At 34.8% G+C, this 144,179-nt stretch overlaps 1 protein-coding gene across 1 annotated transcript; it reads left to right on the top strand.

Moving 5' to 3' along the window:
* Positions 1–47,969: 47,969 nt before the first annotated feature.
* Positions 47,970–114,082, top strand: SP1173 (major facilitator superfamily domain-containing protein SP1173). Its single transcript, XM_081752052.1, has 7 exons — positions 47,970–48,167; positions 59,920–60,263; positions 66,474–67,396; positions 72,871–73,037; positions 79,239–79,406; positions 90,550–90,729; positions 112,034–114,082. The coding sequence occupies exons 1-7, from the start codon at positions 48,023–48,025 to the stop codon at positions 112,108–112,110; spliced, it is 2,004 nt and encodes a 667-aa protein (XP_081608178.1). The 5' UTR covers positions 47,970–48,022; the 3' UTR covers positions 112,111–114,082.
* The last annotated feature ends 30,097 nt before the right edge of the window (positions 114,083–144,179 follow it).

Genomic DNA, 144,179 nt, shown 5'->3' with positions numbered 1-144,179 from the left:
CTGTGCAAAGGTTATGCTGTGCATATGGTGGGATATGAAAGGTGTGGTGTACTATGAGCTGCTGCAACCGGGTGAAACTATGAATGGAGAACGTTATCGACGACAATTAATGCGTTTGAAGCAAGCTCTGGCCAGAACACGACCAGAATGGGAGAACAGACATGATAAACTTATTGTTCAACATGATAACGCTCGCCCACATGTAGCAAAACCGGTCAAAACCTATTTAGAAAATGTCGGATGGGAAGTTTTACCCCACCCGCCGTATTCACCAGACGTTGCTCCTTCGGACTACTACTTGTTAGATTGCATGAACAACGATTTGATTGGACAGCGGTTTACTTCTTCAGAAGATATCGAAACATGGGTCTCTGACTGGATCGCTTCCAAGGATGAGGACTTCTTTCGCCACGGAATCCGTACATTGCCTGACAGATGGGCGAAAGTGGTGGCTAGCGATTGACAATATTTTTCTTAAGGTATTTATGTATTTTGTGTTTGTACTACAGCTTCAATGTGTGCGTACCAACCGCACGAATTAATTCCTAGACCAAATAATTTAGCGCCTTTTCCGGTAAATTTTAGTTATAGTTCTTTCTTATGAATTTTAATTATTGTGCCTAGCGAACAATAGTAGATTTGGTCCATTTGTTTTCTTCTCATTGGATCAACTTCGGTTAGAAACAAAAGAAAGGTAAAACCAATTACATAACTTGTTTGTATTTATCGAGATTTGAAGTTTTCAGTTTCATATTTTGTTTTATTTAAAGGTCCTATACTTCTATTTCCTGAAACATTATTCTCGGCTTTCAATATTCAGAGGATGGGCTTATAACAGCTTCATTTGCGACTACCAGGGCTTATTTTTTTGAAGAGGATAAAAAGAGTTGTATTTTCCCTTCCTGCAAATGATAATAATAATAAATGTAGGAATTAAATTGATTATTTATTTAGCTCCCAAAAAAAGGTATTGTCAGAGTGCTGATCTTTAGTTAGTAATTGGTATGCACTAGTGCTCCCTTACTTATTTAGTTTCAAAGTACTGACGACGTTTACCATATTGACTAGAAATGTACGAGGAGCTGCTGAAAAATTCGTAGCCCAACCCTGAAGGAGTGCACGTGGTCTTCTACACTTCCCCCGAGAGTCAATATACTGCCTTATACAGTGTTCCAGTTTTTTGCAGAAAAGTTTTTAAAAAAACCTGGAGACTTCCTCGCACTACTGTTCGTAGCACTACCCTTATCAGATCTAAAATGGCGTCCGTTAAAGTGTTATTTAAGTTGGGAAATAAGTACAGGCAATATTTAGACGGAGCTAAATCTGGGGAATAAGGATGATGATCTAGACATTCAAATCCTACATTATGCAATGCCAATTGTGTTCGCAGGGACGTGACGGACAGGTGTATTCTCCTGAAGGAACATAATTTCTTTCTTTTCATTTTCCGCTACGTCTGTGTCTTAAACTTCGTGGGGCGAGGGAGAAATGAGTGCTACTACTCCATTGACTGTTGTTTTTCATTTCAGGATCATAGTGGTACAACCATATTTCGTCCATGGTTACTATTCGTGAGCGAAATGATCAGCATTACAGTCAAATTGGAAGAGTACTTCTCTTAATGCCGTCACTCTTTTATTCTCCTGACAGATTTCTTGGGAACCCATTATGTCGAGAACTTGCACATACCCAAGCCATTCTGAACTATGATACCGACGCGTTCCAAAGAAATGACAACAATCTCTGACAGAAGTTTTGCTGAGACGGTAAAAACTAAGGAAGGGGGTTGCAGCCAGACCTCAGACTATAATAAGTATATCGTGAGTTTACTATACACTTTAAAAAGTATATAAACAATAGTTTAAATTATTTTTGTTTAATTTAATCTCTCGCGGTAATCGATAGAAACTGCTTAGTCGGTTCTGCCGCACCCTATATATATACGTAGCATATAGTACTAGACGAATGTGTTACTTGTAGCATACGCGAAAGTAATTCAATTTGTTTAGGCTTCAAAAGTTGCACTAGTTGTGCAGACGTTACTTATTTGTTAGTTACAAATTTTACTTGAAATCATATAGGTCTAATATAAAAACAACAACGAAATACACAATGTAATGTAAAGTACGTGAAACATAATAAATGTCATTTTTGGTGTGGAAAAAAGCCGCCCCCCCGAAAATGTATCTGCCCCTCCTTTGCCCCCCTAAGAATTTAAAGCTGGCGTCGTCACTGACCCACGGCAGCAGAAAGTTCAACGCTGTGTATTTGAAAAATAATAATATGCATAGAATATTCGTGTAAGAGGAACTGGAGATGTGTTTTGCTGAAACAACTGTCTATAAACAATCTTTATATATATATATATATATATATATATATATATATATATATATATGTGTGTGTGTGTGTGTGTGTGTGTGTGTGTGTGTGTGTACTTGAACATATGATATATATATTGTCGAAGCATCGAAGCATAAATAATTAACTTCAATAATAATACAATGATAAATGTTGGAATTTAAAAATAAGTGAATAAAAATATATATAATAATGTTGCATATTAGGTATATATATATATATATATATATATATATATATATATAGCCTAATATTTACCTGATTTGAGATTAATTTATCCCTTACAATTGTACTTTTTAAAAATATAATAAAATATTAAGTTGAAACATATTTCTTAATTTTTTAACCTTTATATTCGTATATTATGAAATGAGTTCATATATTTGTTCAAATTTATCTCCGAAACTTCTGGACAATTTCTTTCACTATTGGAAATTGCACTTCTTCCAGGTAGTTGTAGACCACCTATAACCGTGTTTTGACTCTATAGAACCGACAAATAGCGTAAAAGAGAACACAAAATGTCTGAGAAATAGTTATTCTCGATAAATTTGGTATATATATATATATATATATATATATATATATATATATATATATATATATATATATATATATATATATATATATGTGTGTGTGTGTGTGTGTGTGTGTGTGTGTGTGTGTGTAGTGTTATATAGTATATTTTGACTCAGTTTCCTGATCAACGTTACGCTATATCTTAGGAATCTACAATTACATCACTTTTGAACAAAGAGATTATCCTTATTTCCCTTTTGTAGTTCATAACACTTCATAAGTTTAGGGGAAAATATATGGCAACATGTATCACTTCTACTCTCCTGATTCATTTAAAGAACCAATTATCGGTTGGTCCCAAACTGGAATTATTATTGTAGGCTGAGGAATATTATCAAATTTGGCCGATACATGAATCTTGTCGCAAATTGGAATGATCACAAATCGCACTGAATCAATAAAGTATATCCACAAAAACCTATATTAGTCCATATATCCACATTCGTGCATAGGCCTACTTCTATTTTGTAGTTGACCATCTGTCACAACAGAGTTAATATTTGATCTGTTGATGATTTGCGGGTGAAACATCTCAATCAAAATCTCGTGGCCTACAATCTCGCCTGGCAAAAACCTGGATAACGTGTAACTTATGTAACTGAGATACAGCACTGAAAAGTTTGCTCCATCACTATGTGAACAATGCAATGAACATAAGTATTTAGTAATATTATGAAGGGTAATTTGCATTTATGCATTAATAATTATAACAAATATGTTTTGGTTAGTAGCGCATTTAGGAAGCTATCGGGCTCAAGCCCTCCCCAAAACAATTTCATTATTATTTTTTTCACATTATACGTACAACACAAATGCAAGCCTCCCTCTCCGAAACAAGATCCTAAATACGCCACTGGTTATGATAACTTTCCAATCGATATTACAAGTACATCTCTACAAGCGCTTTGGCAGTTTATACTGGAAAATATTTCACTATGGCGTAAGAAAAACAAAAACTGGGTATTGGTCGATATTCGTGATGTATTTAAATTTTAGCAATTCGAAACGTATGTATTTTATATATATATATATATATATATATATATATATATATATATATATATATATATATATATATATATATATAAAATATATATTTCTATACACATAATGATTGGATAAACTTCTAGTTTACGCGCATATCCACCGTTGCTAACGCACCTGCTCCCTACAGACGCACCTCCGCGCAAGTCCACCAGTTCATCCTATTCTGAACGTAGTGTTGTCCTCAAGACCAGAAATTTCTCGTCTTGATTATGATCTCGAAAATCACACGACAAGTACCTTTTCAAATTCGATACGAGGTAAGAAATACAATTATCGTCTCGTTTTCGAGACGAGAAATTTCTCGAGTCCCGTGGGCAGCACTAATTCATCCAAGTCTTCGTCTCAAACACTGTTTTAGTATTATGTGATTCATATGTTCAAAAAAAAAAAAAACCTACAAATTGATAAAATGATGGTACGAAAGCCATGCAGAGTATTGAGAGTATTCAACTACATTTAAAATATGCAAGTCGTTACACAATTTAGTCCAACAATAAGTATGGTTTAAATGTTTTTATATCACACTATATTCGTGGATCAATCATGACGCCGAACGGTTGTGATAACTTCCAGATGAAATTAAGGAAGAAATTAGGGCATATTTTTTTTAAAACGTAAATTACTAAAACGGAACAATTAAAAATTTCGAGACAAGAGCGGAAGAAGTCTTCGAGGATTGGAACGATACAAGACTATTAAATTTGGAAGACAAGGCTAGAAAACCTTACTTCTCGTCTCGTCTCATGGGAAACACTATTTGAAAAAATAGAAAGTATTCTTGCTTGTAGTGACTACCTGGCAGATATTGGTGCATTTTTTAGCATGAATAATTGATTTTATGGCATATCAATCTGCAAGCGTGTCATCAATCTATACGCTATTATTGGGGCATTAGCCAAGAATAGAACACCGTAGAAAGCATTACGTTTTTAATTAGAAATGAAATGAAATCTTTGTTTTGTACGTCCGACGGTTATGGCGGCTAGGCTAAAAAAGACGGTGATGATGAGAATGAATGAAATGGTGGGATGAAGAAAGTGGGAGAAAATGACAGTACCCCGAGAAAACCCACGAACATGATCTTAGGGCATGAACTTATGTAAAAGAATCCTTGAAATCCCCATATTCTTAATCTGCACGAAAATAGATTTGATGAATACTATTTCTTCTACTTGGGTTTATTAAACTTCCAAACTATTCTATGCATAAGTATCGGAAGTCTAATAGAGCGTCTATGTCCATCTGTCTATTAACAGGTATCACACCAAAAGCGGCAAGAAATATGAAGAAGGGTTTCTGGAATCGATTTAGCGTCCTAAGAATAGGTTATATCGCCTCCCTCAATCTTCTATATAAATAGGAAGTGATAGAGATGGACCACTTACGGGCCATAAATGAAAAACTATATTTGCTAGCGACAAGCGGTTTTAGGGAATTGATTCAACGTCTCTAAAAAATATACCATCTCCATTCCTATCTCTCTATTGAAAACTGGAACTGGTAGAAATTTACTACTATTTCCGGTTCCAATATTGATTTTCATAGAGTATAAACAACACGATATATCGAAAGCAGTTCTTGGTCGTTTTCTTCTAACACATATATTAACTATTTTGCAGTTCACTATACATCACAACAGGGTAAATCCTCTTTGATCTCTATGTAAACGTTTGTCAGTTGATGCAACAAATAAGCTAGTTTACTCTGCACTATACAGTTCGAAACTACTTTTATAAGATGAACACTTTCCTCACTTGAAAACAACGTAGACAGATTTTGTAAAACGTTCATACGTCGTTAGCTCCAATATGTCTCTACAGGTAGCTATTCGCGGAGATGTTTACATAGAATCAATGAAATCTTTAAGATCTATAAAAAGAGAGAAAACAAACTTTGCTCTGATCTGCTGTCAATCTGCATTCCATCGGTTTCTTTATCTCCGGGGACAACCCAAAGTGACTTAGCGGGGGTTAGAGAATGAAAGAAACCTACCTGGGTAGCCTCCTATCTGCTGTTCTGCGTTGTTGCAAAATGTAGGGCCATATATTAAACAGCTTTTAAATGGAAGAAAATTAATTTTTAATTAGCGCCCTCTGTAATATTACCCTAGCAAGAAAAAGTAAAAGTGAACATGCAGTATTCATACTAACAGACATTTGGACGAATTTTGAAATGTATAAAATAAATAGTTTTCATAATATTTTGGAAAGAAATGTGCCACGTTATTATATAGGGAAATCCCAACGCATTCCGAGTGTTGGACACAGCCTTAAGATGAAGAGCTAAGGGCACAAGAGATTTTATTGAATTATTATTGAGTGTAATCAGTGAATGATTTATAAATAAAACGTATAGGTGACCACACTAAATTTTCTCGCTTTAATTTCTTAAACTAAATCATTTTGTGCTGCAGTTATTAATGAAACATTTTCTTGTAAAATTAAACAAAATTGTAAAGAGTTTTTAGAAAACTTCGTCCAAAATAAAACTCACCCACAGAAGTAAAATACCTCTTGTAGATTGCCAGGACACACAGCAGAGAAAAAACGGTTTTGGCTAAGTTTGATCACAAAAATACCAGAGAGAATCTGAGAATTATTATTACTATTTCTAGGGAGACAGGAAATAATAATTTAGTATGTTAGAGATACGCAAATTAAACATGTTACAATATTGATTCTCGACAAATCATTTTTTTCAAGTTTCTCTTCTTATTTCTTTTCACTGTACTTCTGCTTTAACATTTAAAACTTCTATGTGCATGTGAGAAGTGTTAGAAGAGATGCACTTTCATAGCAGTAAATGGATAAGGAATTACTTAAGTACAAAACCTATATATATGTTATAGTTGTATTCTGAACATACACACACATACACATGTACACATACAGAATTAATAATATCTGGTCCCAACCTTTTAAACTGGTGATGTCATCATGTTAGAAAATTAGAAAGTGCATTATTAAAAGAGCGGCTTTTTCGAGATGACATGCAAGGTCTTGGTGATATTTCTTACTCCTTCATAGGAAGCATATTTTGTTACGTACGTCATTGGATACAAGTGCTTTGCCTTGCCTACTTCTTCTGATCTCTTCTGCTGGCTTCGTTCTTCCAGTTCTACTCTACTGTTACTTTCTCTTCAAAGCAACCTATCATTTCCTTTTATTCTTGTTAACGCTGTTCTTATTCATATTTCAAATTGTAAATGGAAATGGAAAATATAATTAGTTAAATTTATATTTACTTAATAGTTCTTCTTTCGTTTTCTTTTACTAAAAATACTGCATTTATTTTTGTATAAAATACACAGCTGGACGTTAAAAATGCAACATCGTACATTAAAAATTGGATTGGCCTCATCTCACAGAATATGTAGAGGATGGAAGAACAATAAAATGATAAACAGTGCAGCTCCGCCTCGCATCACGTGCGCCACCACGCTCCCTAGAAACAGCAATTGGAGGTAGGCTAGAGAATTACAATTTAGTGAATGTGAATCGAGTGCATCAAGTGTGGATGTGGCGTATGTTTAGATATTTAACCAGCTATTTAAAAATATTAAAAATGCATAAATGTCCGGAATTACGCGAATTCTGTAGATCGCATCTTCTGTGGGTAGCTCGTATTATACACAACATTGGATTATCAAAACTCAAATTATTGGTCTCTGCTGTACTGGCCATAGGAAAGGCATCACTTTCTACAACTTGCTCATTTTTGTGAGAACGAGAATCTTTTTAAAATATCCAATACTAACTTGTGACCTTACATGAAGTTAATTGTTCATACTAATTGTTATTTTTCATATCTGCTCTTTTGAATTTAAAAGTATAATCATAGACATCTGTAAGGGGGACAAGTAAGGCCTATCTGAAGTTCAAGTCAGACAATAAATTCAGTTTACTTTCCGGGCACAATGTAGGCCTATATTTCTAAATATACTGTAATTCTCCAATATTTTCTTTATTTCTTTACGTTTCCAACATCTGTTATAAAACATACAGGTATCTGCTATATGATATTATGTGGGCATCGAAATTTAAAATCATTTGTGTTTAAGCTGAAAATTATGCCATGAATACAGGGATAATATCATACAATACAAATCAATCCCTAGGTGACTCTTTCCTACATCCTCCCCTTCTATATCTCCTTATATGCCAAAAAGTCATTAAAATAAAAGGTACGGACCACCGCACTAAGTCATTTCCTTTCAATTCCTTAAACTGAATCATGTTGTTCTGTAGTTATTTAATAAGATGTTTTGTGAAACACGACCAAAATTATAAGTTTTCGGAAAATTTTGAATAAATAAAACTTATCTTCAAAAGTAAACTGCCCCTTGTAGAATTTTGCATAAGAAATTATTTATACTATATGTTAGGGTTATTAATAAAATATTTGTTTATAAAATATCAACAAAATCGCATACATCTTATTTCACGAAACTGTCAAAAAAAAAAAAAAAAAAAAAAAGAGTCACCGTAAGAGTAAACTATCCCGTGCGGATATTCTCACGGAAGTGATTTATGCAACATTATGGGAATATTAATGACATATTTATTTATGAAAAAATTGCGTGAGTCATTTTCGAGAAAATTGCCGACAAAAACACCTCCAAGAATAAGCTACCCTTCGTAGATTTTTTCATGATAAATGAGTTATGAAGTATTGTTAGGACATTAATGAAATATTTATTTAGCCCAATGAAATATGAATAAAATTGCCTGAGTGGTCTTCGAGAAACTCGTCCAAAAAAATCTCATTCCCCAACATGAATCTCACAGATTTTTCAGGACAAATGCGTTATGTCATAATATTAGTCTATTAGCGAAATGTTTATTTATGAAATATGAAGAAAATTGTTTGAATCGTTTCCAGAAAATCGCACGAAAAACTCATCACCAAGAATAGAGTGCCCTTCGTAGATTTTTCAGGACAAATAAGTTGACTTATTATCAGGTTATTTATGAAATATGAACCAAATTGCATGAGTCATGTTTTTTTTTATTTAAAAAAAATCGTCCAAAAAGACCCCATGAAAATTTATCTCTGAAACTTCTGGACAATTCCTTTCACCATTGAAAAGTACTCATCTTCCAGATAGTTGTCGACCACCTATTACAATATTTTGGCTTCATGGAACTGACAAATAGCATAAGAGAGGACACAAGATGCCTGAGAAATGATCATTCTAGAGTAAATTTTATTTTTGCTGTGTGTTGCTTTGTGACCGTTGGGCATAAAGACACAAAATTTGTAAGCATATTCTCTATCCAATTGAACTACGTTTTTCAGTTTCCCAGAGAAATTATTTATAGTACAGTATGGGGTTTGCTATTTAAAAAATGTATATTGAAATATAAACAAAATCGGTAGAGCCGTTTTTGAAAAACATGGCAATTTTTAATTTTCACCCTTCAGTAAACTACCCTTATTTTCAGGGCCAGGAAGAAAATATAAATCCCTACCCCCGTGGAGAATCACGTAAGTTTAAAAGTTGGTTTACATACGTTGAACGGTATGGCCTCTGAGTGTACATCAGGAAGAACAGACTTAACAAACAAACAGACGAACAGATATCGAAAAATCACTTTTTCAGTATCTATGGGCCATGAAATGTGTAGATCCGTTAAAATCTCGAATTCGACTTTTTTTCACGATCACTGTACTTTCTTCTCTCCTTTCGTCGCTCAAAAGTAAAAAGGACTCCAAACTTGCCCCTCCTGCAAAACTCCCGTGGACAGTAATAAGTATAATTGAATTATTAACGAAATGAACAATATTTGTGAATATGAAATGCATACGTAAACACGAAATGTAATCTTTAGTTTTACGTCCCACAGATATGCCCTGTGGACCAAAGGGAGCATACGATTAATGAAAGTGAAAGGTCAGTGAAAACTTGCTGGAATGAGAATGTAGGCGGAAACAGGAGAACCCACAGAAAATTCATGGACAGAATGTTGTTCATCACAAACACATAGGGTGGGTTTAAACCAGGAACTTCTCGCACATGAGATGAACGCTTCAGTGCCGAGCCACCGTTCCCTGTATCATGTGAATTCTTGAATCTACATTCTACAGTGATTAATTAAAATATCGTAAATATGAATGTTGTTAGTGAAAATCGTTCAGATGACTGGTATTAATAGTTTAACATTCGTTTTTTAAAAAATAATAATAGCGATCGCTTTAATAACTGAATATTTTACGAAAATATACTGAAAACCCTGAATTCAATACTTCTGAAATATTTCTGGAAATGAAATCCAAATGGACTATTTCAGTTTTATGTCCGACAGTTACGTGCTGTAGACTAAAGGAGATGTTTGTAATGAGAATGAAGAAAGTAGGAGAAAACGAGAGAGCCCCGAGAAAACCCTCGTATAGGGTGTTTGTCAATTACAAAGCTCACCTAGTTCGATCTTGGATCGAACCAGGGAACCCAAGCATCAGAGGTGAGCTCTCTACCACTTAGTCACCACGGCTCCTTGAAATATTTCTTGTTGCAAAATAGACTTGCATCTAAATACCTAGTTTTAGTGGAAGCTCATGTTATTTGGATCCGACATGAAATTGTAAGCCCACGTCTGATATGTTGATACTAAAAGTGTGTTCAATTCAAAATAAACAATCAATATGGGAACTTGTTGCTAAGAAATTTATTTGAATTTTTATGAGTTCATTATTGGAAAAATCAATAGGGATATATCGAACTTTTTTTTAATAGCCCTATAATGATTCTATGGGAGTTGTTAAAATGTTGCTTTCAGTTGTAGGAGTTACACATTGACTTCAATATGCATAGTTTTTTTCCCCCTTTATAATGCAAGAATAACTGTCTCATAACACTAATAGGACTATTGAAATTAGTTCTGATGTTATTTTCAGCTAACAGTTTGTATCTAATTCCCTAAATACTACATATGACGAACTCTATTTCATTGTAGTAGGAGACTCTTTTCAGCGTTTTGAGAGATCCATACAGGGGTGAAATACTAAGCTAAATAAACAGCTATAGAAACGACGACGCAAAGCACAGTTTGTCTGTTGTGTGGTGATTTTAATCATCAGTGACGTAATAGAACTGGACGTCCTTCGAATTGCATTCATGTGTTAGTGAAAAGGGCAAACAGGAATCCAAGGTGTATATGAAATTCTCGGAAATGACAGAGCGCTGCTCAACAATCTAATGCATTTACTTCAATAGATTTTTTTTTAACATTTGTTTTTCTTAGTTCACCGATCCATGGTACCCTGCTGCTACTTAATTGAGGTATTATGTACATTGGAGAATGTCTGAAATGAGAGTCAGACTTGCATTGGTCAAGGTTATATCGTGGGAGGGGGCCTCACACATAATTCAATGAATTTGCACTCCATGACGACTTCAGCAATGTAACTGTTGCACATCAATATAGCGATGATGTAACGTTAGTTGTTCTTTCATTCGTTTTGCTCTGTCGTGTTTTCTTGCATGAAATCTTTATCCTTGCAATGCAGTCACCGTTATAATCTCTTTAAGCATTAAGTCACGAAATTTCATAAACCTGCCGGGTGATTATAGAAGACTTACCAGGGTCCTGAGAATTCATATGATTTATCATTTTAGGTATGCTATTGTTTGTTTTTCTACAAATACCGATAGATCACTGTGTATGTGTGTGTGAGAGAGAGAGAGAGAGAGAGAGAGAGAGCGTAATTATCATTTCTAAAGGGAAAAACTGTAATCGAATGAGAGACAATGTACACATAACTTGGTATGTTTTGTGTTCGATTTAACTTAGGTTCAATATTTTTTTCACTTAAAAAAATACTATCCTTCTTAAAATATTTGTCATTTGAGTATTTGATCACTCTGTTGATAAAATTCATAATACGGTTTATCTCAAAGACTTGCTTATACATAATTCGAAAATAATCAAACTTCCGGAAATTCGTTTTTAATTTTGACGAGGGTTGCCAACTACTTTTCTTTCTTTCTTTCTTTTCTTTTCTTTTCTTTCTTTCTTTTTTTTTTTTTTTGACTGCAAGGCAGACTGTTTCGACCTTACAGCTACTATGTATAAATACATAAAAAATATATAAACATATTTTATTACACAGAACAGTTATAGAGAGTCTAAAGAGAACAGAGGTTATTGAAAGCTGCATTTAAGAGCGTTCTGTATAAGCATTAGATACCATACAGAATACTCAGAACAAAACCAAGAATTACGTTTTCTCTTGGACATTCCTTTTTTTCCCTCTGTCATTACATATACCCATTTTTAACTAGAAGTAGCCAAAAATACGGAGAGCAAAACTGAAAGCAGAAGTTATAACGGTATTGATCTGTTTTTCTCTTTAGACTAATATGGGAGATATGAGTTGCTCGATTAGATAAAATGGGAAAGGGAAGGAACTTTAAAAGTTAATCTAAATACACGGGCTCCCGTATAATACGGGAAATTCGCAACCCTACTTTTGCTTTCATTCACTCCCAAGAAAAACAAAGATGTTCTTTTATTGAGCTTCTACCATTCGGCTCGAGCAGTATTCTGTGCCAGTCCAACTCCCGTCTGTTCCACGTTAACTCTCGTAATACTTTTCGTATATTCTAGTATCTAGCCCTTTAAACATATTTTCAAGTTGAACATATTTGTAGTATAAACTACGTAAAAAATATTTGATTTTGACAGAAGTGAATCAAGTTGCCCAAAAAGTATTGAGCCTTTGAAGGTAAAATTGAGAATTAATTTATTCTGATTTAAAAATAAGGTTATGAAACCACATATGATCCATTTTGTTCGATCGATGACCTGTTATTTTTTCCGGCACCACCGTAATCCCGTCGCTATAGAACTTCTGGGTTTTCTGGTGAAAAAAAAAAAATGTGAAACGTATACTGAGAAAAATCCGTTATCCGGACAGCAGTGTATTTTGTATCTTTATGTTTAGTACAGAAATCAGTACGGAGGATACGTTATCCATATTCTACATATGTACTGCCTTTAGATGTTATATTATGCCGTTGCAGGATGTCTAACATCTGACGGTCTGCCGGATATTACATACGTCAGCTATATGTTACATACGTCCATCTGTATGTGATATCCTGGGGGCTTACATACAGTTTTTACGTTCGTACGGAAAGTACGCATATTCGAAACACTTATACAGAAAATACGTATAAAATATACTTTTTCAGTTATATGCTTGTTCCAAAAATGTACGTTGTCCAAAAATTACAGGGTTTACACATATAACCTACTTTTTTTTCTCAGTGTAATTTTCACAGGCCTCTTTTGAAACTAACTCAGCAGTATTCAGGGAGTTCTGCTGAGACTAAAACAAATGATAGTCTGATGGTTCCAGGTCTGGGCTATCGGTAGATGCATTAAAACTTCCCACGCAAATTCTCCAATTTCTGATCAGCCGTTAAAGATGTTTGCAGTTTGGCGTTGTCAGCCTAGTATATGACACCGTTTTTGTTGATCAGTTCCAACCGTTTCTTTTGAATTGCTAGGTGCACTCGTGCTAATTATCTACAGTAGAGGTTCAAGTCTCGGCTGCAGCAGCGTGTAAGCCACAATTCTCTTCCAATCCTATCCAACGCACAGTATAACCTTCCCGGGCGTCAGTGTGAGTTTTGCCACAAAATGTGGAGCTTCTTTTCGCTTCGACTACGATATCTCTCGCACATTCTTGTATGTTATCCACTCCTCACCACTTGTAATCAACCGCTTCAGATATGGCTCGAGCTCGTTACATTTCAGTATTGATTCGTAAATGGAAATTCGATCTATAAACCCCCTAAATGTTTCTGATTAAATGATGTGACACCTAAACGTCGAGATGCTTTCTGTCGCAAGCCTTTTATGAATGCAAATAGTTTAACCCTTAACTACTATCGTGGGATCAAATTTGATCCTAGCAAACACATTTCTAGTTGTAGACAAAATGTATTTTGCTTCACCGAGGCATGCAGTCGTCTATTCTCATTTGACCTGGGATCTCGTAGCGAGCGGGTGTTCGTGTTCGTGCGCTTTGTTGTTTCGATGGTAGCAGACCTTTGGGGTCGAAATCGACCCCAGGATAGTATTTGCGCTGTACTTTTTTCTTCATGAGAAATTTTCTGCTGTTTCCTTAGACAGTATTACAGAGATGTGTGCAACATTCCGAACTCGCATATGATGCAGAAGGTGGTCTCTTGCAATTTTCTACAGAATATTGGACCATGCATGCGTAAATAGCCATGTTCTTTACCATCTTTCGAAAGAACCAAGAAGGTTTCAGAGACTAGAATTCATGAAGAGCATTGGGATCAGTGGCGGACATAGCGTTGGGCTGGGGGTCCTAGCCCTCCAGTTTTTTGAGTAACTAATGTAATTTAAGGTATTAAGGTTTAGAAACATAGCGTAAGCCACTATGTTTAATTTTTCCCATTGTTCATATGTTCTGGTTTGTAGCTCTTTCCCACGTTAGCCTACCTCACAGAACACCATTTAAATGCCTACCGTTACGTACAGTGTAATCACACTTTTAACGTGACAGAAGGAGCGTGTTTTCCACCTGAATTCTTGCAGTCAATCAGAAGTTAGTGATTGAAGCTGGCCAAGCCTGTGCTGATTTTGCGCGCTCTGGACGGTGAAGGTGCAAGAAAAGACGTGCATGTCGCAGGAAAACACTGACGCATATTGTTTCAAGAGCATGGGCGTCAATTAGGGGGACAGTTGCCCCCCCACATTTTTGAAATGACCCATTGCTGTATATAGTTTCATTTGGAAATGTAAAGTTATTGTATATATTATTATTATTATTATTTATTTATTATTTAAAATGCCGGAGTTAAGGCATAACCTTTTCTTCCACTCAACCATTTACATTTTTCTTTTACAGTCGGATCTCAAAATATAGTTTTTTTCCTTTTTATACAACGAGAATAAAAATATTACTGGTTCATAGAAAAGAATGATGCCATATATTTGCCGTTACGTGAGTACGTATTGGTTATTTCTCTTCCCGTGGTGTTAAGAAAGCTACAAGAATTGCGTTTTAATTGCCACGGAAAGTGGTCCAAAATTTAACGTATTGGAGCGCAATAATTCCAGCGTACTTTCATTTCTTCTTACAATGTTAGTCAGCCGCTTTGAAACTAATTGAGATAACACTTAAAAAAAAAAAAAAAAAACTTTCACAAGTTATTCTTTAATTGCATAAAAATTGACTAAAATATATTTTCTTTTTTCTAATAGCAAGGAATATTGATTAAAAAACAGAGTAATAAGAAAGAATGTCTACCTTTTTCATTGTTTTACAGTGTAATATATGAGTGAAGTGGTGTATTTAGGGGTGTACGAATGTATATGCAATTAAATTTACTGAATTCAACATAATTCTAAGTTTCAGAATTATTTTGTATAACTGGAGTGTGGATTGATTCTATGTGTTGTTGAGTTTAGATGTATTCCAAGGAAGTGAAAACTACACCTAATAGCAACGAACATGTTTCGGGAAGCTTACTGTCTTTCTAGAATAATAACATACATTTAATACCTTGTGTGGAATTAAAAATATGTTGTTCATTAATCCCTAATTCATTAAAGTTTCTATGTTACTTTTGCAAAACAAGCCTCATTATTCATTAGAATACTATAATTAATACAGGGTTAGCCTAAAAGAAATATACAACTTTAGTGGTCCTCCAAATGAAGAGTTTTAATGACATGGTAACATAACTTAAATGAGTTGTAGGGTACATCTGGAAGTGTTTGTGGTACAACTACAGATGTTCTATGTGTGATCCTTTGACCTGGAAACATCTAGTCTGTAGTCCAATTTTTCCCAAACAGATATCAAAGTCTGTCCACCAATGCAACATCATCTCTGATTCGTTCTTTCAGTTGCGCCAGACTGAGGGGGGGGGGAACATACACTTTATTTTTTCTGAAACCCTACAGAAAGTAATCATACGGTGTGAGGTCTGGACTTCCTGGTGGCCATTGAGTCATAGTCATGTTCTCTTCAGTTGAACGGCCAATCCACCGCCTAAGAAGAACTTCGTCAAGGTAACCCCTTACATCGGATGCACAAATATGAAATTGTCATTATCTTCTTCAAGTTGTGGCATCAACCAAAGTATGTGTAAGTACGTTCTTCCAGTAACAATCTCTTCTTGAAAAATAACGGTCCATACACCTTTTTGGGCGATACAACACAAAACACGTTAACATTTGGGGAGTCCCTAATCTGCTCTGTTTACGACATCACTAATGTGAAAGGTTGATTCGTCGCCAAATGTAAGGAGTTGAGTGAGGTCATATTTTTCTTCACAAAGATTTTGCATGAACACGCAAAACTCTAAAAGTTGCTGTTTGTCACTTTCACTGAAGCTTTGTAGTAAATGCAGTCGATATGCATAGAACTTGAGAAGTCTTCCCATGGATTTCTTCTTACACAGACAACCTATTTCTTTAAATTTATGCGCCCAGTCATAAATGGACTGTCGTGTGGTGGTTCTTTCCCATACTTTGTCCTAAAATGACGTTGCATTACAGTAACTAAATTTGTCTTGGCATATTCCAGAACACAGCCTTCTCAACTTGACTCACCATATTCCTCCAAGCCACGTCAATATCAAGTTCGAGGGCAAAGCCGCTTACGTCACACACCCGTCATTGAAACAAAAGAAAAACTGTCAGCCGCAAAACTTGAAGTACGAATGCATGTACGACAGGTAAAGTCTTTTTGCTCAAAAAACATTTTATACATAATACAACTTGTCTATATCTTTTAGGTTAACCCTATATTATCCTTTCTATTTACTTCTTTTGCAAATTTGTTATTAAATAATCTCATCACACAATTTTCCAAACAGCATTTTAAGATGTTCATGAGCAAGAAATGAAATCTCTTCTTACACTTTCATTGTTTAAAAATACAAAGAGCTAGTACCTACTTCCGTTGCTCTTGTCAATTTGCTTAATAAAATATGAAATAGAATATACAGTATTTTAACTGAAAAGGATAGTATCCTATTAGTTATACAACCTTTCGTCAAACAAAGTGTTAGCATCAACCAGGTAAACTAACATTAATATACAAATATTCAAATCATGACTTGCTCCCACTTTTATCGTAAAATCGCCGCTACTGATCAAGGGTGTGGATCTGATGAAGCCAAGAGCTATAGTTAGTTGGCGAAACTGTTACACAATTATTATTTTAAATTAAAACTTGGTTTGTACAGAGATTTTTGAAGTTGTCAAAGCAACTAGTCATCTTATCCTTGCTTTATTGGCTTAATGACCTCTATAAGTAGATGGGTAGAACCTGCATTCGAGCAGAACATCCAGACAAGAAAGTGTGCATTCCAAAGCCAAGTCTGCATAAATAGAAATATTTTATATAGAAATTAATTTTATAAGAAATTAATGTACAGGGTGAACATAAAGTCTTGCCCTGATTACAAAAATTTATTACAGAAGAACCGTTTGACATAATAATGTAAATACTGGTCAGTTATATAGGTTAGTATTACAAGTTTTTTTTTTTTAAGACCACTTACGTTACTTATGTTACTGATGGGTGATTTGCTTTCGTGATATCACAGCACGCATTGTGCTTTCTCCTGCTTCGATGCCATTTCGCCAACTAACCCGGGCGCGCCAAGTAACGTACTGCGTCACTCGTGGATAGCACTAATGCCATCTATTGGTCTTTAAAAAAACTTGTAATACTAACCTATGTAATGAACCAGAAATTACATTATTCTGTCCAACGGTTATTCCGTAATAAATTTTTATAATCAGGGCAGGACTTTATGCTCACGGTGTATATTAGCTTATGTATAAATTAAAATACAACGAAATCTAAACATCACAATAGAATTATTTTGGTAAGGATAAACGCTGTGAACTAAACGTGTGATTACACTCGATTTTGTAATAAGATTTTTTTTCTTGTATATTCTGTAATACCTCGAGTCAAAATTGATCATATAAAATTCTTGTAACGAGAACTATATTTATAAAACGAAGATGATAACAAGTAATTTTGTAGATGAGAGCTAAGGGTTTTCTGTTTATTGTCCTTTTAATCGAATCATCTCCTGTTTTTACTTGTGGTTAAAAGTTAAAATGAAGACAGAAAAAATATTACGTTTGGAAATAAAATAAAATAAATATAATGATATGATATTAACTAAAACCTGTTTTAGACGACATGAAGAAACAAAAGAACTTGACCCATGAATTAAATAAATGATTCAATTAAATATGTTTCTTTTAAAGTAATATTAAAAACTTGGTTTTCTGTAATGTAGCCTCTCAGTGTAAACTGATTACCAGTTATACGTAGCCTGAGAAGATTGAAGAATTTTACAATCCTAATCTACACTCACTGTACCGCGAAAACTGTCTCATTATGGCAGGTGGGGAAATTTTAATGTATGTTATAATTTTTATATCCGTTCCACGTGAAGGAATACGCTGAAGGTCGCAAGGTGCAGTGCCTGAGTATGTAACTTTGTGAACGTGTATCTAGATTATTCCATACAGGTACGCTTTCTTCTATTTAATGCCCTGGAGCTTTGAAAACTCGAAAAGCTTATTGTTCTACGTAAATCGTAGTCTAGAGTGTTAATAATCAGTGTTGCTACGTATATGATAATATCATGTTTTTCAGTAGGTACAAATTTAGTCTTGAAAGAAACGTGAGATTTTTTTAATCCTCTGCATTCGTCTTTCTGATTGTTCGTTTTTCATATAACTCAGATAACTTATACCTATTAAAATTGGTAAAAATCGTGTTCCAGAAATCACTGGCTTTATTTACGTGTTATAGAGCGAATTTCAGGCGCTTCTTACAGTTTTCAATCATTCACTCTTTTCTTACCATGAGAGTCTCTATAACAGCAGTTCTAAGTAATCAGTACTATGTTTGCTTTCCAACAGTTTTTAGCGCAGAATTTATTAGTATTCAATAGCATAAAGTCGTTCTATGATTTAAGTAATTTAGTCCATGATTCTGTTTGATTGTGAAGCTTTACATTTTTCTTGCCTTCTTTGTATCTTTACTCCCTCTGCACCTCATCTTTGTCTGTGATGCATAAAGAAAAGCGAAAACTAAGTTGTTTATTATGTTGACACATACAACACATACAACATGCAAGAATAAGTAAACTTAACTTCGACGGGAGTAGACGTGATTCAAACCAGTAACACGAAGACGCAAATTGTAAAATTACTGTAAATCCTTTTAAAACATTGGTTTTATAAAATGCACTTAAAAAGGAGAATAGAAAAGTAGTCTAATAAAAGCACTGTAGCAAAAGTAAAGCAAAAAAATGTAGATGTGATTCCTAGTATTTTTGGGTGCTGTACAGGATGCTTGGGTGAGTTCGTGCAAAACTAAAAGGATAGATTATGTTAAATGGAAGTATTTTTGCTTATAAATCTGTACGCGATAACGCCTCAGTACTGTGCTGTAGGCCTATGAAGTTGCCAATAGACAATTCCGATTCATGTAAAGCCCCTGCAATATACAGCAACCCGCTGTACGCAGAACGTCTGCTGGTTGTCTATATCTCAGAGCAATCGACGAAACCTCAGAATCGACAAGGTTCCACATCGTTCCCTCTCCTCTCAGTCAGCATATTGTCCCTTGAACGGTGTTATCAGACCTCGCATCCACTCATGCAAACGAACACGACACATCCCTCATGAACAGTTAGATTGACACTAGAGCGCATACACGTGATAATTAGTGGAAGTGGAGCCGGTATAGACCCAACCATGGCATATCATTTTTGTGAGGTGCTGCAGCATAGGGATCAGCTGTAGTTGACGACATGAACTTCGCAGATGTGTTTCCGACTTTTTAATTAAAAGGATATTAAATTTCAGTAGTAAGTTACAGAAATTTTCTGGTTTTACTTTGAGCAGACCAAAGATCATGTCTTTACATTTCAATATGATAACATTTCCGGACTGGTTTACTAAGAAATATTTGATTTTAGATCTAATGTAGAAACAGACTTTAAAGAGCTCACTCGTGAATATATGGTTAGCACTACTCGCCTTTGCCGCGTGATATACAGATACGATTCACATGATTCTGAATCCGACGTTAAGTTGCAGATCCACGTCTCATATAGCCTCGGTTCTGATAAGAGACAATAAACTGATAGCAAATCAAAGTAAAGCGCGATTATCGATATCAATAAAAACATTATTAATACAGAACATAATTTCACTATTTTCTAGAATGTTAATAATAATAATAATAATAATAATAATAATAATAATAATAATAATAATAATAATAATAATAATAATAATAATAATAATAATAATAATATGAAATTAAGTGAATTTTCTAGTTTTCGATTTTGCTCTTTACGCTAAAAGAGAAGAATGATTAATAAAAGTGGAAGGTACGGTGGCTCAGCTGTAAAGAGCTTCCTTCTGGTACAGGGATCCCTGGTTCGATCCCCGGCCAAGGAAGTTTGTTGTGGACAACGTCATGTCCATGGGTTTTCTCGGAGCACTCCTGTTTCCTCCCACATTTTATTCTACCAATTCCTCCATCATCATTCACTTGCTTTAATCATCATCTCCCTTAGCCTAACGGGCATAGTCCTGGGACGTTAAACTGAAATATTTGAGTTCATTTCATTTCATTAATGAAAGTGAATTATTATGAAATAATTTATGATACCTATGAGAATGTGGGAGGAAACGGGAGAATCTCGTGAAAATCCATAGAGACGATATTATCCAGTACAAATTTGTATGGACGGGAATTGAACCAGGGACTCCCACACCAAAGATGAGCGCTCTACTACTTAATAAAATAATAATAATAATGTTACTTTTTTATTCCAACTTATATTGGAGTAGAGTTTCTGTGTCATTTCGGAGCCATTCTTTCCAACAAAGAAAAGAATGTGTTAAAGCACGCCTCAGTAATATTTTGAAAGTACAAGCAGGACAAAGTTAATCAAATCCAAACAACTTCACTGACTCTTTTTCTTCAAAATCGTATATACTTTACAAAACTCATTGTGAGTACTTAAGAATTTGGGGGCCGCTTGTCAATTACTTTCTAGATATAAAATAAATTATTCTTTCGTGCGAATTGTTTGGTTCATCTAGAAATGATCAATAAGAATAATTTAGAAATTGATCACTGATTGTTTTGAACTCTGCTTTCATATCATATCCCTAAGTAGTGCCACAAACTTTGTTTAAACATTCTTGGGCCTATGCAGAGTCGTTTTGACGTATGATTAGCGTCATACTAAAGGCTTGACTATTGCAGGAAACAAATGTTAGTAGACCTCTTTAGTATGGCACTAATCACACGTCAGAACGACTTTGCATAAGGCCTTCTATATTTTATTTTCTACTAGTTTTATAAAAGCTTCATTTCTTAAAATTCGTTTGTCGTTAGAAAACTACTTTACACTAACATAAGAAAAACTGGTCAGAAAAGTTATTGATGGAAACATTGCCTCTAACAACCACGTAAGTTTACATTTGCTGGTGAAGAGCGGCCCGAGCGTCTTGGTTTACACCTTACAAATGAGAATTACACCAGAACAGCACCGTACTAGTTTCGAACGAGCATTCGTTGGGTCCGTAACAGTAACGTACGCCGTTAGATGCACATATAATTCCCCACCACACTATCTTTACTACAAGGAAGCTGGATTACAGGACCACGCCACCAGTCTCCGGAGGAAATCTATATAGCCTATGTGTACTGATAATTTTACAACATATAACTGTAGAGTGGCTACTAGCTGCCACGGGGAAGGAATAGATGAAAAATAGGTAAACAGATTCACCTCTTAGGATACGAATTTCAGTGAAAATGTGTTCACGCCTTTGTTGAAAGTAAAGGAATAAGTGAAAGCAATAACGAAGAGTAGCGCCTTTGGCGTTTCCACCCATGTCATTCCCAGGCCAATTGACATGAACGGGAAGAAAAAGGCTTATACAAGTTACGACCGAAATAAATAAGGCGATGCTGTCTCTACGTCTTCGTTAAAAGTAAGTAATGTATTAAATAATAAGAAGTAGCATCGCCTTTGCCTCTGGTGGGAAAACTCTTTGGCATTGCCGCCCCTATCAAAATAAATAAGTCGGCGTTGCCCTTATCAATTTTCGAGCAATGCCTTCCGCGTTGTCGCGTCTTGTTGAATCCCAAGGCAGCTTATATGCCCGTTCTTGCCTAAACGTGGACTTAAATGTCATTGCGAATGTAATCCATCATCTCTGTGACCCCAAAAAGCTATGAATTCGACATTAATCGATCGTTTCCGATTATTACACGTGCCCCTTCACACGGCCTTACCGGTGCTAGGGGTGTGTGGGGAGCCCATAGTTTTTTAGGATCGCTGAGAAGATTGATGATATTCGCATTGACATTTAAGTACAATGATTGTCTTGCCTAAACTTGTGCTTAAATGTCATCTGAAGTATCATAAATTATTTCAGCGATCCTGAAAACTATGGATTCGACACTAATATCTGTCGTTTTCGATTATTTTACACGTACCCCCTTTCCATCCTCTGGGGGCGCTAGGGGTGCTGTAGACTACCATAATAAAATTTGTCGCTTTAATTTCTTAAATTACATCATGTCATGTTTGTTACTACTGAAGTATTTATTTATGAAACTTGAAATAATAATAATATGAACAGTATGATATCATTTGATTCTTTTATATTTAAAATCCTGAATTTCATTGGCACTTTAGAATGAAATGGAATAAATGTAGTGTTAACGGAAAAGTGAAGAGTGCAGCATTTCACACAGTACTTAAATTCCTACATATTTAGCAGCTGACTTGTAGATTTGATCACATGAATAGTGAAATCTCTGCCTTATTTACAGATTCTTGTAAAAGTTTTGCGAATTAGAAATTACAATAACTGTGAAATTTACAATCTTAGTTTGTAAGTTTGAGCTAGTAGAGTAGTAGTTTCGGGAAGCAGACCCCAAGCCACACCATCACAGCGAGACTGTAGTCACAACAGTTGTAATGTGTGTAAAATATATTGTAGCAGAGGGAGTCAACGTTGGTTAATAGCGAAGGTGTGCGACAGTGCAGGACCACACGTGGAAGGACGACCAGCAACTTGGCTAGGAGACACTGTATCATCTACCATAGTCGTCGGACTTAGCACCATCGGATTACCACCTGTTCCATTCCCTGGACAATCACTTTCGACAATGAGGAAGACCTGGTGCACGCACTCACGAACTTGTTTGCGTCTAAAACCACCGAGTTTTATCACTAGGGCATTGTGCACCTGCAGAAACGTTGACAAAGGATGCTGATGCTTGGGGAGTACTACGAGACCTAACGATGAGATCCGTACGCTGTAAGGTGACTGTTTCTGACTATCACGAACAATAACTTTTATTTGTTACCTTACTCCAGGAACACTATCGGGAATCGAACTCGAAGTCAACCCACAAAATATTTTTAAAAAATGAGTTAATCCTGCTGGAGGGTTCGAACACATGTAAGGAACATACTAAAAAATCCTCGGTTTGCCATCTATGAAGAGAAAAGTCAACCCACATACGGTAATATCTTATAGGGTCGAGAAACCTATAACTGCGATATATCCAAAACTGACTCGTTGTGGGTTGAATGGTTGTTGCATAACACCGCCCAATTGACATTTATTTTAAAGTTACAGAGAGTTTAAAGCGTGTAAGTATACGTGAAATGCAAATGAAATTCTGGGTTTATTCTAGTCTGTGTAATACGTTAAGCAGTCTCATATTTCTGTTGCACACAATTTAATACAGCGTGTAGGTTTTATATAAATTAATAAGAGCTTAGAGCAGCGTTTCCCAACCGGTGTGCCGTGGATGGGCCGCTGGTGTGCCGCAAGGAGTCGAAACAAAATTATTAACTTTATAGCAATCAAATTGCAAAACATAGGGGAAAATGTATATTTGTATTTCATATTACTATGAACCTCTACTATGAATTACAATTTTAAGTTTCATCCGGGTTACTGTTCTGTACATTTCTAATGTTGAAAAAAGTAATTGTAATCATTGTTATGACCATTATTACTTCTTTATTGTTGAAGACCAGGGACGTAGCTAGGGAGGGGCACGGGGGGGCACCGGCCCCCCAAATCTTGGTTTGGCCCTCTCAAATATTTATTTAAAATTATGTTACAAATTGTTATTATCCGACAATAAATGAAAAAATTATCCATAGTAAACTGAAATTATTCGTACTTCTAAGAAAAGGTTATTTTTAAAACCCATTTATAGACTATTTCTTAAACATTAAGTGAACGGTAATGTGAGTTTAAGATCAGTAACTTTGGGGCTGGGAGTCGTCATTTTTAACATTGCTAGGTTCTTCCAGCCCATAGTGATTCCAGCCTTATAGTCGCCTTGAGGTACCAAGGGCTAAAAATCTATACGAATGCACTTTTTATAACCGACTAACAAGTAAAGGGTCCAAATGGATGAGTTGAGTTGCAGGATGAGACTTAGTGCACCTGATAGAGTATGTGAAAATATTTTTATGTGCAAAATTATAGTGGCTGAGCGCCATAAGGAACGGAGGGGGAGGGGGTCAAATTTGGTGGGAGAAGGGTATGTTATGTTATAGAAATATGTCAAATAAACTGTTGAATTGTAAAAATAGTGAAAGGTAGACAATTCAAACAGTGGTACTTTCACATATTGAAAAGAGAAAAATGGGCAAAGTAGATCAGAAACCTCCGCCGCTACTTTGCTATCTGTCATTTTGAAATATGTGATATTTTTTGAAATGGAAAGGTACTCACGTGATATATCAATTAGGGCCAACATGTTTTTAAACAGTCAATTATGAACTTTAGTGATCGTTATCTGTACTTATTTGGAAAATTTAGGACCATCTTTATAGTTATTTACGAAAATTTAGGAGAATGATGACAACATTGTGAACGCGTTCGTCAGAAAATTCTGCAAGGAAAATATATCTGTAATTGTTGGTATTCAAGCATGTCATCTTAAAACAAAACTGTTCTTGATGAAGGAGGCAATGGAAGTGTGTGCTACGCAATTCGAAATAGATTTTCCTGAATATGAATTCGTTATTGTAAAAATTACGTAGTATCTCTTATGGAGAAAGAAATTACAAATATCTCGGACTTGCGAGCTGTTCTGCCCAAGGCAATTTTCCCCCAAATTACGAATTTGCTGGAAATAGCCTTGACGCTACCTGTGTTATCAGCTTCTTGTGAGTGTTCTTTCAGTGTGCATAAAACTCTCAAATCCAGTGGCGTATTTACGATTTTGTTTCGGAGACTTTGCTAACTTTAGTCCTGGAAATATTAAAATTCTGCAAGATATGTCATTTACTTTAATATAGTAAATAAAATTTCGTGGGGAAGGCTTAAGCCCAGAGCCCCTAAGTACGCCACTGATCAAATAATATCTTCGTTATAAGTGTGGTCAGGACAGAACATCAGCATTAGCCGCACTTGAAATAGAACAAGAGATAGCCTCTAAGCTTGAAGAAGATAAAATAATTGACATAGGCCTATTCAGAAAGTCGCAGATGCGCTACAGTTTGTGTCCAGCAGGTAATTTGTAAATGCAGTGCGGCACAACATTGTCAGGTGGATGCAAGAACAGCATAAAAAGTGGTGGTGTAACATTAGACCATTATTTTACCAATTACTGTTGTATATGTACTTCGTTGATTAGATTTTTTATGCTTACGGACGTTCAAGTATTGTAGGCCTCTTTAATATTCATATGTTTGAGACGCACGGAAGACGTTAACGATTTTGTGAACAATAAAAATGTACTAATATATAAAGGAAGTTAAGAGCTTTAATAAATGCTAAAGTTTGTTAATGGTTATTAAATTTACATAATAGTCAGTTGAAATATTGAAGTTTATTAGTCTAGTATAGGCTATAGTGTTTCTTTAACTATGTAGAATATTACATTTTAACGCAAAAATATGTCTTGAGAGCCTGTGTGTTCAGTTTAGGGAACCTCATGAAAATCATGTCACTTTTTTAGGGTAGTTACTGTATTACCTGTTACCTATTACTTGTTACTATATCATTTGTAACTATTTTTATCAAGCTACAAAGTATATAAAGCTACAAGGCAAAAATGTACAGTATATATAAATGTATCAAAAAGTAATTATATGAAGTATTGCGTTTTTTAATGTTCTAGTTGGATGTCCTTGCATAAGTAAATAACACTACTAATACATAGTTTTTAAATTATTGTTTCATTATCGCATTTCGTAGGAGAGGTTCACTTTTCTTTTCTAACCCCCTAAAGAGTAGTTAAAGTTTAACTTCAAACAATTTACTGGTGAGTTCTCCATACGATGTTTTCGTGTTGATTATCCGCGGTTGCCGCGCCACCCGATTCAGCGAATTATCGTGAGTACACAATATAATACACACACACACACACACACACATATATATATATATATATATATATATATATATATATATATATATATATATATATATATATATATATATATATATATATATATATATATATGGTTTATTTCATTTGCAAATGTGGCCCCCCCAAACTCAGAACTCTGGCTACGTCCCTGTTGAAGACTACTTGGTAACTTGAAAATTTAAAATATCACTCAACCCTTTCGAGAAATTACCTACATTTGTGTTTTAAAAGTAAAAGAGATTTGTTTCTTCGTTCGTTATTTAGTGATCTTCCTACTTAGTAAAAGGTTGGATACAGCTTTTAAAAAGAAAGCGTATTTTTAAACACCTGAGTCCAATATTTCATTGCAATTGTTTTCTACTTTTAAATTAGAATGAAAAATAAGCATAATGATTTATCACGGAGAAAAACTAGTGATAGAGCTTTCTTCTCTGTGAGGAGATCAATAATCACAGAAAAAATACCACTGTGTTTCATATTTACAAATAATAATATCTATAAGTGTGCCACGAGAATCCAAGTAACACCCGTAGTGTGCCGCAAGTTGAAAAAGGTTGGGAAACTTAGAGCTTAAATTAATGTATTTCTTTAAACAGTTTATTTTCTATTTGCTTCCTGTATTCACGCAATGCGTATTTATAGCATAGTGTAATGTATGCATATTCAATTTAGGTATGGCGAAGTGTACTAGTGCTAAAGGTAGGAATGACTGCAACCAACGAGACAGACAGACAGCCTTGTCGTGGCTTAGTTGGTGTTGCAGGAACTGCGCTTTGTGGTCACGACCAATCTCTCTCTCTCTCTTTCTCTTTTTCCTTTGTTACTATGTAACTATTTATGTCTATTTTTTTTGTTTTCGTTTATTTTTCTACAAATGCTGTATTTCCATTTAACATCAATTTTCCCGCTTATAAGTAAATTTCTGCAGATATGATTTTAATTAAATGTTACCTCGATTTAAACTTTATCTTGGATTGCGACTTGAAGATCAGCTTTTTCCATCTTATGGTGACATTAGACGTTCTTGAGTGCAGTTTCGGTCATCATAAACGAACTAGATTTGTTTGTTTTCTGATAGTTACCATCCCTGAATTCTCCTGATGAAACTAAGGAAAACAAAAAACTCTGATACTAGAATTGCATCTGTGGTAATCAAACTTGAAACTGTAATAAAACTATAAGGGTGTGATATCGATGCTTTCGCTCATGATCGAATAATCAACACAAAGCTAAAGACATTAGCCCTTCTAGTATCTTTGTATGGTATTGGATTGGAAACACTGTTGTGTATTCATTGTTAAGCATGAGAGGAAAGTAAAAGTGGAAAAAGAAATGGACATAACGAAGCGACACACGCGACTTGGCTTTTTGGTTGAAAAAGAAAAACAAATTTACGGTTTTTTTGTGTGTGTGTATGTGTGGACTTGTTTAAAACTCAATGGCCACACTGACTGGTGTAAAGGGAAATAAATGTGAGTTAGGTTTTGTTGCTTAAATTAAAGAAAAGTGTTGATGCACCATTTGCCTACATCAGTCAACTAAATAAAGAATGTTGATGTCCATTGATTGAAAGCTTCCTGGAGTGAACACACATGGTATTCTATTTCTCACTAGTGTGTAATAATCACTTTCTAGCCAACTGTTCAAATTCAATTAGCTATGACTTACTGAAACGAAAGGTTTATCCAGATGTTTGCTTGTGGTAGTTCAAAAGGAAGAGTTTGTGTCAATGACTTCCTCTACACTTCTCTTCTGAAAAACCTAAGCCTACCTTGTCGTATTTTGGGATTCAAAACCAACATGATGTATTCCAACATTCCTTATACTAAGCGAGTTGAGTTAATAATGATTATAAAATAAGTTTACAATCCATCGATTAGATAAGTATTCATTGTGTAGGAAGTATAGTAAAACTTATTTGATTTGATTTGATTTTAACGTCCCTTTCAGCAGTGAGGCTATATGAAGCGGTATCTACTGATTAACGTGGAATCTGAACCACATGAGCTTCAGCCAGGAATCGAACCCGGGTCAACCACGCCAAAGTCGCGTACGCTAACTGCTTAGCCACGAAGGAACTCTATAGTAAAACTGAGTAGAACCAATTTGTAAGTAAAATTTCTCTCAGGAGAAATTCTATATCACGTAAGTGTAAACACTTTATGTTCGAACTTATTTTGAAATAGCACGTGCAACTAGAAATACAAGAAGGCAGTGACCATAGACCTACCCCTAACATACTTTCCATACTTTCAGATTTTCAATAAAATGCAATGTTTGTATACAGTGAGAGGAGATTTGCCAATAGATAATGTAAATTTGTTTTATCAAATACAAATAAAAAACACCTGAGGGCAGTAGTAGGAACTTACATGTGATGAGAAAGTGTTTAAATACAGTCCCAGAAAATATGCGTTTATTGTGATCGGGATTCTCCCGTCAGTCACTGGAAACTACAAAAGCACATAGTGTGCTTTAAACCCTTATCAGCATAATTCAGGGGGCATTATAATCTAGTGTGAGTGCAGGCTTATTTCTGAGTTCATTCAACAAATTCATACATAATTCAGTTGCATAATCCGTCTTCTTTAGAGCATATCCGCGAAATGGGAAATGTTTAATTTCATAGCACCTAAGCATCGTTGCTTTCGTTTTATAAATCTATGAATCTCTGAGTGAAAGAAAGATGATATAGTCATGCCCAGAATGACTAATTTTGATTTATCTCTAACTTTCGCTGATTTTTGACATAGACTTAAATCTTAAAAGTTAAACAAACGTCTAGACTCTGAAAAACAGGCAGAACTACCTGCTCTTGAAACATACACGATTTAGTTTGATAGTTATTTTAAGGAAAGAACTAAACAATATACTTATTTCCTTACCTCACAGCTGAATTACAATAACAGAAAATTATTTACTACTGGTAAAAACAAAAATGTGTTTGTGAATCTGTCTGTCTGTCATCAGCTTTCCGCATTGAAAGGAGTGACCTAAGCCAACAAATTTAGTACGGTATAGATCTTCACCAGATATAACTCTGTTCGAAGCCTCTCTCTCTCTCTCTCTCTCTTCGAATTTCGGCACGGAGAGGAAAATCATAGCATAAAGAAAGATTATAAATACCTGGAACGCCGGATATTAGTAATTCGTAGTTTTCGGGCTTGAAAAGATGAATAATCATATTTCCAACGCTGTTCGAATCCAGCTTTATATCTTCTTAGGGGTGGGGAATAATTTCCAAACTGACCTAAATTAGGGTCAAATTCATATTTTTGCGGTTACTGAGATAAATAATAACACTCCCGACACCATTAAAATATAGCTGTAGCGTCAAAGGGGGGGAGGGGTTAGAGAACGTGAAAAATAGCATGTCCAAAATGACCGCTATTAGAGTTAAAGCCATAATTTTTAGATCGCTAAGCTGATTGATGGCAGTCCTGATGACATTTATGCCCAACTTTAGGCAAGAAGGGACATGGCAGCTGATTCGGAAACTAGTAAGGGCATGCCGGTGTTGCTCATCGTTTCTTATTTGTTTCTTTATTACACTTATATTGGCAGGGGCAACGTCCAAGGTGCTACTCTTCATTATTTATTTATTTCACTGGTATCGACAAGGGCAACGCCAAAGACGTCTTATTTATTGATTTCACTGTTCTCTACCTTCAGATATGATATATTTCCTAAACCTTATCCTCTCCGTGTGAAGAACAGGTATTTCATCTAGTAAATAATAAAACTTCTAATGAACACAAAATAACAGAAATATTTTCGCTATTTGTTCAGGCAGAAATTTCAAGCATTACTGGTTTTTTTTTTTTTTTTTTTTTTTTTTTTTTTTTTTTTTTTACTGTTAGCTAGTCTCGAGTTTAACGTCCCTTTTCAGCAACAAGGCTATATGAGACGTAGAGCTACAGATTAAGGTGGAATCGAAACCACCGTAATGCGGTGAAATTTTTAACGCCCTCCGAATCGGAATCAAAGCCGGAGCCAGGTACATTAAAGGCGCACGCGCTAACTACTACACTAGCAGGAAGAGCTATTTTGGAAATTTCTTTAGCAGCTCACTTAAAGAAACTATTCTTACTATTATTGCCAATCACTGAATGGATTTTAATAGCTTATGATAAAATAATTTTAAGCGAAGTTTGATGCTTGCTTACGAGAACCCTACGCCCTTCTTAGTTGCTTCTACACCTAAGAAATCTGAACTAGTATTGGAAAATAAAGTTGTTTTTGTTCTACATCGCTATGCCGTTGCATTAAGGTGTCGCTTTCGCAAGCCTGATCAGAAAATATGATTTGAATTTTACAACCCTATCAATCTACCTACGGGATAAATTGAAGACCAATAATACATACGTAGATGGAGGTAGTGACGGGAATACTTTTATTCATGGCGTATGTTGTGGTGTTCTGCAAGAATTGTAATCCGGTTGATTAGGGTATTGTAAACTTCGTAATTTTATTGGATGACGCATTTGACCATATATGTTTCTAAACATCAAGAGCAGTACTCTGAAGTGCAGGGCCCCAAGTGGTTGTCGAGTTAATCTTATATAAAGGGCGCCGCTGATGATCCCTGATAATTCATACATATTTTATGTTTTGAGTTTTTAATATTGTTTGTTGTATATATATTTACTCTTTTTGGGTATAAAGTATAAAATTCCGTAATTAATCGACTTTAGGAGGGATCGTAGAGGATAGATACAACACATACAGATACACATAGGCTTATATGAATTGGGATACGGACAAAATCTCGCGGCCGAAACATCGCCGCCCAAAATCTCGTCGGCCAAAACATCGCGGGACAAAATCTCGCCGGGCTAAAACCTCGCGTGGCCAAAACCTCGCCGCCCAAAACCTCGCGGGACAAAATCTCGCCGGGCCAAAACCTCGCGTGGCCAAAACCTCGCCGCCCAAAACCTCGCGGGACAAAATCTCGCCGGGCCAAAACCTCGCGTTGCCAAAACCTCGCCGCCCAAAATCTCGCCGGGCCAAAACCTCGCCACCCAAAACATCGCGCGGCCAAAACCTCGCCGCGAATGAAACTTTTCTTTAAAATTTACCAAATGAGTTTCTTAATATGCAATTCCACATTACAAATAATAATAATAATAATAATAATAATAATAATAATAATAATAATAATAATAATAATAATAATAATAATAATAAGAAGAAGAAGAAGAAGAAGAAGAAGAATAAGAATAATAATAAGAAGAAGAAGATACAAAACATCGTGCGCGTGGGCTTTCTCGGGTTATTCCCGTTTCCTCCCACTTTCTTTATTCGATCATTTCCTTCATCCTGGTCATCTACGACTCCTTTAACCTACAGGACATAATCAAGGGACGTCGTAAAAACTCATATATTATTTCATACTTTCACAAATATTATTAGATTTTTGTTAAAATTTTAAGATTTGGATGTTCCAAAGTTCACGAAACTAACCCCGTTAGTTGCCATTACTTTCCTTATGCAGACTTTCTTTCCCTATAACCAGTTTAAAAACATCCTGTCGCCCTACCTTCACATTGAAATCCTCTAATACAGAAATATAATTTTCATATGGTATCGCGGGACTTGGTCAAATACCCGTGATACTTTTTCTGAAACAGTGTCTTTTATACCGTCATCCTTATCATCTGTTGGAACATTTACATTTTGGTCAGGCGAGATTTTGGGTATGGCGATATTTTGGGACGCGAGGTTTTGGCCAGGCGAGGTTTTGGCCCGGCGAGATTTTGGCCCGCGAGGTTTTGGCCCCGCGAGATTTTGGCCCGCGACGTTTTGGGCGGCGAGGTTTTGGCCAGGCGGGGTTTTGGCCCGGCGAGATTTTGTCCCGCGAGGTTTTGGGTGGCGAGGTTTTGGCCAGGCGAGGTTTCGGCTCGGCGAGATTTTGGGCCGCGAGGTTTTGGGAGGCGAGGTTTTGGCCAGGCGAGGTTTTGGTCCGCGGGGTTGTGGCCGCGAGGTTCTGGCCGCGAGGTTTTGTACCCAAACCATATGAATTATGTGTAGTGTTGTGTCTACTCAATTTTTCACGGCACTCTGCCACTGCATGATATATCTGTTTGTTGGACTTGGACCCCATCACTTTATAATGTATACGAACATGAATAAAATCGAAACGTTTTAAATGAACTAGAATTAAAATGTAAAATTTTTCGTAATGCTATGTATTTTGTAAATTTCGTTTATAGATTCCTTAAAATTACTTAAATTCAAGAAAAATCTGCTATTCAGATAGTCAATAGACTATAATATTGTGTTCTGTTTGCACTATATTAGATGTATGTCTGCAAAATAGAAGAGATTCAGACGTTAGATAGATTGTTAGTTAAAAACCTCGAAAGACAGAAAGACTTCCAGAAATTCGATTGTAAATTGCAGACGAATTGTGTCGTATAGCCACGCAAAGGCCTATACAGTAAGAACGTTGCAAATATTGTGTTTACGACTTAAGAGTGTACTCCAAACATTGGCCTTGCTTTGAAAGCAGAACTAAAAAGTCACGTACATTGGACGTATGCACACCTGCAACTCGTTGCACATTATGCCGAGTACGTACTTCGCTTTTTCTTTTACGGCAGCATGACAGATCGTAGACCAAACCTAAAAGTATTTTGACCTTATTTATAATCACGGATAGAGACAAGGATTGTATCCAGAACGTGCGTGGACCTCGACGTTTCTTGATACAACTCCATAGTTTTTTTTTTTTTTTATTGACTTTTTCCTTGCGGATGTTGCAAACCAATGTTGCTAGTAAGCTCTTGAGAACACATAGAACTGAAAGAGTGTATTAAAAATACGAGGGTAAGTCAATAAGTATCTGCAATCATTTTATTATTACCACAAGAGTATAATGGTTTTATTCATATCATTTTTCTGTATTGGTATACAGGCTTTTCTCTCATATCTATACCGTCTATCAATACAAAACTTGGTACACACATTTCTTATCCCCTATAGTATTTTCTCTAGATACATTTATATTGTGTACTTTTACCAGGAGCCACTCCAGAGGAATCCAAAGTTGATGGGAGGGATTTCTCGAGAGAATTTTCCCGACGTTCTTCCAATTTTCCATGTTCAAGTACGTTATGGGCTCCAATACATAACACCTCTGGAAAGCTTGTTTCATGCTGAAGAGAATGACTATAAACCATGACTTTCCAATGAATAGTGTGGATGCAATAGCTATTTCACTGCGAGTCTATGATTTTCTTTATCCTAACAGAGTTAATGGGCCCCAGGGACTTACTCCGTTGTCCATGGCACCTAATTTTTTGTGCATGAACATATCTTTGTAATGTTTACCGAATGGACTAAGATTGATTCGGATGTTCGGATGACAGGTTCATGTCCTTTCCTTTGAGTTTTATACAAATTATCATGAAAATAATACCACGACTTTTTTCTTTACTGATTTCAACTCCATGCAGATTCAATTATTGTGAAGTCTTAAAGAAAATGTAAGTCATATTACACTAAAATGAAACAGTTGTTTGAAAATTATCGTGAAACATTTTCTAAAGTGGAGGAGGGGGATAATCCATACCATGAGGAAGCAGGACTCACCGCTCTGGTTTTAATCCCAAGCATCGGGGATTATGGCAGTACATTATACATATTATATCAAAACAGAATGAATTTTAGAAAATTTATCATGGAGCTCTAAAGGAAACGGAAGGACTTTACTAATTTTAACTTTCTGCAGAGGGGATGATCTGGAAGTAAATGTGCGATATATTACCCCAAAATCTAACACTTTTTAACGAAAAATTATTGTGAAACATTTTTGAAATTGAGGAAGGGGCGAATTCATACTTATATCCTTGGCTGATTATAATCCTAAGTTAGGGGATATTCGCAATATCATAAAGAAACTATACACTAAGTATTGTCTTAATCAAAAAGTTCTCACGTTAATTATGTTGGAAAATTGTCCATGTGTTAATTTGCAACATGGGAAGATTTTACCGCCTTTTACCTTCCTTATAATTGATGGATTGCAATCCCAAACAATGGAGTTATTTCTCCAAGTAAAAGGAAGGCACACACCAAATTTCATTAAAATCGGATACATTTTAGAAGAGTTATCGTTAGTGTTGCCCACGAGATGAGCCGGAACAGAATTTTCGTGACGAGATACGAGACGAGACAGAGCTCTTACAATATAAACATACATTTCGAAGCGGGAAAGCACTTTCACTTCGTCTTTTCGAGACGAGACTTTCCTAAATCTAGTCTCGCGAGCAACACTAATTATCGTTGAATCAACGGACAGAGAGACTGGGGCTCGAGTCGAATGGTAGAAGCTTTCGCTATTATTATTAGTAGTAGTAGACTTAAAATTATGTAACCTGGAACTCAATCATTTCATATAAATGAAAAATAATGGGCCCTATTAGCAAACAATATTCAAAATTTATCAGATGATTTTCCTCTTTAAGAAGTCTGCATAAATGGTCGTCTTTAGAATATTACTGTCAAACGTACTTCAACATTCCATAATTATATAGAATATAGCATAAAATTATGAAACTTTAAGTAAATTTTCAATGTAACATTATAAATGACATGTTTAATAGTATCTTTGTAACGTCTGCTAAATCGAAACAATTCTGCTTAACGTGGTTGTTGATGCTGTTTCTGGTTTGAATATTTTCAACTTGAATCTTTTGTGACTAAACTACACTACTTAGGATTCTCGCTTTTGGTTTGGGAGACAAGGGTTTGATTTCCGGTAGAACTATGTGTTGGTTTGATCTCGATTAAACTCTATAGACCGAGATACCCTACGCACTTTCATCTTGTCTCAGGCGTTTTGCTTGAACAAACCAGGTAATCCCTTTTAGTTTGTTATTTATTATTTTGTTATTACCTTCTGTATAAATTCAATGTAAATGATTTTCACGCTTTATCTAGATTGTTGCCAATAAATAAATAAATTAATTAATTAATAATGAATCAAAATACGCTGTGGAAATATTGCTCATCGCCAAGGTAATATAAGTGACAAATAAAAACTATTCTTCGACTAGTACCCAAACCATACAAATAAATAATAGTATATCTAAGGATAGGCAACGTAGTTCCAAATGCCAAGTATTAGGCCGCCGTGCTCTCGAAGGTTTGAGTTGTATTGTTATTTTGAAAATTTTAAAGGAACCGAAGATTCTACTGTGATCTTTTCTTTATGTTCATATTCCTTAGTTTTTGAAACCCATATAAAATGAGATAGAAAGGAAAACTAGAGGAAACAGCACAATTGTCAAAAATTATCGATATTGATAGCCATACATGTTAATAGATAATGTACTATATAATACTAAAAAAACATATTAGTGCAAATAAAATGACGATCATTCTATTATATAATCTCAACTATTCTAGATAGATATTCTGAAAATACAAAATTGAAATGGGTTTAATTAAATAGTTGCAATGTGAAGAAAGAAGGTATTCCAGTCATTTTAGCAAAATTTTGAAAAAGAATGCTACTTCAAATATGTACTTTTTTCTTTTTAATTCTTCGTAAAATAAACATAAAAGTGTCCTTCAGTACCTCTGTAAAAATAGATTCATCTGTTGCAACTTGGATCTGGTTAGAGACATTTACCGACACTTCCGTATAGTAACACTATCGTATTTGAAGTATGACACGAAAATAAAATGTCTGACGACAAAAGATACGAGAATAGATTTTTAAAGTTTTTTTTTAATGTACGCATATGAGTGGGTGAGTGAGTATGCTATACTTGTTTTGTACCGGATGCTACAAACAATGTCAATAATGCTATCACTCTCCTAGTATGATATGGCTGATGATGTCATAGCCACGAGAAATATATGTAAAACCAGTTCTATCCATATGTGATTAATCTTCTTTACATTACTTAATATAAATAATGAAGTGACTGACAGGTGGTGACCTTATTATGTAATATTAAAGAAACTAAAGCGATAAAAATAGTTACGTACGATATATTATGTATTGAATGGATGCGGAATAAATATAATTATTTTAAAATGTTAACACTCGTGATAATTCTATTAGGCCTATGACTTTTTCAACGAAGCGATTCTACGCAAAATCTTGTAAGATTTGCATTTCTCATTTTCTGAAACACTACGGTATTATCAAGGTAATATCAAATAGTATCAAATTTGCGCACGAGATGGCATTCGTGTTCGAACGCAGGGTTTATAAGTCTCAGCGCATCAGCCCTAACTTCATTTGACAGCTGACAGTTGAAGTTAGTAGATGTGGAAAAAGTGTTGGAATCGTTATTGTCAGACACAAGATAAGTGAAGATGAGAGAACTTTCTGCAGAACTCGCCACATTATACAATTTTGTTTAAATAAAATCGCAAATGTGGCGCAGGACTGTGAAGAAATTGGTGCTGTTTAAGGGCAAGACGTTATCAAAAGCAACAGCCAAAATATGGTTCACTCGCTTTCGCTTGGAAATTTTGATGTCCAAGATGCTCCTCACAATGGGCGACCAATCACACCAAAAGTTGATGATATTCTGGTAAAAGCCGAGCACCAGCGTAATAAGCTCACATTTCAAGGCTCTCCTATAAGGATTTGAATCTGAAATCTAATGCACCAAAGTACATGTGCTAGCCACTAGATCAACGAGAAGAATAAACTCAGTATTAATTATTAAATTTGTTTTTGAAACCGAAAAAGTAAATTTTATTATTTTATCATATGTGTTTATTCTTCTAAATTTAGTTATGTAGCTACAATGCCTCACATGCCTGCCTTTCCTAGAGATAAGAAAAGAGATTAAAAAAACAGAATAATTATAACGGAATGGGAAAGATGAGAAACGTAAGCCTGGTGTGATTTCAATAAGCTTCACGAACGGTAAGCAGCAACAAACAGAAAGCTTATTACTAAGGCCCGGATTTTTATGTTTTCACATATTTTTTCCTTTGTGTGTACGCTGATGAAAATATGAAATGTTCGCAAATTATGAAGTAAGGAGCCATATAAACCAAAATCACGTTACATATATATATATATATTTTTTTTTTTACATATTTTGAAGTGTTTCATATTTTCCGTCTACTGTACATATTTTTACATAAATTCAGTTTCCTTGCTCCTTTCCGCTAATTTCTTTAAATAATACGCAAATAAAAATAGGCCTATATATAAAAAAATAACTCAAAAAGTACTTTATTTAATTATCTGTATTTTTCTCTCACTTTGTTCAACCGATTTGCATTGCGGGAAAGCTGGGTTAAAACAAATCGTGCACTCTACAATATGCGATGAAACGTCGCCAGTTATCGCTTCCAATCCTGGAAAAAAAAAGAAAAGAAAAAGATGTTTTTTATATATAAAGAAAGAAAACAATATAAGGATTTTTGTGCTTATCGCCTTTGCAAGCAGACGTCACTCGGATGTGTGCCGACAAAACAAACTAAAACACACACAGTTAGCTGGCTTTCTCACCTTTTTTTATATGTGCAACCCCTACGGGTGGGGGTGGGGTGGCGGCGAGAGGGAGGTGATTGGAGCGGCTAGGCTTTATCACTTGTTTCTTAAATCGAATAAAAAATCGCTTTTGTATGACTCGATGGCTACTCCGCCACTTCTTCCTTCAAACAAAGGGGAAAGGGATTCAGTTTCGCGACCGGTTTGTTAGTGTGCACGCTTGTGACCGACTCAGTTTCTTGTTTTCAATGACGGCTTGCTCTTTAGCGTCAAAATTGAAATCGTGGATAGCTATGGATGACGCTTATACCACAGACGGTAAAATTGTTTTTTTGTCAAGTATGCGATAAGAAAGTGGGCTGTTCAATGAAGTCGCAACTGGATCAGCACATAAAAACAGCTATTCACATAAAAACAAGGTGTTACAGCGTGCCGCAAAGCAAAAACTTTTAACCCAAACAAAACCAGCATCTGAAAACAGCAGTGAATTTTACAAAGACCTTGCCAATGCGTTCATAGCAGCAGACATACCGTGGTACAAATTGCAAGTCCCACAGTTCGCGTCCTTTTGGGGAAAATATTGCAAGAAACACATTCCTGACGAATCTACTATCCGCAAGAATTATTTGGATGTGTGCTATGAAGATACTATCAAATACATTCTGAAACTGGTGATTCGCATAGTTTGCGATGGATGAAACTACAGACGTATTAGGACGTTTCATTGCCAATCTGGTGGTAGGAAAGCTTGACCATGATTCTCCATCACGACCATTTCTGATCTGTTCAAAAGTTTTGACAAAACAAACCATTCCACAGTTGCACGTTTCGTAAATGATAGACTGGGAGTGTTGTGACCAGAAAGTGTTCCTGCAGAAAAAGTGCTTCTGATGTGTTCTGATTCTGCGGCGTACATGTTAAGAGCTGCCGATGCGCTTAAAGTATTCTACCCAAACCTCATTCATATGTGCTGTTTGGTCCATGGATTACATCGTGTAGCAGAGGAAGTGCGGATCAACTTCCCTGAAGTCAATGAGCTTGTGTCTTCTACTAAGAAAGTTTTTGTGAAAGCCCCTGGTCGTGTGCAGTGCTACAACAAAGCTACCAAATGTGTCGCTACCGCCACAGCCTGTACTGACACGGTGGTGCACCTGGATACAGGTTGTTAACTTGTACAATGAAAATTTTGATGCTGTAAAGTCAGTTGTCACCACATTTCCTGCAGAGTCCAGTGCAGCAGTGCGTGATTCTCAAAGTGCGTTCAAAAATCCTGTTGTTCAATGTTCACTAGCGTACATTGCAAATAATTTCGGGTGGATTGCAAACGTTATCGAGAAACTTGAAACTTCAGGACTTCCTTTGAAAGAAGCAATGACAGCAATGGATGATGTGGAGAAGAAACTCAACATTGTGCAGGGAGAAACAGGTGCGAAAATTGCCCGGAAGTTCCAGTCAGTTTTGAAGAGGAATCCAGGATACCTAACATAGACGACTGCATGAAGAAGAAACGAAGGCTCCTGAGGAAATCAGCCCTGGAAAATGTTATTTGTTGAAGTTCGCGCCTGTCACTTCCTGCGACGTGGAGAGGTCTTTCTCAGCCTATAAAAGGATCCTGACTGATCAATGACTCTCTTTAACTCCTGAATACCTGGAAAAGTATGTAGTGGTTCATTGCGCATCAGCAAAGTAAGCGCTTTTTTTCTAAGATTTTTTTTTCATCATAAAGAATAATATGGTTTTCATTTTTCTGTGAGACATTTTCTTTTGTTACTAGTGAAAGCTTGAAGAATCTGTGGCAAGTTAGTGAATTTTTCGAATACCATCATATAAAATACTTAGTGCTCCGAAAGTAAGCGTTCGTTATTTTAAATAATATTTTTTTTTCTATTTCGATATTCAATACAGTGACTTTCATTTCCCTACTAGACAATTTCATTTTTTTTTTTTTAATTTGGACGTATTTGTGTCAAGTTAGTGACACGAAGTGTTTGAATACGCGGTTCATTATATAAAATATTTAGAGGTTTATTTTCCGTCTGGAAAGTAAGCGCTTTTTGTTTTGAAGATTTGTTTTCTATTTCGATATACAATAATGTGTTTACAAAGTCTATTTGTTCCTTGTTAAAACTTGAACATACCTATCGAAAGTTAGTGAAGTTTTCAAACGCGCAGTTATAAATTTGAAAGTACCAAAGGTAAGCGTTCTTTCTCTTAAATATTTTTTTTCTCTTTTGATATTCAATAATGTGATTTTCATTTCTCCATGAGACAATTTTATTTGTTCTTAGTGAAAATTTGAACGCATCAGTGACAAGTTAGTGGCAAAGTTTTTCCATTGCGTAAAATTATTTAGTGGTTCATTGTTCGTCCCAAAAGTAAATGCCTTTTGTTTAAATAAATATTTTGTTATGTTTACGTGTTCAATAATGTGGTTTTTTACTTTCTTGATACATATTTTCATTTGTCTCTCCTGAAAATTTGTACGTATCTGTAAGAAGTTATTTACACTTGTTAAGCTTTTATTACATAAATATGTTACAGTATATTTATTAGCTAAGAAAATAGCACAGACACAAAATAAACACGAAAAATATTTTTACATATTTTCATATTTTTAACATATTTCTTACATATTTCATTGATTTTTGTTACATATTTATGTGCATATTTCGGTACTTTGTACTACATAAAAATCCGGGCCTTACTTATTACAAGTCGAAACTTATTTATGAAGGCCGCTGGCAAAGAATTTAATAAAAGGGGAGGGATGGTGATATGGAGTTAAGAAAGGCTGTTCTAGATAATTCACAAAGAACACAGTAAACTTTATGTGTATGGAAACTTTTTTGATTTGTAATATGGCCAGTATTTCCTGTGTATTTGGTCTTCTTCTGAATTATATATTCCAAATGTTTTACTTTCTTATGTATATGCTTATTGTGGAGTTCTTTATAGCAAACTCATAGAAATTGTCATTTCTTTTCTGTATTTTGTAAGATATATTACAATACATAACTGGAAAATAACTGTACGGAAACTTTTTTGACCCACTGTATTTGAATTTGCTTGCATTTGATAGAAGTACTTCTTCCGGAAGCATCTCGTTCCCCCGTCAAGACTCCTGTCGTGCGATCCAACACATCCAATCCTCGGTTTTTGTCAATTATAATTTCCCATTTACATTTCACTTTTTTCCGCAGATTTTCCCGCACCACTTCGAAGTTTTCTTTCTGCTTTCTTTACCATTGTCACCTGCTCAACAAGTGCTCTTTCCTTACCTTCCAATTTGGCAATTGTTACAGACAAAAATGAAAAAAAAAATCCTTTATGTGCACAAGATCCCTCTATGCTATTTTCTTGTTTTAGGTTATTTTAGGCTTTTAAAGGACAAAAAAAGGCAAAAGTAGGCACTAACACCTCCTTTAGGACACTAAAACATTGTTTCAATAGGCCTAAATTTTCATAATTAGTAAAGATCCAAAGTTTTATTGCCGTACTGTGAAAGGAAAAATATAACCATTTGCCCTAAAATCCGAACTCATCATCAATCGAGTCAGAAACACTACCCTGAAAGAAATACAAATTTAGCATTTAGCAAGAAAATACTATATTAATGTAACACTTATACATACTTCATGGTTATTTCTTCCTCGTTTTATAAATGAATATTCCACTGAATATTTCTCCTGAAAAGAACACTTGTGCTTGGGCATACACCAGACACCAGCAATATGAAACAAGAACGTTGATTTCACTCTACGTCAACAAAGAAATTAAATTCACTTCACTTCACTTGGAAAGATATGTATAGTATATCCAGTGTCGGATTAAACTTCGTCGGCGCCCTAGACACAAACTTAATGTGCACCCTTCTCAAAAGGAAAATAGTATTTGCAGTATTTTAAGGCTAATATAACATTAGTGAACATACTGAAATAAAAAAACGAAGGATAAAAATCAATAATAAAAGTAATAGGCCTAGTACAAACAATTTATTTTATGTATGTGCTATACCTAAAATATGTAATGCATTGAGAAATTAAATTCACCACTCACCAGTCATAAATGAAGCTAAACTCGTGTTTAAGTTCTTCAAAGTTGATGTGTCCATCAGTCAAGATGTCTGCTTCGATATGGAGAATAGATAACTCGTTCAGTCTTTTATTGCACATCGTTGAACGGAGATAAGTCTTCAGTCTTTTTAGAGCCGAAAACGAACGTTCAGGTGAACAATTTATTACAGCAGTACACAAAAATATTCTTAATGCAATCTCCACATTTGGAAACATAGACTGCAACTTTTTTCTTTCCGTATATACGCTAATATTTTTACTGGTGAGTCACAGATTCCTCTGGTTTTCAGAAGTTCCGCAAAATGCATACAAACATTTGGAAATGATTCTAGATCAGTTTCACATGCAGCCTGAAGGTTGGCTGCGCGTTCAGAAATGACACAAGAAGAACTTTGCAGAAACTTACTAAAAACCATGAAGTCAGACATTATGTTATAGCTTTCCTTTCTTCTAATTAATTCAACGTGCAATTTATCAAGAATAGAAAGAAACACCTCAACTTTAAAATTTTCTCTTCCTGTTAGAACAACCTCATTGTCTCTTACTTCATCGGCTTGAATATTACGTGTTTTAAACCTTTTATAACTACACTCGTAATCCATATCAGTTTTCTCCATGGATTTTTGCTCATAAGAGTCGAAAATGTCACGAAGAGAAGTTATAAAGTTCACAAGTGATTCAAATAAAGCATGTGCATGTACTATTGCTAAATCTATGTTGACACTTTGTAATTTCACGTTGACATTCTGGAATCTCTGCAGTATGTCATTCCAAAAAGTGATCATGAAAGCTGCTTCCAGCCTATTTAATTGATTTAAGAGGGATAAGGCCTCATTTCGAACTAGAGGTTTCTCAAAAGAATCATCGCTTAGAGGTTCTGAATTACACTATCCCAGTTTTCATATATACATGTACAAGTCTTCTCTTGTGCCGACCAACGTGTCTGTGATAAAGATTTTAGTGTTTTCGTTCCTGGATACATGAAAGAAGGAAGTAAGTTCCAGCGTTTTGTTGAACTGAAAAAAAAAATTGTAAATATTTTGAAGCATAGTGAAAAAAGAACATGCTTCCCTACAACTGCTTGCTGGGCTCAGTGGTAGAGCGTTCACCTCTGGTGCTTGGGGTCTCGGGTTCAAACCCTGCTCCCGCCAAGTGAACTTTGTGGTGGACAAACACCGTGTGCGTGGGTTTTCTCGGGGTTCTCCCGTTTCCTCCCATCTTCTTCATTCCACCATTTGATTCATCTCTCATCATCACCGTCTCCTTTAGCCTAACCGGCATAATCGTGGGACGTAAAACTCAAAGATTTCATTTCATTTCAACTGCTTGCTGCACTACTCCCGACCAAATTCAAAGCAGTTCGGAGAATCCGTCCGCTTGAAGCAACAAACGAAGTAGAAAAGCAATCGGAAACATATGTCTGATACTGAGGTTTCAAAGATCATTATCTTCTTTTTATAGTTGCCGTCGTAAAGTTGTAGTAACTCAGTAGGAAAGTGGGGGTAGGGGTGGGAAGGAAGGCTGCTCAAGGCGTAAATGATTATAAAAATGGAGGTGGTAGACACTAGTTTCGCTTCTCAAATTGGCACAATGCATTCCCAAGCATGTGTTCTTCAAAGAATGTCATCCGTAGTAATTTGTGAAGTATGAAAATGGTCTTTTGATCTTTTACCTGAAGTAGTGATTCCGTTATTACGGAAGTAATTATTACAATTAATCTAAGTCATTAAGTTTAAAATTGAGATAACCACCTCCTTTGTATTGCTCTTTGGCATTCGTATAGAAAATTGCAAGTTTCTACGTGCAGTATTTTGTAAGATATTTATGAATTAAATTTTACATGTTACCTAATGGAGATTCTAAAGCCTGTGATGATGAGTAAACATCCCCTTAAGCATCCCAAGAATATATTGTATCTCCACTCTAATATCTCTACTAACACCAGAAGTGGTAGGGGAAGGCGTTGTACCTGTGAACACTAGAGTCTTTGAAATTTTGGTGCTAATATTCAACACTTTTTCCCCAATTTTTGTCGTACATTTGAAGAGTCATTTCTTTGCTATCAGCTGGGTTGATTTTTAAACGTGTTACATAATTACAATAGCTTTTATAAGATAAATTAAGAACAAATCCGTTTTGTTCACAGGTACATTATGATCGTGTACCTTTGAACAGTGATAATTACAATGTTTCTGCGGCAATAATATAAAAAGAAACCACAAATATTAACAGTTATAAATTGCAATAAAAGGTTTAGCTATAAAAAGCTCCCCAGAATTAAAATTGTATGAATTAAATTAAAAATTGAAGAGAAGCTCTAACAAAAACTTGTGAACAATAAAGTTGAGCATATACAATTCTTAACATTATGTTATATAATAAGCGAATATATAGAAACTACTTAAAATTATAATTAATAACTTTATATCCTAACCTAACCTATATAAAATATATCAATTGCTTTAACTATTTACATTGTGTAGCTTTAAACAGTATTATTTATCGTTCAAAGGTACACGTTGCATTAATGCTCATAGGCACAAGAGGGTCACCATTACGAAAAAAAAAAAGTTTTCCACTAGCTTAAATATTGAACAGAAGTTAAAACTAAAAATATTACTGTATTCACCAATGATTCTACCCCAAGTTTGGACAAATAAATATCACAAGTTGCGAAAAACGAAGAGCACAAAACTCAAAAGGTAACTACAAAAAAATCTTCGTTTTGGGGGTGAAAAATTAAAACGAACATTACTCGACACAACACTCAGTAAACAACAGCCAAACGCGTTTATAGTGCTTTTTTCGTGTAATCTTTCAAATGAATTTTAATCACTGCACCTAGATAGCTCTGAATTCGAGAAAAGCACAGGTGTTCAAAGGTACATTGTTTCAAAGCTACAACCGCCTTCCCCTATATATCTCTACTAATCCTTCCACTTTCAATAATAATTGAGAAAATATTGCACCATAAAGAACAAACTCCACGTGGTGTGCACTGACACTGCTACTTGTTAAATATGCACGCACACACACACACACAATTTCTGACACCTATTATGACCAGTAGCGTTATTTCAGATTTTACTAGAGATGAGGTCAAGATACTCCAGCAGACAAGAATTCATCATTTTGCCCCTACCTTCCCCAAATGACCCCCCTGATTATGATAATTGCTTTAAGCCGGATGATAAATGCCATTTTGCATTAAGTTTGTGAAATACAACAGAGTTAATTATAAAATTTATTCTGAAGAATGTATATGCAATTCAAATAATGCATTTTGAGTACTTTCCCCTCAACTTCACCTGTGAGTTCATAGTGTAGTAAAATCTTTCCTCGTTAAAAGGCACCTGCAGACAGGTAGACTATAATGTCTGAAGGTCATAGCTCCTGGGAAGCGTGTTTCACTGCAATGGCTTCAAAAGCCACACGAACTACAGAGGGATTCCAAACAATGTAACCAACTGCACATTTATAGGAACTCTAACTGAAACAATGAGATTTCGTTAGAAATATAGTTGTTGGGAAGGTATATTGAATCATATCACATAGTCGCGAAAATATATATATTTACGTTTCATATATATATAATGTGTGTGTGTGAAACGTAATTTATGTCTTGAAAAGAGTGTTATAAGAAGTTTTTTTTAAAAAAATAATAAATTAGTTTGAACATAGCTGTATGTTTGAACACCATTTAGATTTCAATTGCTCAACAATAATATCAGTTATTTCGATGGGAAAAAACGGGTCGGGATTGGCGATTATGGAAATCGTGAGCAATCTAGTTAGGAAAATGATTCGTGCATCAAATCAGAGTATGAAGTCGACATTAACTAGTAGGGTGAGTCGAATTTGCACTTTAAAGAAAACGGCTTGCCGTACAATAATTTTAAAAATCTGTTTTAAAAAAATACACTTTTGTAAAAACTCCCGCCGCTTCATTCAATGCCCCCTGACAGTTGCCTTTCTCACTTTTTGTTTCATCTTCTTATCTTCTGCCGTTTTTGTCTTATAAGCACTGGACATTTTATCTGAGTACAAGAACTGGCGTTTGAATGGTGTCCATTTTATTAAAAAATGCCCCATACGAATTTTTCTCTATAAAAGTTTTGTTTTTCGTGATCTTTTCATGATCAAATCACATACCTTCCCATTCAAAACTTTTTTGAGTGGCTCTGCCCCCCCCCCACCCGCCAGTGCTCCATAAGACTTTGTAGGGAAAACAGTACTCTCCATTCAATGCATACTATGATATTTCTGCGGTCCCGGATTCGATTCCCGGTGGGGGCACTCGGTCGAAAAAGTGTAAAGAGCTTTTTCATGCCAGTCATCCTGAATGAGGTTTTCCTGGGTTTTCCTCATCCACACCAGGCAAATGCCAGGGTGGTACCTAACTTATAGGTTCCATGCCGCTTCCTTCCTTCCCTTTGCCTTATAGTGTGCTCGCTGAGGAACGTCATCCGTCATACGTGACGAGCTAAATGGCCATAGAAAGCCCAGAAATCTAAATCCTATATTTCCCTCTCTCACTTTTTTTGTTTCATCTTTTTATCTTCAGCTGTTGTATGGATTATAAGCACTGGACATTTTATGTGACTGCAAGGACTTCTACTTAAAAGTGGGTATTTTTTAAACGGTACCCCACACGCAAATTTTCTTCCTACAAAAGTTGTTTCTTTTTCATGATCTTTTCAATGATATATGAAATGACATACTTTCCCATATAAAATTTTCGAGTGACTCCCGAGGGCCCTGTGGGGATAACAATACTCTCCACTCAATACGCTCTATGAAATTTTCCCATCTCTGCTTTTGTTTATTTTATTTTTTTTATCTCCAGGTGTTTCTGTTTTATAGACACTGGACGAAGTTAAAGACTCACCCTTATATATACTGTCGCACACGGAAGTTCGGACACTGAAACAAATATTTAGAAAAGAGATATAACGTGAGTACTGGAAGAGGACATACGATTTGTAGCTATTCATGTACTGTATTGATTGTCACAAAAGTAAAAAGTAAATAACAGGAAAATGATATCGTTTTACAAAACTACTGACAATTTTCTTTTCGTCGAAGAAATAGCCTTTTGCAGATATAACTGTTTTTAGTAACGTGAACATTCACTCAGCACAGGCATTTAGTTATGGAATCGTATAGAACACAGTGTTTGTATCTCTTCAACAACAGAATTGATTTTTTTATTGCTACGAGTAGGTTGGAGAATATCTTTTGTGTGCTGAATACGAGCATGGTTTTAGTCATCAGACAAAGAATTTATTTTTTACAAAGAATATATTTTTTCTTTCTTTCTTTTCTGTATCCATATTTGTAAATATTATGTATCCAATTTTTTCCTTTTGTAAATATTGTATATGCATTTTAATCTGTAACTTTAAGATCTGACGATTGTAATGCTTTAGATGTCCTCTGAAGTTTCTGCAATAAAGACGATATGAATATGAATATGAATATGAATGTCACAAATTGGCAAGTGGTTTATTCTTGCCAAAATCTTTGTTAAAATTTGACAAATTTCCTCTAATTACAGCTAGTTTATCTGACATTAGCCGCACAGTCAAGTGATCTTGTATCCAATCATTTCCATATTACTTTGAATCATATATTCCACCTGAATATCTGTGCACGAAATATACTATTGTCCTATTGTTTCATAAACTCTTTATCGTAGAAGAACATTTATCAAGTTACGAAAATTTAAGTTTCTTCTGTGCTCCATGCTTCTTTTGTAACAGTGGTCTCACAAATTAAACAAAATAACGGTTTATATTAGTCTCGATACTGACTTCAGTGTCATTTAAGAACACCACTGCAATGAAAATTTCTAATTATTTTACCATAGAATATCTCATAATTAAGAGACTGTAGTATTTTAAAATTCTGTGAAGTATGATTTTACTACTTGTTACACACAGACGTACTTGATTTACATTACCCTTATTTTTCAGGATGTGATGAAAGCAAGGTTACTCTTCGTGTACAGCTTAAGTATTGAGCCAGCATGATGGCGGGGAGAAGGAGGAAGAAAGAGAACAAAGCTGAAACCCCTGAAAAGAGCTTAGTGGAAGGAGATGGTGTTAAAAGAGTGGGATGCATCAGCGTCAATCTTCTGCCGCTCAAAATATTTCTTTTCTGTGTCTTCGGAGGTAAGATTTTCAGTTCATTATTCTAAATCTTGCTATTCTCAATATTACCATATCTAAATATCATAACGGCTTAAATTAACAAAACATTGGTTACTTACCAGGGTTGATATGTTTAAAACAAACTGTTTAAAACAAGTGTTTAAAACATGTTTTAAACGAGGGCTGTTGTTTTATTCAGTTTGTTTTAAACGTTTTAAACAAAAAAAACATCGTGTTTTTTTTCGATGGTGGTTGGACATGTTTAAAACAACTAAAATATCAGATTGAAGAAGCTAATTTAATTTTTTAAGAAACAATCCATCCTCCGCAGGATTTGTGCATAAAGTAAATAACAATCAGTGTTATATTCTTATTATAACAAAAATTACTGGACGAAATTCTGTACATCAATGTGCGTAGAACTAAACCAACAGAAATTCAAGTGAAGTATTTGAACATTTCTTGATTTCCAAGAATACCTGAGGTTAAACACACTATGCACTATTCTAAGATTCAAATTCACAAATTCAAAACTTGAATATTTTTTGGTCACTATCACTTCCATAATAATGAACAGTTCTCACATCATAAGCTAGAAGAAATGCTCTGACAAATACAATACAACTCATAGAAAAGAGCAGTGACTAGCCTACAAGGAGCAAATGACATTTTTTTAACTAAACAGTTTTCAAGATACATCTCTATCTGCAACATGGATAGTTAACAATGATTAGTGCCTACGGCATAACAACACAATTAACCTTTAGACGCCCGCCAGGGATTTTAACAAAATGGTAGACTCTCACGTTCGGATCCCTCCTAATTATCACAGAGTCATGATTTATACAGAGTTGGAAAACTTAAAGACCACAGATTCCAACGAGGTAACATTCGTGAAATTCCCGCCGTATTTGTAGAAACGAACAGACATAAAAATCATTAAAAAATATGAAAATATTGACTTTGTGGAGCCCTGGCAACTCTTGCAGTCGCCTGCGCTGACAAAATGATGCTAATGTGTAGGCCACATACTTGTGACAATAATATAAGAAATGGTAGCCATTACTGCCATTGCGTAATGAATCCGTTTTATGTAGGAAGTATTAAAAAAATGCGCAGAAAAACATTCATTGAATTAGACATTCTCTCCCCTCCCCCATGACAGTACCACGTCCATATGGAAATCATTTTTGCTGCACACCTCATGTATACGAACAAGAATTATGCTTCTAGACCGCTTCAGTAAAATATATCTTGCCTTATATGGAACCATTTGAAACTAAATGTAAATTAGCCAAATTTAACCCCCTCTTCTCTCCCTAAAGTATATATACAGGTTACTATCATGTATTGGACTACTTCATTGTTTCACATACTAATTTTTGTGGATGTACCACAAAGGGAGAGAAATGGCCTCCAAAATCTGATGAAAAATTTAAAAAACGAACTTCATTCTCCCTCTCTCGGCCGTACATAAATACCCTCTACATACATAAAATGTAGGGATGGGCACGAGCGAGTTTTCATTGAAACTCGACTCGACTCGAAACCGACATCATTGAGCTCGACTCGAGAACTCGGCTCGAAAAATTTCCTCCAACTCGACTCGAGTTTCGAATCGAGTCGAGCCAAATGCTGTGTGTAGTTTCAAGTACTTTCTTCAAGTATCCTACATAGACAATACTATCAATGATACTTACTATTACTACAACTTATTATTATTATTATTATTATTATTATTATTATTATTATTATTATTATTATTATTATTATTATTATTATTATTATTATTATTATTATTATTATTATAACAACACCAGCGTATATAAACATGAATGATAGGCGGTTTGTATCTGAATACTAAAAACTAGTTGACTGCTGACTTCGGAAAAGGTAAAGTCAAGGAGGCAAGGACATCGTTCACGAGGTTCTGCGTTTCAGTTCCGGAGAAGCAAGTATCCCGGCTCGAACTAAAAATCGTTAAAAGTTAAACTGCGTCTGCCAAACATGTTCAAACCTGCTCGGCTCGGGTTCCCAACGGCTCCAGCGACTCGGTTCACAGCTCATTCACTATCGAACCGATCCAACAGCCCACCCAACCGAGCCAGCTCAAACCGATGGTTCACCTGAGCCGAGTCGGTGCCTCATCTCAACGGAGCCGGTTCGAGCTGCTCCTCAGTTGAACCGAACTGAGCCAGTTACCATCACTACCTGGGTTGGGCTTCTCCTTCGGCTCAAAATTTAGATCGTGCAGGTCTCAGCCTTGGTGGTAAGGACTACAGTATATATCGGTGTTTGCATTGGTGCTCATATTTGAGACTGTCTTGTTATAAAAATCCATAGTCGTCTTGTTAATCGAGACGAGACGAGATGTGAGCAGTGTCCCATCTTCTGAGCAACATTAAAAATGTTCCATATTACTGCTTACATTTCTTATGACTTTCGCTTTCCAGCCTAATCAGGCCATGATTTCAAAACGAGTTAAAACGAGCTAAACGAGCGAGCCGTTTATCAAACTCGACTCGACTCGAAACACGACCTTAAAACAGTAACTTGGCTCGAAACTCGACTCGAGAAAATTACCTTTGACTCGACTCGAATTTGCTTCGAGTTTCGAGTCGAGTCGAGTCGAGTTTTAGCTCGACTCGTGCCCATTCCTAGTAAAATGCATACTAGCGGAAGGCTTCATTCCTCAGGAATACTTTGGTACTAAATCATCTTTCTAGCTTAATTAGGGGCTGAGCTATTGATGTTTGTTGTAAAAATAATGTAATTTACGTCAAAAAACTGAAACTAAAAAAATTGGCTAACTTTGCCCCCTCCCTGCTCCCCCATATAAGCAAGAAATACAAATACACGATATTACCATGTAGTGGTCTACTTTATTGCTTCACGTACCAATTTTTATGAATCTATCCCCCAAGAGGGGGAATGGCTCCCAAAAAACCGTTTAAAAAGAAACAAAAGAACACGATATTTACCCTCCTCCCACCGCCACGTGGTACCTCCACATAGATAAAATGTACACCAGCGGAAAGCTGCATCCTTCAGGAATAAATTGGTTCCAAAACCATCTTCCAGCCTTAATTAGGGACTGAGCCATTGAGGTTTAAAGCCCTGATACAGCAGTTGCGTCAATGGGTGTTTAAAGATTAAGAATGCAGGCGACCAGTAGAACGTAACACAAAGAAACTACATATTCAGTGAACAGAAATCGGAAAAATCCCGATTTCTTTCTCCGGAATTGAACATTTGGACGGATCTAGATTAGGGAAGTTCCCGAAATTTGGTCTAACGGTTGAATATAGATGGCAAGCAATACCTGTGAGCGTGTAAAAATGAAATATATATATGCCTATTTAGATTATTGTTTTAAACAAAATAAACATTTTAAACGTTTTTTTTTTGGGTTTAAAACAAAGTACTTTGTTTTAAACGTTAAAAACGTTTTAAACAAAAAAAACATGCTTTAAACATAAAAAACGTTCTTTTTAAAAATAAAAAAAACGTGTTTTTTCAACCCTGTTACTTACCAGTATATTCTCCCATGGTGAAACTAAATATTCTCTAAACGTAACGGAACAACAAGCTAGTTCCGTCATCAGTGGTAACGTAACAAAGATAAAAATGGATGAGAAAATTATGGTATGGAAAATGGAGTATATACCACTAAATAAATGTAAATGCTAATGTCATTTTGCTTGCATCCACAGACATTGTTGATATGTACCCATCCATACCGTTGAAACTTACTATCAATAGTACACGATCTTGATTGTTACAAAATTGTGCATTTGCCCATAAAACTCATTTTCTATTACAACAGATTTAGGTCTGTTTAGCAACCAGTGTATTTCAATTTGAAAAAAACATTATATTTCCCAGTATGATGGTCTAGCCATGGGGAAATACACTATCTCTCTTACTGTCTAATATTGTTTTAAATCAGATAAAAACGTCTTTTAACATTAAAACAGAATACATATATAAGTATATTAGATACGATCGTTATGCTGATGATCTTATTACTTGCACGTGATGAAATGATTTTTTTTACAAATATTTGAACAGTTTACTAATCAACATCCGAGGCTGAAGTTCTCTCTCGAGCGTCAATCTGATAATTGTCTTCCTTTTTTAGATGTACTGATTACCCGATCACATAATAAGTTTATAACAAATATACCGAAAACCCACAAGGCCTTACTTACATACATTAACAGTCAGTCCATCCACCGCTGTATAAAGTATTCTACACTGTACGTACCTGTATTTAGAAGAATTTCTTTCATAGGGTATTACTAATTTGTGATCGTCCAAGTGATCTAAATGATGAAATACAGTTTTTGTATTAAATAGGACAAAGGAACAGTTATAAGTTGCGTACCTTACAAAAATAGTTTAATCAAATATATAGATTGATACACGTCCCTAAAATAGTTATTCCCAAAGAAGCAAAAACTTGGATAGGAATTCCTTACTTTCCACAATTCTAGACTGCGCGGGAGAAACAGCATAAGTCAAAAAATACAGGTTTTCAGGAGACGATTTTTTATTTTACAAAGCATAAGTACGTATGAATCGCTTATACTAACAGTACCAAAACGCGATTATTCAACTCACGTTTAGAATTGACTTGTACCAACTTAACCGGAGGTGGAGCATGACACAGAGATTTCCAATTTTGACATATCTCATATTGGCCACTTTCTGACTTAATATTGTTTCTCCCACGCAGTCTAGAATTATCGATAAAAATTCAAAGTATTCTTGCAAAGCATAACATACCTGCTTCCAGTATCCTCCAAAAAGTTTAGAAAAGCATTTCATCGGCTTTAAAAATTATTTTGTAGATCCACTAAATAGGTTCGGTATTCACTGGGCTCAGTGTGAATGTGACGCTTCATATATAGAACAAACCAAAAGTAATATTAACACTTGAATTAAAGAACACACTAGACAATCAAAAAAGTCAAAAGAAGAAGGTATGTCGGGATTGTCACTTCCATCTAAAACAATATACACACAATATAAAACAGGTTAATGTAATAGATTTAGGAAAAAAATGGAAATAAATATAAACATAAACCGACTTCAAATCTGGATTCTGGCAGTATTGATAAAATTTGGCTACCTACCGTTGATGTATATTTTGGATCTGGCAATAGTGACGTAGCATAGACACCGCACTTCTTTCAACTCAGCTCGTTCTTTCTTTCGTTTACTCAGCTCTACTCGTTGTTATTCGTGATCATTTCTCACGTTATATTTATTTGGTGGTATGTATTCCTTTCTCCTTTCATCCATTTTTATCCTTGTGACCTTACTACTGAAGATGGAACTAATTTGTCGTTCCGATACGTTTGGAGAATATTTAGCTTTCCCACAGATGGATATATTGGTAAGTAACCAATTTTTGGTTAATTTCAATCGTTCTCTCGTGCGCCTACATAATTTTAATCATAACGGCTTGTTTATAATTTATGTTTATTGCTTTCATTTCTTTGTGATGAGCTCAACTTGTTAAAAACATTATTATACGTATTGTAAAGAAGAAAATTAAGGATGACCCGACATAAAACTTTCACAACGAATACAAATTTATATATATATATATATATATAATATGCCATGCATACAAAATCCAAAAGTGCACATTTCATCAATTTTCAATAGGTGTACAGGATATTCTCTACAGGGTATAATTCTCAGATATGCTCTCAATAGAGTTTTCAGTTATAGCGTGTTTTCAAGGAGAGTCCAAAGTAAGCAGGAGGTAAGCCTTAACAATAATGTATATCCAGTGCTTCGGAGGGAAGTCGGAAATGTTAGAAATCGGCAGTTCCATGTTTTCTTGTGTTCAGAATAACGTGTGATGACATGTATTTCGTCACAGTATTTCACATTTTCTTCACTTATAAGCGTGAAAGAAAACATCGCACCATGCGTTTTCCCGAGTACGAAAGACCGTGCTGCTGACGATCCTTAACCCATTATCAGCCATTGTCCCTTTTTTGGGACGGTTTTTTTTTTTTTTTTTTTTTTTTTTTTTTTTTTTTTTTTTTACTATTTTTTGAAAGTGTTTGGAAAGATATTCTTCAAATATTTCATTTCCTTTCATTTGTTTACAGTCTCTTCTGCATGATACAGAAGTTACTTGCAAACTTTTAATAATTCGATGGCCAAGATATGGCGCCACGTTATGTCGAATTTGCATTTTTCAGCTGTGCAAACTTTTTTCCGTTTTAGCGTAATATTTGTACAGCATATTCAATAAAATAACGTTTGTTTTATGACAACATGCATCTCAAAGTAATATGATCGTCTGCTATGCAACATAAGTGCATTTAGTTAAATTTCTCATATATTTATTTCAGGCGTCCCAAAATTGGGACATTGGCTGGTTACGTTAGTTTTATTTTCTATGTGAGTTATAGTCCACTCTTATCCAATATTGGTAATTCTAAAGATATAATTAGATACTGGTGGTAAGTAACGAAGGTTGCATTTCGTAGAACACTATGACATTGTATAAGCCTGCCCTCACAGTGGGTGAAATTGTGAATTTATTAGAAAAGTAAGATAGAGATGAGATCGACCCCTGCCTTTTGACGAACAGCAATCAGATGGAGAAAGAAACAAAACGTAGTTTCATGGACCATAGATTTGATTTGATAAAGAAAATGAAATTCTCATTGTGAAACGGAATCATAACGGAGATGAACTAACAAATGCATAAAGATAAGTGCAATATAAGTGTACAAACTCCTTTAGGATAACAATAGTAATTTAGAATTACGTGTATGTAAAACAAATAAGTATGCAAATGTGTATTCATTTGGAACAATTTCATAAATTTTCCAATTTTAAGGACGTTTGTGAAATGCAAATATAAAATGCTTACGTATTCTGCCATTGTCCCAAAAATGGGACGGGTTGTATTTCCTGAACTATATCGGATATTTCTATTTTAACACTAATTTTGCGTCTTTATATCTCAAACAGTTATGAATAAACACATTTTATGACATTAACAACGATACAAGAGTTTTGGCGGGTAATGGGTTAACACTTCCGACATCGCCCCAAAGGATTCCGTGTTCATTGCTATCAAGACTTATCATTTGCCTACTTTGGACCAATCATAAAGTCAGAGCATATCTCAAAATTCGATTGATAGCATGTCTGGGAAGTTCACCCTGCAGGGAATACTCTGTACACCCTTGAACATTAATGAAATGTGCATTTTTGGACTGCGTATGCATGACTTCCTTTAAGCTCATAAGGACCACCATCCACAGTTTCCCGAATTCGAAATAGGGCCTCTTGAAATTTGGCTTTTTCGTGATTTTGGACAACCCTAGCTCTGAAACTATGCACTTGTGTCCATAGTCCCATATGATTTTTTCCTTATTTGGATGTGAGGAATCACCTCTTAGAGTTTGTTATTATAGTTCATTAACACCCGATATATATATATTGTATTGTATTGTATTGTATTTATTTTCATCCTTTTTCATACAAATTGTTCACAACGTGAAGGTATGAGTTGGATATATATATATATATATATAGATAGATAGATAGATAGATAGATAGATAGATAGATAGATAGATAGATAGATAGATAGATTGATTGATTGATTGTAAGGATCCCCACCTTCAGCGCAAGCACACATTCCCACAACACGTGCTACTATTTACAAACAATGCAAGCAGACAAGAACAGCAAATATAGCAAATGCAGCAAATGTATACAAGGAAGACACGAAACCAAGACGGCGGAACCCGAGGAGGAACGAGCCATCTGGAGACCATCTATAAAAGCGCAGCCTGAGAAGGAACCAGCTATCAGTTTGACTGCTGATCAAATGACCAAAACTCGCTCCTAAGGTCGCCTTGGACTAGGGAGTTTACTTTACCTAAACCCAAGGTCGCTATGGACTAGGGAATCCTAACTACAACCAAACCTCGCGAAGCTGCTTTGGGCTGAAGAGGTTTCAAGCAAGACTCATCTAAAACCCTGCAGATGTTCTGTAGGCTGTTTTGAGTAAAAGGCGCACCGTGCAAAACACCTTTCTCTTTTATCTTGGTCGCTTAGAAGGACAGACTTAATTAGATTGTTCTTTGTAAATTCAAAGATATTTGAATTCAAATTTTGTAATAAAATTGAAGGGGAAACACCCGAACCCTTATTGACTCTACCTTTAAAGACATTACAATATATATACACAGGGTGTTTGAAAACAGTACCGACAACGATTGGGAGGTGATTCCGTTCCAGAGATATTTTCAATGTAATTGATATCAGATAGATATCTGGCAGACATCACATAACATGCACGGTTTCAATTTCGCTAACAGATGTTTCCTATGTGTTACAACTATACTAATAAATTCGATCGATTACTAATACAAATTCATGACGTTGTTATTCTTCGTGAATAAACGATGGTAAAATTGTAAGTTCAACATTATTATAAGTATTATTATTATTATTATTATTTAGCAAATAACAATATAATCAAAAGATTAGAAGTTAATGCGATAATTTTGTGACAAACGTGCAAATGTACGTACCTTACTTGCTCCAAGCCTTTTGACTTCTTTCCTCTTCTTTTCTTCCCTCTTGCGCAAAATCACAATATCAAGTAATGACGAGAAAGCAGCAAAAAATCTTTTCCCACTTCGGCTCACAGTTGACAGATGGAGGAAAATTTATCTCGGCGTAGGGAAAAAGTGCTCAAAATTTGCAGAGGGGAAAGAAGCTGTATTTTCTTTAAAATATATTAAAGTGTATGGAAATTCTTGTTGAGTGTACTTTTACAATTGACAGAATAAAAAAAAAAAAAGTTGCAATTTCTCACAAAGAGGCACTGCTACCGTTATTGGGAAGTATAAAAAATACAGCATAAAACATGATTGGTGTTCCTTCACGTATAAACTATTGCCGGTGTCTGGGACTTACGATAAGAAACAAGTCAACACATGCAAAACCACAACATTCATTTATCTGAGTGGCAACGAATCAATAATAAAATTGTGTATTGCGATCTAAATTTTCTTTCTTTCTTTCTTTCTTTTTAAAGAAAGGGAGGTGGTGCTTTTTTGTTAACAAAAGAAAGAATTTCAGTACTATTTTTTTAAAACAAGGGGAAAGAGTATTATTATTATTGTTTAAAAAGAAACCTATTGATTACAAACTTCAAAGACTCGACTGCGTTAGTGTGAAGACTGCTTAATACCTGTTGGTTCTACTGTAGAAGTGTAGTGCTTTTTTTTTTTTTTTTTTTTTTGAGAGAGAGAGAGAGAGAGAGATCATATTTTTAAGAACAACGTTATTGAAACTTTACATACAATTGTAGAAGTAGTTATTGAAATAATAATAATAATAATAATAATAATAATAATAATAATAATAATAATAATAATAATAATAATAATAATAATAATAATAATAAATTTAGGCGTAGGGAATTCTGTAAAAAAGGTAATTTCTGATGCTAGAATAGGGAAATTTAGTGCGGATCATCTAGCAACACTGTCTTTGTTACTGTTCAAAACGTAACACTCAATCATTAACACAGACTTACCCTCACACCCTAGTAACAGGATATTGTTCTTTGTGAGTGAAAAACTTGTATCAGATTTTATCAGCACAAAGTTGTGCAGTGCAATAGACCGTCTGCTGCTTCTGTACATATATATTTTATTTCTGCTGAGCAAATGTAGAGTTAACTTTACATTGAGAAAAAAGTAGAACATAGAACAAGGACGAAGTCTACGTACGGTGTATTTTCTTGAATTAAACAGTAACAATTAAGTTTCATTTTAGCACAAATGTTTCACAAAGGCTAATGAACCAAACTATAAATTTATAAACAAGGCTAGAAAGCCAGGCACGCAATGGAACGTGTATTGTATATTAACAGATTTGTCGAATTTGCAGACTAGAGTCCACTGGCACTGCTACCATCGTAAACTAGATTTATCACAGGAGCCTCATTCTGTTCAGTGCTTCACATGGACATCTGGTACTGGTATTACCGTCAATTTAGGAATTTGGTATCATTTCTTCGTTCAGATGCCAACAACAAGTTTATAAGACACTGGTTCATACAGGTAGCGACACAAATATAAAAGATCTCAGTCTAAGTGGATGTGATTTCAAATTGAATTTCATGAGTTGCATGTGCAGTGATCTTAAATAGGGATATACCTTATTTTATATTTAGCTGTGACTTGTACAACCAACGAACTATCCCTTTCGCACACTGCTGCACATATTACCATAATAGTCTTCGAGCAAATAAAAAATGTTAAAACACACATATAAATCAATACAATTGTCTCGATTGATAGATGCTTTCACAATTGTTAAAAGGTGTAATTAAAAACAGCAAACATTGTTTCTGCTTTGAAAAGGACAAACATGGTTTCGCTTATAAATGCGCAAACACGGTTTCGGGTGGATTTCGCTTTCGAAAAGAGCTTTTGCGGTTTCGGTTTCGAAAAAAACTTTTGCGGTTTCGGTTTTGAAAACCGATTTTCTCAAAAATCGAAAACTGGAAATGTCATAGAGATTCGACAGCACTATTCCTGAAACCAAAATAATACAAAAAGTATAGACCAACCTAGTTACACAAATGCAAAAATGCTTCCTTTCGTAGTTATAGGCTTTCGAAAACATAAAATAATGAACTTTAAAGGTCCATAGCTCCAAAACTATGAGACCTACCGTAGTTGGGTCAAGACTTTACTTAGGAACTAGTATGTGCCCTATCTAAATATCCAAATTTCAAAATCGTACGGTACTTCCGCAACAACTTTTATAGAGGGAGTTTGGGTACGGGCATATAATTTGAAGTACTCACTAACTACCTCTGTAAAAATTGTTGCGGAAGTACCGCAGGATTCCGAAACTTGGATATTTAAATACGGCACATACTAGTTCCGAAGTGAAGTGACCCGACTACGGTAGTTCCCATAGTATTGGAGCTATGGACCTTTAAAGTTCCTTTTTTCATGTTTTCGGCAGTCTATAACTCTGAATGGAAGCATTTGTGCACCCAGGTTGGCGTAACTTTTTGTCTTATCTTGGTGTCAAGAATCACCTCCCAAACGTTGTGGGGTGTTTTAAAACACCCTGTATATATATATATGAAGGGTCTACAATTTATATATGATATAAAGGAATCACTGAAGAAATATGTTTTACAAAACTAAAATGATAGGCTGAAATATTGAAATGTACTATTAATCATTAGACAAACTTTACTTGTATATTTTCTATATTTGTATTGTCTGGGTGTTATCATTCAACTTTATGTATAATATTTGAATTTTTCGCTCAAAAACTTAAACGAAACATATTACGCAGTTTGATAGGTGTATCTTCTTGCTTGTGCCTGACATTTATGTACGTCTTATTTTATGAGTGAAGCAATGCATAGTAGGTAGATATCTTAAAAAAAGAAATCGAATCTTTCTGTCTTCATGAAAATAGAGTATATCTAGTTACTGGCCTGAAATATTGAGCAGAGAAAAAGCATTATTACATGTTGCGTATGTATAACATGGTAAAATATGAGTAATTATTATTAATCATAATTAACTTAATTAACTGAGATATACCTTGGTAATTCCGACGATAACGCTTTCCTTGTACTCGCGTTTTAACTACATGAACAGGATAAGCCCTAACGTGTGATGTTTATGTCATGAAATAATATGAAAAAATTAATTGTTACTTTGCATATATTATTATTTTCAGGTATAGGAAGCCTTTTCCCTTTTTTACCTATCCATATGAAGATTGCTGGTTTATCGGATACACAATACAGAATTGTTTCAATGGCAGCTCCTGCTGTCTCTCTTCTTGGACCTCTTGTAGCGGGACCTGCGGTTGATAGACTGGGTAAACATAAGGTATTTTTAGCTGGAAGCCTCATATTTGGAGCGATTTTCTACTCTCTTCTTCTCAACGTGCCTATAGTCAGTAGTATACCTAGCGAAGGATCAAAGGAACCTCTGGTACGTTTCAAATGTGACTCTGAAGGCGCTTTACTCATTCAACAAAAATGTATAAAGGATTGCTACACATGGTCGGAATCAGATGTAAGTATATTGCTATATAGGAACGTGAAATCTACTTAGTGCATAAGATTACGCTGGAATTATTGCCTATTCCTGTCATTTCTAAATATGAATAGCATTCAAAATAAACGTATATGTATTTTGCATGATTAACTAGGTTCAAACGTGCATTTATTAATATCATTGCACATTTGAGTTTATTTTGCACACAAAAATAATAAATAAATGAAAACATATTAGTAGTTTTAAATATACTGTAAGTTTCCTAAAGTGGAAATCGAGAAGAATGTATTTTAATCACTAATAATTCAATAAGTTCACAATTTGGAATTATTTTACACTGCCTAGAGAAGTATTTGTTTAAAATTTGAATTCTACGTGGCTCTAGTATCCTCCCTGTAAATGTAGAGTGAAATTTGCCGTTTTTCCTAAATCTACAAGAAACCAAGAAAATTAAAGCTATTGTTATTTTCCACTTCCTGTATGATAGTAATGTTCAGAGTAATAAATAAGATTCTTGAAACAGATAATCTAATGGAAAATCATCTTCAGTTGAAAAGACTATCATCGACGTTATGACAAAATACAAAAAACTCAAGCCTATAACCGTAGTCAAGGATATTTGGCTTCAGTGTTTTCCTTTCGAATTAATTTATTATAAATTATTCAGAAAGGTGAAAAAGGGCTCCAATGGCAAGAATATATCTGTTGCTGCTCAAATTTATCATAAAATGAAACGAATTATTATTTAATGTTCTAAGTGATTTTGTAATCACCTTAACTATAAACTGTATTTATTTTCAATTTAACAATTATTTAGTACAGTTGATGGTCAAGTCAATCTATCCAGAGAGATATAGCTTTAATTTTGTGACTTTAAGAATATCTTGAAACTCTAAAGTACTTGGAGAGTGGTTTGAGATATTGAACCAAACATTTTGGAAGATAGTGTGCCGAATAATCTTTGCCCGCAAAAGTTGATTTATGTCCTGTTTTAATAAACTGAATAATCCGTAAATAATGGAGAGAGACCCACTTCACCGATACTTTACGCAGTTCTGGAACAGCTGTTGGTAAAATATTCAATGCAACTTCTTATTCTTTACGGGGAGCGTGGTGGTTCAGTGGTAGAGCGTTCACCTCCGGTGCATGGGGTCCCTGGTTCGATCCAAGCTCGCGCCGTGTGGACTTCGTGGTGGACAAACACCGAGCTCGTGGGTTTTCTCGGAGTTCTCCCGTTTCCTCCCACTTTCTTCACTCCACCATTTCACTCATCTCTCACCACCACCGTCTCCTTTAGCATAACCGTGGGACGTAAAACTTAAAGATTTCATTTCATTTTTTTCCTTATTCTTTATATCGGAGATAATTTTCCAGCAACGTGCGAAGTACATCTAGGTGAAGTAGTGGACCTATTACGATACTAGTGTTGCATTCGTTGTGTTGTTTGGCAGCTGAGTGGTAGCCGCTTCAAATGCTTTCTCGCAGTTGAGTACTGTGTAATACGATAGAGCTGAGTCACCATAAGCCTCGTGTAATCCTTATAAAATTTGTAGTTTTCTTTTTTTTCCTACCTATATGTAACTTGAAACTGTGAATACTTATTGTCCTTGGCGCGTAAACATTTAGGCTGACCAGACCAAACATATACACACACACACACTACACGTAACTGCATCTGGTTCACTAACACGGAAATCACTACTTAAAACATCTACAGACCTCTCCAGAGTGCAAATCATTCGTCATTTGTTACAGAAACACTAGACGAGATTCTGATAGTATTGACAGTTCAAGAAAAATGACAATCGTAAATGATACTGATAAAATTCTTATATATGAAAATGAATGTATATTTCCTTATTCATTTGTAACATACAAAAATGAATGTTTGTTGGTTTATTTATTTGTATGCAGGTTTGTGCAATATACAAATTCATATAATTAAATCTGCATACTTCTAAGTAATTTTATCGAAGAGATCGAAGTCTGGCATGAACCTAGGCTTAGAATTTTTAGTGCGTATCCTAAGGAAAAAGGAGGGGTGGTCAATGGAAAAGATAGTCTTTAAAATATGCCAAAAGTAGAGTATATCTTGAGCTGCCCATGTTAAGAAGAAGGAAGATCTGTATGTAAACTTATTTTTAAAAGGAAATTGCCATATGAGCTATTCTCTCCATTGTCAGTAAATTTTCAAAATTAATTTGAAACTATGATGTTTATGTTTTTCTATTAAGAAATAGTGTAACTATATACTGAGATATTTAAAAACTTTTTGTAAAATATTTTTAGTAGGTTTTGACCACATAAACTTTATCTGTTCTACACCATGCTCAATGCCCCAATTTTCAAATAATTTTCAAACTAAATTCTAAATCTGTAATTATATGAACAATAGTAAAAATATGAAGGGGACCTTTGGCAAAAATTTGACAATTTTGTTTTAATTAATGTTTTATTCTGGTAGGCAAAATTAGCAGTATTTTCATGTCATGTTTTGCTGTCCCGTGCGTAACGGAAAACATGTATTTTTCGTCTTTCCTTTGTAATTGTAGAAGATAAAGTATTGAAACTTTTGCTCCAAAGTACAATTATTATTAGCCTAATAGCGGTACTTATTAAATTTGTTTATTATCCTCCTTATTTATTTCATGAGGTATAGAAATGTTGTCCCGTGCGTAACGTTACGCACGGGACATTTATAGATTTGTGCAAGAAAGTGAATATAATCAAGTTATTAAGATTTCAATAACTATTTATTGTTATTGAGGTTAAACAATGAACAATAAGCTTTTATATTAATTCAAAAAACATGAATTTGCTGACAAAAACTAAACCATACATAACTAAACATAACTACCAAACACGTAGTACGTTAAGTTACATAGAAACATTTACCACGAGGTTTAAAATCATATTATCATGATAAATCACACTTTTTTCTTTTCATGAAAGGTAGGTATCTAAGTTGGTTTGACAGTCTTGTATGGGGCAAATGGATTCGCTTCAAAACTCTCTAGTTCTTTACAAAAACGGGTATTGGTTCCGGAACTTTATAGTATATTCTTTCACCCTTTATCAGCAAATTAGGTGCTTGCAGTATATTTAAAACTTGATCAAATGAGACATAAGATCTGTTCTTTTCATCAAAACAAAACTTTGTACAACTGTTGTCCATGTATTTCAGGTTTGTTACTCTAATGTCCCCATCTTCTTCTACATCACTTTCAGACACACACACATACCGATATTTAATCCTATTTCTGGAAGAACCACAGTCAAATTTCACTAGGAGAAATACAACTGTTCTAATATTGTCCATTCTAAGCTCGACAGTGGAGGGTTGGAATATCATTATCAACATCGTCTTCAAAGTTGTATTCTGAATTAATGTCGCTCTCAGACTTGATGAGTATATCATTCTGTACAGTGGCACTCTTTTCATTTTACTTGAACCAATCTAACTTGAATTACCTCTTCTTCACATTTTAGAGTGTTTTCCTCTTCTAAATGGCCAACGACGAAAAGGAACGTGAGAGGAAAAGAGTTAATCTTTTAACTTGCCTATAACGCCGCATCCTCACTTTATTTAGTCTCACCTTGTTCCTATGTTTAAGTTTATATTTTCTAGCCCTTTCAGCGCCACTCATTGCTTTTGTTGATCGATTCAGTTCGTCACTTGCAATATTACTTGGAACAGTTTACTTGCCTATGAATCAATATTACTTATTTAAAAATCTGACACTAAAGCAAATCTTCACTGTGATGTAACAAACAGCCATAGCAAATAACCAAAAACCAACTGTTTCCCTTCAATTCACTTTCCCGCATTGCACCTGACAACGGCAGCGTTCAAATAACTCAACGTTTGGCATAGAGAACAGAGGATCGAGCAGCTCAACAGTTGTACAACATTGTATGGGTTGAACGCCACCAATCAGCACTCAGACAAATATCCCAAAGATATGGTAATAACACTAAGCGAGTTGCCTATCAAAGTTCGACTTTGATAGTTTGGAATTTAATTTAATTCATTTAAATTAAATTATGTATGCAATTTTTTTATGCTTGTTAATGTTCAAATGTTAATCTTAAAATATCAACCTCTTTAGTAAGGATATTGCATAATAACAGTATTAGAACAATCAAACAATTGCATGGTTACTTTTCTGTCCCGTACGTAACGGTGAGTCGAAAAAGAAAACATAATGTGAAGCTAATTAAATTCTATTTTTTAGTTTAAAAATATAATGCACAGTAAGGAGAATGAATGTAGGACATATGTGACGGCATATTAAATGAAAATGCTGCCATAAATCGCAGAGAATGTCCAATGAAATTGAGGTTGTCAAATGAGCTTTTTGTTTGAGTCCCGTGCGTAACGCTTAATTTTGGCTTATAACTCAAATTTGTAATTGTTTTGAGTGCTTCATTTTATTTAACTATGCACTAATAATTTCTTCCTTAATTTTGACATACTTTTTATTTGAAAATACATTTTTGTTTAAAATAGCAGAGTTTGTGTACAAATGTCCCGTGCGTAACGCTGAGAATCGCCCATATACATATGACTTACAATCTGGCGAAGAACCCATTAGGGAGGTGGGAATTGGGTTGCCAACTGACAGGTTTTTCACCGGCCTGGCCGGAAATAATGCTGTTATTTTGATTAAAGCCGGTGACCGATACAAACTTCTTACCAGCCCCTTTATGAGCGGTTTTTTTTTTTTTTTTTCAAATTTGTATCTAGTTTGAAGCAATTTCATCTAGTTCCAAATATACATTTAAAAAGTAACTTTCATTCTGTAAATCCAAAATTGTCACCTTTCACCATCTATCAACAATTAATATGTTTTGTTCATCTGTTTAGAATTTTAAAGAGATGACAGGGACTGTATTTGAAATTTACCTGTAAGGAATTTTATATATTTATTGAGAGTGAAAAAAGACTTCTTAAAACAATTTTCTGTAGTTGAAGTATAAGTTTGAAAAATAAATTTAATTTTCCAAATCCAAAATTGTTATGTAAAGATTAATATACTTACTTTTGTTATGGTAAATGCAATAAAATGATCAATGCCGATTTCAGTTTCTCATCTATAGCATAATGTATCTATTAAGCTTATTAGTTAATATACTAAGGATATGTAGAATACAGGTGCTGATGCCCTTTTTTTCACGATAGTACATTTCTTTCCCATGGATGGGTCTGAACAGAGATACTTCACAGTTAGACCTATATCATAGGGAATTTTAAAGGGGTGTCGGTTCTTTTACTTTCCAGAGTTGGCAACGTTAGGTGGGAAGGAAGTGACATGTAAAAATAATCTAGACGACCGATATTCGTGTAGAATCTATAGTTTTCAGAATCGCTGAAATGAATAGAAATATTCCTGATGCAGTCAAAGTCCAAGCTGGGTGAGAAAAGGTTAGAATAAAATGTAAAAATGACCGAGATTAGTGTCTAATCCATAGTTTTCGGGGTCGCTAAACTGATTGGTGATAATCCTGATAACAATTATTCCTAAGTTTAATCAAGAACGTGCATGTTAGCTGGCCCGAAAATTGGCTGGAGCAACGCTTTGTTGGTATTGATTCTACTCAATTATTTATTATTTGACAAGAGCAACGTCGTTACTTATTCTACTCAGTTCTTTATTTTCAAACATTATGCAGAAACATTGTTCTTCCCGTGCGAAGTCGGGTACTTCTGCTAGTTAATAAGACATCTTTAGAGTAAACCTCCAATTGCCATTAGGACATATAACATCTTGACCAAAGCAGTATATACATACAGTGATAATATAGTTCTTTCCTCCTCTAATTTGAGAGACTACTGTTAGATGGAATATTCTGATTTTTGAAATGGAATTGCTAATTTTGAAATCTAAAATAAAATTGTAGCTGCTAAACTTTTTAATTCCCTTCTAAGTATAATATAAAGAAGCTTTGCCTCTTAATGCCAGAATAGAAGATAAAGTATATTTTTAGTTTAACTTGTTAAATATTGTGCCTTAGTGAAACTGTTAATTGAATTGGAATCAAGAGAGTCTGGATGTGAACAGATTTGAATCTACTCACTCTTGCAGTATTAAACATACATAAATAACAACCCAAGCTTTCCTCATGCTTCTAATCTTGCTTACCTTACAATGTTACTGTTCTTACATGTAAATCTTTAATTACATATTGTGAAATGTGTCAGTAAATTTAATTTACTTTATATTTCAGATGGGCCTCCTTCAGTTGGGCAATTGCGGATATGACTGTGGAGATGAGGAAGAAATAGAAGGAAGCGGAGATGATACGACGGAAAATAATGATTTCGCTGTCGATAATAATTTCGGAGTGGTGGAAGGAAGTTTGGACGATCTGCTGCAAAACGGCTCTCTTACCGAAAATCCAACAACTATCCCATTCGATGACGAAGAGGCAGGCAGACCACCACACTTATGCTTTCGAGATGCCAAAGGAAAAGTAATTTGTCATGTCTATACAAATTACAGCGCAGCATTATCTATTAACACCAGCTTGCCTCATTTTGAAGATCGTGAACAGAAATGTTTCTATTCTATTAATCACTTTAAAATTCATGATAACTCCTATGAATCATTAACTTGTAGGACTCCAAAGCCGAACTGTATGATCCATTGTGATGTTATAGATCCCTACGTACCTGGAAATTTATTGGCTGCTAACAGTAAATGTGAAATTATTGAAGGAAACCCAGAAATTACATTCTGGAGTTACTTATTAGTGCGATGCATCGCTGATATCTTTCCCGTAGCAGCTGTGACTCTTGTAGATTCCATGATACTTATAATGACTCATGAATATAAAGGAGATTTTGGGCATGAACTTGTCTGGGGGACTCTCGGTTTCGCTACATTTGCTCCTGTCGTTGGATATCTTATAACAGAATTTCCACTAGAAAAACCCTGGCCACCTTGGCCAGTTCCTTTTATGGTATTTGTGGCTCTTGTGCTGATATCAACTGTGCTGGTGGCAGCTGTACCCTTACACCCTGAATGGCAGGCTCGTAGATTGCGCTCATATTTACCAAGATTAGTTCATAGCGGGGAGGCGGCAGCATTAATGTTTGTCCTTACGTTACTTGGCATGTTCTGGGGAGCTATGGACTCATATTTGCCTAGGTAAGTAAAGATAATTCTAACGTATTTCTGTTTAATGAAATCTGAATACACAATAACCTCAAGATTTCGGTTATTTTCGTTATTTAAGATACTCTTATAAACATATTTTGGAAGCATACAAGCTGAAATGTGTCAGATTCACAAATCATAAGTCGATCAACAGAGACAGATGGCCAACATATTTCGAAAGAGGTATAGTAACTTTATTGATTGAGATTAGAATGAGCAATATAATATCTAGTTGCATAACTACAGTTTATACATATCAAAGAAAAGTAAAAAGTAATTATGTAACATTACAACATTATAAATATTTACGTTACTACTTCGTCACAATATAATTATAATTCACAAAAATCTAAAACACATTTAAAAAAACAATAACTCAGTGCTTGTGTATTATAATTTAATTTCTCAAAAAGGTGACAAAAAGGAATCACATTAGTGTAAAAGAAATCACATGAGACTTTTATGTAGAAATCTGCCAAATTAAAAATTGTTTCTTGTTCTATAATTCCCTCTACCAAGGAGACATATTTGTGCGTATGTAACCAGAATGTCTTTCCTTGTATTTTACAAGTTTCACTTGATCGCAAGGGACATCATTATCTCGACTACTTACAGATGCTTAATTATTTTAGAGGCCAATATGCAATACTATACAATTAACACTGGAAACATCAGAAATTAAATACTTTAACGCGGCAAAATCGTTAAAACTCACTTTGGCGTCGATGCTGTCGCCGTTTGTCATACTGTAGTGGTTTGCTGTGCAGAAGATATGCCAATCATAAGTTGGTATCATATTACTATTTATTTCGTCGTAGGATTACTTTCTATTGCCTTCATCTTATACGGTGCAAACCAGCACATACACAGAATTAAAACAAACGAACAAGCTGAGTGGGCTTTGTAATATTACGAGAGCCTTACTTGTTTTAAGAAGGTTATTAGAAATTTTCCTATGTGAGAACTTCGCTTTAACGAGGGGAAACTTCAAAATTTTGTTCCTCGTGAGTAAACATTATCATTACTTCTTAGAAAGAAAAAGAAAAACCCTCAGCTCCTTTCCAAATCAAAAGCATTTTGGTAGTTCGGATGAAAGCAATAAGCTCTTTCTGTCTGTTATCAATAACAGCAGTATATAAGTTTCCAGGTAAATGGGTGGTTTCATTCATTGAGTTGAGTCGAGTTGATTTTGAGGTTAAAGTTCCTTTCAGCAGTAAGGCTATATGAGTGGGTACCTACTGGTTAACGTGAAATCCGAACCACATGTGCTCCCGCTGGGAATCGAACACGGGTCTCCCACGCCAAAGGCTCGTACGCTAACCGCTTAGCCACGAAGGAACTCTAGTTTCATTCGTGTTTCGCCAGCAGAGGATGTTATTTCAGAGGTATCCAAAGATGAGTTTGTAGTGCCACGAAAGCCACAATAATTTCTTTAGAACTCCGCTGACAGACACTGAAAACAGCTAGAAAATAAATTGTGCTGATCCGTCTCTAAAGTTCATTCTTTAATAGTTTTTCAGGGCCGGTTTAAAGTAACGGTGAACCCAGGATCCTCTGCTCATAAGAGGCCCGTTCTATTATTTCTGTTTAATAATAATAATAAAAAAAGAAATCTGTACTCGATATGAACTGATTAATATATTATATAATCATAAGCTTACTTGCAAAGTATTTTATGAAAATACCATGAGAAAAGAACTTACAAATACGTTAAAAAGTTTAATTTACCTTTGTCGATTGTCAATTTCGAAATCCCGTTACAAATATTCCGATTAGACAGCGATTTCTATTGACCTCGTTTTACTTAGTTGCTAAGTTGTTAGTTATTCATTTCTGTGGAATTAAGATTAACGTAATTTGATGTGCCAATTAAGAAAATTTTCAGTTATATGTTCCAGTACAATAATTTCAAATATTTTCTAAAATGAAAGAGAAAATTTTTTTCAATGATTGTTACTAACACCTAAGGTAATCGTTCATTTAGTAGAACGAAATTGAAAAGAAAAAACTGACACAATCGCTATTAAACCATCTCAATTGAGGAGTTTGATGCAATAAGGGCGTAAGTCTGAAATATGCATTTGGAGAAAAACGATGTTGAAAATTTAAGTTATGTTTTTTTTTTTTTTTTTTCTTACATAAATCAATGTAATATGCCGCATTTTATTCCGATATTGAGTTGAAATTTTGACAGGAGGCTAAACAAGCATGATAAAAGCCACTTACGCGTTCGATGCAAAAAGGGCGTAACCTCGCTTACGCCCTTATTACATTAAACTCCACAATTTAATAAGCATTGAACTTGAGATACTACAAAATATTAACTTTAATGATAGAATGCATGATCTTTCTACACTAAGTGTGGAAAAGTCACTTTATAATGTTAACTTTTCTGTGGGAAATCATGTAGGTTGGAAGGAGTATTTTTGTTTTGAATTACCTTGACATCCATTAATAGAATGACTTTGGACTTCAAAACCTATGAGTATATTATTGTTAGTATTATTATTGAATATAATGAAATATGAGAGGGGAATCATTCTTTTTTTCTCTGTCGGATGCTCAAGAAAGTGTTAATTCGGTCTCGTTTATCATTTCATTCTTGAGATACAATCAATCCCAAAAATAGACACCTGGAGACTTTACCGATATACACTGAAAATGGCCTGGTGAATTAAAGGTATTCATTCCAAATCTGAAGATTATTGACAATCTTGTTCTCAAAATGTATATAGATACAGAGGCGGATTTAGATTTGATGAGGCCCTAAGCTATTGAACGTAATGGTGCCCATTATATGTTCAACTTTCCTTTGTCAATGACAAATTGTCTGATGCTACATATTCATGAAGAACGTATGTGCAAAAATGAGCAAATTAGTGACATTTTTGGGAGCAGGCTAGCACAAGGGACCCCATTACTTACATCATAGGAGCCTACACAATACAAAATATTGTTGATGTGCGTAAGTTTTATAACTTATTTTTTTATCCTATAGTTTGGAAATGTACATACCCTTTTTTCTGTAAATTTTTGGGCCCCCCAAAAGAGTGGGGCCCTAAGCTATAGCTTGTTTAGCTTATACGTAAATCCGGCACTGTGTAGATGCAATACATACACTGCGATAAGCACACAGAGCAAATGTACAAAAAATGTACTAGGATAGGCCATTTGTAGACTGATCCTGACATTAGGAACGATAGAATAAATATTCACTGTTGACTTCTAATCTGAAGACTGCTTTTCGATAGTTGTTTTTGTTCTCTAGAAACAGTCAAACCCTTCCTAAAAGTTGTTTTTCTAAATAATTAGTTTTGATGAGGTAATTTTAATCACCTAAGGCCATGTATTTGATCCTTTTCTATAGATTTTTCTAGGTACCCGGTTAAGTTTTATAGTATCCTAATATGAAAAATAATTTTAAAAATTATTAGCTAATAGCGGTTGTACATTTGTTAACTTTACAGGATTGAATCTTTAATCTTAACATTTAGCATAACTATTATATCCCACTTCTTACTAAAAATACTTCATGGTAGATGGTCATTTAATGTTAGATGGTAGATGGTCACAAGTTAATTAATATTTTATTGAATTACGTTACAATAAACCCTAATTAGAGTTGAGTAATGCCGGTTACTGTAAGATCGAGCTGTGGCTAGTTCTTCTATAATTTGCTTAATTCTAAACTAACGTAGAGTTTTAATTGATTACTGTTTAATCAATGATTGGTGCTGTTTAAATGTTAATTCACGCTTCCAGATAGTCAGGAAAACTGAAATAGGAGAAGTAAGATAGATTCTTTCTTTTCACTCGAATCTTTCGTTATTGAAAGTTAGTAACTATAGTCATACTTTCCAAAAAATACACATACCAACGTTTCCAAAAAAATACACATACCAACTTCCTTGTCGTAAGACAAAAAAGGGGGGAACTTTTTGTCAGTGATAAAGATCTAGACCATTTGTATGCACTAGGTACGTCGTATGACAAGAAATTCGAATAGATAAAGAAGTGGTGGTTGACGTTTTGGTATGAAAACAAATGAGATTGCGGTAAGGTTCCAGAGAAAGCGTCGTATTGCAGTTGGAGAGCTTGCTTGGAATCTCGCGAATCAATTTGCATTTGGGGCTCGAAGAGATATACTAACCGTACAATTGCTAACATTTCGGCAGACAATGGATTTGGCCAGTGCGGTAGAGCCAGTAGCGTCATTTCAGATTTTGCCGGGGGAGGGGGAGATTATTCGCAAAAGATTTTCCCTTTTTTAGGTATATATACATTTTTTTAAAACCCATGTTGTCCCCCTGACCCTACCCAAATGACGCCCCTGCGTAAATCTGTCAGGAACTAGTTGGAATTCTAGATAGTTCTTTACCTTTAAAAGTAAAAGCTATGCTTCTCAAGATTTGTACCGAATAGAGACGGGAAAGCAATAGAGACAAATCTCATAATCACAGAGACCGTCAGGCTCGTTTCCCCAACTTTGTCTGTTTGCAAACAGGCACTACCCATTTGGAATAGCCAAGAGATGTAGAGAAGTTCACCCTGAAGAATAAGTGTTCAGCCTGGAGCAGGCGATGCTTCCGATATTCAGCAGAAAAGCATTTTGCGTAAGCGCGTAACATCAAATAAGATCAGAAAACATCAAACAGATAGAGAGTGACGGAGTTCAACCAGATAATGGGAGATGCAAAGAACGTCGTGGGGATCGAAGAAATCCAGGATATGTTTAAATTACTAAGATGAAAAAATAAAAAATAAAAAAAACAAATTTTTTTTCTTCCTATTAATAAACATTCTGAAAGAAATAAAATAATTGTTTGGGGACACTAATAGTGTTTAAATAACCTCCAACAGACAACTTTAAAAAAGTAAATACTATGTTAAAAATTCATTTGAGTAGTCATTTTCTATAACATTCAGCAAAATCGTTTCGTAGAAATTAGAACATGAAATAACACTGAAACGTTAGAGGAATCAGCCTCCTCAATGACATTATTGAGGGGCTCAAAGATCTGAACTCCCCAGGTTTTCCAGCGCCTATATCAGAGTCTAGAAATTTTGATTTTGTATGAAGATGTAAAAACTGGATTTGTTACTATTGATGGACATTAACAAATACGTATTTTAATATAAAATGCACAGTTGATTGATTGATACTAAGAGACATGTTTTAAGATGTTGAATTTCTAGAAAACAAAAATAAAATAAATCTCCTTATGATATGAGTTGCAATATAATGATTTGTAGTATATAGTTAGATGTTTCTCGCAGTTACGGGTTATGTATTCATCTATGGATGTGATGGTTTTCGTTATGCATGGTTCTTACTATGAAGTCAACTTATGACATTTCGAAATATGTAAGATGGAAAAACAAATTCTTGTGCAGGTAATTGTGAAATAATGTATTCATAACTTATCACAGACCCAATTTTATTATAAGGCTTTCATTTTTTTCAGGTACCTGTATGATATGGAAGCATCACCATTTTTAATTGGTCTTACGTTAACGGTAGGCGCATTGCCTGCAATACCATTTTTGTGGAATTCCGAAAGAGTCGTCGATTATTGCGGGCATGCAAACCTTCTCATCATAGCTTTCACTTTCTACATCGTTCGCTTTACAGGTAACTTAGTCATTCCATTGTCAAATTCTCTTTCAGCTCTATAACGAAACGTCGTTATAGCAATTCATGAAATCTTTACTCTATAGCAATTCATGAAATCTTTACTCTCAATAGACTGAGTAGCTCTATAGTATATACCAAACCTTAAATATATATTTTGCCATGAGTAAGTTATGATATTTATAAATTCAACGTAATTTCTGTGGAGATATTTAAATTAAAGATATAAATCGGCTTTCCATCTCAGAACTTGTCAGTTGGTCAAACTCATGCAGCTAAAAAAAAAAAATACTCGTTTATAGAGTGTAAAACTTGAAGTTCTCAGATAACTTAAACTAGAAGTACAAATCACTGAGCAAAGCAACGTTTATTAAAAATAATAAATTAATAAATATATAACAGTTTCGCCAACTAACTGAACATATTGGCTTCATCAGACATTGTAACCTGACTAATGTTTATGACGAAGCCAATACGTTCAGTTAGTTGGCGAAACTGTTACATATTTATTAATTTATTATCTTTAATAAATGTTGCTTTGCTCAGTGATTTATATTTCTAGTTTAAATTATTTTATAGTAGGTACAGTTCTTGATCGATTTTCACATATCATTGCACTTGATTAGCCTCTATTAATTGAACAATAAATGACTTTTCAATTATTTCACAACTCTCGTTAGAAAACACTGTGTGGTCTCGTTTAGGGAAAAAAAATATCTTTGAAAAGCCTTGTATGCTTATTCACAGATGGAGTCAAACAAATATGAAATTTCTTTGAGCACTGGAGATCTTTATTTCAAGCCAAAATATTAAACTTTCATACAGAGCGTTGCGACAATATATTTTGTAATTGACAGTTCTTTTAACAAGACTGTACATAACAAACACAATTGCATTTAACCGTTTTGGATACTTAGCATAAGAATGAGAATAACTGCATCCTCACTTCTTTCCTCTACAGAATGTGAATATTATTATTCCTTTTGCTAAACTTTATCTTCAGATATAATTTGACATTTAAATATTTCCTTGGAAAAAAACAATTTTAATACAATTGTGTACCTGCTGTTTCTACATAATATCATAGCATTGTTTTGATGCTGATTTTTTAATCTTTCTAATTTAGGCAAAGTCATATATTTGAAACATAATCTTATATATTTGAAACATATATATAAGACCAAGTCATATTACACATGCATTTTATTTGAGTCACATATCTTCGGTAATAATGAAGGTATTCGTATTATTTGAAAGCAGGAAGGTAGGGAATAAAATAGACTTTTTGAAGGTACAAAGTTAGTTACTTTCAAATATCTTTTATTCGGGAAAAATTCCAAATTTCTAAATTACAGATTTTACCTTCAAATTTTAATATCGAACCGTGATATCTGAGAAAGTGATAAATGTAAATGAGTCATATCATTATTTAATGTATATTATAGTATATCACGTATTTTTTAAAATTTGTGTTGCTTTTACTATCACCGATACAGTAAGAAGAATGCAAGTACTGAGAACTGCAAATAACAAAACATTCCTCACGGAACATAGAGCAAATGAATAAATACCATGTTATGATTTGGACTTTCTATTGAACATCCGCAGCAGTCTGATAACCCAAGGTGAATAATAACAATAAATAAAATGCATAAATCACGAAGAGAATACATAACATTAGGGACTTCCCTAACAGATCACGTGAGTAAACAACGTTACCATCCGAAAGAGGAACATTATTTAAAAGGTCTTCCAAATTTTAATCAAGGAAGAGATTAATCATGAGTTTCCATTGAGCACATCATTACAGCAAATTTTCCAAAATGTCTCAACTGCAATACACTTAGCACTGCATGTTAATATATTCATTATAGCTCGCCACAGAACAACACGAAGCTCCCATACGGTATTGAAGATCTCATGAATTTGTGTAATCAGTTCTTCTCAAGTACCACATCTACCCCGTAACCAATAACCTCAACACAACCCCACACACAAAAGTGTACAGTCTGCTGATTGATGGGTAGTGAACGCATCCAGCACAGCCAATCCACCGACTGGGGAAAGTTATGTTGAGATGTTGTAAGCATACTGACAGGGTGCCCCATCATTTTGGAAACTCACCCATATTCGTGTAGCTAGGGAAGCATCTTAACTGCAGTGGAAAATCATCTTGCAGAAAATACAGGTAGTTTTCGCCCATCATTCGTCCTGGTAACAACAGGGCAAATAATCAAATCACCAACTATCTCGTATTTCACGTACAGCAAAACGTTCCTGGAAATTTGCCGTTACAGTTGTATGTGGATTATAATGCATCCATTGATGTGCACTTTGGGAGTTGTTCATGCCTTGTCGGGTGAACAGTCGTTTACATTCGTCCGTAAATAGAATATATGACAGTAAAGGACTATTTTCCTGACCCACCGAGAAAATTCAACATGCAACTCACCTTTCCCTGCGTGGAGGGGTTGCAACTGTTCTTGATGAAAATTATGTAAACCTTCTTCGAGCAGTAACCTATGGCTCTAGGATCGTGTTACACGTTGATGTATAACAATTCTATGTATGCTGATTGTGGGGCTTCTTTGGACCATTTCTGAAATTCTATAATCCTCATCCAGTATGTGCCGTCGGGAACGTTTAGGAGACAACTGTGCACTTGGAAAGGTGTCACTATTACCTAATGGTCTATACACACGTGAAAATACGTGCCGATCAGGTGTTCGGCGATCATGGTACCGGTCCGGTCGTCTATATTCTTCCACTGCGCGCGTTGAACTACTATTGCAGAAGACATAGACAAATAGCATGCCTATATACTCAGCATTTGTGTACAACTGCGGCATTTCTAACACTCTGTACTCTCACATTCCGCTAAATTTACTTTGCATTATTACTTTACACACATACACCTTCTTTTCCTGCATATATATATATATATATATATATATATATATATATATATATATATATATATATATATATATATATATAATGTGTGTGTTGTGTCTATGTTCACGCATAACTTCGACATAGGTGCACCAGTTTTGATAATTCTTTTGTTTGAGAGATTATTCTTTCCTTTTAGTTCCGTGTAAACTTCATAAGGATCTGATGAGAATCTTCAGAGCTAGACCATGAAACTCCTGGCTGACAATGTTCATAATTAATTTTGTGTATGATTATACATTACTTTGACAAAGATACACCGATTTATTTATTTATTTATTTATTTATTTTTTTACTTGAAAGGATATTTTTTCCTTTGGTCTCATCCAAATTTCATAAGAATTTAACGATAGTCTTCAGAGCTAGAAGTGTCCATAACGTCTCGCAACCGTAACTTTGGAGCGTAAGAACTTTTGAATCATAAGTGTGAATGAAATGAAACTCCCATTCAGGGAAAGCTTTTCCTTATAGATATTTTTGGGATATAAACCGTGGGGTGGGTATTCGACATTCATCCTCACGAATGGCAGAAAAACACGAAGGTGAAGAAATTTTTTCACGAAATGTGAAAGTTCAGAAATTAAAGGTAGTTGTGACTTCTTTTGTGGACAAATGGGAATGCTAATGTATAGGCTGTAGAAATGTATCGTTCTGAAAGAACAACGAAACATTGACAGAAATTGTAGACATCCCACGAGCATGATAATAGCGTAATATGCCAACATTGACGGTAATATGCCAACAATGTCAACACATGTAATGGCTACCAACTACTCTACAGACTGTTACAAACAAACAAGAAACTTGCAAATTATTGAGGAAACGTAATAATCTATGTACGCCAGGCCCTGACTTCCTGAACTTCATAAGAATCTGACAATAAACTACAGAGCTAGAGTATGAAACTCTTCAACGACTGACAGTCTTAGTATCGCAATTAATCGACTTGGTTGTGTGCATGTTCACGCAACTTCAAAATAGATATGCAAATTTTGATATCTTTTTTAGTTTCAAAGAGTATATCTTCTCTCAGGGTCCATATAGATTTTATCAGGGTCTTTGGAATTAAATCACGAAACTCCTCAACAGATTGCAATGCTAATACCATGTGTATGTTTGCGTATAATTTTACAACGCGTAGACAGATTAACATTATATATATATATATATATATATATAGGCCCGTATCCAGGGGGTCTAGGGGGAGCCCTAAATTTTTGCTGGCCCCCCTAAAATTTTCACGGTATGCTTGCAAATGAACTATAATACGGTGATGAACTACCATATGGTTGGATCGCCCCCCCCCCTAACTTCTGCCTCCCCCCCTATATTTTTGGGCTGGCTACAGGCCTGTATATATACATATACGTATGTTTTTTCAGGCTGACCCATTTTATACGAAGTTAGTGCACCACTTTTAGTTTAGGTGTCAAACTGAACTTCTTGAGTAACAGAAAAGTGAAAGAATAAGTAAACTTAAAAGAAAAATAACCGATCTCAAACCCGCGCTACAAAGTAGAAAATAATAAAAGCGCTAAAAACAGAAAATAGTAATAATAAAGCAATTAAAAGCAAAAAATAATTCATTACTGTTATCTATAAAAAGATGTTGAAGTCTTTCGTATCCAAACAAATTAATACCTCATAAAATTATCATTTTATATTAGATAGTTTGTTAAATATGCACTTCAAGCATTCTTAAAGATAATAATAAATAATTATTTTCTGCTTTTTAGTGCTCATATTATTACCTACATTTTAGCACTCTTATTATTTCTTACTTTTTAGCGCTTTTGTTGAAGACGGTTAAAATTGTGTTTTTTAAAAATGAATTTATCCGATCAACATTACACTTTTCTTGAGGTTGTGAGATTCCTGCAGATGTTCAATACAAAATGCAAGACATAACATCCAAACATTCTTAAAGTATGACAAGCCTCCCTTAGCGAAATATTATGTTTAGGTTTGTAATTTTATCAGTTTCTTTCCCTTTGTTAAATTCTTGCAACGGTAGATTCTTCTAAGTACTGCCATTTTCTGGCAACTAAGAAATACTCTCGTTTTTTAATAAATTAACTTGCTTATCTTAATTATTGATGCATAATAGCTCTTCACAATTGAAAATTTATTAAGATTGAGTCAGTACAACAATATTGATTTCAAAATTCTTTGATTTGTAACACGTTTAATGCACATTGGATAACTTACACTAAAATACAAATGCTGAGCAAAGGATTTATATATATATATATATATATATATATATAAAATAATAAAATAATAATTGTGATAGTTTCGGATATCTAACATATCCTTCTTCATACACTATCGAAAATGTTTGAAGAAGGATATGTTAGATATCCGAAACTGTCACAATTATTATTTTATTATTTTAGAATAAAACGTTGCTTTGCTCAGCATTTGTATTTTAGTGTAAGTTATTGAATATAGCAAAGCTAGTATGAAGCAGTTAGCACATTTAATGTATTACACATTACGATATACTTTGAGACGAAACAATCCTTCCAATTTTTATATTTAGTGTTTTAATTTTTAATTTTTCGTTCTGCCTTCGCCGAGGAAAATAGTTGTATTGCGACATAAATTTGAGCATTTACGATATGCATTATAGACTACATTGGGTAGTGATATTGCCGATTTATTATTATTACTTTCAGAGATATCAGACTCAATACGCAAATTTGAAGCTAAAAGTTTGTAATTTTGAAATTGGAATTTTTTCGCGAATAAAGGGGAATTTGAATATAATTAATGTTATCATTCTAAAAACTATTTTATTCCCAACCTGCTTGCTTTTAAATGATGTGACTATTATTACCGGAGATATTGGACTTCAATAAAATACATGTGTAATGACTTCGTCTTTATTTCGATATATCAGTATGTATTTCTGAAACGAAGTCGAATCGTTCCATGGTTCATGTATACTTTTTGCTTGTAATGACCCATCTATGATTTTCGTAAGTTCCTGGACTCGCTATGTATATATATATATATATATATATATATATATATATATATATATATATATATATATATATATATATATATATATAATTTACTTCTTGTGAGTAGTAAATTAGTGAAATTTTTACCAAAATGTATTATATGAAAAAAATGTGTTACTTGGTGATATTAACAATGTATATTAATTAGCATATATAAAATTGTAAATATAAAAGTGTTACTATTACACACTTTTTATTAGTGATGAATGTTCCTTCACAGGGTTATCCTTTATTGACGATCCTTGGTGGTGTTTGATATGTGAAGGTTTGGAAGTGTTTACAATGAGTTTAATGTGGGTAGCAGCTGTTCTGTATATGCATCATCTCGCACCTCGTCATCTTACAGCTACTGGCCAAGCTTTAGCGACAGTCTCGCATTTTTGTCTCGGTAAGTTCAAAGATAGGAGCTTAAAATTCAATATTTGATTTCTATGTTCTAGAATACTGACTTTCAACGGCGGCAACCTTATTTTATTTATACGCTATAGAACGTAATGAAATAATGAATATAATTTTAAAATGTAAACTAGCAAATAGAGGAACTCAATAACATAACATTGCAGCCCTAACTAAACATTGCATGTTCTTATTGGACAGGCGTGATGATAATTATGACTGCTTGATTGCCAAAATAAACAGTGAGGGGAAAACCATATATATTTATTTTATTTATTTATTTATTTATTTATTTAAAGAAAGAAGAAAATTAATATATTGGGTGTATCCAATATATTAAAGAATATACATAAAAATACATAAACATATTAAATTATAAAATAACAATATACAAAATATTAATGGATAAAATAAAAGAATAAGAAAAATAACTGCTACAGAAATTAACAAGTAAATTTTCTACTTATAAGTGCTATTACTTCTCTAAAGGAAATCGGACTCCCTAGATTCCCTTTATTAATAGAGTTTAACGTTCCCGGTATTCAGAGATGACAGGACTTCGGACTTCCAGAAGTCATGTCTATCTTCCGGTGTCGGGTAACTTACTTCAATGCACTTATTTCTATATTGCGATTTTTTTTTGTATTTTTTATGCAAAGAATAAAAAAGATAGAAAATGGCTCACATATTTGTGTTGTGTATTTCTCACCAGGATCTAATATTGAATTGTATAACGATTTATTTACTCGCCTTGAAATTAATTGTCCTCAAGGTTGTCCTGTTCTGATTGGTTATTTCAATTTATCGGAAATACACGGTACGGGATTTAATTTTGAAACAAGCTCTTCTAAATGTAAGAATTTATATGAATTTATGTGTTATTATAATCTGCAATCATTAAATAATGTGACGAACGAAAATAATCGTACATTGGATCTGGTTCTGTCTAATATAACGAATATAGAAGTCAGTAGGGAATATTGTCCACCAATTCAGAAGATGTACACCATCCATCCTTAGCATCAGGGGACCGCGAAAATTGAAAAGAAAACTAATATATTAGGATATAATTTTACGAAAGCTGATTTCTTAGGGTTGTATCTTGAATTCCCGTCTATTGACTGGAACTGCCTAAAGAACTATGAAAACGCCAATGACCTAGTTGATAATCTCTATTATATTATTTATAGTGTACTTGACAAGTGCGTGCCACTTAAAAACAACTTAAGAACAGCTTATCCGTGCTGGTTTACAAATGAAATTATCAAAAAAAAAAAAAAATCTAAACTAAAGCAAGGTATCATAAAACACAAATGTAATAAAGAAGTAAATTATCTCAATACTGTAAATTCAATGAATTGCGTAGGGAAATAAAGGAAGAAATTAAGCTGGCATACAGAGCGTGCATACAAGATTGAAAATAACATTAATAACAATACTAATGAATTGTGGAACTTTATAAAAATAAAAAAATAAGACTAAACATCTTCCTGGGGGGGGGGAATTAAATTATGAGAAACGCGAACTTTATCATAATGATGAAATAGCCAATGCTTTTGCACAGTGTTTCTCGTCAGTATATTAGGGATGGCCAAAAATTATCGGATCCGGATATCCCGGATCCAGTGAGATCCGGATCCGGACCTAGATCCGGATCTCGGATCCGAATCTCAGATCCGGATCTCGGATCCGGATCCGAAATTCGGATCTCGGATCTGGGTCCGGATCTCGGATCTCGGATCTGGATCCGGATCTCCGATCTGGATCCGAAATTCGAATCTCAGATCTTGATTCGTACCCAAACCTGCATCTGAAATTGTGATGATAAAATTGAATATCTAAAATTCGTCAAAACTTTTTTCAGATTCACTAATATAGTAGGTTTTACTAATATAGTAGTGCTTTTAAATGTTTCCATAACACGTTTGTGCTACCTTTGTTCTTTATTTTATTTTGACCTTGCAATATTTACATCGAAGTCTCTTTAGTAAAATATTTCCAAGTTTGCCTTCTTCTCATTTCAGAGTATACTGAATTGTCTGAAAACTGATCTAAATGGTAACAAATTCTTCTGTTTAACTCCTCTTCGAAACTTAATGTTAACTTCACATTGAAAATATTTATTTTATTCTTAGAAAATAAACTTTCTTATTTTCTCATACACAAATGAAATATCTTTTAGATAGACCCTTCTAATCGCAGGAATACTGGACAAAACAAACTCTTTATTAATAGTAGTTTCTGACTCACTAGAGTCCATCAACAAATGTAATAATGAATATCTTTCACTTCGAAGGTACAGCAGAAAATATAGACTGGTTGGCGTGGAACAACAGTAGATTTGTAAACATACACACGAGAATTTCAGAAGAGCGATATGGTTGTGTAGTATTATTAGTACTAATAAAAGTGTTCGTTGTATGACTTTATTACCTAACTTACGGCTTGCCCTTCTGAGGTCAGGAGTTTGTTGAAGGAGTAAATATAAAAGAGATTTCTGTTATTTTTTCTTCACCCTCCAGGTTTCTTTAATCATACATTGCAGGACGTAACCAAAACATATCCATGCATCGTATCATTGAATCGTTTTGTGTTTTGTATATTAAAGTGTTCAAAAATATTTAACACGCTTTCTTCATGTGATCTCAGGTTTAATTCTCGGTGGAACATACATGAGAAAATTGAAAGCAGAAACAATATGAAAATAGTATTTAAAAGTCAGGAAATTGATATTAAAACTTTAGCTATCTATTGGGACTGTAAGGCCGTAGTTAAATTAACCCACACGTTTCCTGAAGATATATTACGTCGTTATTGTTTATTTACTATAAGCTACCAGATACATCCTCAGAGGCCATTTTACACTGTAGTAATCAACAGATGAAAACATTGGAAAAGGAATGGAAGGAAGGTGTCCAGAGCCTTAGATCAAGGTACTAACCTAGCATTTGCCCAGTATAACTGAGGAACAACCCTGGAAAATCCTCAGTCAGATGGCTGGTCTCCGAATTCGAACCCGGTATTACCCAATTGCGAAGCAAGAATCCTAACAAGTAGCCTGAGCTCGCTCCGTATTATTATTATTATTATTTAATTAACGTGATGTTCTAAAATTAGTGCAAATTAAACCCCACTTTCTTTATTGCTGATGTTATAGTTAATAAGCCTACATGAGACATCAGTCCCCCATCAAGAAAGAATACTAGAACTGGAATTCAGGAAGCGGGGGTGAAGAGATTAATGAGGATGAGGAAACTATGTACGATGCAAAAACTGAGTAATTACGACTTCATCACAAATATATTCACTTACGTCAATTAATATTTCTCTGATACAGGGCACTCTTACTTTCTATAGTAGCAGGAAAGTGGCCCGCTCTTGTAAAGGAACACACTAAGCATGTGCATATAGGCGCAATGTCCGTGCAAAGAAACATAGGTAAAACTAAAAAAAAAAAAAAAAAAAAAAAAATGTAAGCGAGGGGAAATGATAAACCGCCCTTCAACTTGAAAAAAAAAAGAAAACTAAAAATAACTAAACTTAGAGCTATGAAAGACGCGAGGCGAATTTTATTGAAAAGATTGTTTTTCCTTAGTGATTAGTTGTGCTAACTATGAACAAGAATTAAAAAGAAAACAAGTAGCTAGCTCTGAGTCTCCCAAACTACTTGAAAAGAAAATATTGAATAAAATTTAATAATAAAGAAGGCATTTATGATAATTAAAAGAAACTAAATTCTTGGCACGACAGTCCTTTGGTTCCTACCAGCGGACTTACGTTCAAAGTGGGAAGGTGTAGTCAACGCATCGACACCCAAAGTCCCTAATGCCGGCTTTCTAGTCTGGAGTCCGCTACTTCTTACTTAAGATAACTCCTCAATTGTCCTTACGATGCTGGGTCAACATCGAAATTGTTGAGTGCCTCTCCGGAAATTGAACCCATGACAACGGGCACCGAAGGCACGCGCTAACCACTGTTTTTTTATATATATAAAAAGGTAACAGCTTTTTATCAGATTATTTAACCTGTTGAACGCTTTGCACGGATTACACTGTAACCATTACGACACTACACAGACATAGAAGTAAACGAAGACAGTTAAAAACACCTATGCCCGAAGTGGGATTTGAATCCAAGACATTCACAGTAAACGATCCACAGCCTAATGCCGCAGACCACTCGACTATGGCTGTCGGGTTTTATCGGCTAATCTGTAGTACATTTAAAGTAACTGATTATTTTAAAAGTTGCTCCTAAACACTGAGGGCCTTATGCAGAATTGTTTTGACGTATTATTAGCGTCATACTAAAGGCCTGTCTACTGCAGGAAACAAACGTTAGTCAAACTCTTTAGTATGGCAGTAATCACGCGCAGAATGACTCTGCATAAGGCCCTGACAATCTAAGTCTTATGTATCAAATATTTCCTGCGATAATACCATACACTCTCCGACTTTTATAGACGAAAAGCCATAGTTACCCACATTATCTAATACAGAAATAAGTTCTCATTCTCTAGTAGCTGCTGATGGTGATAGTCAAGGTTCACCGAAGCATGATCCCAAACCCAAACTGAGATATTGATGTCACTGGAACGCCTGAAAAGTCACTGTGGGTAAGTGAATTGCTCACTTGTCAGGATGAAGGGCGATGGTGATGTGAAATGCGGGGCTGTCAGAGGTACTACTTATGATAATTGGATTTATAATATTCTATGTTTCCGTAAACCCTCTTCAAGAAGATAACTGTTAATCTTAGCTTTGAAAATGTTACATAAAGAGTTTTATTGCTATCATTAGGTTGCATATAAATCTCTTTATTCTGGAATTATCGGATTTACTTTAACGCTTAACTTTCATATTTTTTCTTATTTACGAATATTTAAATCACGATTATCCCCTTAAGGTCAATTAGTGATATTTTAACTCATTTCGAACCAACTATATATATATATAGTTAGTCTTGTTATATGGGAATAATTGAGACCAGAAGCAGTCTACAGGCTAAGTTCAAATGAATCTTGGCCGACCTCCTGATAAACCACGTCTTTCAGCAAGGTGTACTGTGGCAATCCGATACCCACATGAGGAAATCTTCCGGTTCAATGTGAAAGCTTCCATAAGAATCAGCACCCTAATCAGTGGAATGTGTCTTGCTAATTTTTCCCCAATGTGAAAGTACCTAACTTTATTGTTAAAAATGAAAAGGCCTTTATTTTAAACAAGTCGCCATTAGAGTTTTCATATTTGAACACAACACTCATGAAAAATCATGTTAAAGCGCGACTTACCCCTGAAAAAGAATATTTATCTGTTTTTAGTTTCTCGTGTTCCCCAAACTACATGCGGAATTAGTGCATGTGCCTTCCGCTCGCATTACCTGGGTACAAACAGCTACGATCTTAGTACTAGCATATGTTTCGGTTTCCAGATCTCAAATATTTATATTTCAGCCTGATTCTATGTCTGAATCCGAAATTTCAAATCTAGATAAGTGGCACCAAAATTCATAGTTTATTCTCGGTGCTCATATTGTGATTTACTAAATAATTATTAAATCTAATTGTAAAATATACATTTGATATTTTGAGCAGACTGAGCAAGATAAATATACGTAAAAACTAGTCAATACTTGTCTTAACTGTTTATATTTTCTTAACTATCAATGAAATAGGTGTATTGAGGAATTTTAAATATTAGAGTTTTGTACTCCGGTTTCAAATATATATATATATATATTTTTAAAGTAAGCCAAGCATTTGATCTTTAGAGTAGAACGAAGGAAGCAAATAGACTTGCCAATATTCGTCTTAATTTTCTATTCTCTTCTTCACTGTGAGGACTTCGTGAAATTACTTTCGGCGAATTTTAGATATTCAAGTTTATCATAATTTGAGTGGGAAGTGGGTTTGGATAAGAATAAAAATCTGAGATCCGGATTTCGGATCCAGATCCGAATTTCGAAACCAGATCCGAGATTCGAATCCAGATTCGAGATCCGAGATTCGAGGTCCGGATCCAGATCCGAGATCCGGATCCAGATCCGAAATCTGAGATCCGAATCCAGATCCGAGATCCGGATCCGAGATTCGAGATCCGGATCCAGATCCGAAATGTGAGATCCGGATCCAGATCCGAGATCCGGATCCAAAGGATCCGGACCCAATCAGATCCGGATCCGGCCATCCCTACAGTATATGTGCCAGATGCAGGTGTCACTGACATTTCTACAAACAATTTATTAACTTGTGTAAATAACAAACTAGAATCACTTGGCATTGAGGAAATCACTCAATCTGAAGTAGAAATGGCAATCAAAAAATTAAAGCCCAGAACTGCTGTTGGCCCTGATGGAATACCTCCATATATCATAAAGGGTTGTATACATCGCGACAGCCTTAAAGGGCTCTTTCCCCAACCACTGCTTCTTTTCACCCCTACAACCCTCGGTTACTCCTCGCGAGCGTGTAAGCTGTCACTGCTCTCAGTGTTGCTGTACCTCCGATCCACTTGTGTAGTTAAAGTCCGGCAAAATAAGGAGAAAACTTTCCTTCCTATTTTCAGTTAACAACAACAAAAATTAAAAAAAAAAAATCAACTAGGAAAAAGGAATCGAGGCAACATTGGTTTTTAGCCAGAAGGGATCATAAATCTCTACCACATGTCGCGGAGACTAGTTAGCGGAAGGTTTAGAGGGGGGGCGGGGGACAGGGTTTTCAGAATTCTTGGAAAAAGAGCTCTCTAAGTATGACCCAAAGTTTATAGATGCGTTTACATATCCGCAAAGGATTGCATTCAACCTCGCTTTAAAAACATGCGTTTTTCCGGATAAATGGAAATCATCTATAGTTTGCCCAATGCCAAAAACCAATGATAAACACGAAATAAATAACTACCGGCCTATATCAATTTTACTTACTTTTGCAAAGATATTTGAACAAATCATATGCCGACGAATAATTGACACCCATAATCTTACCATATCAACATGGCTTTATCCCACACAAATGAACAACAACAAACCTTGCTCTTATCACAGACTTTATAGCAAATTCGTTAGATGTAGGATGTCAGGTTGATGTAATGTATATATAGATTTTGAAAAGGCATTTGACAGAGTGTCAATCACAAAAGTACTATTTCTAAGGTAGGTGAATATAATTTATCTTCTCCCTTGATCAAGTTCTTTTCATCATATTTAAATAATCGAAAACAAACTGTTATCTACAAAGAATATAAATCATCTGATTATATTGCATATTCTAGAATTCCCCAGGGCTCTAATCTAGGTCCGTTACTGTTCCTTTTATTCATTAACGATCTCCCTGATCATATATTATTAAGTAACAAATTGCTTTTTGCTGATGACCTCAAAATATACGGTAGGATAAAGACCATCCATGACTGTCTCAATTTACAAGGTGACATGGAAAATATATCCTAATTGGTGTTCTCTTAACAAACTTAATGTAAACATAAACAAATGTAACATTTTATCGTTTACCAGAAACAAAAGTCAAATAGAGTTTGATTATTCAATGAATCAGATCTTAGTAAATAGATTAAATTCAGTCAAAGATCTTGGAGTTATATTAATACGAAACTGACATTTAATAACTAGTTATACGGTGTATAGAGAACATAGTTAATGTATCTCTCAAGATGTTAGGGTTCATAATTAGAACTGGAAAGGAATTTAACAATAGTACCACACTAACAAAAATATATTATGCCTATATTCGATCAAAACTGGAATATGCTGCTGTGATCTGGAACCCATCACAACAGCAATACAGACATCAACTGGAAAAAGTCCAATCTAAATTTATCAAATACTTGACGTACAAGAGAACTGGAATCTACCCATATTATAAAAATTATCTAACATTAATAGACAACTTCTGTATCCCTACACTTGAACAAAGGCGAAATGTGACAGATATGATTTTTCTACATAAAATAGTACAAAACGAGTTTAATTGTACGGATCTCATATCAGCATTAAATTTTCATGTCGCGACACTTAAAACTCGTCCTGATAACTCTGGCCTGTTCTATTGCAAAAAAGCTAGGACCAACGTATTATTGAAATCACCAATCTGAAGAATGTGCTCTACTTACAACAAAATATGTATCGAACACAAAGAAATAGACATATGCAATATGAAATCTATGTTTAAGAAAACTATTGTAAATGTACTATGTAATACATCAACACCATAATTAGGCTTATGCCTGTTGTGTTTATGGCAATAAGTGTGAAACTATCTTATTCCAAGTACATGAAAGAGTGAAAATTTCCTGATCATTTACTGCATTTCTGTGAGATACTACGTGTAACTAAAATTATTTTTTTCCAAAAGCACCAGTCTTGGAATGTACACACATAATTTACCATTCCCATTCTTCAGTATGCGTACCATACTACTAGCACTTACGCCGGTCTCACGTGACCCTTGATGAAAAGATTTTGCGAGTTCCAGAACTGCAACTAAAGATTCAGCACTTGTAGCTGTGCGAAGTCGCCCTTATCGGATTTTCTTCACGTCATATAATTCCCCATGAACCTCAAATTTGTCTCGTGTACGTGTAGTTGTTACCCTTCCAGGTGGATCAGTCAAATAGTCACGCTTCCGTTGACTCTGAACTACAGCAGATTCTCAAACTTCCAGTACCCGTCCATTCTTTAAAGCTGAAATGCCCGTCCGCCATGTTGATGTTAATCTCTTGCCACTAACTGGATTGCGCAGCTAGACCGACGATTCTGCTCTCAACTTGTTGAAGAAATAGAGTATTACTTTTTTCTAGAAATTTAACGTTATAGGTTGGAAAATACATTTTCTATGAGTTCATAATGTGTATGTATTTTTAAGCACCCGGTTTATATATAAAGACTGACCGAAAAAGGGTTACAAAGCGTATAAGTTCTGTTTTTCACGCTCACGAAAATCTTAGTGCAGATGTGATGATTTAGGATTCTAACCAAGCATACTTGAGAAGCGTTCATTTAAATTGGTGATTCATCTTAAAAAAAAAAAAAAAAAAAAAAAAAAAACGGTCAAGAGTAGAAGTGAAGTCAGTGGTGTGGTTCCTGTGAGCAAAAAAAAAAACCACTACATCTGCTAACATACATAGGCAGATTGTGTAAGTCTATGGAAAGGGCTCAAAGTAACGGCAACATGTAGCGAAGTAGCGTCGTGGCTTCAAAGAAGGACGGACCAGTATTATTAATGACAACTCTGGACACAGCAGTAGACCCAATTCCCCCAACCACTGACGTGAACTGTACTCGTATGGATGAAGGTATTCGTGTGGACAGAAGAACATTACGCTCAATATCAGCTGAGCTGGAACTCCCATATGGTGCGGTGCAGAGCATTGTGGTTAATATTCTTAAATATAGGAAAGTGTGCGCGAAATGGGTGCCACAGGCACTATCCCAGAAACAAAAGACAACCAGAATGACGACATTACTGAATATCCTATAGCGTTACGCAGCGGAGGGGAATGATTTTATTCGCCTGGTAGTGACGGTGATGAAACAATATTGCATAATGCATCTGTTAATTCCATCAAGGATGCATGCATCCATGGAATGGATGCATGCATTTTCTCCACGAAAGAAGAAATTTAAAGTGGTTGGTTCGTTCAGGAAAGCTGTATGCTTGTATTCTGGAACGTATCAGATATGCTACTGATATGTGATACAGGGAGAAACCCTGAATGCTAAATTGTATTGTAGGACACTTTTGAAGTTGCGGGGTATAATCAGACGGTGTGATTCTGGTCTCCTCCGCTGTGCTGTGATTCCTCTGGACTCCATTCAGCACATAAAATTGTTGAGTATATTTAGCGTTTATGTTGGGAACGACTAAAGCATCCCTTTGTAGCCCCAGTAACTTTTATCTTCTCCCTCCTCTAAAGTAAAACATGCCTGGACACCATTATCTGAGTAGTGATGTCAAAATCGGTGCCTCACGGTGACTACGAAAACTTGACGCGGATTTCTGTGCAACCCGTATCAAAAACCTCGCCGACCATTGTGACAAGTGGTTGAACAAACAAAAACAGAAACAAAACAAAAAAAGAAAAAAAAAAGCTGATTACATCGAAGTCGAGTGTTGAGTACCCACTATCATCAGGTGTGTTAATCTTTCAGCTATATCTCACACATAAACCATAATAGGCTTTGTGCCCTTTTTTTACCGACCATTCTTCATATATATAGGATGATCATTTATCTTGATACGCCGTAATTTTTAAACAAATGGACAAAAAAATGCTGAAATTTTGTACTATGCAAATATCGGCATGGGGCATCGTTTGGCGTACTCTGCGATACCACAAGGCTAACAGTATTGCCAACCTAACATAAAGGTGTATTTTGCAAATAGCACTACGTCGGGTTATTACATATTTCAAATTCGCATGTAAATTGAAAACATACATCACACTTGTCATGTAATGTTGCAATATAAGGACGCTACAGTATCAGAAACTTTGAAAAACAACCAAATTTTGGAGGCTTCTATAACAGTAATTACTGGGCTTCGGATTTTTAGGTTCCAGCAAGTTCAAACTAGGATTTTAAGAACTGCGTTTTAGGATTTTATAGGTCTTCGAAGATGTAGTTTAGGATTTTACGTTTTACATTACAGAAATGGATATTTGAGTACATTTGATTCTATTTTAGCACTTCCTTAATTATGGCACACTTCAAAACTTATAAAGTGTCCATATTATGCTAGTTAAATGACTTTGACCTATTCTGTCTCTCTTGTATGAAGAAATAGTCGAAGACATTAGGCATTTAAACGCTGTCAAGTGTGCTGAATTAATGCTACACTGCAATTATATAGAGTGAATTTGTTTATTGCATTATCTTGTGGTGATATTGTGAAACGAGAATACTAATATGTTTATTACAAAACAATGAAATAAAACTAAGGTTCATGTCTTTTCAAATCAAGAAAGTATTGTATGCTGAAACATGGAATTATTAGTGCTATAGTCTTTGTATACAAAGTTTTGTATAAACGTCGAGTGTTTTTTTGTTTGTTTGTTTGTTCAGTAATATAAGCAATGAAGTGCATTTGCATACAAATAACTATCAGTATGCTGTTTATGTAATTTCAGGAAGATGTTTGGGTGCTGTTGTTGGTGGATTCGTATCTGATTGGTTGGGAACAAGGATTTTCTACAAATGTGCTGCTATAGCTGCAGCTGTTATAGCATCTTTATACCTGCTCATTTACCACTGCTGCATGAAGCCTCGATGTTTACAAAGAGTTCAACATCAGGACTCACTGTTGGAAGGTAATTTCATGAATTTTGTTTCGTGAGCACAAATTTACAAAAAATGTTCACAAAATGGAAAAAATATAGTATAATTAGTAGTAACAAGGGGAAACAGAAAGTTCGAATCAGACCTTTTATTATTCTCTAATTATAGCAATCACAAATTATAGCAAACGGAAGATTCGCATTACCTATTTCGCTTAATTCAAGCATTTACTCCTATTTTTACTTAGTCCAGACATCCTTTCCCTATATCCTCACATATCATTCCTCAAATATTGTATTTTATAAGTTTTTACTCAAACAAGACTTGGAATATAATTCCTTACCGACCAGTAATGATTTCACATTTCCTCCAGGGGGAATTATTTTCAATACACAGGAGGTTAAAGTAGTACTATGAAAATACTAATAACCCACAACCAGAGATATGCCACGGGGAAAAATTATGTAGACCGTTGGTCATCACTGCTTCCGATTTGAACACTGGTCTAGTAGCATCTATTTTGTTGGTTCAGTGGATGTTGCGAAGGATCGCGATAGCTCAGTAGTAGATTGTTGCAGGCAAATGAGATTTGACGTAGGATGTGAGTAGTAGAAAAATGGGGCTTCTGCGCCACTGACCCTCTACCCACTTTCTCAGTCCCGCCTGAAGCAGACAACGAATTTCCCAGTGCCGCCTGACATACTATGCCGGGGGACATATGGGGGATACGAGAAATCGAGCACCGTACACCGTGAGCCCACGGTCTTTTACGACCTCCATTTTAGGGGTGAATTTGTTCCCTTTTATGAGCACCTTTTAGGGGGTGTACTCGTTCCCTTTTACGACCTCCATTTTAGGGGGTGAACTCGTTCCCTTTTATGAGCATATTTTCCCAACCCCTATTTTAACATAGCAGAAATTATGAACATACAGCAGAATAAGACTCGTTCCCTTTTATGACCTCCATTTTAAGGGGTGTACTCGTACCCTTTTATGAGCACATTTTTCAACCCCTATTTTAACATGGAGACTATGAACATACAGCAGAGCAGATTGAACTCGTTCCCTTTTACGAGCATATTTTCCAACCCCTATTTTAACATAGCAGAGACTACGAACACATAGAAGGGGTCAATCCCTTAGCATACTAACATACAGCAGAGCAGATAACAAACACAACCACCTCCATTTTAGGGGTGTATTCATTCTCTTTTATGAGCATATTTTCCAACCCCTATTATAAGATAACAACACACAGCAGAACATAGCACAGCTAATAAAAAAAGAGCATGGCTTATTTTCCAACCCCTATTTTAACATAGCAGAGACTATGAACACACAGCATTTTAGGGGTGTACTCGTTTTCCAACCCCTATTTTAACATAACGAACATCAGACTTCAACCCTGAATTGAACATAGCGCATCAGACAGAGACTACGAAACATAGCAGGGGTGAACACACAGCAGAGCATTCCACCCTTTTTCTTTTACGGGGGTAGCAACACCCTCCTCCTTTCTCATCCAGGGCTTGGGACCGGCAATGGCGGAGTTTAAAAAAATAACATCATCATACTCTCATAAATGAATAAAGCATAATATCATTAGCATCAATAGTAGTGAGTGAGAATTTGTTTAAAAAATCCTGCATCGAATACCCAGATGCACGACATGCTAAATATAAAAAACAGTAATGTCCACAAAATTGAGATAAATCACCTTGAATACGTCTATTATTCCATGTATAATACAGACAGTTTCGTTTTAAAAACCTTATATGATGTTGTATATAGGGAGGTATACCATAGCTATCGAAATACTCTCCCACACACATATTAGATATATAAACAGCAACCCAATGTTCACCAGGCTTATCACTAGAATCAGTGTTTATAATTATGGCGGCTGGAAATGTATGAATAAACAAAGGTAACTCATCAGCAGCATATACACCAATAAAATGATCTTTAGGTAAATTTTGTTGTAATGCTTCATAAAGCTCAATTGTATTTAACATTTTCTTCTTTAATTAATATATATTTTTCTCTGGAAATCAATTTCTAATTCTGAAGAGAATTCACCATAAATAATTGTTGTTACAGGAGATGGCAGTGCTTCTTTAAAATGAACCTCTAAACGTACACTTCCTTGCCGTTGCGGACTAGTATGAAATGCAGCACTTGCGCTTGAATCAGGAGTTAAATCAAACACCAGTAGAGTATAACCATTAGGATATTCAGCGAGTGAAATATTATTACCTTGATTAGAATAATAAATACCTGAACCTGTAAATAACGTAGAATATGCTTGTACATATAGCTTTTTATCAAAATCTGGCTGTAAAGGTTTGAAGGGCATTGGATTTCCATCAACATACAATGTAAAAAATGACATACTAAAATGTTGAAAATTGAATGGATTTGTTTGATAAGTACCATTGAAAGCAGTATTAGTAACAAAACCAATAATAATACGTTTAGGCACTATGCCTGAAAACAGATCTGGAAGTGTACTATCCATAATTCCTTGTGGCAGAGTTTCTGTCTTCACCTGCACTTTTGTTATAGGATATTTTATTCTAAATTTAGGATTTTGTAATACTTTATTTTGTGCTATTTTAACTGCTGGTGATACATCAACCTTTTTCACAAGCAATGTTGCATCTGTAATTACAACTTTTCCATCAGCATCTGCGTCACCCATTAGACAAAATGTAGGTTTAGCTGGAATTAGTTTAATGCGCAGTTGTACACCATTCAGTAAAAATTTCTCCTGATTGAAAATATCAGCATGAATATAACCCAATAATTCAAATGACTGACTTAAAGCAGTGAGAAGAAAACGTTGTTTAAATCCTACATTAGCATCGGCCACACTGTCCATATGCCCTGCAGTATCTTTAAACCACATTGATGTTTGAAGATGCGTTGTTTTAGCTTCAGCATTATAATTTAGTAGTTTTTCAATATACGATCGATATGGATATGTATGTGAAGAGTAGGAAATAAGTTGATTATTTAAATATAATTGCACTTCACTGAACATTGCGTTGAGAAAATCATTTACAGGGCCGATTTTCTTATCGGCAGAAGTTAAATTAGAACCATCTGATTTAGTAATTTTACCTTTAACATATAACATTGTGTGCGGTAAGTCAATATAGTATCCCCATGACCGGGGACTACAAATTCTATTGGTGCATTATCAGCTATTGAAGCCACAGGCTTATATGGAACTATTTTATTACCTATAATACTGGTTTGAGTGGGTAAACCAGCAAATAAATCTAATTCTGATTTCATACACTCACACTGCATTTTCGTTTCTTACTATTAATATTCACACATGGTAAAATTTACAATACCATATTACGTCTACGAAAATGTAATTTTACACATACACTGCCATATTGGAAAGGAAGTGGATTACCTGTACTATCTCTTAAATCAATAATAATTTGATCAAATTGTTTACGTTGCACAGTGACATAATGGGGATTATCAAAAATATGTACATTATTAATACCATGCTCTGTAATATTTGTATTTATAATACGTAACAATGGAGCTACGGTGTCACCCACCATTTGTGGTTCTACAATATCACTGTAAATATACATAAGTGTAGGTAGCGCTTTTTGTAAATCAGGTGGATAACGAGCATGATGCACAACTGCAATATCTTCTTGTTGAATATGATCAAAACCTAGTATTCTGGCTAGTTCAGGAGATAGGCGTACTTGTATATGCTTCTCTTGATCTTTTATTACTCTATTAACTTCAATTCGTTTCACTGATGCTTTGACTTTTAATTGTAAATTTAATATATCACTTTTATGATTAATTTGAGATAGAATATCATCAACATGATAATAGTGGCCTGGTAAGATTTGAGTTATGTTCCAGTTTTTTGTATTCATGAGACGGTAATAAATATTATTTGCATATTTGGAAACATTCTGAAATGAACTTGTATAATGCACTTCAACAACAGCTGTTTCCCACACTCCCTTCTCCAGTACAATAGGTTGATATAATTTAGTAGTATAACAAGCAAGAGTATTTTGAGGAAAATATTCCATAGAACTATTGCTAGGAAGTGTGAGATAAAAACTATCACTTTGCTCCATAATTAATCAATCAAAAATATCATTGGATCTTTTTATCCGTTTCACACCACCACCAGCACCACTAAAATGAACTTTCTTTCTTTTTCTTCTTCCAGATCCTTCCAACACTTGATTTAATTTATTTTGAGCTTTATTTTTTAAATTTGTTTTAGCTTCTTGCCATCGATCATGCAAAGACTCTTCAATAGGTCTATTATTATCTAGTACATCTCCTGCTACATTAATACCTGTACGTATCAATTCTTTACCAACAGTTTTTGCACCTTGTTTTAATAAAGGAAATACAGTACGAAATAAACCTCCTAGAAAACTACCAATGCCATAACCTTCTTGATATGCTGTACCTCTATACACGTTATAATTACCTCCTGCTTGGTATATGTAATAATTGAGGTAGGGCTCATTCATCTTTCTTTCTTTCTATATACTTAAAAATATCAATAGATTACAATAGAATATTAGTATTATTGCTTATAAGTACACCATTTGCGTTTACGGGGTGGAGGACCATCTTCTTCGTCTTCTTCGTCTTCTGTTAGTTTTCTAATATAATCTATTCGTTGAGGATTACCAATGTACTCTAAGGGTATATTGGCTTTTGCTAATAATGTAGCAAAAGGTTTCCAGCCAGCAACTGAAATATTTTTCTTACGACATCTAACAAAATCGGATATCAAATCCACTATATTTGCACCTGGAATTAATTTATTATTAATATTCACATTTCCATTATCGTCCCATTGAATATTTGGATTTTGTTTCAATTTACGTAATAAAGGTCTTGCTTTACGTTTACAAATTTCAGGGAGAGTAGATATTATTTCATCATCATCCTCCTCATCATCATCCTCTTCTTCTTCTTCCTCCATAGTAGTGGTAGTTGCTGTTGTTGTAACTGCTGCCGGTTTTTGAATTATATTTAAATATTTTTGTAAGACTTCTCTATATTTTGTCCATTTTTCTTCTGCATTTAATCTTTTATTATTTAAAATTTCTTCCATTTCATCATCAAGATTAGATATCGTTTGATAATGATGTAATTTTTCTGGTGCGATTAAAATAAGTTTTTGTGCGTTTTGCATAATTATTTAATTAAACTAGATAGTATACCTCCAATAATAGGTGCAAGCAAAGCAGTAAGAAAACCACCTTTTTGTATAATTATTCGTTTTTTCTTTTGTTTTAATGACGGACCTTTTTTCACCAAATATCTCAGTTCCTTTTTATATTTTTTTAGCTTATTTATCTCTGTTTTATTTAATGGAACATTTCCCTGTAATACGTTATAGGAACATTCACAAATAGAGCGAATTAAATCAGGATCTGCATTTTGTAAAATTGCCTTACGTGCTTTCGGTTTTGACTTTGCTAAAAGTTTTAACAAATGTGCATTTTCCTTACTAATCATTTTTTACGGCTATTAAAGCACAAATAGTTGTTAGAATATAAACCATATTACAATTATTTTTTTACAGGCACATAAACATAATTAAAAGAATCTGTTGGAAAGATATTTGTTCGAACTCGCTGCTCATCAGGAGTATTTTGTTTTAAATCAAAAAGTAAATAACCATGTGCAATCCGAGTTGCATCTTGATATGCTTCTTGAATAAATTTTGTATTACCTGGATACAATTGTCGTGCGAGATAATTAATTTGAGCTTGGTCTCTAGGATTTTTAAAACAAACAATATAATGACAATTTAACGAAATATCCCGCATTCCTTTTTGTTGATGGAAAATATTCTGTGTTATAAATATTACACTTATATTTCTATGATGGCTACCCTTAGTAAAAATATCTACAATCCGATGGTCACACTCACGCATTAAATCATCAATAATGACAAGATGTGGACCCTCATGTGCTTGAAATTCATTATTTTGAGGTAAACCTTCTTTAAACGTACAGTTTGAAAGAGTATCATACAACGGTTGCCATTCACCATAACACCATACAATATTTTTAAATAACTTACTATAATGGTCAAGAAATGTTTTAACAAAATATGATTTTCCACAACCTGTAGGACCTGCTACCATACATGTAAAAGGAATTTTCCATTCCATCTCTATTACAGATATATTGCATTTATTTTAAATAGCGTTTTTAAATATTTTGCTTTCTTTTCTCCTTTACATAAAAAAACAGCGTTTGTGGAAGAACAAATTTGATTTAATATACTTTTTACTTGTGATACTGATAGACCTCGTGATGATGATGATGATGACAATTTAACTAAGCAACGAAAATTTACAGTGTTGCTAGAATTTAAAATATAAAATTCACTTTTTGAAATTATAAAATCTACAAGAAATATTTGTGATGACATGCTTCACCTATAAATTCTTCTTTTCTTTTTTTTTTTTTTACAATATAGTATGTTTTAAATCAATCCAAGAATTTTCACTTTTTGGCAGACCTAACCATTTCACATAGGCTTTATTATTTTTCTTCCGCAAAACTTTTTCAATCAAATACGTATGAGGATATTTGGTTTTCATTAATTCCTGTTCATAAAAACGTCCCTGTATAGGTTGTTGCTTGCTATCTTTTAAGTGGTAGGTCGGTGGATTTGTCAGGAATACTTCAGCTATTTGAAAGATTTCAGTCGTCCAATTACGAGTAAATCCTCTTTGAAATTGCTTGTTCGCCTTACTTATTCTAACATAATCATTCACTCTAAATTTTGGTTTTCCTTTAAAGGAAGCAAATTTTTTTACAATACACGGTTGATAATAAAACCTGTTCATGTTTTTTGGTAACATCTGCAGGTCTCATTTTGATAGTGCTATGTTTAGTATGATTATATTGTTTTAGTAATTCTGGTAATATATCGAGCCATTTATAATTACCTTGTAAAGTAAAGCGTTTCCACATTAAATTACGCAATGTTTTGTTAAATCTTTCGACAATACTAGCTTTTATTTCAGTATATGTAGAATAATGCTTAATATTATATTTTTTCATTAATTGAGTAAAGTATGTGTTGTAGAATTCTTTCCCTCTATCCGTCTGAAGATAATTAGGACTTATCTGATTTTGCTTTAAAATCGACTCAAAACCTTTGGCAACATGTTCACCAGTTTTTTGTTTCACAGGCACCGCCCATGCTTTTTTACTAAATGTATCTATGACAGTTAATAAATATTTGTAATTTTTATTAATTTTTGCTAGTCCTTTTAATTTCCCACTATTCATTTCTACAAGATCTGCCTGCCATAAATCGTGAATACCTTTGGTAATAACAGGAATTCTAGCATAGTGTTTTCTAGCAGATTTATGTAATTCATTTATATATTTTATTTACATATTTTACATTGATTATCATTATGCTGTTTCGATTGAAAAACTTACTTTCTTAAAAAAAAATATTTTACATTTTACACTTATCACAATATTTCAATGGTAACTGATAATGTCCCCATGGCAATGTATGAATGTTACAATTAAGAATACATCGCTTGTCATCATGAGGATCTAAAGCAATTTTATTAACAGATACTGTAAAGATTTCATGTTCTTTAGATTGAAGCTGTGCTTGTTTTTTTCTAATAGTTCGATTATTGTTTAAGCAATCCTTAAAATCTTCGATAGAAATCATACGTGTTACATTTTTTCTTATACCCTTAATTTTTTTTATTTCTTTATCAGATTTAGTGCGAATTGCATATACTTTAGCACGTAACCCAACATATTCTATAATGGGGAGTCCCCCTACTTCATCTTTCATTTTACCTAAAACTTGCTTATTTTTTGTGCTATATAAAACATGATTTTCCGGATAATTTGAGGTGTCAAAATAATCAGATATTTCTTTCATATCATTATTAAATTTTCTGTAAATATCTGGTAAATGAAACTGTCTGTATCTGTGTACATAATTTTGATGTTATTACCATATTTTGCTTTCATTACATTGTAATGAAAGTTATACATTGCAAGTTTGGATAATTCTAAAATTGCAACACCAATATAAATAGGTTTGTTTAACTTAATTTTGGCACGCTCCATGTTAAACATTACCAAATCCTCGTTATAAATAACTCTAGATTTTAAACGAGGTGATGCTAAAAGTTTTTGAGCTTTCAGTCGATCGGATACCAATTGAATGTCAACCCTATTTCTTACATTTTCCATTGTTTTACCGTAGGGTGAGTTATTCATAAGTTTATAAAAATCTTTACCAAAGGATGTAGTGGCTTGTGCTCGTAATTTTGTGTTATGTTCAATATATGATTTTAACCATTGAGCCTGTTTAAACCATAAAATTTTATGAATTTTTGTAAGTTTAAGACCTTGTAAAATGTAAATTTGTAAAAGGCGGTAGTGAACCACATAATGGGATTTATTATCTAGGGTTAACATTAACTTTTTATTTTTCTTTTCGGGCGCCATCGGAAAATCACTATGTATCTCATGTAAATGTTTTGGATATATCAAATCTACTTCAAGAAAACACCCTTCTTCCTTATCTATACACCAACTTAAGATATCTCCTACAGTATATTGTTCAGGATATGTATCCCAATGAAATCCACCATATGGCAAATAATCCGCCATTGCAAATCCATACAAATTATTTACGTCAAAATACGCAATCCAAGAATCATTTTCAATGCTATTTGCATATCTTTGGCAACACTGTGTGATTCCACCACGAATATTCAAATCTAAAAACATATACATATCTATGTCTGAAAGCAATTCAAGTTCAATATTAGTAAATTTTAACATAGCATTCCATGCTAATCCAGGTGTTGTAAACATGTGTGCTGGATCGATCTGATACGTTAGCATACACTCATCTCGAAAATTATTGAAAATATCAGCAGTAAGTAATACATCTCTTAATAAATAGTGGTCATGATAATCACCCAGTGTTTTGCAATCAAATCTATACCATACTGCGAGAGCGTACGCATAATCTTCATTACTTATCACCCCATTTAAAGTATTATGAAATGCTTCCTTCGGGGGTAATTCCTCTTCTTCAAATTTATTAAGTGATGTAATATATTCGTAAGGAAATACCCCCTTACGAGTGATTAAATCAATTTTATCAACCCCAAAGAAAGATGTAGTAAATTTCATTTGATCTGCTACCAATTTTGATGACAGAGCCTCCAGACTATACGGCAGAAATCGATACATGTCTAAAAAGCGAAGCTCTACAGTTTGATTGCCAAAAGTGAAATATTTTGAAAATGATATATATCGTTCTTCAGTTTGTGGTATTACATTGATCTTTCCAGGCATACACCCTAATTTTTTTACAAACAAATGACTGTCATATCCTGATAAATTGTGAAAGAATATAGGCACGAAATTATGTTGTCGTTTTACTTGTAAGTTACAATTATTACATAAAGGACTAATATATTTACCTGTCAGGTGGCTGTGGTGTTTAACTTTGTAATTTTCATATGTAAATTTCTTACAACATAGAGGACATTCTGTGGTTTTCTTATACATTTCCTCTTCTTCAAATGTCAATACATCCATTTCTTTTTTGTCGTGAATCCGTTGAATAATATTATATAATTCATTTTCTATGCGAAACAAAAATTCATCAGATGCAGATCGATCATCGTCTTTTTTTCGTCTATAAAGTACAGGTTTCGTTGGTGTATTATCACTCCAGCACACTTTGTATGCAAAACTGCATGGCTCATGATGCTGAATAGGACGGCTATACGATATATCAGGATTATTATCAGAACCGCTAATTGGTTTCAAAATGCTTTCAAAATCTGCTATAATTATTGCATCCAATTTTAAAGTGGTCACAAGTTTATTAAATTTAAGTATTTCACCAAAATTAGGCATTTGGATTCGTGATACTTTATGCTTTGTACATAGCTCCAAATGATTATCTAATTTAATTTGTGTATTGAAGAATTGAAAACATCGTCGACAGATATATGGTTTACACTTATGACTCGTTAATTGACTATGAACTAAACGTGAAAAATCTCGAATTAAACAATAATGTTTTCGACCATCTTCGTGAGTCAAGTATAACAGATCAACATGTAAATCACATTGTTCGCTAACATCACTTACACGTAATGGATAAATATTATTGTCACATCCATATACGTTTACCGAAATAGTCTTTTGAGTATGCTCATAATATTGTTTCTCGAACTTATCAATATCTTTTAATGCAATAGGAAACTCAATACCTTCAAATATATCTTTGAGTTCATTTTGATATTGAACATAGCAAGACACACGATCAGGATGATTTTGTCGTGAAATTGGATGTAATGCTGCCAATACACACCATACAAAACAATGATTATCATTATTTTTTATATTAAGAGCCTGTATCATAGAGCCGTTCAAAGACTCTCGAAATACCCCTGAACGTTATACAGTACCGCAAAACATCGTGGGGGAAAAAGCTATTTAGGCCAATTCTAATTCCTCCCCTGGTAAGATTCCGTAATAAGAATAGACTTAGCGGCGCCGCCCCAGATGGGGACATACTTCGTAGTTTGTTGACATTTGTCAGACCTAAACGTCTACGGAAAATAAAGATACGAGCATGGCGAGAAGTTCCTGTGAGTACAAGAAAGGAACTGATATCGTCCCCCGTTATGAAAGGAACTGATAAATACCATTCCCAAAACACACTTTTGTTCAGTTTTCCCTACTCGAAAAGCCCTGTAAATAGAAAGTCTTACAGCAAAACAGCACTGAAATAAGCTATTCTTGTCCTCTATATTAATATGATCACCTTTTGTTTCAAAGCGAAAGGTTTATTCACACACAAAGCATAACAGTTCTACACGGTTACACAATACAAAGCATATTCACTCTGGTATCAAAATCTACTTCCCTTTGACATTTTACTATTTAAAAAAAAAAACTCTTAAATTTGTCAAATTCACACACTACATAGTAAAAAGTTTATACTAATAAACCTACCATGTTTTCTTTATGGGAATACGGGACACTTTAGATCCCCTTCCCCCCAAACTCTCCAACACAATCCAATAAACTGTACCTCTGGTTATGTATAACAGTATAATAGGCCGCGGTGGTTCAGTGGTATAGCGTTCACTTCTGGTGCATGGAGTCCTTGGTTCGATCCCAGCTCACTTCAAGTGAGCTTTGTAGTGGAAAAACACCGTGTGCGTGGGTTTCTCGTGGTTCTCCCGTTTCCTCCCACTTTCTTCATTCCACCATTTCATTCATTTCTCATCATCACCGTCTCCTTTAGCCTAGCCGACATTTATTTTTTCAACGGGTCTAGGAAAATTCGGTGTAAGAAAACTCGGAGTACAGAAAATTCGGTGTACGGAAAACTCGGTGTGGGGAAATTTTGGTGTACGGTAGATTCGGTGTAATACATATTGAATATTACCACTTACAATAATTTACGACATTTCATATTGTGAAAACGAAAACCATAAAATGTAACGAATAAAATGTTATTACCTATTTCAAGAAAAGCAAATTTATTTTTCTGCCTTGAGTCCAATACCTCTTGCATGTCTTCTGCTGGATATTACTATAAACTACTTTTCATCACACAATGAAGCTGACATTTTTGTCAGAAATAAAACAATTACAAGTTCAGAGAATAGTGATAGGAACAACTAAAAACACCTTTCCTATATCATCATAGAACATACACAAGGTGATTCTTTTAAAACTCATGGATTTCATTTGGGTCTAGAATTTCTACTGAAGTCCGATTTTCATGCGGTTTATGGCAAATGATCAAGGAACGTTGGAAGATTTATGGAACTATGCTTACTGGTTGAAATTCATTTGGGGTAATATCGGCCACGCCTCTAGAAAAGCAGCAAATATTCGCCACTGTACCGAATTGGAATTAGGTGAGGTGCGGTGTGGAGATTTGAGTTTCTTAGTTAGATGGCAACCTCGCGACGGCCAATAAGAAACAGGAAACTGGGCCGTTGTATTGAGAATTATGCTGTGCTACTGTACCAATATGATCAGGACACAGTTGCAATAATGTACTCTTTGGAACAAAGTGATTTTATCGTTAAAAAGATTTTGGAGACCGGGATCTGTTGTTGCTACGCAAAGGGTAGTTACACGCAACTTTGCCTTACGTTCTGTCCCAAACAGGAATATAATATGGTCGCTAGTGAATAAATTGCAGGAAACGGGATCGCTTCTGAGTAAGGCAGGGAAGCATCGGACCTCGCTGGCGGATGTTGTGGAAGATGTCAGTTACCGACTCTTTTAAGTCACCCAAGAAATCCATCTGTCATTTGTAGCGAGAAACCGGCTATTCAACATGTGATTTATGTGTGTTACCACTAACACTTAATTTTGGGAGGCGTGGTGGCTCAATGGTAGAGCGTTCACCTCCGATGCTTGGGGTCCCTGGTTCGATCCCAGATCGCGCCGTGTGGACTTTGTGGTGGACACACACCGTGCTCTTGGGTTTTCTCGGGGTTCTCACGTTTTCTCCCACTTTCTTCATTCCATCATTTCACTCAATTCTCATCATCACCGACTCCTTTAGCCTAACCGGCATATCCGTGGGACGTAAAACTTAAAGATTTCATTTCATTTAACTAACACTTAATTTGTATTCTTCAATTTCGCTTCAAATATCCAATATTTCATTCGAACTGTAACGTACAATGGCGAATATTTGCTGTTTTTCTTACGGCCTGCTCGATATTACCCCGGATGAATTTAAACCAGTAAACATAATCCCATAAATCTCCCATCCTTCCTTGATGATTTGCAACAAACCGCAAGTAAACCAGACTTCAGTTAGAAATTCTAGAGCCAAATGAATCCGTGAGTTTTGAACATCTGCATATACATATGTAAGATGCAAAAAATATATTGATCAAAAAAGACTTAGTGGAAAGGGCAATATAAAACAGGATGGTTTTATCAGATAACAGTTGTACAAATAGTTGAATTCTCCTCCAATCAGACACTTTAGTTTGTTTGCCTTAAGTTAAGGTAAACAAGTACTGCAACCCTATTGACTCCTTACTGACTTCTCCTTCAATCAGGCGTAGATACTTTAGTTGAGGCATTTATTTTTACACCTTTGAGCAACATAAATAATCTATGTCGTTTTTGAAGAATTTAGATTTAAATATTTATTTATAAAATAGACATAAAATCGTCAGAACATTTTTAAAAAATCTACAATTTTCAACTTTACCCGTCTAGTAACCTACTTTTTTTTTTTTTTTTTTTTTTTGAAGTAGAAAATTCTAGGAGACATCTTCCAAAACAGCATAAAAACTTAAGTTTTAAATAAAATGTCGATTGGTATCGATGGTCGCTTCGCTGTCACAAGAACGGACATAAAAAAAAAATTCTCGTCATGTAAGGGCAATGAAATGTTAAAATCCGTCGAAATCTAGAATTCAAATTATTTCACGATCACAATTTTTCAAAATTTGGTATAGTAGACAGTAAAAGTACGTTCTACACAAAGTTTGAACTTAAAACTAATACGCTCATTTATCCTCAAAGTTGAGTTTTTAATAAATCCTACGGTCTACCAACGAATCTTTCTTTACACCGAACATTCCCCACACCGAGTTTTACGTACACCGAATTTTATGTACACCGAATTTTCCTATACCGAATTTTCTTACACCGAAATTTCCTACACCGAATTTTCCTGCTCCCTTTTTCAACAATATAAGTTCCCTAAGTTGCAGATACTTTTCTCTCGTCTTTCCCTGCAATTAACTTTACGGACTGAAGATGTTTACAATCCAACTACAAAAAAAAATTCCTTAAAAACTTAAGATAATGTCTTATAAAAATGCTTTACAGAAAAACAATATGCAAACTGTTTAAATCAGTGACACAATCTACATTCAATATTCTTCGCGCGTTTAGCAGTATTTATTTACATGGTAGTATTTGAAAAAAAAAATTACGTTTGTCAGTTTAATCTGATGAAAAGTTGATTTTTCTCCTTGTGTCGTGTATAATTGTGAGGACCAAATTTACATATTTCTAAGCCCTGGACCAAGTACAATTCTGTGCCCATAACCTCTCAAAAATATTATAATTCTTGTTACTTTATTTAGTGTCTCTCTGAAGAAAAAGTCACTCATCTTTCCTGTGCTTGTATACATGTAGAAACACTCAAAGCCATCTTACTTTATTTATTTATTTTTATTTATTTATTTATTTATTTATTTTTTTTTTTTATGTTGGAGTGTGTTCGAGTTTCCACCAGGTACAATGGAAAAGACAAGTGTTGCAAATTTCGCTCGCTATCAAGTCGGACAGGGTATTGTGATAACTTGCTCAAAACTGTTACATGCTACACTTTATTGTTCACTCACATTATCCCAGCCACTTCATGACTTTTCGAATAAGCTTATATTGATAGCAGAAATGGGATGGAATTAAAATATGGGGCATTTGCCTGTCCCGACTAAATTTATTGGGACGCGGGATTCTCGGGTCCAAAATCGGGACTGTCCCGTTTTTTTACGGGACGTATGGCAGGCTTAATACTAACCAGTCACTGCCTTGTTCTTGTTTTATTAACATCAATTCTGCCAGTCACTACCTGTTGCCTTGTATACGCTCTTGTATCAAATGCTTTTGCGTCCAGTGCTCTACTTGCCACCGAAACGCCTCTTCTGTCTGTCTTTGCATGCCAACTCTATTCTGCTTTTGTCAGTGGTACAGTTCCCGATTTTCATTAAAGATTCTTCAAAATGTTTACGAATATCAAATGAACAAAAGTGAAGTGTAATCACTTCCAACAAGTAAAGAAACTTTAAATATATCAATTTATTTCAAGATTGGACACTACACAAAACTTATGTCAAGTCTATAGGAGAACTGATAATTTGCAGCAGCTGGGTACCTAAGAAAATGTTCAACCGGATAAATCAATTGAACAAACCGGCATGCTTCAAATTGCCAACTATGTATTTTAATTTGCCAACTTGTCAAGAGATTGGGAACTTTGGGGGGAGGCTCCCCCCCTTTACCCCCCTTAACGACGCCCCTGGAGGTGTGATACTGATGCGAACATAAAAAAATCAGTGATCCATTGTAAGATTTTCATGTATTGTAGTGTGATGCTGATGCGAACATAAACAATCAGTGATCCAATGTATGGTTCTCATGTATTGTAGTGTGATGCTGATGCGAACATAAAAAAAATCAGCGATCCAATGTATGATTTTCTTTATTGTAGTATGATGCTGATGCGAACATAAAAAATCAGTGATTCAATGTACGATTCTCATGTACTGTGGTGTGATACTAATGAAAAATGTAGATATTACATATCTTTGTTCAAAATGGAATGCTGTGAGAGAAAAAGTAATTTTGTTGTCAGTTTGTAACAGTGTCATCTCTGAATGAATAAAAATATAGGCCTAAATCATTACATGCATTTCTGTTTCTTATTTAATTTATACTAAACATTGTTTACTCATTGTTCATTATCCTAGTAAAATGATATTTTGCTTTGTGGAACATAATGAGGTGCCATCCAAAACAGTATCAGAAATACCAACTCCTGACTATAAATAAAACTTACCATTGGAAAATCATTAAAAAAAGCACACACTGTACTGCTCCAAGGAGACAATAATAATAATAATAATAATAATAATAATAATAATAATAATAATAATAATAATAATAATAATAATAATAATAATAATATATCGTATGGAATTAAGAATCACACTTTCTTCTACATTTTCCATGAATACAGATACTTATCTTTGTACATTATTTCTTACATACCTGCGTAGTATAGGTTAAAAACAAAATAATTTAGATATAAATGTTATTATGTAGTCATTGTATATTTATTTTAATATGTTTTAAATTAGAGTAGCTTGGTTACAGTTCAAATTTTGTACTAATAATTTTGTATTTATGCTATACTTTATTATTAAATCTTTTTATAAGTATTATTTAGATTTTAAAATATTCTTACTTAGAATTTTATATATATATATATATATATATATATATATATATATATATATATATATAAGGGCGGATCCAAGGGGGGCTATAGCCCCCTTCCCTTGACCCTCAGGTATACACTGGATAAAATGGACTTCAATCCTGTTTTACACTGGATAAAGCGGCAAACTATGGCTTAGCCCCTCCCTTGATCATATCCTGGATCCGCCACTATATATATATATATATATTTAAATATATATATATATATATATATATATATATATATATATATATATATATATATATATCAGTCATATTGAAATCTGAGGGGGACATTCTCCCTTGCCCCGGCTCCTCCCTATATCACGCTCGAGTTTGAAACATCAAAACTTCTTTAAACCTGATTTAGTTCCATCTCAACATTTTCCTCCACCATAGGACTGGTACCGAACGATTGACATTTGTTTTGTCCTTTCGTTTATTGCCTTTGCGCCACTCACCCTCCTGCAGAGTTATCCACCCCCTCCTGCTTCCTGTGTGCTTCCAAGGTCTTCACGAAAAGGCAAGGTTCCTCTGTTCTTCACGGGGTGAGGAGAGTGAGGAAGCTTGACCATACCAGAGGGGGAGATGGATTTCACTTTGCTGATCACAGACGGAAAACGAATGACACAATAATTTTGAATAAAGTACTTCGCTCCTTTCGTGTTTATGAATATACGAATTAAATAATTATGTTTCTTGTGCTTGAACTTTACAAATGAAGACTACTTCTGTGGTGGTCTTGATCAAAATTCATGAATTTACTTCTATTTTCACGTTTGTAATGTTCGAAAAATTGACAACTTTAGGATAATAATAATAGCAGAAATAAACAATAAATTAGCAAAATGTATCAAGACCACCCTTCATTCAACCTTTAACTTGCTCTCCTCAAATTTTGATGAAGATTGGTTGTGTGAATTGGCTTCAAGGATGAAAGGAGATAACCTCTATTTCGCATTTTACAGGGAGGGGTGATACAGACTCTTAAGTACGCATTTTTTTAGCTTTAATCCAATCTGGCAAATCTATATAACTTGATGCTCTCAATGGAATATATTTATCAACATCAATTTTTAATTTATGTTCCGGCTCAGAACATAGACTCCAGCCTGATTTCTGAATACATCTTTCCTCTTGAAAGTGACATAAATCCTGGAATATTTCATCCAGTTTTTTGCTGATATCATCAACCGGTTGGATTACTTGATATCCGGATACAACAGGAAAACTTGTTATAACATCTGGTGATGAAGGTTGTATAAATCTTGTTGTTAAACTGCAATTGACTTTAACTAAATGATCAATACTCAAAGCTTCTTTTATAATTGATTCACATTGCGGCTTAATACGCTTTAAAAACGTTGGTGTGTCACATAAATAGTATTCAGTATTTTCATCTGGTAAAATATAAGTTCTAAGGGTACGCTCGAATGCAGTCTTTACCCCCTGATTAGCTTTTTTTTGTCTTTTCACAATATTACTTGATGATGATAATGAATGAATACGTTTCATATGTCTGCCATAATGTTTCTTTGTAATCCAATTGTTACACATACCACATTGTTGCTTTGAATCCATATTTTATCGTTAATGTTAACTCTTCCAACTATAGAATACCAAATAGTGTTTTTTTTTCTAATAACGTATTATTCTTAACGCTGTAGATCACCAAGTAATGTTTGCTGTTTTTTTATCTTAATTGGGGCTTCCAACTATAGAACGCCAAGTAGTGTTTTTTTCTAATAAGCTATTATTCTTAACGTTCACTGTTTTTTTTCTTACAACGATATATTGAAAGCAATGTTTATAATGAATCAAATTGGGACTTCCAACTATACAACGCCAAGTAGTGATTTTTCTAATAAGCTATTATAGCTATTATTCTTAACGTTCACTGTTTATCGCATTTCTAATGAATCAAAGCCGATCTCTCTGTCCCTTATTATTTTTGTAACTATACTATAATAAAATGTCTTTTTTTTTCCTAATTAAAAAATTATTGTAAATTTTTGCAAAACTCCTCTCGGAGAAACGCTATCTCTCATAACTGGGAGATGATTGCAGGGGGTTTCAGGTTGCAACTATGGCACTGAAACCCCCTGCCATGGCACGGCATTGGAGCTCTTCATCTCCCAAATGAGAGACAGAGTTTTTTATTCAACAATCTATGGAGATGTAATCCTTTATAACCCGGCCAAAGTTATAAATTATTACGGCTCCGAACAGGATTCGGACCTACGTATCGGCCAAATCTCTGTTCTTTAGATTGCTGCCTTTACCAATTGCACCACAATTGGAAAGACAAAAAATCTGTGAATAAAAACGATATTTAGCAGAATTATTAATCAATCATTCTTTTCTCCTATCTGCCGGCAATGCCATCTATTAGCAAAACTATAAACCATTATTTTCTGTCTTTATTTTACTGCCATCTGTTGGGCTGATTTATAATTACCAACAGCGCTAGTCCCAACATGTAAAAATAAGCCAACTGCTATGTTCGTTATGTTAAAATAGGGGTTGGAGTAGTTTTATGTATTCTCTATGCTAAGTTCGAATAGGGGTTGGAAACGAGTCCACCCCTAAAATGGAATCTTATGTATTCTTCGCTATGTTTCGTAATCTTCTGTTATGGTAAAATAAGGGTTGAAAAATGAGCCATACTCTTTTATTAGCTGTGCTATGTTCAGATAGGGGTTGGAAAAAACGAGTTCACCCCTAAAATGGAATGAATCTTATGATCTGTTATGTGCTATGTTAAATAGGCCGTTGGAAAATAGGGTTGATAAAAGAGAACGAGTTCACCCCCTAAAATGGAGGTCGTAAAAGACCATGGGTTCAAATAGGGGCTGGAAAATATACCATACTCTAAATAAGGGTGGAACAAGTCTTATGTATCTGCTGTGTGTTCACCCCTGCTATGTTTCGTAGTCTCTGTCTGATGCGCTATGTTCAATTCAGGGTTGAAGTCTGATGTTCGTTATGTTAAAATAGGGGTTGGAAAACGAGTACACCCCTAAAATGCTGTGTGTTCATAGTCTCTGCTATGTTAAAATAGGGGTTGGAAAATAAGCCATGCTCTTTTTTTATTAGCTGTGCTATGTTCTGCTGTGTGTTGTTATCTTATAATAGGGGTTGGAAAATATGCTCATAAAAGAGAATGAATACACCCCTAAAATGGAGGTGGTTGTGTTTGTTATCTGCTCTGCTGTATGTTAGTATGCTAAGGGATTGACCCCTTCTATGTGTTCGTAGTCTCTGCTATGTTAAAATAGGGGTTGGAAAATATGCTCGTAAAAGGGAACGAGTTCAATCTGCTCTGCTGTATGTTCATAGTCTCCATGTTAAAATAGGGGTTGAAAAATGTGCTCATAAAAGGGTACGAGTACACCCCTTAAAATGGAGGTCATAAAAGGGAACGAGTCTTATTCTGCTGTATGTTCATAATTTCTGCTATGTTAAAATAGGGGTTGGGAAAATATGCTCATAAAAGGGAACGAGTTCACCCCCTAAAATGGAGGTCGTAAAAGGGAACGAGTACACCCCCTAAAAGGTGCTCATAAAAGAGAACAAATTCACCCCTAAAATGGAGGTCGTAAAAGACCGTGGGTTGACGGTTCACGATGCTCGATTTCTCGTATCCCCCATATGTCCCCCGGCATGGTGTGTCAGGCGGCACTGGGAAATTCGTTGTCTGCTTCAGGCGGGACTGAGAAAGTGGGTAGAGGGTCAGTGGCGCAGAAGCCCCATTTTTCTACTACTGATGTGCAGTGGCAGATTAACGCACAGGCACAAGAAGCACGTGCCTAGGAGCGCCAGCGCTGAAGGGGCGCCCAAGAAAAAAATTTAACAAAAATCAGTTATTGAGAACATCGGTCTTATTTACAAGAATACCTTGATATATTTTAGAATGATATAGGCTTGATATAGGCTTATTTTATAATTTTAGAAAGAAGCACTAACCTAATGTTGCACTTAAACTTTATTTTTTAAAAACACTGTGTAGTTTTGATGACAGCGATGACTTCATTTGCTGCTGAAGCGCGAAGCACCCATTTATATATGCACATTGTATTTGCTTCCTATATATTTTCTAACAGAATTAAAAAAAAATAAATAAAAAAATTGGACTATTGATACAACGTGTAATATTAATATAATGTGGACTATTAATATAAAGTACAGGAAAACATCGCAGCTCCCGTACCTTTACTAGCGTATTGAAAAACGGAAAACCTAGAGGGAGGGATGGGATGTAATTCCTATGCTTGTGAGGATTTCGTTGTTGTAAATAGCCGTCAAAATGTGTACTGGGTAATGCACAACATTGATTTTCAGATTGTTAGCAAAGCGACGTAGCTTTAATTTTCCTAACAAAAGCTAGCCATAGGATAACTTTCAGTCCACTGTCGAACAAAATTGCGTCGTCCTTTTGTATAGATACTTCTGTGCGCATTGCTGGAACATTTTCACAATTTGTCAGGTACACCCACGCCCGTCTATGGTGGCTACAAATTCCACCAATTTTTCACCAGATGACGCTTGTAGAGTTTTCTCCAATAGGCTTACGTTACACGATATGGCTGACTATTGGCGCATAAACGTTCGCATTATGGACCACCCTGAGATGCAACGTTTTGGGAAAAGCATGATGGATGGTTACACAACCGAATAGCATGCTATGTTGGTGGATTTTCCTACATCATCAATATCTTAATTTCGCGCAAGACTGATAGTGTTAGCAATACTGGGGTCTGTTTCGGAATCGGCTTAGTTGGTGGTATACAGTTCAGGGGCGCTCGCAGTGCACAACTACTCTCTATGGCATTAACACGAGCGTACAACAGCAATCTTGTTTTCGTGGCACTGTTCAACTATATTGGAACACCTGAAATATGCATAGGAAAGTGCTCAAATACCAAATTCTGTTTACTTTTGGTACCATTACTCTTCGCACAACATCAGTACTTTGGTAGCAGGCACATCACACACTGCTGCCTCAGGGATGGAACTTTCACATTTCTCCTCTGCGCCTACTTCGTACAGTAGCCTTTGCGTTTCATCTACACGGGAGTCCATTTGCCTCCGTTGCTAGATGTGAATGGCTTCCCTAACACAGCAACTGCACTTCTGTAACAAACAGTATATTTTGTTAAATAAACATTACAATGTGAATAATCTCTTAATAATAATTTTAATCTTGAAATTAATAATTAATATCAAAATATATTTTCTTCATTTCAGGTCCATTAACCAATGGGACATACACACCACTTCGAGTATATCATAATGGGCAGGGCAAGAATAGAATTAGATATTAAAAAGCGAAATATTTGTGCAGTGGAGGACGCCTGTGCGATTAAAGCAAGGAATCTCAAATAAAAGTGCGGAAAATATTTGAAGAAAGATGAAAAGGGGACAATTTATACACTGCCACGAACATAAAAATGATAAAAAGCGTAGCCCAGTGTTTATGGTGCTGGAAGCGAAAGACACCTAGTGTGCTTATATATATAAATTTTCTTTTGCTTTATATATTAACTGGTTGAATGTTAGTCTTGATGTTATGTGTGAAAAATGTGTATTAGTTTTTCTTTATTCTGAAACTGGAAAGAGAGGGAGAGAGAGAGAGAGAGAAAATATTAGTGTGATATTATACGCAAAACCTCGTAGTTTTACCAATCTTACAGCGTTTTAAGATTTACCAGATATATCTGTCATCTTTGTCTTGAAAGTTCAAAATTTGAAAAATCAATGGATGTTTCAAAACACTAGCTACAAAATCAGGTAAAAGAATGCATAACTCATAATAAAATGTATCTGCTACAAAACTTTTTATATAAAAAGTATTTTTTAAATAAAATAATTATTAATTGGCATTTTTTTTAAAATGAAGAGCTTATAATGAAACTGATATTTTGTGCAGCAACATATCGTTGACTTTTGAAGTGTCTCCAGTGAGCTTTGTTATTACAACACTGAGATTTGTGAAATATCTGAACATCCACAGAATATGAATGTGTCAACTTAGTTTGACAAAAGAAGTACTTGAAGTGTTTGTAATATAAATAGTTTACTATTGTAAATAGTCATGAAATTTACTGCTTTGGAAAGCATTTAAAGTGAGTTTTACAAAAGTAAGTTAAATCAGAATTGAACAAAACTTCCGTGTATACTGTCAATAACATTACTCTACTAAGCTCAAAATTTACTATCTGTTAAACAATTTCTGTATTATTGGTTTCTTTTTGTAAGATAATATATTGATGAGATATATTTGATCTGAAAAATTACACGGACACGTCTGAATTGACAACCTACGTGATTATTATAATAATAATTTTAAAAATCAGACTATTTTTAAATACAAATTCATTGTTAAATCATATAATAATTTCCATAAGATCTAAAAGTCTCCTTCTTCTTAGAATGAATCCATACCTAATAAGTCTGTGTGGAAATATCTCAAATTCTTGATTGTAATTTTTTAAAGAGTAGACATGCTATAGTGTATTTTTTTTTTCGTGCATTGCGGGCTATTTGAAGAAATTACGTATGACATACAGTCAATTCTATAGCCAAATATCAAATGGGCTGAGTTTGATGATTATTCAAAGAGATTCAATGTGATATGTATATAAGCACCATTTTAATTTTCAAACTGGCTGTAGTTTTATTCAGTATATGTTAGTCTGATTTGGTTATTTTAAGAAAACAAATTCCTCCTTTTGTTTTTTAAAAAGGTGAGTGTGCTAAGAAGATCGCTGTAATGTTCCCGACAGCAAGTAGCAATCTTTCATTAGTATCATACTACTTTCAATTATGAAGTTCGTGCTTGAACAAATAGAATAAAATGTTTTAACATGCAGATCGCTTGTGTGTGTGTGTGTGTGTGTGTGTGTGTATATATATACATGTTTGTTAAATTTGACAAAACTAAGGTAATGCTTTGAATTTTCACTTCCATTCTTAAAAGAAGCTATTTCTTTTTGGATAGGAAAAACGAATATATAAATTACCTAACAATGTACAATTTGGTACTTCAAGCACTACCTAAATAAAAGGTAATTGTGTTACGATGAATTTGATAATAGTTGTCGATTTTGTTTTCACGTCTAAAATTAATTTATATAAAGTTCTGTGTATTCATCCGTCTTTAAAACATATGCAAGAAACAAATCAAAATCATCATCGTAGCATAAACATGTGTTGTGAAATAAAAGTTGTGTGATGTACACAGTTTTCTTGTGTACAAAAATATAAATAAATTGAAATAATTTCTTTCATACTACAGTCTGTTTATTATTATTATAGCGACTAACTCCATTATGAAAAGTGTTTGTATTAAAATAAATTAAGTGTCATGACAAATACTCGTAGAATTTGACACAAATAGATTAATTACTTTTACAAGCTAGACGTGTTGCTCTAGTTTCTTGTCAGATCCTAAAAATAAATATAAAGATATCACCTAGATCATCATTTGTATGTTAAAAGCAATCTACTATTAGTCGTTCATACCAATACTTGAGCGGAAATAATATATGTAGAAAATATGTATGTTAAATAGCCTATTTGTTTCTGTAGCTGGTTCAGTGGATAGGGCTAACTTCCAGGATTGAAACTAACAAGGGACATCACCCAATTGCCCGGCTCCGATTATTATTATTATTATTATTATTATTATTATTATTATTATTATTATTATTATTATTATTATTATTATTATTATTATTATTATTATTTTCTGATAGAGGACATGTATTCATTACTTGTGGTGACAGAAATTTTTGCCATGGTGCATGTTTTCAATTTTTTATAATTTTTAAAGGTTGTGATGTGGTTAATAGAGATTACTGCAGAAGTCCCTTACTACCCTTTGTAAACGGAGTGTTAATGAAAGAACAACCATGTAGATACGTACAAGGCCTAGGGGGAAGTCGTATGGTAGATATGACCTTGACAGCAGCCATCTTGAAATCCACCATTTTGAATTTAGGTCAAGTTTTTAAAATGGGAATAGGGTAATATGATACATAATTTCGGGCTAGAATTTAATCAGGAAGACAATGGTGAAGTTAGTTAAGATACGCCTATTTGAGGAAAAGTTACAGGCATATTAGTTGTTTATACTTACTATATGCGTAAGTCCCTTACCTCCGCTTCTAACCCACGTATTAATGATAATAAGTGGATAAAGGTTTCGGTAATACATATTATGCGTAGAGGGAAGTGATACGATAAGGGTATCCTTGACGGCAGCTATCTTGAAATCCGCAGTTTTGAATTAAAGTGAAGTTTTGAAAAATGAAAACCATAGTATGTGACACCTCATTTTAATAGTAAATTTTCCTCAAAAGCCAATGTTATGCTTATTTTTGTTCTATAGCTAACCAGTATGAATTTAGAAATCTTCTAATGTACACCAAACGTCCATTATTCAATCTTTCAAATTGGCAGCACTCCTAATTTTCACTCCTAATCTTCATGTCAGTAAACGAGTTTTTGAAGGGCAAGTATAGGAAATAAATAATTACATTGCCTAGGAAATTAATAATTACATGGCAAATCTTCAAAATTCAGAAAGATTGCTGGATGCTTATCCCAACACTATTCATAAACTGACAAATCGCAACTCTTAAGAAAATGTAATAAATTTAGAAAACATGAGCCATGGCAACAATTGCAAAGCGCCAGTTGGATTCTTAAAACATGCGGTGAAATTTAGGAGTGCTGACAATTTGAAAGATTGAATAATGGACGTTTGGTGCACATTAGAAGCAGTCTTACATTTATACTGGTTAACTATAGGACAAAAATAAGCATACCATTGGCTTTTTGGGAAAATTTGCTATTAAAATGAGGTGTCACATACTATGGTTTTATTTTTCAAACTTCACTGTAATTCAAAATGGCGGATTCCAAGATGGCTGCCGTCAAGGATAACCTTACCATATCACTTCCCCCTAGGCATAACATGTACTACCGAAGCTTTTATCCACTTATTATCATTAATACGCGGGTTAGAAGCGGAGGTAAGGGACTTGTGCACATAGTAAGTATAAACAATTAATGTGCCTGTAACTTTTCCCCAAATGGGCGTATCTTGAAACTATCTTCACCATTGTCTTCCTGATTAAATTCTAGCCCGAAATTATGTATCATATTACCCTATTCCCACTTAAAAAAACTTGACCTTAATTCAAAATGGTGGATTTCAAGATGGCTGCCGTCAAGGACCATACGACTTCCCCTAAGCCTTATATGTATCTACCAGTAGCGTCTTCTCTGGGTGTGCAAGTCGTGTGTTAACGCCCAACGAAAAATGAAGAAAAGAGTATTTTAATTTAAATAAACGGATCGTCAGCGCTTGGGATTTTATATTTTCAACGAGACAGAATCAACTGTTGAAGTGCAAAAGAACAGAGAAGTGCTGTGAAGTCTCCGTCATGTTCTGAGGAGGCAACTCTGCGAGTAAGTTGTTGGCAACGCTTTGGCTGAAGTTTCACTGCTTTAGAAGACTAATATTGTGCATCCGCTTCGTGTTCCTCACCTCGTGCTTGTGTGATCCACCAAGGCGTTGGTTAGGAAATCAACGTCTTGAGTTTTCTGCTTCTCTCAAGCGTTGCCAAGTCTGTAGATTTATTTGTGGATGTACAGATATTTTATAGCAATACGGAAAACATTTTTGGGGGGTGCAATCGAGTTCTTCCTAAAATACGTGTAAGGAGTACGGTGAAAAGAAACATAACTTTTTTCTCTATTATAGGTTGGTGTAAATAGGACATTATGCAGTGACGATCATGGTTCCTTACTTTCGAAAATTGCTAGAACTTCCAGGTACAGACTATATTCAGGAAATCGATGGGTGGGCAAAGTACAGTCACTATTAAATACTCTTATGCTGAATGCGAATGCCACTAAAATAGTTATGCGTAAACTGAGGTAAATTTATCACAATATTTTAGATCAGTAAAACAATGTGGGTGGGCCCATCTTTATCTTTTACAGTAATTTCAGTAAAAGATATTGTTCTGTTCTTTTGGAATGTCAATTTATCATTGATATAAGAAACAGAGGGAATTAATTCAAGCACCCAATATAACTCATTAGAGATTAAGAGACTCATTTGAGGTATCCGTTAAATCAAATAGCTGCATGCTGTTTCAATGACTTTCTGCTATCATCCTCGGTGCAGTGCGGAAAAAAGAACTTAAGCTGCCAAGTGAATTACAGGACGTTAATCGGCTTATATCCAACTTATTTGGAAATGCTGCTGTCATCTGTAAAGTTGCGTCACAATTATGAATCTAGCGTTATCAAAGGGATGTCTCAACTTACAGATGCCAGAGTGGTGCTAATGAAAGCCAACGAAGGTGAATCGTTATTGAGAAGAGTATATCATGGCTTTTTTTCCATGCATATATTTGATACAACCGAAGAGTAAAACATGATCTGGAAAAGGTTTAAACATTAGAGAGACCATCTCGACGTGACACAACTCAGATATTAAATCTGACACATTGCATCAGCCACGTCACTCGTCGCCGTTCTGGCCTGCAGTGCCTACATAAAGTTCGGGTTCACAACCTCCTCTTGCACCCATCGCTGAACGTAAGACGTACTGCCACAAACAATAGATATTGGCGGGTCAAGATGGAAAGATTGCCTGACTGGATAAGGCCAATGCGCATCAATTGTATAATGCGGACAAATACGTACTATGACATCTCTAGCAAGCGATATACCGAATATTATTGAAAGTACCGAGGTTTTTTTTTTTTTTGAATAGAGTGGATGATTATAAATAGAGTGAATGATTATAAACTCATATAGCATTCTAACTTTTTTTTTTTTAACTCCAAGCGATGCTCTACAGCTAGAAAATTTGAATGTATGGTAAGAAGTAGGAAGCTCATCCAACAGAGTCCCCGAGGGTGAATAAATAGAGTGAATGATTATAAACTCATATAGCATTCTAACTTTTTTTTTTTTTTTTGAGACGCAATAATACACTGAGCAAGGCTATGTGATAAAATGTAACAAAACAGATAATCACGTAACTGTTACGTGATTGTGTGCTTTGTTATATATTATCACATAGCCTTGCGCAGTGTATTATTGTGTTTTAGGTAATTTTCCTGTTATATTGTTTCACCTCTTATTAATATGAAAATCTTACAAATATCCTACTATTCTGATAAACGAGAAAAAACAGGAAAGCAAAAGAAAAAAGAATGGAATTCAGTCTGGTGTCAGAATGTCGTCGCGAATTCTGTCGAGTAATTTGAAGCTTAAAATATATAAAACGATAATTGTGCCTGTAGTTCTGTATGGTTGCGAAACATGGTCGCTTACTCTGAGGGAAGAACATAGACTGAAAGTATTTGAGAACAAGATCCTGAAACGAATATTCGGACCCAAGAGGAACGGGAATGGGGAATGGCGGAAACTTCATAACGAGGAACTACATAATTTATACGGTTTACCAAACATTGTTAGGATCATCAAGTCTAGGAGGCTTAGGTGGGCAGGTCATGTAGCTAGGATTGAAGAAAGTAGAAACGCTTTCAAAGTCTTGACTGGAAAACCAATCGGAAAACGACCATTAGGAAGACCTAGGCGCAGATGTGAGGACAATATTAGGATGGATCTCGCAGAGATAGGAATACAAAGTAGAAACTGGATCCAGTTTTCTAAGAATAGAAGTCAGTGGAGAGCTTTAGTAAACGCAGCATTGAACCTCCGGGTTCCATAGGTTATAGAATTAGTTAGTCAGAATGCTCATTCACTCTATTCATTCACCCTCGGGGACTCTGTTGGATGAGCTTCCTACTTCTTACCATACATTCAAATTTTCTAGCCGTAGAGCATCACTTGGAGTCTCAAAATAAAAAAAAAAAAATGACAGAGAGTTTTCTTTTCCTGTTTGTTTCTATATCTGCGTACAAAATGTTCATTACAGACGCTAATATATAATTGGCAGACATTCTAGACACTAGCCTCAAATAAATAAAATCAATATTTTACTACTTTTCTTCTCTTCCGTTTCTTTAATCTTCTTTAATGCAAATTTTGAATTTCCCTTCGCTACTACGAAAATCCTCGAAAGCGCGATTGTCAGGATTCACTCAATAAAGCTTAATTTTGTTTTTTGTGTGTATTTTTTATTTTTTAAATAATTTTTGGAAACATTTTTACATAAGGAATGATTTCTATGATCTCCACTTACTAATCGCTCAACTTAGTCAAAAGCAGGAGAAAAAATGTAATACTGTAGATGCGATTGCGAAAAGTCGTGAACTAAAGTAAACGTGCAAGATTTAATGAGTATGAGTGTACATGTACATAAACATGAAGATAAACATTATGTAATTTTCGTTTGAAAAAAAAAATCATCCTTATTAGTTATTCTAATTTCGAATATACTAAACTTATCCTTTGTTTTAGAGAAGAATAAAAAATAATAGGTTCATAAATGCTATATTATTATTCGAGTTTAACGCAAAATTTTGCGCAGACACCAGACATATACCAATAAATAGAGCTCACTGAATAGAAGCAAATTATATACGTCAGTGTAAAAAGTTCATGCATAGTTTCCGAGGAAATTGAGAAAAACAAGTTATTTTGTAATCCTAAAATTTTATGCTGAACGGAAACCAGAACATCTATTAAGATGAGACTTATACTAAAATATACCGCTTTATTATGCCACTACTAAGATGACAGTACGCAGTAAGATTAAAGAGATACAACCCATAACTACGATTAACGCTTACAGTTATTTTCAATTTAACCGAAATAGTGTCCGAAAATATACATCAGTTGATGGATCATATCGAGCTTAACAAAATGATATGTTTAAGGATAAATTCTGATGCCTAGTTTTCGAGAAAAAACGAACTCTTGTAGCACTAAAACGTATGGGATTCGTTGTCATTAATAATTTGTAGTTCTACTGGAACAGATTATTTATATGTATGCACTATATACAGGGTGTTTCAAAACAACACCGACAACGTTTGGGAGGTGATTCCTGACACCAAGATAAGACAAAAAGTATAGACCAACCTGGGTGCAGAAACCCGTCAGTTCAGACTTATAGGCTGCCAAAAACATGAGAAAATGAATTTTAAAAGTCCATAGCTCCAAAATTATGGAAGTTACCATAGTCAAGTCAAGATTTCACTTAGGAACTAATATGTGCATATATTGAAAAATGCATGTTTCAGAATTCTGAGATACTCACGCAACAATTTTAGTAAAGGGAGTTTGGTTGCGGGCATATAATTTTAAGTACTGAATAAAAGTTATTGCGGAAGTGCCGCAGTATTCTGAAACATGGATAATTGGATAGGGCACATACTAGTTCCTAAGTGAAGTATTTACCCGAGTTCGGTAGATCCCATAGTATTCAACCTTTAAAGTTAATTTTTTCATGTTTCCGGCAGCCTATAACTCAGAAATGACGGATTTCTGCACCCAGGTTGGTGTATAGTTTTTGTCTTGTCTTGGTGTCAGGAATCAGCTTCCAAACGTTAACGGCGTTGTTTTGAAACACCCTGTATACATAAAAATACAATGTTGAATATCAAATCATTTCTTTTCCTAACACTAATACAGCAATTCCTAGCAATGGCGCACATACATATAACAGTTTCGAACATAATACTTTCATATCTAGCAGGGTTGTTTTAAACATTTTTATTTTTATTTTATTTCATTTTTGTAAAAAAAAAAAATCTGCCAGAAAAAGAAAATGATCAAAAAGTGCTTCTCACTCAAAAGACTTCTTCCCATGTGAATGTTTTGATTTCTCATGGCTACAGCAGGTCAGTGTGGTGATCTACAATTTCTTTTGTCTCGTTTTTCCCCTTGTTTTTAACGTTTATTGTACTGTTTAAATGCTTATGAATTAACTTGCGAGAAAGTGTCGTAGTCGAAGGTTGTACTTTTTATAGAACTGATAAAAAAATAGAAGAATTATCATGGAGACAAATTTTTGTGTTGTATTCAGAAAACAAATAGTTCTTTGCTAAATTGTGCTTCTGAAATATCGCAGGCATTCATTGATACACTATATGTTGGTTCTCAGTCTTTGTACATACATACTTTAGAGCAGCGTTTCCCAACCGGTGTGCAGCGACACACTGGTAGGCGGTGAATGAGCCGCTGGTGTGCCGCGAGGAAATCAAAACAAAATTATTAATTCTATAGCAATCAAATTGCAAGACATAGCGGAAATGTATATTTGTATTTCACATTACTATGAACCTCTACTATGAATCTACAATTTTAAGTTTCATACCGTGTTATTTTTCTGTACATTTGTAATGTTGAAAAAGTATTTGTTGTCACTGTTTTGACCATTATTGCTTCTTTATTGTTGCAGACTATTTCGTAACTTGAAATTTTAAATTTACACGGAATCTTTTCAACAAAGCAAACATGCATACAAATTACGTACATTTGTGTTTTAAAAGTAAAAGAGATTTGTTTGCTCGTTCGTTATTAGTGATCTTTCTTAGTGAAAGATTGGATGCAGTTTTCGAAAAAGAAAACGTATTTTTAAAAACCTGAGTCCAACATTTCATTGCAATTGTTTTCTATTTTTAAATAAGAATAAAAAATAAGCATAATGATCTACCACAGGGGAAAACCAGTGATAGAGCTTTCTTCTCTGTGAAAAGATCAGTAATCACAAATATATATATATATATATATATATGTATGTATGTATGTATATATAGATATAGATAGATAGATAGATATAGATATAGATATAGATATAGATATAGATATATCACAGTATTTTATATTTACAAATAATAATAATGATATTTATGAGTGTGCCGCGATAATTCAAGTTACACCTGTAGTGTGCCGTAAGTTGAAAAAGGTTGGGAAACGCTGCTTTAGAGAAAGAAAGAATCCGAAATGAAAGAAAGAAAAACTCATGACAAGGTGCAATCTAGAGTTTCATGTGATTGCCGCTAGAGAGGCGCGTCCGTTTAGAGGTCATCCGCCCCCTAGCCTCAGTTTCAGATGTTGGGAGTAGTAATGCAGATTTAGAAACCCTTTGCTCAGCAAAGTCCACAGAAAAAAAAATTGAAGTCCTTATACCGAATAAATACCGTCCTCGATCACCATTTATATTGATCGTAAGGAACTATAGGCCTAAATTGCTCTCTTGTTTATTTTTTGGCCTAGGATTTCAAAGGTGGATCTACTTTCGAGTTTCGGGCCTGCTTAAAATTCTGGAAATTGGGCCTAAGCAACGTTCCAGTTTTGATCATCTATCTTTCCTCCGTATTTATTCGGTGTAAGGACCTCAAACTTGTTCTGTTGGACTTTGCTTATCAAAAGGTTTCTAAAACTGCCTTACTGTCCCCAAAATCTGAGATTCAGGGTGGAGTTGGGGCGGCTGCCCTCCTAGCCGCACTCTTGACTGCGAAGATATTACGTTTTGAAATAGGATCCATTTCCTGAGTAAAACTGAACCTTATTGAAAATGGACTTGAATCCATTGTGCTCGGAACGCCCCAAACATCACTTTTCTTCAATAAATTATTGACTTGAAAAAAGCAACCAATTACATAAGCTTGCAGAAAAAAATTTAAAGTTAACACAACGCGAAGTGTGCTTCAGATATGACTTGTTTTAGGGCTAAAATAACCGCACAAGCGTATTTCTGGTAAAAATTCTAACCTTAAAAAATGTAAAATGACTCCCTTTGCATTTGAAATTTCGAATTGCAATCAAAGATGGCAGCCATGATGCTTGATAGCACCATTTCATGTGTCAGACCATTTTCAAGTTTCATCATTTTCCCTCAACCCGTTTTCAACACACAAGGGTGGTGAGTACTTTTATTTCACCATGTATATTGATAGATTATGTGAAATCTCCATAGTAGGTAGATTTTAAAATCTACCTAAAAAGCCTATTACAACCAAGAAAGTACTTATGAGAGTTACTGGCAAGAGGGTTAGTAAAAGGGGGTCGGGAAAAAATTTGTGAATCTATACTGAAATATTCTGTACCCAATACATTGTAGTCTTAACAGGGATAAAATAAATGAAAAGATCGGTTACAAGCAGTGGTGCTATTCAGCCAGTTCCGACCGGTTCGCTAGAACCGGTTGTTAAATATTTCGAGCTCGCAGAACCGTCTGTTATAACCAGACATAACAGTGAAATCTACCCAGTTATACCCAGGAACAGTAAATTTCAGTTTAACTATCTTTGCTTTTAGGAATTCTCAGAGCTAAAGCGTTAAACATATGATTCCGAGAAACAATGTATAAGCGATTTATTTCTTAATCTCAAATGCTCAGATATCAAGAATGAAAACTGGGATCACATGAGTGTACTGTGTGTTTCAGATGTAAAGCATCACGGGCAGTGGCCAATGCTCCACGATATTCCGCGCGGTGTTGCCGGATTTCGGACTCCCCTTTCCCTTCTCGCTCGTCCTCCAGTTGAGATTATGACACATACATTGGCAACATTATTCACAATGTAAATGTAGTATTCCAGCAAACTCAAGAATTTTCACTGTGCATCCTAAAAGTATATATAGTAATTAAATTACTTACCTATTAACTTTTCCAGTGGATATGCTAAACACTCGTCTTCAACATTACTTTCACTATCGTCTATGTCAGTTAATATTTCGTCACTGTCTGAATCTGAGTCTTGTAAATTTATTGTTATGGGTTCCAAAAACTGTAAACACAAAAAAATAATTCTTCGAGCTTAACTTGAAAGAAAAAGAAAGAAAAAAAAAACGAAGAAAGAAAATAAAACTTCTGCTGTACTCGGTTTGCTTAAAGACATTGTCAACTATAATTTTGGAGAACCAACGATTTACCACGAAAGAAAGCAAACAAGACACTGATGAATTCTCATTATGCTAGAAGAGAAGTTACGTTCCTACACAACTAGCTCCTTTCTTTCCTTATCCGTTTTCATAACAAGTAACATGTTTGGGCTTGGTGTAGGTGCCACGAAACCAATCCATCTGATTCCTAAGCAACTCGATATGCTCGAGTTTACTTTGGGTTACGATAATTTATGACACCATTCAGACGCCTGATTCTTTTGGTTCCCTTAGGTCCGTTACACAGTCACGCGGAGCTCCGCGCGAGGAGTTACTTTAAAATCTAAAAAGGAACGTGCATGGTAGCAAAAGCAAAATGAAAATTGAATTTAGCAAGCATTCCCAAACATTTCTTTTCTTCAGATGGATCTGACTTGATTGTTCGGATTCCTGAAAGTTTAACTTTCATTTCGTCGTAAGTAGTAAAAATGGTATTAGACTGTTGTCTTGCTGCTTTATTTGCATCTTCAGAAATTGACTTCAGGTGAGCCTCAGTAATTGAAATCAGCTGGGGTAAATTCACTAACTGACAGTCTTCCATTTGGAGGTACTTACTTAGATTTGACACGGATCCCAATATCTCTACCAACCAGTGACGACGCCAGAGGGGGGCAAGTGGGCGAGCGCCCCCCTAGTAGCTACTTCTGCCCCCTGACTGCCATCTAGACTGCCCCCCCCAGACTCCTACAATCTTTAAACATTCTATATGTAGTATTTTATATCAGTATCATAACCAATCTCATTGTCAAATTGTAGTCTACTTTCCATGCATTTACTATGTGGCAGATTAGACCTCAAGCTTTCTTCTTTGAGCGTCTGGGTATGCACGCGTATTTCTGTTTTCTAATTTAGCGCCTTTTGCAGTAAATTTTAGTTATACTTCTTTCTTATGATTTTTAATTATTGTGCCTAGCGAACAATAGTAGATTTGGTCGACTTGTTTTCTTCTCATTGGATCAACTTCGATTCGAAACAAAAGAAAGGTAAAACCAGTTACGTACCTTGTTTGTATTTATCCAGGTTTGAAGTTTTCAATTTCATATTTTGTTTTATTTAAAGGTTCTATACTTTATTTCTCTGAAACATTATTCTCGGCTTTCAATATCCAGCGGATGTGCTTATAACAGCTTACATTGCAACTACCAGGGCTTAATTTTTTGAAGGGGATAAAAGAGTTGTGTTTTCCCTTCCTGCAAATGATAATAATAAATTTATAGAATTAAATTGATTCCCAATAAAACGTATTGTCAGAGTGCTGATCTTTAGTTAGTAATTGGTTTATACTAGTGCTCCCTTACTTATTTTGTTTCAAAGTATTGATGTGACGTCTACCATATTGACTAGGAATTGCTGAAAAATTCGTAGCCGAACCCAGAAGGAGTGCACGTGGAATGATGAAGTTTTACTTCTTCTACACTTCCCCGGAGAGTCAATATACTACCTTGTACAGTGTTCCAGTTTTTGCAGAAAAGTTAAAAATTCTGAAGATTTCCTCGCACCACTGTTCGTAGCACTACCCCTATCAGATCTAAAATGGCGTCCTTTCAAGTGTTATTTAAGTTTGGGAAGTAAGTACACGTAATAATTAGACGGAGCTAAATCTGCGGAATAAGAATGATGATCTAGACATTGAAATCCTAGATTATGCAATATCAGTTGTGTTCGCAGGGGGTTGATGGACAGGTATATTCTCCTGAAGGAACAGAATTCCTTTCTTTTCATTTTCCGCGGCGTTGAACTTTGAATTTTTCTTTCAGTTTTGTAAGTAATGTAGAGATTCTGGATTAAATATCTGACCGTTGTGGAGATAGTGTATGAGTACCACTCCATACTTATCCCAGAAAAATGTTGCAAACAGTTTCTCAACCCACTTCTGTGTCTTGAACTTCTTGGTGCGATGAAGAAATGAGTGCTACTACTCCATTGACTGTTGTTTCGATTTAGGATCCTAGTGGTACAACCATATTTCATCTATGGTTACTATTCATGAGCGAAATTGATCAGCATTACGTTCAAATTGAAAGAAGACTTCTCTTAATGCCGTCATTCTGTTATTCTCCTGACACATTTTTTGGGAACCCATTATGTCGAGAACTTGAGCATACCCAAGCCATTCTGAATTATGCTACCGACGAGTTCCAAAGAAATGCTCAGAATCTGACACAAGTTTTGCTGAGAAGGTAAAAACTGAGAAAGCGGGGTGCAGCCAGACCTCAGACTATAATAAGTATATCGTGAATTTATTATACACTTTAAAAACTATATAAATAATAGCTTAAATTATTTTTGTCACTGAAAAACTGGGGTGGCCTAGGCCCTCCGGCCCCGGGCTATATCCACCACTGGCTGAAATGTTGCAATTTTCAAGAATAATGTCACAAATTGCATCCATGATTTCGGGAAGAATCATTGCTTTTAATCATCCTGGATGTAAAGCATAATTTGTTGAGAAATCGCCACGTTTATACTAAGCCACTTACTTCTTCACCACTGTATATAACGGAGGAGAGTCTCGTGGTGTTTCACTGATTTCCTAATTAATTTACTTCGGTGACTTTCCTTGGTGGAAGAAAAATGTTATAACAGTTAGGATCTGGATGTTCGTGAAATTATCTGTTTGGGCACACATAATCACTTCAGAGGCCTGTAAACAATAAGAATTTCATTATTAATACGAAAATTTGTATTTGTATATGCATACAGAGATATGTTTTTCTAAACTACGGTTTTATTTTTCTACCTAGTACTTACACTTCTTTTGGATTGGACATTTTCAGTAGCTCTTTGTAAATTCTCTCTCTCTCTCGATATATATATATATATATATATATATATATATATATATATATATATATGGAAAGAGAGAGAGAAAATATGTACGTAGCATATAGTACTAGACGAATGTGTTACTTTTAGCATACGCGAAAGTAATTCAATTTATGTTTAGGCTTCAAAAGTTTCATTGAAAAATATTTCATGTGCAGTCGTTACTTATTTGTTAGTTACAAATTTTACTTGAAATAAGTTTAATTTACAATTATATAGGTCTAATATGAAAACAGCAACGAAATTACACAATGTAATGTAAAATAAGTCAAACGTAATAAATATGTCATTTTTGGTATGGCAAATAGCCCCCCCCCCGAAAATGTATCTGCCGCTTCTTTGCCCCCCTAAGAACTTAAAGCTGGCGTCGTCACTGCTACCAATATGCACAATGTTAGAAGAAAGGTCGAGTTTTCCATTTCAATTAATATTCCACCTGCCAAGGAACAAAAATCTCCACCTTCTTTATATAAGTGCTCTAACGTCATCATTATTGATCCATAACATTTCTTAATGGTTTGAATGTTTTTCTGATGACTGAGCCAACGTACATCCATGGGTTCTGGAATTTTCAAAGTAGGGTCTTGTAACATTTTTTGAGCATCGTGAAGAGCAGCTTCTCTTTTCGGAGATTGGCGGAATATCTTGCAAATGTCCCTCACAACGTAAAAAAATCTTTTTACACATGGAAACAAATTTTCTGCACTTGTCACTGAAAGAGCCAAAACATGCGCTCTACAATGTATGTACGGGACATTTCTCTTTGCCTTTTCTGAAATTCTCTTCTGCACTCCAGAAACACTACCAGAGAAATTAGAATCCCCATCGAATCCACATGCCACAAGATTATCAAATGACAAATTTTATTTGGTTATTTCATTTTCAATACAATTTGTAATAGTTTCGGTGGTAGTGTCCTAGCGTAGCGATGGAAGCGTGTTATGCATAGAAATCTCTCCCTCACTACGCAGCTGTCAGTAACATATCTCACACAGACAGAAAGCTCTGATTTATTCGCTGTGTTAGTTGATTCGTCAGCCATTAACGCAAAAGGTTTCTCTTTAAATTCAGCAGCAAACTCCTCATCTAACACTTCTCCCATGCACTCCAACATCTCACAAGCTGCATCTTTGCTGCAGTATGCTGCACGCTCAATCTTTATCTGAAGCCAGTTGTTTAAACTTTGAATACATGGAGCCATCAAATTTCTTACAATATATTCATATTTACTCGTATGAGCCACTTCTTCTTTCACAAGAAAATATAAACTGCGCAATAGAATTTTTACAGCCTGTTTGTTTTCTTCGATTTCAGTGCTGCTTTGTTTCTGTAAAATTGAATGAATAGGTTCATTTTCATGTAAAATTCAAAGATTTTCTTTCACCATTGCACTTTTGTGATATTCAGAGGAATCATGCTTGTGGAGTTTCCCTGTAGTATCAGTTGCTTTCCTGAAATTTGTGAACGGAACTGTAATGAATACGCCTTTAGTTTTCTGTGCTACATTTAAATCATTTTGATAACATCTTGAACACACGCTACAAAATGCACCTCCCCGATTTTCGTCACAAACTAACCATTTGTATTTATCTGTCCAAGAAGTCATGAAACGATATTCATGTTTCGATCTTCCCTGTACAGCAGAACATCCGGTGTTAAAAGAAGTTGAAGGAAGAGGTTTCTGTGGGTGAGATGAGGAAATAGTAGGACTGCCTTCTGGTACTCTTGAACTCTCTTCGAGCGATGACCCATGCTTTATTTTTTTGGTAAAGTATGACAGTAAAGTACCTGCTTTTCGTTTTGTGCTCATCACTGTGATTTTCAATCTGTCACTTCAAGTTAAATAAATAACTAAATAAATAATAAAAAGAACATCAAAAATGTAATTTGAAAATTAGTTACAGCACACAAAATCGAACAATCACGCAATACACACTATTGTCTCTACCGTCTCCTCCCAGTGCACATTTTTCAGGTTTTACAAGAACAACAGAAAATTGAAGTTTTCCTGTGGAATTGTCAAACAGCCTGCATTCAAAGTTTTGAAGTAAGCCACACAACACTTGACACGCCAACAGTACGTTGCAGTTATAGAACTGTCTCAAAATTGTCTACAGCGAAAGACGCCAGCCAAGTTGTCCGAACCCACTTCTCTCTCTTATAGTAATAAAATGCATTTAAAATAAATATAGAAAGATAAACAGGCAGAGAAAGAGGCATGTTTTTAGTATATATATATGGAGAGAGAGGTGCATTTCAGGCCTGGTGTTAGAGGACGGATAAAGCGAACCGTCTATTCCAGCTACGAGCCGATTGCCACCAAGCAAAAATCACTACCGCCATACGACCTATAACCTGTAACTTCATTGTTTCTGCCCAATATATATATATATATATATATATATATATATATATATATATATATATATATATATATATATATATATATATATATATATATATATATATATATATATACTGGAGTTTCTCTTCCTTCTTTTGTGATCTATGGTCAATATTTCTCCTTTTACTCAGCACCAAGAGGTTTTTGAATGCAAGGGAGAGGTAAGCTGCCTTTATAACCGTCGTCTCTTTCTCATACCATGTTTTCCAAAATGTGTCGTTTGCTCTTATACCCTATGTACAGTACTTCAGTCCCTCAGGAACCTTACGAGCCAAAAAGATAATTGAGAGAGGTTGGAAGTGTCCCTCCCGTGAACACCCTCAATGTTTACGGGAGTTCAGTTGAAAGGACAAAACCTGTTAACTGCTTCACCTCCGCGTCAGTAGCAGCAAAGGAAGGAAAATGTAATGTGTATTTGGTGCTTGCTCTGTTGGAGGTGACCGCCAATGCAATCAAACTGCTTTCTTAGTTTGCGCGAGAAAAATGAAGTTTTTCTGTAAGCTGAAGAGTAATATATCTGATGGTTATACATTTTGTTCTCTTTCCCATTCGCAAACGTACTGAAGCCAAAATTTGTGTTGTTTTTTTTTTTTTTCGAGTACAGAAATATATAGGTTTCTTAACATTCTTATATTCATTGAGAATGCGCCGTGGGGAGCCTTCAAGTTCCGGGGGGGTAATACAGAGGCTCTACAGTTCAACAGTTTTGCAGCCACCATGTTTGATAGTTCAACATTTGGCAAAATGGCTAGCACATTGCTCTGTACTTCAACGGTTTTGAGGTTCGGCCGCTCAGTAGTTCAACGCACTGTTGACAAACAGACCTGACAGAAGGCGCTACCGCAGAATTGTACTGTTGCTAACATCTACAGTGCAATTCTGTGGTAGCGCCTTCTGTCAGGTCTTTTTGTCAACAGTGCGTTGAACAATGTTAACAACCCTCTCTCTTCAAGCCTCTGTTTCACCGTTGAGCCGGACGACACGACACAAGCAAGCAATTTAAAGCGTACATTGTTATTATTATTATTTTTTTTTTGTTTCAATTGTGCCGTATATGGTTTTGATAGAAAAATGTGAGTCTAAATTTGACTTAATTTTTTACCAGTAAATGCATTTCTAAGTACAGTACATACAGTAATGAAGTTTTATTACGTATTTACACTCAATCTAACCGTCCCCATATTTTTCACAAATATATCCAGTAGTTCAACATTTCCGGTAGTTCAACACCTTGCTAGCCCCATAGATGTTGAACTATCGAGTGCGTCCTGTATTTTAAAGACTGGAATCGTTGTAACTTGTTTCCAATATATGTTGCGTTCTTACGTAATACTTGACCATATTCAAAACGGAGAAAATTACCCATGTTTCCTATCGTTATATCGTCATTATTTACATTTGTTTCTATTTCTATTGTATTTCTTACACAATCTGCTAACAGTGCTATGAGAGTCTAAATATTCGTTAAGACTATAAATTATACTATCTTTTTCGAACAACAGTTTCTTTATCACCATACATAAATCGCTTCATTCATTCTCTTGTTAATACACCTACCAACGCTCAATCATTTTATCAGTCATACTGTCTGCCATAACTGGTTTTATTAATATACCTATTCGTCTCACTGTTTATTCAATTTTAACAGTATCTTTAGCTACTGGAAGTACGATTATAACATGTTTATCTTCTAAATTTAACATTAGCAAGAAGGATATATATATATATATATATATATATATATATATATATATATATATATATATATATATATATATATATATATATATATATATATATATATGTGTGTGTGTGTGTGTGTGTGTGTGTGTATAAACGATGTGCACTGTACTAAGCATTTAAAGAACAACTGAAAATGATGATAACATTAAACCATGATATGGACGACAAGCATCTCGATGATGCTATTAATAAGATAAAAGAAACATTCAAAGTATCTTCTGTATAATAATGAGTAAACTTAATAACATTATTAATTGGGATGTAGAGGAGAAGATTAAGGAAAAGCCAACTAAAAAGATAAATTGAGAACTTCCACCTGATGACATACGTTATCTTATTATATGCTCTTTTGTGTGTTGTAGACCCTTCTTTCTTGCAAGCTGGCTGTGTAATAAGCAGTTACTATTATAGGCCTATACTGTTCGGAAGAAAGTGTCAGGCCAGAACAAGACCCATAGTGAGTAAATTTTTGAGTGATAAGAAAAAGGAACACGTCTTAAAAAATATAAATAAACTTCGTGGAACAAACATTTATGTGATCAAGATTACTCTGGTTCAATAAGACAAGAACGTAAACAATGGAAAAGTAGAATAACTATTCGGAAGAAGGATAACAACATTAGATGAGATTGATCCTTATGTTATTTCAAAATGGCAAAACCACTGGGACATTAACAAGTATGTGATCCAATATATAAGTTGCCATGGCCCATTTCGAATGACATTCAACAAAATTGGCTTATTAGATTACAATAATTGTGACTGTAGTGAAGTGCAAACACCGAATCATCTGGTGTTTGATTGTAATAATGTACAGCTTCTTCAAGAAGACGAAGAAATAAGAAGAAGCCTGCGAAGAATAAGAAACCAGAAAGGCATTGTGTATTATATTCTCATTGGTGTTGTGTATTGTGTATATTGTTTTTTCTTTGTTGTTTGTAATTTTATGTATCTTTAATAATTGTGTATTATAATATTTTATTTCAGATTAATGGATATATATATATATATATATATATATATATATATATATATATATATATATATATATATATATATATATATATATATATATATATATATATATATATATATGGGAAATAAAGCCTAATTTGATATTAAGGTATCAGGCAAAGAAAAATTAAGCCCCACACCTAGCTTTTGGGAAAGTGTTAAAAACGAAAGAGAGAAGAGATAAAGCAATAAGTAAAGGAGAGAGATTAAAAAGAGTTAGGGCAGTTGCGTCTGCCAGTAAGACCATATGATCACGGCTGAGGCAGGGGTAGTGGAGGATAAAAAAACAATTGCAGCATCATTTACCCCATCAAAATCCTGCCGTCTACAGTCTGAGAATTTGTCCATGCCGACCAGATACAGCAGTAGGATTGCCAGCGCCGGACACAGGCGATTTTCTGTCTTCTCCTGCATTCCTTTTGTCACTATTTATCCACATTATCCTCTCTTCCATATTTACTATTAATTTTTTTCGTAGCTTTATCAACATCACTCCTTTTATGACAAAAGTGCCCTGCTGTACATTTCTTCTGAAACCATTCTGTAACCAACTTGTCTTTCTGCTTTCTTATTTTCATATTTAGAAATACAATGGCTTTATCATCTTCTATTTCCAATTCCAGTTCTATTCCCTTCTCTTGATCTTCTATTTCCTTCACAAATTTATTAAGTTGCCTCCGAGTACCTTTCCAAGTCCCAAAGCTATCATCAACATACCTGCTGAAGAATATAAGCGTGTCCCCTCCTTTCCTTTTCCCACATGTTCATCACTATCTCCGCCCATACCGGACTCATTCTCGATCCTATGCTCATGCCTTCTTTTATCCTTACTAACTTCTCTCCTATAATGCAGTAACTGTTCTTCCATGTTGCCTTCAATGCTTCGTTGAGCTTTTCTGCACTCCAACCATGTATTTTCTTTCCTCCCATTTCCTCTGTCACTGCTTTCAATATATACTCCCTTTTTATGCTCGGAAATCTTGCTTTCACATCAATACTAAACAATAGTGTTCTACCTTCAATAGGTCCCATGTTTCCCAGTTTTTCCTTTAGTTCCCTAGAATTTTTAACACTGTTACTCTCTTGCTCTCTCCTTAAAACCTCAACTATCCTCTTGACCTCCTCTTCCAGCGGTTCACACAGATTCCTTCTGCAGTCAAGTACGGGTCTCAGCTTTATTACTTCCTTATGAACCTTCGGATATCCTTTCATTATTGGTATCCTTTCTCCTTCACTTAAACTTGCTTGGTAACCTCCTTTCTTTAACGAACTAATTACCTTTTATTTGTCTTTTTAACTCTTTTCCTCCTATTACTTCATATGTGCTATCACACAAATCTTCTAATTTTGTCTCATATCATTTCTTTTCCATCACTACCACTGCACCTCCGTTGTCCGCTTGCTGCACTAATATATCTTTTCTCTTTACTAATTTTCTAAGTGTCACCTTCTCTTCGTTTGTAAGGTTTCCTCCTTCCTTTTTCATGTTTTTCTTAACTATTGCCACAGCCTTTCTCCTGATTGTGTGTCTCTTTTCTTTATCTTCAGATTATTCTAGCAATATGTGCGGCGTTTAACTCTCCTAATGGAATGAAACCTACGAAATCTTCTCGCATCTGATTTTTAACAGTGTCATAAAACCGAATACCTAGAGACAATTGTTCTATACCCGCAATATCAGCTGTCTCTTCTGCAACCACACTATAATAGTGGGAAGAAACAGTTTTAGGCTTTATATACTGTTCATATAAAGTGTTGTCTGCAACTGATATCAATTCATTTTGAGTCTGCACAGATAATTATTTTGTATTTTGAGCAGCAGTTTAAAAGTGTTGCTTTAATGTTATATCTCCAGAATCTACTTTAAATTGGATAAGATCGTAGAAATTGCCAGATTTAGCATTCTTTCCTCGTAAAGACAAATCATGTGTCGCACAAAAGATAATTGTCTCAATGATTGATGACAGTTTTTTTCGGTTTTCCTCAACTTGCTTCCGAGCCACTTCACCAATTTTCAAGTCAACGGGCAAACTTTTCGTAGACCGCAGTTCGAAAATAACTGAGCACGTTCTGTGGACGCCCGATGCCATTCAGATTGTTCGTGTTGTCGAGCAAATGCAAAAAATCATTGTATTTTCTAAACGGTGTTAGTATAAAAGATCTTTGCAAACCTGTTTTTACCGGAGATCGAAAAAGAACACACTGCTTGCACAATCCCCCTCACAACTTTCTAGAATATGCTAGCCACGGAAATTCAACAAACCACTTATAAAAAAGGGGCTTTTTCCTGGCATAACATCTTGTTTAAAATCATGTTTCGGTCGAGTGCCACGGCGACATCAATATTTCATATCGACCAGTGTCCGACAAAGTTGATGCAAATTTAAATCTACAAAATTGCCAATGTCTTTTGGGTCACAGGACGTCTCCTCACCTAATAAAGTTGCACAAGGGGACATTTGGAGACAAGGTACGCTAACGATATTGCCCTCCGCTCTCTTTTTCTTCGCTCAGATTTTCAACACACAGAATATCACGTTTGGTGTTTTCCAATTTTGAGGGCACGTGCTGTTTTAGAAAAAATCGAGTTTCATTTGCTTATGCTTATGCATGATTAATTTTTAAAAAGCAATTCTTTGTAATTCACTCACCTACACATGAGATATTAAATAAATTATAAACTAAGTGGAAAACACCCATTAAACTCTGAAAGAGACCTGAGATCGAAAACCACACACATTTATCACTTTCCGACACTCCCGAGCAACTTTGAAGTTTTGAAAACGAAAACCGCCTATATGACACACCAGAAACACAGATTTCCAATAACTGCGCACAACCAACTATGCAAAAATAAACCTTTCTCTTCTTGAAAAGGGTCAATCTCCATCCTCCCCGCTAAAAGTAACATTGTACTTTTAAACCTCGGGGTCTCACAGGGAAAAAAAGCTCAATTTCTTTCTGCTCAGAACGCTACTAAGAGCAAGAAAGACAATGTTTGACAGCATTAGAATCTTTGTCCCTGCTGCTCCATTTGTAGTTTTGTCTTCTCGACCCCTTCCCCTCTCTGTAATCCATCAAGATTCTTGGTTTAAAAGGAGGCGGGGTCATTCAGGATCACCTTGCTACAGCCAGAGGGCAAACAGGTGCAGAGGAGTCGGTGACATTATTGCCTTCACAAACAAAATTCTTGGGTTATTTTTAACATCAATATGTGTTAAATGCTCATACTTTTCCGATTGTTGCAAAGGTCAGACAAATGAGTCAGAGAAACACTTTTATTCTGCTTTACAAAGGAAACCACTGCAGAAGTATCAAAAGATGTGGCTCTTCATTTCCTATGGGAACGATTGAGGATAACTTGCTTGATTCTTTCAACGTTTGAGATTTTGAAAACAGGAATTTTCGTGAAATGCTACGGAGAGAATATACGATCCTGTCTCCGGAAACTCCTTCTAAGTTCAATATATGTACTTGACTACTTCAAGATCAACGTAATATTAACTAGATTTCCAGGGGGGTCGACCGACCCTTCGACACTCCTGCCGACGCCCATGAACAAGATTCCATTTCACGAAAACTCGCAAAACCACAAACTTTGTTTCGGCTCTTGGAAAGCTTTCGAGTGCTCTCTGGCAAAAGGTGGAATAGACAAGAACCTTCAAGGCCAAATAGCAAAAAAGGAAAATCACTGGAAGGAAGTACTGCGTTGTTTTGTCGATGCTGTCATATTTCTAGCTAATCAAGGAAGTTCGTTCAGGGGATCACAAGAACAACTTGACTTTAGTGATCCAAGAAGCGGAAAATTTCTTAACACAATTGAATTAATTTCTCACTACAATGTTTATTTGAGAGAACATATTGAAAGGCATAAGAAAGGACAGTTGAGCTATTTCTCATGGAAAATACAAAACGAGTTCCTGGACATTATAGCAGGGAAAATAAGAGGATATACTGAACGGTGTTAAAGAAGCAAAATATTTCTCGTTAATTTTTGATACAACCCCTGATATCAGTCATAACGAACAAATGACAGAAATAATTGGTTATGTGAAAATGACGGAATACGGACCAGAAATTTTAGAAAGCTTCATCGACTTTCTTACAGCGTTAGTGACAAGACAGGATTAGGCCTGACTACAGAGATTCTGGACAAAATAGAAAAGGAAGGTTTGGATATGAAGAATCGCAGAGGACAATCATACGATAATGAGGCCAATATTGTGGTATCCATAAAGGGGTACAGTCGAGGATACTCTAGGAATACGAACTTACATATTTTGTACCGTGTACAGCGCATTCACTGAATTTAGTTGGAACACATGCTGCAGAAATATCACCCGAAACTCACACATTATTCGGTACTCTAAATTGTTTGTATACATTTTTTCACCCTCTATATCTAGATTGGAAATTTTGATAAAACATGTACCACTTTCCTTAAAATCTCAAAGTAACACCAGGTGGTCATCGAAAGAGGAAGCTGTTGAAGTTTTATATAAACATTTTGACAAGATTTGCGAGTCCCTGGATGAACTAGGACTCAGCCGTCTCTCCAATTCTGAGACAAAGACCGAGGCCAGAAATTTGAAAGGAAACATTAGTAAGTTCGAATTCATTGTAATGACCTACTTTTGGTATATACTTCTTAAACAAATCGATCGTGTAAATAAGTTTCTTCAAAGAGATGACATAACAGTAGATGAGTCAGGCAAACATATTCGTGGCCTTATTAACTTCCTGGAAGCGAACAGAGATAATGCTCCAACCAAAGCTATTGAAGAAGCTAAATTAATTGCTAAGAAGATTAGGATACCTGCTGAATTGGAAGAGAAAAGAAAACGGAAAAAATGTTTGACGAGAGCTGCGAAGATGAAAATGTTGACCTATTAGGGGAAGATATGATTAGAATTGCTTTATTTGAGATCGTTGACAACATAATTGATGAATTAAAAACCCGGTTTCGATCTCTCGAAGAAATCAATGAAAAATTTAGCTTTCTAAATAGTAGTAACATCAACAAAATGAATATCAACGACTTACATATAGCAGGGAGAAAGTTAGCAGACACCTACATGGACGACATAGATGAAGATGAATTTCTTGAGGAAATTGAAAGTTTTAAGCACTACGCGTTTATAGTAGATGCCGACATGAAAGCTGCGCCGCCAGCGAGACTCATGATACAGGTGTTTGCTTTCACACTCTTAAGTATTGCTCGTCCAGTATGATAAGTCGATTGTTCACAATCACTTTGTAAAAAAATCAACTTTGGCGTGAACAAGATTTGAACCTATGTTAGGTAGCTGTATTACTCATAAGAACAGTACGTTACCCCTACGCTATCATGTGGCCTTAAATTTAAAGCCAAATATTACTTACTTTAGCCCTGAACTTTGGAACGAACCGGCTTCTTCCTGTAAGGTTATTTGCACCAAAATGCACAACGAAATTCATTTATTCGACGGCCTAGAGAGAAATTAGTGCCCACTAATAACGGGAAAACATACAATCCAGGAAAAGTTACAGAAATAAAAGCTATTTTGCAGTAATTTCGCCGTGCAAGTTCAAAAGTACGTGAATAATAATAATAATAACAATAACAATCTATATATATAAAAGAGAACGCACAAATCCTTTGTTCCCTCATCACGCTAATACGGCTGAACCAATTTCTTTTATTTTTGGGGGGTTATTAGGATTTGGACCCTAGATGGTTTTTATCATATCACTTTAATTTTTAATTACCAGTGTCTTGAGATAATTGACCATTCAAGTGTGCATAACGTACAAATCCTTTGTTAGTTCATCATAGGTAAAAATAAACGTATTTATATGCAACCCGCATGACCGTGTCACTCGGCGGGTTAACATAAATGACAGGCGATATAATGTTAACATTTACTGCAATCTACTATGGTAAAAATTATCTAAGTAACAAAGTTTATTGCGTTCCGGGGTGACCGCAGCGAAGCGGGGTGAACGCTGCTAGTAATAATAATAATAAATTTTCACATTCACAGTGTAGTTGTCTATTATTATTATTATTATTATTATTATTATTATTATTATTATTATTATTATTATTATTATTATTATTAGCATCAATTACTCGCTTCGCTGGGTTAAATTGAGAAAAAAGTAATATGTTCCGTTACTCAGTCACTTTTTCCTATTATTAAAGCGCACTTTGATATCGGCCATTTTTCGCTGAGTTTTATATATATCTCCTACCAACCCTATGTTGTGAAGCATAGCATCTGCAGTGTCATTGTTCATCTCAGCGAGGCGGAAAACTATGAATTCGATACTGATATTGGTTATTTCGATCATTTTTATATATCTCCCCCTCCTCCAAGTTGCTTGGCTGAATTTGGATTTAAACAGCATCAGATGTATCACTGTTAATCTCAGCGACTCGAAAACTTATAGATTCGTCAATAATACTGGTCATTTATCGTACTTTTTTAAATGTCGCTAACCCTCCCCCTCCCTTAAGTTACACCGTTAAAGTGATTTGACTAGAGATGCAAAAAAGCCGGCTTTTTTTGAATCGATAGTTTTTTGCACATAAAAAGCCGGCTTTTTTGGGGGAAAAAACGAGAATTTTGGAAATTTTGGCTTTTTTCATTTTCATGATTTCTCTATTTACATAGCTTTCTTATAGTATACTCTAAATTTAAATCAGATTTCATGACCTAAATGCTATATTTCGCTCTGGAATTCACCATCAGATGAGGGCAACTGTAGAAGATATTTAACTTTATTTTAACTTCTGATGGCCTACATTTTTTTCTTTTCTACATCATTTCTTCTTAGTCATCCGTGTTTCATTTCCTAGAGATTAGTAGGCCTACTCTAGCTTCTAACACATAAGTTAAACTTTTGTTTCTCAATATATGCGCCAGTGGGTACGCTTGTCAGTATATCTGTCAAAGCGTACTTCCACATTCTTGTTATGCTGCAGCTGTGCAATGATTTAGCAATAATCTTCCGGGTACAAACTTGAATACCATTTTATACAAATAATCGGTAGCGGATTCAGAAAAGTATTTTGGGAGGTGTTTCTCTGCTTAATGTTTGGTTTTTCTAAAATTTCCAAATTTTTATTAGGGAGTTTGAGTACAAGCATAACAAATATTTCGTTTTGTTTGTATATTCAGCAATATCCTTCGGAATACAACCTTGAAGACCATAACCAGTGGCGGTTTAGAAAAGTATTTTGGGAGGGTTTTTTTCTTATTAATGTTTAGTTTTTCTTAAAATACCTAATTTTTATTTGAGAAGAACTTGAAGTTTATGAGTAAAGGCATAACAAATATTTAGTTTGTTTTAGAAATTCTGTAATTTTGGGGTACAAGCTTTATCTGTAAAACATCCCCACCCTAATCCCCTTCGCAAATCCGTCACTGCTGGTAATTAGTAATAACAACGATTTAAAAACGATAAGAAAGGAAGTCGGTCAGAACACAGTGCACGCATTATCCCTACATTCACAGATACAATTAAGAAAAACGTTTGTCAAAATGGTCGAATGCGGGGTTGAATCCCGGACTTCCCGATAGAAGCGCAAAAGCTAATCAATCACTCATGGTTGTTGTACAGTTGTGCTTACCTTAAATATATTCTCTGTCTCTATGGCCTGTAGAATCCGAAGGTTCAATGCCGAAGGTTCATAAAAGCGCTCCACTGACTTCAATCCTTAGCCAGCTGGATCCAGTTTTTCCTTTCTATTCCTCTTTCTGCGAGATCCATTTTAATATCTGCACCTAAGTCTTTCTAATGGACGTTTTCTGATTGGATTTCCAGTTAAAACTTTGAAAGCGTTCCTACCTTCTTCCATTCTGGCTGCATGACCTGCCCACCTGAGCCTCCTAGACTTGATGACCGTAACGATGTTTGGTAAACCGTGTAAATTATGCAGTTCTTCGTTATGTTCCCTCATTCCCGTTCCTCTTAGGTCCGAATATTCGTCTTAGAATTTTATTTTAAAATACTTTCAGTCTGCGTTCTTCCCTCAAGCGACCATGTTTCACAGCCATAAAACACGAGAGGCGTTTTCTATATTTTAAGCTTTAAATTCCTCGACAGAATTCGCGACGACAAAATACTTTGAATTGAATAATAACACTTATTTCCTGATTTCAGTAGACATTAATTTCTTTGTAGATATTATTTTGGTCTGGTAATATTGATCCCAGATATTTGAAAGTATCCACTTTGCCGAAAGTATTATTTGATATTTTAACGCATCCATAATTTGCCATATTACGATTCCGGTGAACTTTCGTGTATTTATTTTTCTCTGCATTTACTTGTAAACCAATGTCGCTGCAAGCGTTTAATAAGAACTCTGCATTTCTTTCTATTGTTCTTCTATCATCCCCTATTAAATTTACATCATCAGCATTCGCGGTAACCTGTGAATACAATTTAGCTCTAGGGCCTGGTTGCTATCTTTAATTTTCCTTATAGCGTACTCCGGAACAAAGCTGAACAATAATGGCAATAACGCATCTCCTTGTTTCAGGCTATTCTCGAAGTGGAAACTCATGGACAAGAATTTTTCTGCTCGGACTTTACTCTGGGATTCATTTAAACACATTTTAATTAATCTGACTAGCTGTTTCGGTATTCCGAATTCTGTAAGAATGTTGTACAATGTTTCTCTCCTATCCGAGTCGTAAGCCTTTTTAAAACCAATAAACAGCTTATGTACTGGGTAATATATTCCCATTTCTTTTCAAGTATTTATCGAATAGTAAATATCTGGTCGATAGTTGATCGATTTCCCTAAATCCACACCGATAATCTTTATTAATTTCATCTGCGTATGGAATCAATCTTGTTAACAGAATGTTAAAAGAAATGCCTCGATTATCATTACATTCAGTTTTGTCGCATTTCTTGTGAATTGGAACAGTGATTGATTCTTTCCACTCTTCTTCAATCTATTCCATAGTTTTTCTCTTTTTTTAAAAAAAAAAAAAGTTTCGTAATGATATGTTGAATTTCTGTCGTTTAAAATTCAGAAACCTTCAGGACTGGGTAAACCGTGATGGTGGTTATAAGACTAGGAAACCGCACGATCAGATGAACAGTCTATTACGCATATGATGCATTAACAGAAAATTTGGTACTTTCCCGATTCTGAACAAGTTCAAGGAACAGTCAGTGAATTATAGAATTTTGAATTTTACCGATTTTGCAGATTTCAACTACCTGATAGGTGGTAACATTATTACGTGTGTGATCAATGAACGAAAAATTTGTTCGAAATATTCATACAATGTATATGAAAGTTAATACTTAAAAATTTCAAGAATGCACTAAACCATCCGAAACCAAACTCTTGATGTGCAGCTTTTAAGATTATCATATAAATGTATTTCTCTCATGTTTTATTTTTTTTTTTGTTTCAAAAAGAGGGTGTGTGATAACTTGAAGTAAAAATACTACATACAATTTTGCTAGTTATTTGTCTTTTTTCTTAAAAAAAGTACTTATTTTTGTGTATAAGAAGTTAAAAAAATATTATATATATATTGGTTAATCCTTTGGAGTTCATAATGTAAATATGTTAAGAATTTTAAAAAGATCTTTTCGAAATTCATGGTTTATTTTAGAGGTTCTATATTATTATCTACATCAACCACTGATCAAATGAGTTCTTGTGCTGTAGAGAAGCGAAACAAAGTCTGCTTTGTCGATTTAAAGCAAAAATTTGAAAAAAGACCAAAATTTCCCAAGCAAAACAGCGAAGCAGAAAAAACCGAGTTTTTTCCAAAAAAAAGCCGGTTTTTTCCCGAGCCCTTGCATCTCTAGATATGACAGAAACCATCTCAGGTTCGAACTTTATTTAGGTTGACAATTTGATCGATATTGGTTTGGTTGTTCAAGAGTAATTAAGTTTTATTTATTTTTATATATCTCCCTCACCTATTTCCCTTCCCAAGTTCTTCCTTGAAAGTGAAATGATAAAAATCATCTCAGGCCCGAATCTCACCTATATCAAAAATTTTATCGAGATTGATCGTTTGGTTCAAGAGTTACCAAGTTTTATTTATTCTTTTTTAACATCTGCCTCCCCTCACAACTTAGTTATATCGTAAAAGTAAATATATAAATATCATCTTAGGGCCGCACCTCATCTATGTGGTAAATTTGATCGAGATCGGTTGGGTGGTTTAAGAGTGATGAAGTCGCAGAGAGAGACACTTGGTTTTCATCGTTTTAGAGATATCTCCCTCTCTCTGGTTCCTACGTTACACCATCAAACTGAAATGATAAAAGTCGTCCCAGATCGGAAACTTATATATCTTGAAAGTTTTATAGAGATAGGTCTGGTGGTTCAAGAGTTATTATTACGTTTTATATATTTTCATATATCTCCCCTCCTCCCCGTCCTCCCTACCTTTAAAATGAAATGATAAAAAATGCTTCCCAGGCCCGAATCTTATCAATGTTGAAAATTTGATCGAAATCGATAGGTTGACTCAAGAGATTAGGAGCCACAAACATAGTTCTTTTCAATTTCATAATATAGGTTATTATTATTATTATTATTATTATTATTATTATTATTATTATTATTATTATTATTAGTGTACTTTTGAACTTGCATGCCGAAATTACTTCATAATATGTTTTTATTTCAGTAATTTTTCTGGATTATGTTATTTTTTATAAGTGGATACTAATTTCTCTCCAGGTCGTCGAATAAATTAATTTCGTTATACACTTTGGTGTAAATAACCTTACAAGAAGAAGTCGATTCGTTTCTAAGATCAGAGCTGGCTTGTAAGTTATATCTGGGTTGTATTTATAGGTGGTATGCTAGTGTAGGAGTAACGTAATGAACTTCTAAATAACACAGCTTCCTAACATAGGTTCAAATCCAGTTCACGACAAAGTTGATTTTTTCACAAAGTGATTATGAAGAATTGACTTCTCATACTAGACGAGCCATACTTAAGAATGTGGAAGCAAACACCTGTATCATGATAGAGACGATTTACAAATGTTAATTGGGAAAGGTCAATTGAATTACTAGGACATTCCAATCACATCATTGATCTGCAGTTTACACTTTACGTGTTATCGTTCCCAGAAAGAAGTACTATACCATTTGTTAAATAAAGTTTGGGTAAAGAAATCGGTGGTTTAGTGGTAAAGTGCTTGTCTTCTAAATGAAAAATCTCGGTTCGATTCACCACGATGTAGTATATTTTCGCATAAAATAATGGCTGCAAACAGAGATTCACCTTCTATTGGAGAACTTACAAGGCATCACTGGGATAATTCGAATAAACACTGTGTGCGTTCCATATCACACACTGTAATGATAAGTATGTTTCTTATTTATATTCATCCCCTTCTCTCTCTGTCTTTCTTGACATTTCCCCATCCTGTCTTTGTATCTTTCAATTCTCTTCTCTCTCTCTCTCTCTTTCTCTCTCTCTCTCTCTCTCACACACACACACGCACTTCATGTGCGTGTGCGTGTTCCAAAGTTAAAACGGAGCAAGAAAATCTAATTAACTGCAATTTTCGGCGTCGTGTATTTCGTGCTCTGGGGATAACATCTCCAGTCCTGGTCATCTTGGACAGAAATTCTGTTTAAACGCAAGGGAGTAAGTAAAATCTCTTTTTTATCCTCTGGGTTACTGAGTCTCAGTCGAATTTCCGGATCACTACGCGTCATTACGGGTTTGAATCCTCGACCCAGTGGTGGTCTATAACCTAATCAACATCATCCCACTGACACGATGATCTGTTTCAGCTCTAGCGTGTTCATTCTATCTGTGCAAATTACGTTATATCCGCTAGAGAGGAAATTGATGGTGGATGATCGGAACAGATAAATCGTCGGAAAATGGTAACCTGTTTGGTTACTGGAAAACAAAATTTGTTTCCATCCTATAATTGAATATGTTTTAATCACGTTGAAATTTGAAACATGCTACATCTATGAGGCACAAACTTTTCTTTTCGAACATTTGTAAATTTCCATTACGATACAGTTTGGAGTTTTAATGTAGGGGATTTCTGATAGAAATTTAGCAGCAAAATAGCACTAATTCAATTTTCTCTTTCTTTCTTTCTTTCTCTTTTCTTTTCGTTTTCTATTATTTTTTTCCAGTTTGCATTAGTAGGATATGACCAACGCTACCTACTGGGTTTATTAGGCTGTACTTTGGATCAGTACGTCCAATGAACACTACCGAATTTGCAATCAAACCACGCGGAAACAAAGCATGTGTGTTGAACTCTTGACATTATCCTAGATGTGTATCGGAGATCTACAGTTCTACTGGAAATTGAGTATCCTATCCCTCATGAAAGTGATTTAATGAATGTTTAAAGCATCCTCTATATATTCGAATAGTTTTGAAAAAATGTAAAAACAAACGTTATTTCTATATTACTGTTGGCTTCCTGCAAACGGAACTTTATAATGTTCTTTTCTTACTACGCTTGAATTGCACATTTTTATCTGTTCTCCCTTTTTGTTTCCTT

This window comes from Thermobia domestica, chromosome 3 (genome assembly GCF_964235325.1).
Source record: "Thermobia domestica chromosome 3, izTheDome1.hap1.1, whole genome shotgun sequence".
NCBI classification, from domain to species: domain Eukaryota; kingdom Metazoa; phylum Arthropoda; class Insecta; order Zygentoma; family Lepismatidae; genus Thermobia; species Thermobia domestica.
The sequence above is the reverse complement of the archived record's forward strand: the minus strand, read 5'-3'. Positions and strand labels throughout refer to the sequence as shown.

What these genes read in the sequence shown, in the direction of transcription:
- SP1173 (XM_081752052.1), top strand. Translation starts at nt 48,023, where the DNA reads ATGATGGCGGGGAGAAGGAGGAAGAAAGAGAACAAAGCTGAAACCCCT. An exon ending in ACACATGGTCGGAATCAGAT is followed by an intron (nt 60,264 to 66,473) that starts GTAAGTATATTG and finishes TTTATATTTCAG; the next exon opens with ATGGGCCTCCTTCAGTTGGG. An exon ending in ATGGACTCATATTTGCCTAG is followed by an intron (nt 67,397 to 72,870) that starts GTAAGTAAAGAT and finishes CATTTTTTTCAG; the next exon opens with GTACCTGTATGATATGGAAG.